This window comes from Saccoglossus kowalevskii, chromosome 5 (assembly GCF_978046115.1).
Source record: "Saccoglossus kowalevskii chromosome 5, keSacKowa6.1, whole genome shotgun sequence".
Classification (NCBI taxonomy): Eukaryota; Metazoa; Hemichordata; class Enteropneusta; family Harrimaniidae; genus Saccoglossus; species Saccoglossus kowalevskii.
Window position 1 is genome coordinate 2,674,638 of NC_140645.1, and position 144,179 is coordinate 2,818,816.

The 144,179-nt window shown below is 36.6% G+C and overlaps 5 protein-coding genes across 5 annotated transcripts in view; 3 read left to right on the top strand and 2 right to left on the bottom strand.

The window, feature by feature from the left end:
- Window positions 1–978: 978 nt before the first annotated feature.
- LOC100375551 (radial spoke head 1-like) lies at window positions 979–12,124 on the top strand. The gene is made up of 7 exons (NM_001184905.1): window positions 979–1,104; window positions 2,609–2,722; window positions 5,548–5,653; window positions 6,495–6,721; window positions 8,753–8,824; window positions 10,708–10,864; window positions 11,665–12,124. The coding sequence occupies exons 1-7, from the start codon at window positions 1,051–1,053 to the stop codon at window positions 11,820–11,822; spliced, it is 888 nt and encodes a 295-aa protein (NP_001171834.1). The 5' UTR covers window positions 979–1,050; the 3' UTR covers window positions 11,823–12,124.
- A 2,216-nt stretch (window positions 12,125–14,340) lies between these two features.
- LOC100313568 (capicua-like transcription factor) lies at window positions 14,341–83,161 on the bottom strand. Its single transcript, XM_085499048.1, has 19 exons — window positions 82,986–83,161; window positions 80,730–82,170; window positions 44,115–45,164; window positions 43,322–43,474; window positions 39,775–39,871; window positions 39,544–39,658; window positions 38,693–38,878; window positions 38,304–38,588; window positions 37,826–38,059; window positions 36,827–36,983; window positions 33,582–35,922; window positions 30,866–30,939; window positions 29,743–29,973; window positions 26,738–27,465; window positions 25,950–26,206; window positions 20,308–20,450; window positions 19,233–19,448; window positions 18,586–18,720; window positions 14,341–18,069 (listed from the first exon to the last, which is right to left on the bottom strand). Exons 2-19 carry the CDS (start codon window positions 82,156–82,158, stop codon window positions 17,759–17,761), a joined length of 8,142 nt encoding a protein of 2,713 aa, XP_085355174.1. The 5' UTR covers window positions 82,159–82,170; window positions 82,986–83,161; the 3' UTR covers window positions 14,341–17,758.
- Window positions 83,162–87,408: 4,247 nt separating this feature from the next.
- On the top strand, window positions 87,409–108,945 carry LOC146742804 (cilia- and flagella-associated protein 68-like). Its single transcript, XM_085499049.1, has 3 exons — window positions 87,409–87,782; window positions 99,081–99,165; window positions 108,173–108,945. Exons 1-3 carry the CDS (start codon window positions 87,561–87,563, stop codon window positions 108,355–108,357), a joined length of 492 nt encoding a protein of 163 aa, XP_085355175.1. The 5' UTR covers window positions 87,409–87,560; the 3' UTR covers window positions 108,358–108,945.
- Window positions 108,946–112,576: 3,631 nt separating this feature from the next.
- On the top strand, window positions 112,577–122,141 carry LOC100376057 (heat shock 70 kDa protein 13-like). Its single transcript, XM_085499050.1, has 6 exons — window positions 112,577–112,705; window positions 116,806–116,948; window positions 120,282–120,479; window positions 120,869–121,085; window positions 121,210–121,380; window positions 121,511–122,141. Exons 1-6 carry the CDS (start codon window positions 112,681–112,683, stop codon window positions 122,050–122,052), a joined length of 1,296 nt encoding a protein of 431 aa, XP_085355176.1. The 5' UTR covers window positions 112,577–112,680; the 3' UTR covers window positions 122,053–122,141.
- Window positions 122,142–126,900: 4,759 nt separating this feature from the next.
- LOC100313677 (nicastrin-like protein) overlaps window positions 126,901–144,179 on the bottom strand; it is a 24,625-nt gene continuing 7,346 nt past the window's right edge. The window contains 9 exon segments of the mRNA NM_001168136.1: window positions 126,901–128,953; window positions 129,255–129,449; window positions 134,816–134,973; window positions 135,940–136,027; window positions 139,010–139,102; window positions 141,921–142,008; window positions 142,544–142,710; window positions 142,899–143,120; window positions 143,318–143,479. Of these exon segments, the coding sequence (NP_001161608.1) occupies window positions 128,840–128,953; window positions 129,255–129,449; window positions 134,816–134,973; window positions 135,940–136,027; window positions 139,010–139,102; window positions 141,921–142,008; window positions 142,544–142,710; window positions 142,899–143,120; window positions 143,318–143,479 (1,287 nt within the window). The 3' untranslated portion in view covers window positions 126,901–128,839.

The following is a 144,179-nucleotide window of genomic DNA, read 5'->3' on the forward strand; positions in this document are numbered from 1 at the left end:
TCAACTTGAAGATTGTGGCTTGGTTTCAGGGCGCAACTTTGTATCTAATGGTCTACTACTTTGAAATGACTGTGGCGGGTTTGAAATAAATATGTTATTCCATTTCAACAGGGACTGTGATTTCATGCAAAATGCCATATATTGACCATGCATCAGTGTGACAACGCTTTGTACCGCAATGCGATTTGTGATTTTTTTCAACTTTTTGTACTTCCTCGGTTGATAAATAAAATTATTTTAAGAATGACTGCCTCCGATTTATAAAAAAGAGATGGTATTTTTCTTTTTCAAACGTTAAATATTGTTCTGTATTGTAATACCAACAACAAAAATTAGTCTTAACGAATACGTTTATTTTATAATTTGAGTCAGACCACCACACATAAATACACCATGTTATGATGGTAGTTTCCTATGACGTAATGATCAGCTGATTCAGCTTTCTTGCTTGCACAAACGATGGATTTTGAAATCTGGCGACCCGTGTCAAAGGTCATTGAGCTCAAAACTCGATTTAGATCACGTGATTGAGGATAGGAATGAACGACGTTGGCTCATTGTTTTTGTTATTTTTTGCAAATCGATTATTTCGTATATATTAAGTAATTGTGAACACACGCCAGTAAGAATATTGCCAATACACGTCTTATTAAGTATAGAAAACTGAGATGAGGAAAGCAACGCTTCGTGCGAGAAAAAGCGAGAAGTTATTCCCTAGCTTAAACCATTTGTATATAGGAGCCGAAGATCTATTTGTATCGATGGGGTGGCATTGAATAACAACACAGTACATGAAATTAACAAGTTACAATAAAAAATTGGTTTTATAAATAATATTTGAATTTATTATACAAACATATTTAAATTTCTATCTATTTCTAATTAGTTGCGAGCCCTCTCCACAAAATATGTACCCCTCCATAAATATGAACGCGTCCTTAGCAACCTCGCCTCCAACTTGTTTGCCTCATTGACAACTGCCATTGCTCGGTGTAAACTGCGTTGTGTTTGTTTCTAAAGTCGCAGTCTTAACTCCCACAAGAAAACAAAATGTCCGACTTAGGTTCAGATTACGATGAAGAAGATCAGGGTCCATATTTAGGGGTAAGTAGTATCGTCTGCTGTTCATCAGTTAGTGGAAATGTATGACTTTACGGTCTGTGTATCTCCACCAAAATGTGAGAACAACCGGACACTGAAACACTCACCGTTGAAACTCATCTAAGTTGTGTAACATTTTTCTTATTTTAAAACGTTAATTAAAACACATAGGTCACGTATAAACGGCATAATATTACATTTTTGAAAAGACCACATAAATTTAGTTAGGCCATGGAGGTAATAAGAGACTTTTTACCTCCATGGTTAGGCATTCGTGGTCACTTGTTGACCAAACCAGCATCCGGTAAACACATGCATTATTAAGCCACCGCTAATCTGACTCGCTCTTCTAGCCAGATTTTCTGATTATGTATTTGGCTGTTTACCAAATATTCAAAACAATTACGTGAAATAGTCTGTTGATTGTCTGTTGTAAGAATATATTTGGACTGACAGTATGTCCCCAACAAAAAACAATTATTTATTTTTATTCATTGTTTGTTGGTTACTAGTATCTTAAGGAATGAAACCTTGTCTAGAAAAGCATTTGCTGAGATTGTGTTCACTTCATTTTTTGGAAGAACAATCGCACATGCAAATATATCATACAATAATCACTCTAAGAAAGTGTTTTTAAATTTTTTTAGTTTGTAGTGCAATACTGAGATGATCCTGTTTAATGTGTCTTGAGATACCTTCTTTACTGAAAGTTGTTTTCTATTGCATATACTGTAGTACACTAACTCATTCTACTTCGTTTATCTCCTCACTTTATATCGAATGCTTTGACTGCAATGTCTAGGGTGGAAATCGTTATCGCACCATTCATGAGCCACGACAGGTAACCTGGGGTGCAACCAGTTTGCTGTTTTCATGCATGCAGTATGATACCTTTTTGCATAAACCCCCTCATTGCATCAGAATCACCCTAACCGACTGCTCTGATACCTCCTGATTTTCTCCTGAGTGTAGTATGCAAAATAGATTGGATTGCAGTTGGTTAGGTATTTTTAGTGTTATAGATTGGATTGCCTACTCTAGTAGTGGACACTTCTCAATGAACTTGATACAATTCACACCATAGCGATAATGTTTGCTGACTATTCATAGTCAATTACTCTATCCTGGTTATAATTAGAAGAACAACACATTTTTGACTATGGTATTCATTGTTAATATGTTTAACATTTTGGATACAACCGTCACAAAAAGCTATACTTTAAACTAGTTCCAAAATATTATGATAACTTTGATAAATTCATTATTTTGAGGCATCACTCAGAATTAGTGACTTCTTGTTCTTGAAATTTTTCAGAAATGTTACCGGTAATGAAATGTTATATTGGTTCAGTCATATATGTCATACCTTTCAAAGCAGTTTAGGCCTGCTACTCCGAAATTATAACAATGAGAATATGGCTCACTACAAGTATAATTAAGATGTGTATGTGGCAATTCGTGTTTTCTTTCTGTGATAATGATCACTGTTTTGCTACCTGTATTTTAGGAATATGAAGGTGAGAGGAATGAGAAAGAAGAAAGGCACGGGAGAGGTAAAGCTACTCTTCCAAATGGAGATACCTATGATGGCTTGTATGAACATGGCAAGAGAGGTGGAAATGTAAGTTTAATTTTATGATGGTTTGTATGAACATGGCAAGAGAGGTGGAAATGTAAGTTTAATTTTATGATGGTTTGTATGAACATGGCAAGAGAGGTGGAAATGTAAGTTTAATTTTATGATGGTTTGTATGAACATGGCAAGAGAGGTGGAAATGTAAGTTTAATTTTATGATGGTTTGTATGAACATGGCAAGAGAGGTGGAAATGTAAGTTTAATTTTATGATGGTTTGTATGAACATGGCAAGAGAGGTGGAAATGTAAGTTTAATTTTATGATGGTTTGTATGAACATGGCAAGAGAGGTGGAAATGTAAGTTTAATTTTATGATGGTTTGTATGAACATGGCAAGAGAGGTGGAAATGTAAGTTTAATTTTATGATGGTTTGTATGAACATGGCAAGAGAGGTGGAAATGTAAGTTTAATTTTATGATGGTTTGTATGAACATGGCAAGAGAGGTGGAAATGTAAGTTTAATTTGATGATGGTTTGTATGAACATGGCAAGAGAGGTGGAAATGTAAGTTTAATTTTATGATGGTTTGTATGAACATGGCAAGAGAGGTGGAAATATAAGTTTAATTTTATGATGGTTTGTATGAACATGGCAAGAGAGGTGGAAATATAAGTTTAATTTTATAATGGTTTGTATGAACATGGCAAGAGAGGTGGAAATGTAAGTTTAATTTTATGATGGTTTGTAAATTTTACTTTTTTGTTGTGGAGAAACTTTTATCATGTAATGGGCAGGAAAAGGAAAGATACAAATGCATTTATTCATATACTTGTCTGCAGTTGATGATTCACCACATCACTATGAGTTAACCAGTACAAGTTTTGGCTTATGTTACAAAATTGAACAATTGACTAGATTGTGACAAAATAGCATGCTTTATTTTCACTGGAATTTTTTTTTTTTTTTTTTTTTTTGTATGGAATTTATTTTCACTGATTTTTGATGAGTTGAATGTGAAATATATGAAAAAGAGTATATTCACTGGATTTTATTCTCACTGAATCATCCCTTCAGCAAAAATAGTGAAAATAAATTCCAAGCAGAAATAAAGTATTTTACAATACACATGTACATGTAAAGTTTATCACAAATCTTCCTAACCATTTCATTTATTCTATTTTACAATACACATGTACATGTAAAGTTTATCACAAATCTTCCTAACCATTTCATTTATTCTATTTTACAATACACATGTACATGTAAAGTTTATCACAAATCTTCCTAACCATTTCATTTATTCTATTTTACAATACACATGTACATGTAAAGTTTATCACAAATCTTCCTAACCATTTCATTTATTCTATTTTACAATACACATGTACATGTAAAGTTTATCACAAATCTTCCTAACCATTTCATTTATTCTATTTTACAATACACATGTACATGTAAAGTTTATCACAAATCTTCCTAACCATTTCATTTATTCTATTTTACAATACACATGTACATGTAAAGTTTATCACAAATCTTCCTAACCATTTCATTTATTCTATTTTACAATACACATGTACATGTAAAGTTTATCACAAATCTTCCTAACCATTTCATTTATTCTATTTTACAATACACATGTACATGTAAAGTTTATCACAAATCTTCCTAACCATTTCATTTATTCTATTTTACAATACACATGTACATGTAAAGTTTATCACAAATCTTCCTAACCATTTCATTTATTCTATTTTACAATACACATGTACATGTAAAGTTTATCACAAATCTTCCTAACCATTTCATTTATTCTATTTTACAATACACATGTACATGTAAAGTTTATCACAAATCTTCCTAACCATTTCATTTATTCTATTTTACAATACACATGTACATGTAAAGTTTATCACAAATCTTCCTAACCATTTCATTTATTCTATTTTGCAATACACATGTACATGTAAAGTTTATCACAAATCTTCCTAACCATTTCATTTATTCTATTTTACAATACACATGTACATGTAAAGTTTATCACAAATCTTCCTAACCATTTCATTTATTCTATTTTACAATACACATGTACATGTAAAGTTTATCACAAATCTTCCTAACCATTTCATTTATTCTATTTTACAATACACATGTACATGTAAAGTTTATCACAAATCTTCCTAACCATTTCATTTATTCTATTTTGCAATACACATGTACATGTAAAGTTTATCACAAATCTTCCTAACCATTTCATTTATTCTATTTTACAATACACATGTACATGTAAAGTTTATCACAAATCTTCCTAACCATTTCATTTATTCTATTTTGCAATGCACATGTACATGTAAAGTTTATCACAAATCTTCCTAACCATTTCATTTATTCTATTTTGCAATACACATGTACATGTAAAGTTTATCACAAATCTTCCTAACCATTTCATTTATTCTATTTTGCAATACACATGTACATGTAAAGTTTATCACAAATCTTCCTAACCATTTCATTTATTCTATTTTGCAATACACATGTACATGTAAAGTTTATCACAAATCTTCCTAACCATTTCATTTATTCTATTTTACAATACACATGTACATGTAAAGTTTATCACAAATCTTCCTAACCATTTCATTTACGGTATTCTATTTTGCTATATACTGTGTATTTGTAAAGATGCAATAATTATTAGTAGTAGTATGGAACTACTGGCTTGATTTATAAATAAATAAAATTATTATTAGTAGTAGTAGTATGGAACTACTGGCTTGATTTATAAATAAATAAAATATGAATTATATATCATTATTATTGACTGTCTATCATTTGTATTGTCAACTAAACTGATAAATTGTACTTGCAGGGTGTGTACAGGTTTAAAAATGGTGCAAGGTATATAGGTGAATATAGAGCAAATAAAAAACAAGGCCAAGGCACATTTATTTATCCAGATGGATCAAAGTATGAAGGTGAGTTCTGACAAGTCACCATAATGAATGTGTCTGACAATTCTTGGCCTGAAGGATTGTAGTAGTAACCTTTGAAATGGACCCTTAGAATAGCCAGATTTTATAATAGAGGTGCATGTTTTTGCATTAACACATCCTCTGTTATAAAATTCATATTAAATTCCAAACCACAGTGCAGGCTTTGTGTACTGCTACCGTGACAAATATGTTTGGGTTTAATGTACCTACCTCTATTGCATGTGCATTTCCAGCTGAATAAATATAGTATTCTAGACACAATTATATGTATTGTTTGAGGGTAGTAGAGGGTATAAATCCACAATAAAAAAATCTAACACTTCCATAAATTGCACCATCAAGAAATAATTATTTTTGGAGTTGTTTGATAACAAAAAATAGTTGAATTGAGTATTGAACTCAACATAGAATGAAGATGTCAATGGATATGTGAAACATAGAAACATATCACAGAAAAACTGATCAGAAGGAAATTGATATAAACATCTAAATCATGTTCCAGTTTCCAGATAACTTGTTGAATTACATAAAAAAAAATCTAAGGCCAAAGAAAAAAAATGTGTGGTCTCAAAAACGTGTAGGTTGGGTCATATTTTTTTTTCATTAACATAGTTTTGTTTGAGCTAGTTTGCTGAATATCACCACCAGACTTTCTCGATAAAATGTTTCCACACGTTTTTTTATATTCTTCAATATTTCTGGAAATGAACCCTAATTTTAAAGCTGACAGAAAAAATTTGAGTCAATTTTCACATGACAACATTTATGGAGTCAGAGAAGCAGGATTTATGTAACAAATTATTGCTATTATTTATTATAACAGGTAGTTGGGTAGATGATCAGCGGCATGGCTATGGCGTGTATACATATGTCAATGCAGATACGTATGAAGGTGAATGGCAAAATCATCAAAAACACGGCCAAGGTGTTTACACATATAAAGAAACTGGAACAAAATACGTTGGTACATTTGTGAACGGTAGACGAGAAGGTGCAGGCGAAATTATTCATCTTAATCATAAATTTCAAGGCAATTTCACATCAGATAATGTAAGTTCAGTTTTGTATGTTTTAAATTGCTTTTGTTTTGACAGTCAAACCTGTATACAGTGATCACCCAAGTGACTTCTTTATGATCTTTATGGATAGGTGGTCTTTATATGAAACTTGGATTACTTTTTTATGTCTATTTCACATAATATTTGTCCAGAAAATGATGAGATGATACACATTTCTTTAAGTTGATCAAAATCCAAACAGAATGTTAATTATTACCTTGGTCGCTAAACAAAAGTAAATGTGCATAAATGTTGGTGAAAAGATTGTCACATTAAACAGGTTATACACAGATGACTCATATGTTATGCCTTGGGACTGTCTAAAAGTGATCACTATAAGCAAGTGATTTTTGTATAGAGGTGGTCACTAACTGAGGTTGATTGTCACATTAAACAGGTTATACACAGATGACTCATATGTTATGCCTTGGGACTGTCTAAAAGTGATCACTATAAGCAAGTGATTTTTGTATACATGTGGTCACTAACTGAGGTTGATTGTCACATTAAACAGGTTATACACAGATGACTCATATGTTATGCCTTGGGACTGTCTAAAAGTGATCACTATAAGCAAGTGATTTTAGTATAGAGGTGGTCACTAACTGAGGTTGATTGTCACATTAAACAGGTTATACACAGATGACTCATATGTTATGCCTTGGGACTGTCTAAAAGTGATCACTATAAGCAAGTGATTTTTGTATAGAGGTGGTCACTAACTGAGGTTGATTGTCACATTAAACAGGTTATACACAGATGACTCATATGTTATGCCTTGGGACTGTCTAAAAGTGATCACTATAAGCAAGTGATTTTTGTATACATGTGGTCACTAACTGAGGTTGATTGTCACATTAAACAGGTTATACACAGATGACTCATATGTTATGCCTTGGGACTGTCTAAAAGTGATCACTATAAGCAAGTGATTTTAGTATAGAGGTGGTCACTAACTGAGGTTGATTGTCACATTAAACAGGTTATACACAGATGACTCATATGTTATGCCTTGGGACTGTCTAAAAGTGATCACTATAAGCAAGTGATTTTTGTATAGAGGTGGTCACTAACTGAGGTTGATTGTCACATTAAACAGGTTATACACAGATGACTCATATGTTATGCCTTGGGACTGTCTAAAAGTGATCACTATAAACAAGTGATTTTTGTATAGAGGTGGTCACTAACTGAGGTTGATTGTAATAATAATATTACAAATTTACTGATTGACTGATTATGCATATTGAATATGATATTTATTGTATGGTATTTCCTTGAAGCGTGATAATGAGAGTGATAGCAAAAATGTTACCATTTTTCTACATGTACTAAATTCTGCATTCACACAGTTAAAAAATAACCCAACCCCCCTCCCACCTGTGTATGATCAGTTTTGTCCAACTGCAAACATTTGGGATATGTAATATAATAATAATATAATGGTACCGGTATATGTAATATTGGGTTTCCCATTGTAATCAATGTGATCATTTGTGTCGAGTCACCATTATTAAGGTGGTCCAATACAGTTTGAATGTATCGTGAATGTCCTTGTGAATATTTTTATATTTTGTGAATAATTTGCTTGTTGCTATACAAAGTCATATGTACAAACCTAAATTTTTGAAATAAATATAGTATTATTGTATGTGAATTAATGTACAGAGTTTAACACACAATCTTGACTCTATAATGTAAAAGTAAAAAAGGAATGGTTAGATTAAAAAAAAAAATCTTTGCTATTTTTCAAAACTTCAATACGTGTAGAATGAAACAATGTGTCTGGAGGTACATTTGTAGTATGGATCTATTGGTAAAGATAGTTTCTGTAATTTGTCCTATGCTAACACATGGGTGATAGAATGTGTTCTCCTTTAATAGTGTCGTTTTTGAAGCAAACCACTTTTAGGGAGTGTATTGAGCAACCCTAATACATTGATGTTATTGCAGACTGTTTGACTTGATGTCAGAATTATTGCTTGTAGCAACATTTATATCATTATTAATTTCTCATTTTTAGCCTCAAGGTGTTGGTAAATATATCTTTGATATTGGTTGTGAACAGCACGGTGAATACATTCCAATAGAACAGGTATGTTATTTTCACAATTATATGAAATTTTTGTTGTATCTAAAAAAAATTTTAATTTATGCGCTTATTGATAGAGCAAATACAGTATTTATTTTTTTAATTTCACAATGATGAAACAAAGGCTGGTTACCGTAGTTCAATATTTATAATTGACATAAGTTTGATAACATTACTTTTAATAATGTTATTATAAAATCATTTTTAACTTGTCTTCTTTATTCGTCTTGCCCTCTATTTATGCTTAGATTTGAGTGTTGTGTTATTTCCTTGTTTCAAATAAAACAGTTGCCATATGTAATGTTTTTATCTTGATACTTCTTTTCAATCACATGACAGGATATTTTTGTAAGTTATCAGGCTCTAAGCCTCATCTACACAATGCATGACAATAGTAATTAACAATTTATTCATCTTGTATTTAGTATCCCTATTTATTTTATTGCATTTAATAGTGACAACTGAATTATTATTTGTGTATCACATGCATGTAGCAGGAATATTATTTCACTGTTGTTTGTTAAATGTTCCATTTTTGTTTGCAATCGTGCGACAACCACATATGCTGTGTTACATTTGTATTGTTTGCTGTAGTGCTATAATGCTGCAAACATTGGTTCAAGGAATGAAAATACAATCCCATCCAAACAAAATATATGTGGAAAAGTGGATTTGGGTGATGTATTTTGTAAGCAGCATGACTTAATCAAATGCACCCTACACAATGATGTAAATTATTATAAATTATCATGATTCAAGGAATATTTTCTAGCATTGAAAAAGGAAATTAGCTTCTGTTCACATAGATTAGCTTCTGTTCACATAGATTAGCTTCTGTTCACATAGATTAGCTTCTGTTCACATAGATTAGCTTCTGTTCACATAGATTAGCTTCTGTTCACATAGATTAGCTTCTGTTCACATAGATTAGCTTCTGCTCACATAAATTAGCTTCTGTTCACATAGATTAGCTTCTGTCCACATAGATTAGCTTCTGTCCACATAGATTAGCTTCTGTCCACATAGATTAGCTTCTGTCCACATAAATTAGCTTCTGTTCACATAGATTAGCTTCTGTTCACATAGATTAGCTTCTGTTCACATAGATTAGCTTCTGTTCACATAGATTAGCTTTTGTCCACATAGATTAGCTTTTGTTCACATAGATCAGCTTCTGTTCACATAGATTAGCTTCTGTTCACATAGACTAGCTTCTGTTCACATAGATTAGCTTCTGTTCACATAGATTAGCTTCTGTTCACATAGATTAGCTTCTGTTCACATAGATTAGCTTCTGTTCACATAGATTAGCTTCTGTTCACATAGATTAGCTTCTGTTCACATAGATTAGCTTTTGTTCACAAAATTCACACTGGTAACTTCTGTTCTGAAATACTGCGGCCCACAGCAATTGAAAACAGAATTTTGTACAATCATTGGTATTTTCTTGCAGTGCACAAATTCAGACAATCATATATTTTCACATAATATAGTCCCACTTTCAGCTGTATAAATGGTCTCAGGGTGCAACTTTAAACTATGATGTAAACACTTGAGTAATTGAAACAAATATTTCTTGGGGCGATTTTTTTACGGTTTACAAAATGTTGGTTTATTTGATTTAGTTATTGTTTTATCCTGTTTTAAGAGATTTCAAATCGTTTTTACAACATGGTATCAAGTGATATAATTTTGTTTTCGTATTACTATTGAAAACTAAACACTTAGAGAAAAGTGTCTTCCATTAAAAATCGTCTTCTAAAAAGGAGGATATATGACAGTTGATTAAATCAATAATGAATAAATAATGAATAAAATACATTTCTTTTACTTTAATAACACATGTGCTGTGTTCTTGCTTATCAATTGTCTCTTTGTTTCTATAGCAACAAGGAGGAGAAACAGAAGAAGAGGAGCCAGTGACAGTAACAGTTCCCAAATGGAAAGCTGGTAAAGTGACAGAGATCACACTTAGTATTCCAGGTGGAGATGAGCAAGGACAAGAAGGAGAGGAAGGAAAAGATGGAGAACAACCTGCAGCTGGTAAGATGAGTCAATAATTTCTCAATATTTACTCTCACTGACCCAATATTTACTCTCACTGACCCAATATTTACTCTCACTGACCCAATATTTACTCTCACTGACCCAATATTTACTCTCACTGACCCAATATTTACTCTCACTGACCCAATATTTACTCTCACTGACCCAATGATTACTCTCACTGACCCAATATTTACTCTCACTGACCCAATATTTACTCTCACTGACCCAATATTTTTCACCTTTATCAGCTACATGTATTAACAATTTCTGCAGAGTAAAACTTATTGCAAACAAACCCAAATAGCATCCAGTATTTATGATCTTATAAGCTAAACACATTTCTTTTTTATTTTGGCATTTTGTAGAGACTCGCAGATTAATCATGATGTCGTGTTAGCAATGGTTAGAATCTTGAATCAGTTAGCATGGGCTGATGTTTTGTCTGTAATAAAACAAATTTTTGATCTTTGAATTAAAGTTATAAGAAATCCACAAAGTATGAAGTACAGTGCCAAAAGTAAACATTATGCACACTGTACCACTAAGGAAAATATCTCACACTTTTAACACATTCATATGGGTTTTCAACTTCTAAATATTTTCACTCCAAACACCATCAAATTGTGGACATTCATAGCCTTAAAAATACAGTGGTTTACACCATTGTGTGTTCTATTTGTTTAGGATTACCATGAACAATTATGGTAGTCAGTAATTAGTATGAGCCTATCCGTATATGACATATATCCTATTTTGGTGTCTTTGATATCATAATATATTTTACTGTCTTGTAGGTGATGGTGAGGCAGCTGATGGAGCGGAACAACCTGGAGAAGATGGTGAAGTACCTGCAGCAACAGAAGGAGAAGGAAACGAGGCGGAAGAAGCGGAAGGAAATGATGATGCACCTGCGGATGATGCGGCAGAAGATGCAGGAGAGGAAGGAGATTAAACATTCATGGAAACAACTCTTGTCTTATTTATCTCCCATTAACTTTTATTCTTGTACAAACTCTTCTCATGTCAGCAAACAAGACACTATTACTTCTCGTCCCATTTTGTACAAAATCTTCTTATATGTTCCTTTTTAATTTTTTTTTTATTCCACTAAAAGATAAAATACTGTCTTTTAAGATTCAAAATATAATTTTCATTATTTTAAAGTAGAAAGATAGTTTTTATTTTTATTAATCATTATGTTTGTAATATACTTTGATGTTACATTTGAAATAAAGATTTTTTTAAATTAAAATTATTTGTTTTTGTATATGGGTGTTATTAGTGAGGTCTGTACAGAACCGGAATACTGTCACAGTACTTATCTTTATACGGGAAGATAGTTGGCACTGGGACAGTGTGTTGTGGCGTAACAGGGAACATGTTTGCTTACAGTGGTGAGGTGCATTTGTCAAGTTTAAATCTAATGTTTCATATTTATTTGTTCATATATGTGGCTGTAATTTACATATAAAGTATGCTTTTATTTTAAGCTGTAGTACACAAAACCCTGTTAAAAAAGATACTCTCCAAATATCTAATGGTTCCTATGGTAAAAAGTCTCATGTATTTGTTTGGTTACATGTGGTAACAAATTATTTGTAGATGTAAGATGAATAGTTGTCATGAATTATTTTGACATTTGAATGATTACTATTTTTAACATGGCTGCCAAGGCAAATGTCTCTAAAAAGTGCTTCATTTTTAAGCAGTATTTTCCAAACAAAAATGTTGTGCTATCAAAACTAATATTTCTGTGACACTTTTAAAACAAACAAAAATTGAATGTTTCTGTTTCTATTGATTAGGTTGAATAACTGAGATCTGCTTTAACCCTTTAAACTTTATAATTTTTCCTGTCAAGATTTGGGTGAAACATTTTGTCTCTTTTTATGTCATTTTTTACCAGATTGACATAATTTCATATTGGCTATAGGTCTTGATTTCAAATTTGGTAAAACTACGGAAAAAATTGTTGACTTTGGCGTTGAAAGGTTTAATGATGCATTCAAGAGTGTTGCATACAACAAAATGAATTGTCGCTTTGTTGAGAGAAGAATTTAGGTAAGTTTTGTCCATGCTCATTTCAAGTTTGTAAAATAAACATTTTTTTCAAAAACAAAAATGACACTCATTCTATGGATTAAGACTATAGAGGGCAGCAGTCATCATACAATGCAGCTTCTCATATTAATGAGAACTCAATAACAATGTTAGCATTTGGGTGAATTTCTCTAAGAAAAAGGGTTAGAAAGATCAAAATATTGTTTTAATCTGTTGAAACCACATGTATGTAATAGAATTTTAGCCAGTAAACACACGGTCAGCTAAAACTCTTACAAAATGTATGTAAACAAAACATATGGATTTGTCAAGTCTTTCTACCTTCCTTATTCCCAGAAATGCAGCCAGTTTGGAAGTGTCTAATCGAGAGTTACCAAGATCCACAGGTACTTGTCAAAGCTACACACACAAGTCTAACAGCTGACTTATTTAGATTACGCCCTAATACATTGCGTTTCAGATAAAACGTGGTTAAAGAAAACCCAACTTTCCTAAAGTTCAATCAGGATTTTGAGTTGCGCACAAAATCAGTATTTTCCTTGGTCTTCATGATCAGAAAAACACAGATTTGTGTTTTTTGACCAATCAGAATGCTCCGTTGCTGTAAAACATGTTTTTTTAGCAATCACAATATTTTAGGTAATTCATAATTTTACTAATTCAAGATGTCGTTAATTTAAAATAAAGTTTATTTTATTCTCACAATAACATTGTTGACACTTTGGCTAAATTAAGTTTCTGTTTATTTTCTTGCATCAAGTCAAATTAACTGAAATGCAATGTAGCTATGCAATGTGAACATGTTTTACAGTATTTTTATCAAGTCCTTCAGTTTCTCTTAAATTGTCCAAAGACATTTTATACCGATCAGGTGACATCACAGGTGAAGTGCTGACAAGTTTTACTGTGCTAAAGAGAGACCAAGGAAGAAGTGTTCAAACTCAGACCTCATACAAAGTCAATTTTATTTTACGAGAATGACAACAAACTCTGAATACTTGACTTTTTGACCACCAGACTTGTCCCAAAGTCGTTAAATTTATCAGTATTTCTGGAAATGAACCCCAATTTTGGAGCCAACATACACAATTTGAGTCCATTTTCAGTTTTCACTCAAATAAATTTGTCTATTTTTGTCCAAAGCTTCTAAAGGAAAGACTATAAGCACGACTAATTTGTGATGAAAAGGTTAATGTTCTTGCAACTGCATTCATAATCTATTTGTTTTGACACAACTCAATGAATATCTTCAAAAGTAATATAAACATAAATCTACAACTATAGATGGTTTGGAGCAGTGGCTGACTAAAGCCTGTGTATGAGGACTCTCCAGACCATATATAAAATATCAAAACTGCACCCCATACATGTTCTCTCATACACAAAACAAAAGAAGAGGAAACTATTAATTTCAAATGCACTGCAACATAAAAACAAAATTTTATTTTATTCATAAAACATACATGCACTTCAAATATCTTGCAGTAAGCAAATACCATTATTCTATAAGCTGGGTTGTCTGCAAAACAAACACAATCTAAACAGAAAATTGCACAATAAGTATATATATGAATCTAAAAAAATGACAAAACAAAACAATATACAAGAATATATATATTGATGTACATTTCAGATATAATTTGAATGTTGTAAACAGTCAAGTTCAACCAAAGAGGTATGCCATATATGGACATATTACCATAAAAGTGAAAACATCACTACATATCTGATGTTACTTTATATGGTATGGTGACACACTCAATAATGATGTCATCACACCATATATGGAATAATGTCCCACCCAGTAACACAAAAAGCAACAGGCAGTTAAATTAAAAAGCAAGAGAAACAATTTTCTAAATTAATATTTCTCAATGAATCCATTTAATGGTAAAAAAAACAACACAGCTCTGTTCTGAATTTTTAGCATTAGTACAATTTGAGTTCAAATAAAGAAATTCAGTCTCTGACGAAATATTGGCTCAAAAATGTCATGTGATCAAGAATTGCTATCATTTTATTGGTTGGAAATATTTCAAGGGCAGATGATTGGCCAAAAGCTTATTGAATAGAAGAAGCATCAGGCAATAATTGCATGTGCATACTGTTTATATGTTTGAATTTCTCTCTATAAAACTATCATTCTATCAAATGGACATTTAATTTATTCAATTGTTCCAGAAGCTGCAGTGAAAAAAAGAAGCTGCTGAATAGAATGTTAAATACTTGTCTTATAGACTAAAATCTAAAAAGTCAAATCCTCTAAAATATTACTTTCATTATTATAGAATAAGAATCATTTATACAGTGCAATGTTATCTACATTTTTCTCTTGATTTCTAGTACACAAGTGTTAATTGGATAATATTGCTGCTGAATATTGCACTGCAAATTCCTACATAGTTTTACAGCATGGAATCTAGGCTCTACAAATACTTGCATGTTTTCTGTGTTCTACAAAAAGATACTAGTAGAAATATCCTACTTTGATAGAAGAATGTTCCATGAGTTGGAACCTTTAGAAAAAGGGAGCACAATGTCAACAATTGTTGTTTTTGTAAATTCTGTTTCATTTCAGCTAAAGACTAATATCTACTTGTATGTAGATAAAATGTCTCAATCAATATTTGTGTTGGGATTACAACAATAACATCACTAGTTATACATTAACTCATACACTAACAATAACATCACTAGTTATACATTAACTCATACACTAACAATAACATCGCTAGTTATACATTAACTCATACACTAACAATAACATCGCTAGTTATACATTAACTCATACACTAACAATAACATCACTAGTTATACATTAACTCATACACTAACAATAACATCGCTAGTTATACATTAACTCATACACTAACAATAACATCGCTAGTTATACATTAACTCATACACTAACAATAAATCGCCCATGGTAACAGATGTATAAGAATAGCATCTATAGCAAAAACAAATAATTTAATAATTGTTTTTAAAAAAAATAATATTTTTTCGCTTATTATGTGAAATGATGATCAATCTTTTCACCACCAGTTCCCTCTTTTCATCACAAATTCACAAAATAGTTCTGCTTATAGTCTGCACCTTTTTTCAGAACTGGGACAAAAATAGCCAAATTTTTTTGAGTAAAAACTGAAAATTGACTCAAATTGTTAGTTTGTTAAATTAAGGTTCATTTCCAGACATATTAAAGAATATAAGTGAAATATGCAGACAAATTCTGGTGGTGAAAACATTTTTGAAAAAGTTGACATTATCTCATGTGTTGTAAACAAACACAATATAAATATGCATACAGGAGAGCTGATGAGGAAAAACAGAAAAAAAAAGTAAAAGAGCGAAGTAAAACCAACAATTACATTTTTCAGAAAGCAGCACAAGAACACACAATGGAGGACAAAGTTAGGATGGGTATATGCTCATTACCAAGCCTTCTATTCTTCTCCATGACAAGAATATGATCCAAGTCACTATACCAAAGTGAAGTAAAAGGTAAGCAAGGAAGGCTAGAGAAATTACAGGGATCAATAATCACTCAATAATCATGGCACTTTTTACATTAAGTTGTGCTCGATACAAAAATCATTTTTCTGATATTTCAGATTCTATCATATACATACAGATCAGTCAACTCAAAATAAAATAAGTCCAACATTTTGGAGGACTTAAAAAGGATTTCAGAATATTTAATCAAAAAAAAAAACACTTCACACATTTTCAAAGTAATTGAAAAATATTATTAAAAAAATCTTATAAAGCTAGGTAATGTGATCAAAAAAGTTTAATCTCGTCAAAACAGGTTAAACCCACACACTGCTATTATTCATTCACCAGAAACACCAGCTTTCTTTAAAGTTAACAATAAAAAATGTACATCTTTACATTCAAAATAGCAGTACTGTTCAATTCTCTCATAATCCCCACCTTCATCCACATCCCCACCCCCAGACAATAGACACCCCTACCCCTTGACATTCCCACCCCGAGACAACATACAAAAATAACACATAATGGCAGTAGAAGAAAACCGCAAACACTTTTGTAAATATATATGCACAATTTATGGGGAAACCATATCACATCAGCGAGACAATTGAGACATCATTATGACAAAAAGTTCTCTTGCAAATTCACATATGCACATTCCTTTGTGCACAGTTTATCCACAATTCATAACATTTATAAATTAAATTCCATGTTTTCAACCAATCAAATTGTGATATCCCCATAGTACAATATGTAAATTAGAACAGGTGGTGTGACCAATCAAATACTATCATCACATTTATGTGTAATGTTCAAAGTTAGACATCAACGTGAAACCATGACAACAGGCTCCACAGATGGTTGGCATTGTACAGTAATCACATCAGGATTGAATTATACAATTTAATAAATATACCCTTACAACTGGACCTCACATTGGTGCAATGAGAAAAAGTCATTGTTACAATCTGTTACAAAGGATGAGGTTATTTCATCTTAGTGACCCCTGACCTAATGGGTCAAGAATGTCAGTAATCAGAAAAGGCTGATTTGAAAACCAAAGAATTACAATATTCTGGGTAGATTTTGATGAATTAATAATTCATGAAAATTAATTAGGTGTTTAGAATTTTCATCCTAATTTCTTAGAAAAAGTAAAATGCATCAAAAATTGTGCCTAACTAGAATATTTAACAATATGGGCCACCCACTGCCAGGATAGTTGCTATTCAAACACTAACAACTTAGCAAATTCTGTCATGTATCTTGAACTCCTGTCCCTATAAATGATAGTTGTCACCCCCACTAAATAATGCACTCATCCAAATTTTACTTTGTAGTTGAGGTAGGTACAGCAGTCACTGGGATTTGAGACTGTGGTGGCGGGGGAGGCTGATGCTGTGCTGGGGGTGCAAGTGAAGGAGGATAAAGCTGCGATGAGTGAAATTGCAACCCTACAGGCAGCTGTGCAACAGCCATAGTAGTATGAGGAACAGTCGTGCCAGGCTGCATTTCTTCCTGCTGCTGGTGCTGGTGTTGCTGCATTATCTTTTGTCGTACTTCACGTATCTTTAATTGCAGACATGTTTTAGTCGGGAAAGTCTCTTTGTAACGAGCTTGAAATGCTGTAGTTGCTTGTCCTGCAGAAATATAAAGAGATAACGCAAGTTAAGTGACACACAGACAATAAATGTAGCCAATGAGAAATGATGACAGGAACCATGTAGCCAATCAGTAACGACGACAGAAACCATGTAGCCAATGAGATGATGACAGGAACCATGTAGCCAATCATTAACGACGACAGAAACCATGTAGCCAATCAGTAACGACGACAGAAACCATGTAGCCAATGAGAAATGATGACAGGAACCATGTAGCCAATCAGTAACGACGACAGAAACCATGTAGCCAATCAGTAACGACGACAGAAACCATGTAGCCAATCAGTAACGACGACAGAAACCATGTAGCCAATCAGTAACGACGACAGGAACCATGTAGCCAATCAGTAACGACGACAGAAACCATGTAGCCAATCAGTAACGACGACAGAAACCATGTAGCCAATTAGTAACGACAACAGAAACCATGTAGCCAATCAGTAACGACGACAGAAACCATGTAGCCAATTAGTAACGACGACAGAAACCTACCAGATGGAAAGTATCCATGCTCTTCAAATAACTGCATTACCAATGTACGACGTTGATCTAGAGTTCTTCTAAGTGACGAGTAAGGTGCTTTCTCTCCACCTCCTTCAACATCACCTTCTTCATCTTCATCTTTACCTAAGATTATTAACCAATCAGATTTATTAGTTTTGACACCATGTGACCAACTCAATCCAATCACATTTGCAATGTGTTTGCAATGACCAGAAATGTCAATTTCTAATGACATTCATAAGTCTGGCCTGCTGTGGAACGGAACAAAACTCTCAATCATCTTGTTTTAATTTTTGTAAAAATTCTCTAAATTAAATCATAAACATGTGAAGTTATAATAGAGCTTGTTGTTTTAGTGAAGAATCTGTGAATTTTAAGCAGAGAAACAAATAGTGAAATGAATTGCCAGAAAAAATAAGGAGTTACAGTAATATACTGTAAAAACAATTGCATTTGCGTAAAGCGATTTGAGGTTAAACTGCCATACTTGACTGACAGTTTGAATTTGAGTAAAGGCCACAGTGAAAGGACATGCAAATAAGGTAAATGTAATTGTCTAAATATAAAACATATACCTGCTGAAAAAAACAAAATAGAATCAGAGTGTAATTGTATTATGTCACAGCAATACATACCTGCAGCACGTTGCATTGCGGCAACTTCAGCCAGAGCATCAAGACTGGACCCACTTCCGGCTGCTGCAATTGCCTTCTCACCCCACTGGAATACATTATCCTCTCCAATTGTACGCTGTCCAGGAGTGCCAGGTTCCGAACTACTGGAATGCCGTCTCTGTTTTAATTTTGGTGACATGGGATCAGTATCTGTACCCGAATCATACTCCAATTTACCTAAAAAAACCATAGTGCAACTATTACAATATTTTCCACTGAAAACCAAGATTAAATAACGTATGAATGGATAACTAACAAGGCAATTTTTTTTTTGTACGACAAAATTGAGTAAAATGCAATAATATATATATACATTTTGCTAAAAGAAAATAATTATAATTCATGTTCCTCGAATAATAACATATACTGTATTAATCTCAATGTCACTCATAGAATAATATAACTTGAATTGTATAAAAATTGTTAAAAGTACTAGTACAGCAATATACATGTATCTAAAAAAAATTGGTAAGAAAAATACTAGCCAACTCCATTTTCATCATAAAATAAAATAATAGCGCAGTAATATAATTATATAAGCAACTTAAAATACTAAAATATTTATAATAACGTATCAGTTTACCACACTTATCTAATTGACAGAGCTTGGATATATTACTAACATCCAGTTCACATTATCAACAGTATAAATATTTATATTTTGTCTACTGATTTCTACATCCAAAAATGTTTTATTTCAGTCAAATTTTAAAAGCCGACAATTTAATAAATATCATGGAAAATATACATATAACATGTAATCAAATCAAACATGGTTCCAAACTGATTAATATAATATCCAAGTTTGAAAGAAATTGGATAAAAACTTTTTGAGTTTGAGTGAACAACAACAAAACAAGAATAGACATTTTCCACTCATATACCATACTATTCATCTATGATGATACAGAAAAGGTAAAAAGCAACTTAAGTTAATGAAAGAATGAGTTGCTATTAAAATATTTTCAGAATAACCATTGCTGCTGACATCTCTACTCTATTAAAGTGTATTCTAAGGATTCAAATAATTCTGTACCTGTAGAATTTTTTCTCTTTCTTCTGTAACTGCCGACAAGTTCTCTTGGTGATTTTAACTTAGTAACTTCGGATCGATGATCCTCTGGATGGTATTCAGGTAGCTCTGCAAATCTGGCTTCAAAGTTCACTTCCTCTAACACCCTAAACAACAATAGTTAACGATATATCAGTAACGCAACACACAGTATGTCAAATGTCAAATGTCAAATGTCAGACCAAATCTGAAAACTAAATTACAAGTAAAATTAGAGATTAAATTGAAGCATTATATTTTTTATCATTTCATTATAAATATTTGAATTCATGTTTATCAAGACAGTACACCAAACACTTTAATATATGATAGCAAAACTGTCAAATTTGCAAGTCATGGCAGATGTAATGTCTGTGAAGTGATTTAATTTTGCGAGATAAAAATTTTGTGAGTGTGAAAATTGTGAAATTTGGTAGAAGAGAAGTGATGTGGTGTCCTAGAACGTGCAATGTTATTGACTTTTGCGAAATTTTGTCTTCATAAAATCCTGAAATTTTCTAAAAGTGAAAATTTACCGAAAATGTATGCTTGCCATTTCGAATGAAAACCAACGATGGCTAATTGTGTCAAAAATACAGTGCTCTATGATACAGAATGTGGTGAACATTTAAACTTTTTATAGCAGTTCCTGTTTATATTTGGACGCATTTGAGGGCACAAAAGAAATACAGTACAATGTGAAGAAAATTTTACAGGTTACAGAAGTCATCTGTATGATATAAAGGGATGTGTGAAACTACAATCCCTCCAACAAACCATTGAGAAACAAAAATCTTCTTTTGTACTATGCTGGTTATGCTTCCACTGGGTGTGTATTCGATAGATAAGAACGTCCAGTGTTTACCAGACGTCTTACAAATGATTTTCATTAACATAAATTTAGCATACATCATAATGTCACTCATGATGCATTGCACAAATACAGCATGTGTATGCTCATACCCAATGTTATTGTTTTGATCAATGCAACACGGCTCTTGATCGTGCGATATAATCAAATAAGTACGTGGAAATGTACGAAGATTTCCTCAATTTTTATGATGTTAGTCTTGACTAGGACCACTGCCTATTTATTAGATTTGACTTGAGAGGCATTCTGAAACTGAAAACCTGAAAAAACACTTTCATAGCAAATTTTAACTTTGAAAACAACCCAAATTTTGATTAAGAAAACTGTGTTAAATATATAGATGGAATATTATGCAATTTAATATTGTTAGTTTTTTTTTCTCTTTACACAATTTTATTTCATTTTATAATAATTACATACATTACAGTAAACATTAATTACATAATACAAAAAGACAAAGACAAGCAAACAAGAGTAACAGAAATAAAACAAAACAAGATAATTGCTAATACACTGAAATCAAAAAAATGTACACACTATCGGGAATAATAGACCACTTCCGTAAATGTAATTCCAATTTGTTTTTAGATATAGCTATATGCTTTTCAATCTCGCATGCTTCAGTTACCACTTTATGAAAATATACATCACTCGGTAGACTCTTACTCATTTTACAATTATAAATATATTGCTTCCCTAAAAGTACCAAATATTTGCCAACACTGAAAAATCAGTACAGCCTAAAATTATCTGTCTGAGGGAAAGAGCATCTGGACCAAAGATGTTTTTAAATACATCACTAAAGGCAAACCAACATTTTTTTGTATATTAACAATAACAAGCAGCCTATCGGCTGAGATAGCTCCGCTGTTAGAAATGCACATTTCAATTAAAGAACTGAAGACATCATCAGAAAATGAACAATATGTATAGTATCAAAGCAATCGGACTTACAGTTTTTAACAAGAAGTCGAAAATATCACTTTCTACCAAAAATGACCAAAATATTCACCAAAATTAGAGAATTGAAGATATCATCACGAAATGAACAAATCTGAGAAAGGTCTACATATAGTATCTATATATGTAATATCAAAGCAATTGAACTTTTGGTTTTTAACAAGAAGTCGAAAATATCACTTTTTACCAAATATGACAAAAATATTCACCAAAATTATAGAATCCAAGATATCATCACGAAATGAACAAATCTGAGAAAGGTCTACATGTAGTATCTAAATATGTAATATCAAAGCAATTGAACTATTGGTTTTTAACAAGAAGTCAAAAATATCACTTTTTACCAAAAATTACAAAAATATTCACGAAAATTAGAGAATTGATGACATCAACATGAAATGAACAAATCTGAGAGAGGTCCACATGTAGTACCTATATATGTAATATCAAAGCAATCGGACAAGTGGTTTTTAACAAGAAGTCGAAAATATCACTTTTTACCAAAAATTACAAAAATATTCACCAAAATTAGAGAATTGAAGATATCATCACAAAATAAACAAATCTGAGAGAGGTCCACATGTAGTACCTATATATGTAATATCAAAGCAATTGCACTTGCGGTTTTTAACAAGAAGTCGAAAATATCACTTTTTACCAAAAATGACAAAAATATTCACCAAAATTAGAGAATTAAAGATATCATTACAAAATGAACAAATCTGAGAGAGGTCCACATGTAGTACCTATCTATGTAATATCAAAGCAATTGCACTTGCGGTTTTTAACAAGAAGTCGAAAATATCACTTTTTACCAAAAATGACAAAAATATTCACCAAAATTAGAGAATTAAAGATATCATTACAAAATGAACAAATCTGAGAGAGGTCCACATGTAGTACCTATCTATGTAATATCAAAGCAATTGCACTTGCGGTTTTTAACAAGAAGTCGAAAATATCACTTTTTACCAAAAATGACAAAAATATTCACCAAAATTAGAGAATTAAAGATATCATTACAAAATGAACAAATCTGAGAGAGGTCCACATGTAGTACCTATATATGTAATATCAAAGCAATTGCACTTGCGGTTTTTAACAAGAAGTCGAAAATATCATTTTTTACCAAAAATGACAAAAATATTCACCAAAATTAGAGAATTGAAGATATCAACATGAAATGAACAAACCTAAGAGAGGTCTACCCAAGGTACATATACACCAAGTATCAAAGCATTCAGGCTTGTAGTTTTCAAGAAGAAGTCGAAAAAGTAAAACATTGACACGGACGACGGACAATCACTCATATGATAAGCTCCGCTCGACAAAGTCGACAGCGGAGCTAATAAAAAAGGTGGTAAGTAGTTTCCGTTTCCTGATGACAGAACGAACAATTCGGACTACTAACCTTTGATGATTTCATTTTTAAAAGATCATAATTAGTAAACACAATTTTATGTAGTAACTTAAATTGAAATTCTCTTGATTTCGTGTCAATTGCTGTCCTAAATGGTAAAACGTACTATTTAGATATTGCATCAAAGTTGAGTTTAAAATTTTTTATAAAATACTCTGAACTATTTGAATGAATAGTCTTTGCACGAAGAAAGTTATTTTTTATACAATTTTTACTAAGCACAGATGCCAGTATATTCTCACCATCAATACAAATATTTGGCACTGAATCGTACGAAAACTTTCGGATAGGATAAGAAACATGTGACCAAGCTTCCCTCATGGTTTTTGTAATTGCATTAAAAACACAACTCACAAGATATATTTCAAGTCTGGTTAGGTTATGTTTAGCAGATAAGACAGCAATACTAACGGGTGTGTTATTTGGAAATAAATCACCAATGCAACTGATACCCTTATTGGCTATTGTAGGGAAAAACACAGATTTGTTATCAATTAGGATATCCTTGTTGTTCCAAATTATATGATGTGATATTTGATTTTTAATATCAAAATTTTGAAGAGTTGACCAAGCTACCAAGGCTTCACGATAAAATTCGAACAGGTTGATTTTCAAATATTCAAGTCCGTAGTTACAACTAAATATTAAGTTGCCTCCAACAGGCTTTAACCTTTTTAAGAATAATTTTTTCCATGCATGGGTCACTGAAGGGTCAAAGTACCTTTTCAACCACATTATACGAAATGTACCATACATTGTACTGATATCAGGGGCTTTCAAACCACCTTCTCCTATGTCTGCGATCATAACATTGCGGGCAACCCGGTCATGACCTTGCCAAATAAAATTGAAACACTTTCTATTTACCTCAAGTAAAACTTTCTTTGGTACAGAGATCATTCTCATAAGATACACAAACTTTGATATAGCAAAGCTCTTCACAATCTGTATTCTACCAATTAAAGTTAAGTTTCTTTGCTTCCACAGATTCAAGCTTAACTGTAAATTTTCCATTGGCTTGGCGTAATTTAAAGTAGCAGCCCAATTTGTATCATAGGAAACATAAACACCAACAATCTTGATTGGCTCCTTAGGCCATTTAATACCAAAAGGTGTGTCTTTTCGACTTTTCCAGGGCCCAAGCCAAAGGGCTTCAGTTTTTTCTGTGTTTACTTTTAACCCTGATACTTTTTGGAAGCAATTCAAAAGTTTAAACAAATGTAATACAGAAGATTCATCTTGCAAGAAACATGATAGGTCATCAGCAAATGTTATATCTGTTACAAGTTCATCGCCCAACTTAATACCTTAATATTTGGATTTGCCCGCATGGAGATTAAAAACACTTCCAGCGCCAGAATAAACAATGTAGGGGACAAAGGGTCCCCCTGTCTGACCCCCTTTTGAACTTTAAAATAACCCGTGGTAAAACCATTATTGATAATCGAACTTTCCATGTTACAGTAATACGATTTCACCCAACGAATCAATGATGGACCAAAATTAAAAGTTTTCAGGCAATCAAACAAAAAAGGCCACTCTAAAGAATCGAAATCCTTCTCAAAATCAATGGCAACTAAAATACCTGGGATATTATCCTCATCAGTACTAAGGAGTACCTCCTCAATTAACCTAATTAAATCCGTGACGTCCCTCCCCTTAACGAAAGCTGATTGCGTATAGTGAATAAGTTTTGGTAAAAACTTTTCCATCCGCTTTGCAATACAAAGAGAACCAATTTTGGCATCTACATTGATTAGCGATATTGGCCACCAATTTTTAATATATTGTTTATCTTTACCCTTTTTCTCGATCAAAGTGATTATACTCTGGCACTGGGAGTTTGACAGATAGCCATGGTCATAGGCATAGTTAATGGAAATAAGTACATAAGAACTAATAATAGACCAAAAAGCAATATAAAATTCTACTGGGAGACCATCGTTTCCAGGTGTCCTGCCTTTTGACATTACAACAGGGAACGGTGCGCCTCCCAATATTGTTAGTTTATGTTTGTTGTATAGACAAAAATGTGAAAATATTTTTTTTATCATTTAACATATCTGAAAAGGTTTTAAAAAATTAGTGCTTTGCACCATAATCCTGTCAGTTTGTCAAGTGCCACCGATGGCTATAGCTTGAGACCCTTTTGATTTTAAGTAGTAATGTCAGAATAACGAAAATGTGAGTAATTCACTACTGCATTGAGAAAAAATGACTGACAAGAGCACAGCCAAATGAGGGCGGTATGACAATTTTACCCACAATTCATAGCATAACCAGCATCGAATCAATGTAAAGTATATTTCACATCATTGAACAATAGCGTTTCTCAACCGTTTGTTGAGGGACTGTGGTGAAACATAATGGACTTACATTTCCATTCCATCATCAATATTCCTTTTAAGAATTCCCTTTGTAGGTGTAGATGGTGTTTCTGGATCCAAGAGACTTGACCTCATGTCACTTGATAAAGTCCGTTTTAGCTTTCCCTTCGGTGTGGTCGGCAACTCACGGTTAAACTCACTCTTTGTCTCCAACGAAGGTAAACCCTGTGTTGGTAACAGTAAAGGTTTTTGTCCTTGAGGTCTGTCAGTCTCTGCTCGGCAGGCATTATCTTCACTTTCACTCACCTGCATTGCAAGAATGAACAATTCATTAACATAATAGAAACCAGTCAGCCATTTTATATCACAACCTGACTTATAATGATGTCATTCAGCCATCTTCAATTGTATGTGAATAAATGCGACATGATGTGCTATGTATGTGCAAAGTCTGAAACAAAACGGCCGACAGTTGGCCATATTGAATCCTACTAGCATGTGAAATTGTGCATAATGCATGAAAAAAAGAAGTCAGGATTGTTTCAAACAAATAAATCTGTGTGAATTCAGACACTGAGCAAAGAAAATCCAAACACACAAACAAAGCCAAAACTGTCATAAGCACACATGCTGAAACCACTGAAATTTTTACATTTTGTGCAAATTAAATTTAATGCTCTATATGCAAATATAATAATTTAGTTTGCATACATTTATGAAATTGCACATATATATTATTGAAATTTGCTTATATTACTGTATTTTGCTTATATTAGTGTGATTTGCATATTTTAGTGTAATTTCATAATATTACTGCAAGTTGATACACTTGCTCACCTTTTTGTCCTTCTTAACAGCTTTCACGCCAGATTCATCAACAATTTCTTTGTAACGTTTCCCCTTGCATGATCGCTGTGGTTTTTCCTCCTTATCCAGACTTCCTCCCCCCTCAACTTTGCTATGCAGTGTGGGAATGACAGGAACTATACTAGATATTCCCGGGATTATGCGAGGGCTGCCAGAAGGTGCAGTACTGTGCAAAGATACTCTATGAGGGCTGCCAGGGGGGACTACACTATGCAAAGACACTCTATGAGGGCTTCCAGGGGGGACTGCGCTGTGCAAAGACACTCTATGAGGGCTTCCAGGGGGAACTGCGCTGTGCAAAGACACTCTATGAGGGCTGCCAGGGGGGACTGCGCTGTGCAAAGACACTCTATGAGGGCTGCCAGGGGGGACTGCGCTGTGCAAAGACACTCTATGAGGACTGCCAGGTGTTGATGGTAACACAGTTCCGAAAAATTTACTATGCAAGTCTTTCTGAGGTTGCGGTAATTTCTTAGGAATACCACTTTCCATGGCAACAGATGTTACAGCAGTAGATATAGGGATTTGTTGTTGTAGCTGTCCTGCCTGTACAGTGACAGGCTGATAGGAACTTGTGCAAGCGACAGGAATCGTAGCGACGGATGCCTTGACTCGTTTCACTCCATGAATTCCATTATCTTGTTTAGACTCTGTTGTAGTCGCAGATGCCACTGTGGAAGGTTTGATGCTCACAGTACCTGTCAAAACAAAAATGATTTGGCACACTGAAATACCACGTGTAAATGATTTCCCATTTTCTGCGGGATCTTGTATAATGTGTGAAAGGCACAGACCAAACTTATACTGCAAAAATGAAACAAGCCATGCATGGCACAGTCTGTTAGTTATCAAATTTAAGGTATGATATTGTTGGAACATAAACTTGTCAGAGATATTAAAATGGTTGACATTCAGTCATCTTGTATCTGATTGTCAAAACAAGTACTTGTCCATATTGAGAGATTTTTGCTCTGGAACAGCAATAATTAAAACAAAATGGCCACCAGTTGGCCATTTTGAAAATTGGAAATGTATTTTCTGATATGACGTCTATATTAGTAACCGGTGTTCCACAGGGCTCCGTCTTAGGGCCATTATTGTTCTCAATGTACATGCGTCCATTGGGCGAGTTATTGCGACGTCACGGCGTAAAATATCATTTTTACGCCGATGACACACAGATTTATTTATCGGTTTCTGAAGATGATCAAATTCGCGCCCGGGTGATACTTCAGACATGTATTCAAGATGTTAGCGATTGGATGTCTTGTAATTTCCTACTTTTGAATGTGTCGAAAACTGAATTTGTGTGCATGTCGTCTCGGAGATTCTCACAAGACTCGTGTCCTTTGTCTAGTATCGCAATTGGTGAAGAATTGGTTAGTGCTTCGTCAAGTGCTAGAAACTTAGGTGTCTTGTTTGATTCGCAGCTATCTATGGAAACACACATTTCTACTATTTGTAGATCTGGATATTCCCATCTAAGAAATATTAATCGTATTCGTAAATCATTATCCCAATCTGATACTAAAAAGTTGGTACATGCTTTCATATCTTCTCGCTTAGACAGCTGTAATTCATTATTGTCTGGTCTCCCTGTAACTAAGATAAAACCTCTTATTCGTGTACAAAATGCAGCAGCCCGCCTTGTCACTCGTGCTCGAAAATATGACCACATTACAGACATTTTTATTAAACTTCATTGGTTACCAGTTGTACAAAGAATCAATTTCAAATTACTTTTACTAGTGTATAAATCTTTGTATGGTTTTGCCCCAAATTATCTATGTGAATTAATCGAATTTTATGTACCGAGTCGTAGTTTAAGATCTGAATCGAAGTTTCTTATTAAAACTCGTCAGATGTGTAGTAAAAAGTCCAAGGTGTTATACAAAGACCGTGCTTTTGAAAATTTAGGTCCTAAACTTTTTAATGAATTACCTCTGTCTGTTCGTTCTAGTCCTTCAGTAGACATTTTTAAATCCAGACTGAAAACGCACTTATTTAAATGTGCTTTTAATATTTGACTGATTGTTTATTGTATCAGCGCCTTTGATCTTCATATGTTGGAATTGTTGCGCTTAATTAAATAGAGTTATTATTATTATTATTATTATTATTTTGAATCTGATGGTCAAACCAATACATCTGTATTATGACATGATGTATAATGAGTATATAAAATTTTAACATAATCAGTCAAAGCATGTCAGAGATATGGCACTAGAACCGCATTGATTAAAACAAATTGGACGCCAGTCGGCCATTTTGAATCCCATCTGAAAAACAAAATGATATGCATCATGGATCCCATAATGTCCAATAAATATACCAAATTTGAACATCTACCTGCTGTAAAATGCTTGATTTTGATGATTTTTTAGTACAAAAATGGCTGCCATTCAGCCACCTTGAATCAGACCATGGAATAAATTGATGTGCATATGTATAATATTATGTATGACGTATGTGTGAAGTTTGATTGTGTTTGGTCCAGGCGTGTCTAAGATACATGTCCGAACGCATGCACGGACACGTGGACACACAGAGGTCAATCTATAAGTCTCTGTTTTCGTACTCCGGAGACTAATAATCTGATTTTTAACTTGAATTGCATTTTTTATAGTTCAATGCTGAAAGGCATAGAAGAATGTGGCGTTGGAATATCAGAAAAACTGACTATCATCAAATGTTTATATCACATTATTAAAATGCACACAAAGTTTTGATGTCACTACAATGCGAGAACCTTTGTTTGTTCTGTTTTTACGTTCAATTTCATGTAAAATGCAGGATCAGGCAATGAACGGAAAATGTTATATTTGAATCCTGTTGTCCAGGTACTGTGAATAATGTGTACTCAACACAAATAACAAATACATCAGTGTCTACAACATGTTTCAGCAACAACAATCTCATCTGTGACGTGTCATTTTTTATTTAGAGGACGTACTGCAAACATAACAGCATCTTACCTCTGTAGTACTGAGAAGTCTGTGATACAATATTTGCTTTTAAAGTCTGATGAGTCGGTACTGCTGGAACAACTTGCATTGGACTGGATGAAACTGGTGCAGTTGTCGTAGCAACAGTTGTCATCACAGATTGAAGGTTTGCATGTTGTGCAGCGAGGGAGACTGTTCCCATAGTAACTGGTCTGATAGATGTTTGAGATACCTGAGGTTGTGGAACAGGAACAATTTGGGCTAAAAAAATAAACAAATAAAATTCACTGAAGTTTCTATATCTAAAAGTATTTTTATAGAAAAGATGAAAAGCAGTACATTACCCATGATGCATTGCATTAACAAATAAAAGACTGAGAGCAAAGAGGATGCATAATTCATAGACAAACATTAAGGAAGCGCAGCTTTATAATTTACATATGAGAAAGTGTGCAATATTTTTGTGATATTCTTGAAAAATTCATTGATATTCGGAAAGGGTTGTTTATTACGTCATTTATATAAGGATACATTTAATTATCATTCATACATGAATTCTATATCTTCGAAAAAAAAAATCTTTTTCTGCCAAATGTTATTATTGTCAAATGTTCAGCAGAAAGGTAGATACATTTTGTTCCACAAACTTACTGTGGATACTTGTATGGTTATATATAATTACATATAACCTTTTACTACGCATTATAATCAGGTCATGTAATATAGGGCACATATGAATGTCATGACTTTTACCAAACATAAATAAAACTTGGGAATTCAAAACTATTCATCAAGAAAAGCAGATTTGACAATGACAATGACAGCATTGAATCAGCAGTGGTAGTCTGTACAGCAGCAGCAGTCTTGAAAAATCACATCCATAAATGATGATTTCCCACAAATATGGCAGTGACTGACAACATTATTCCATATATGGTATGCCATTGCCCATGATATAATTTTGCAGAACATCATGATAAAAGACATCACTCCTTATATGGTATACCATTGTCCATATATGGTTGTACTACCTAGACATTTCTAATACCTTGAATACGAGCATGAGGAATAGCAGCACCCATGTATGCAGCAGTAGCAGGTAAGTAGGCTGTTTGAAGTTTGTGTGTTTCACTAAGTGTCTTAGCGATATTACCTGGTCCTGGTTCAGTCGCCATGACAACACTAGCTGGAGAACCTGGTGGGCCAGGATGCTGAATATATGCAAATCTGGAAAAAAATATATACATGTTTTTAGAATATCTAATTAAAATATAATTTAATTTCTGACTATACAGTAGTTATGACTGTCTGAATATGAGAATTTGTTTTTTATCTGTAACCAAGACCCAACAAAATCCCGGTTCATCAGACCAGCTCACACTTTATGTTTTTTATTTGCTTGACTGTTGACAACACTGTGTGATTCTCACAAACTGTGAGATCTCTGGTCGAGAGTTGTTGGTGTGCATTTCATTTGTAGCCATTATTGACTGACCATGATGATGTGCTTCAATGTTGCAATATGTTTGTGCTGGCTACATCTTTGAACATTTCACCACAAATTCACAATATAGTTTATAGTCTGCCATATAGTTTGACAAAAACTGTTGGCTTTAAAATTAGGGTTCACTTTCAGAAATATTGAAGAAATTAAGATCTAACAAATTCAGCGAGAAACACTGGTTGTGAAAAGGTTAAAGGGCATTAAAGATGAGTATAAACATTAAAACTGTTAGGGGATAAATAACTTTTGCGGCTTCAAGGTTTTTCATAACAAGAACTACAGAATTAAAGCCGCAAGCGGCGTCACCGGGGCCCAAGCTGACAAGATTCTGTTTCATAATTAATGTGGTCACGTTAGACAATCAGGTAGCTTGAATTATCAGTAACATGAGGTCAAAATGAAGTTGGTACCATGTATTTACCTGGTTTGGTTATCGAAATATGGTTTTCAGGATATATAATGAGCCATGTTCTTAATAATGAGATTACATAATCATATATAGCCATTTCTAATGTCAGTTACATCTTTCATTCAATGTCTTCATAATGACACTTGTTACATGTCCTGCTCTGCGACAGTGTTTTAGATATGACTGCTTTGCATATTAATGAGTTCACATGACCATATATGGTCATCTGTTATTTTTAATCAAATCTCTTGTTCACTGTTGTCATAATAACACAGGATTCATCTTCCTAACTGCAACAGTGTTTAAGATATAATGGTTATGCATATTAATGAGTTCACATGACCATATATGGTTATCTGTTATTTTAATCAAATCTCTTGTTCACTGTTGTCATAATAACACAGGATTCATCTTCCTAACTGCGACAGTGTTTTAGATATGACTGCTATGCATATTAATGAGTTCACATGACCATATATGGTTATCTGTTATTTTAATCAAATCTCTTGTTCACTGTTGTCATAATGACACAGGATTTATCTTCCTAACTGCGACAGTGTTTAAGATATAATGGTTATGCATATTAATGAGTTCACATGACCATATATGGTTATCTGTTATTTTAATCAAATCTCTTGTTCACTGTTGTCATAATAACACAGGATTCCACTTCCTAACTGCAACAGTGTTTGAGATATGACAGTTATGCATATTAATGAGCTCACATGACCATATATGGTCATTTGTTATTTTAATCGAATCTCTTGTTCAAGGTTGTCATAATAACACAGGATTCATCATCCTAACTACAACAGTGCTTGAGTTATAACAGTTATGCATATTAATGAGGTTAGAAGCCCCCACCCCATGGGTGCGCAGCCACGTGGCCTAACAGTGTGCTATTGGGGCAAAATGATGCATCTGATGACACAAATGCACATACAAAATTTGAAAGAAATCAGACTAATACAAAACATGTAGTTGCATACTTTCTATTTTCACAAAATCCAAGATGGCGGCCAAACCACGTGACTGATCAAAATAATATTATTTTTCTCGTATGCAGCTAAGGCCAGGCATGGTAAATATAAAAACATCTAGTAGATTGGTTGAATCGTCTCTGAGAAACAAATACCCAAACTTTTGGTCAATTTTGCTTAAAATCCAAAATGGCGGCCAAACCATGTGACTGATCTGAAATTTTTTTTAGGTTTCTGAAAGGGCTTGATACACAGATGCCATGAAGCAAAATTGAAAATATTCCCTCAAGTGTTGCCAGAGTAAAAAACTACTTCCTATTTAGAAGAAATCCAAAATGGTGGCCAAACCACGTGACCAATCGTAAACATTTTTTCAAACGTAAATGGGATTCATATATAGAAGCTAAATACAACATATGAGAGCATTCTGCTAGGTGGTTCTGAAAAAGAAGATTTTCAAGTGTTTTTTGCCGTTTTTAGGAAAAACAAAATGGCGGGAAAAGTCACGTGACCGCTAAAGTTTTTATTGCTGATATCTATTACATATGAGTTGTACTATATACCATAAAAAAATCTAGACGCCTAGACCCTCAGAAAGTGGTCAAATAGCCACTTCCTGTTTTATTTCAATCCAATATGGCTGCCAAACTAATTGACCAATCGAAATACTGAAAGCATGTTGCACCAGTTCACATTATGGACTATCAGTATAGAGCATTATCAGACCATTCCGTTCAGCAGTTTTCCCAAACGACTTGACGAAAAAAGTTACGGAAGAAAGAAAGAAAGAAAGAAAGAAGAAAAAACCGGACAATAAGAATAGGGGCCTCGCCCTTCGGGCTTGGGCCCCTAAATATCAGTGACTTTTGGTGATTTGTTGCAGCATATATATTTCTGAATACCGTGGTTTTTGTATTCACTTACCACTCTATCCCCCAATATAACTTAAAATAAATAAAACAAACTTGTTTATTACCTTTGTGTTGATGGCAGCAATAAACGATGTGACTGATTTGCTTGAATCATAGGTGTTGCCATGGTAACCTGTGTATTTGGAACAAGGTGTTGATTGACAATCCCTGTTGCTATGGTTACAGGTTGGCTAACAACGGAAGTCGTGAGCGGTTGATTTACCATTGTTGCTATTGAGACAGGCTGGCTTACAGTTGCCATAGTGACAGGCTGAGCAACAGTCAGAACTTGAGATGGTAAAGTAACCTGCGATGACATCACAGGAACAAAAGATTGGATTTTGTTGCTTGCAAATAGTTGTGGTGCTATTAAACTGCTTGGCATTGTACTAGGTAATACAGAGTTGCTAGGTTCAGTGACCTGGTGCCCAGGTACAGCTGTTGTTGTGCTCATCATGTTTCCATGGTTACCCGATGTCTGTAATGTAATAGGTTTTCCCGGAATAGTCTTTATTGCAATATTGTTCCCGGTGGTCAGTTGAATTCCTGATGCATTTGGCGAACTCGCTAGCTGCAGTGATGAAGATTGGAGTTTAGCTCCTTGTGCAATCTGTGTTGGAACGATGTATTGAAACTGTGTGATACCGCCGTGTGGTACTTGACTTTGCGAGATGTTTACATGACCTGGAGTGCCAGGTGTGCCTGGTGTACCTGGTAGTTGCTGACTGGATACAAGAGCCTGGGTAGGCGTGAGTACTGATGATGTTGTTGGATTTGCTTTCAGAACAAAATTGGTGACTAATGCTGGATGCTGAACATTCGGACTCGTGAGCTGCGCATGTGGTAATTGTTTTTGTAGCTGTGGTATGGTCCTGACTGTTGTCAGTGGAATCTGAGAGGTGTTAACCTGACACACAGCTGTCGTGGGCTGCGTTGGTAGAAGTTTAGTAGCACTCATAGTGACAGATGAGGACAGCACATTCATGAGCGCACCAGATACACCAGGTTTAAACTGTGGTCCAGTCATAACTATATTGCCAGGTTTCTGAGTATTAGCAACATTGACAAAAGTATGGGGAAGTGCAGCAGTTTTTGCTAATTGTGTAAATGTCTGAGTGGCAGGTAAACCTCCCATCATTCCTGTCACATTGCCTTGTTGTATGCCACTGATGGTGCTGCACAATGGTCTAGCCTGACCACTTGGTTTTGAAGCGATAAGTATGGGTGTAGCGATTGGTTTGGATGCTACAGACATTGTTGTCATTGTACTTCTACCAGCAGTGAAATTCACAGGTTGAGCAATGCTGGCCAACTGAACTTTCCCTACAAGTGGTACATTTTGAGTCATCGGAGTCTGGACTTGTGCCTGTGTCTGGATGTGTGCCTGTGTCTGGACTTGTGCCTGTGTCTGGATGTGTGCCTGTGTCTGGGCGTGTGACTGTGTCTGGATGTGTGCCTGTGTCTGGATGTGTGCCTGTGTCTGGATGTGTGCCTGTGTCTGGGCGTGTGACTGTGTCTGGACGTGTGACTGTGTCTGGACGTGTGCCTGGGTCTGGACGTGTGCCTGTGTCTGGACATGTGTTGGCTGTGTCATCTGTGCTTGTTGGATTCCAATTGGCCACATTCCAGGTTTCATTGTAGAGAGAATTGTGCCGATGTGTGGTTTCTCAGTCATTAACTTTGGTTGCATTCCAGTACTTGGAGTGAGAGGAATATGCGGCAACCCAGACATGTAGACCGTACTGACTCCAGCCGTGGCAATAGATGTTAATACCGGCATTGTCACAGGTTTACCACTATGTATAGCTCCACTTTTCGCTAAATGTAAAGTTGACATAAGGTGCTGACCTGGCTTTGACGTCACCATTTCATCTTCATTTCTTATATGTGGACTTTTACTTGGTATATATTCTTTAAAAGCCTTGCTTGTTGTAGACAATTTAAATTGTTCTAAGACCCTTGCCTTTGGTGAGTGGGCTTTGAATGCTGCTCCTTTCGGTTGAAATCCACTTCCGCTCTGAGTCGGCCTTTTTGGTTGATTCTCTGCAAGATGGCCGACCCCAGCATTAACCATACCCATTGATCCATCAGGGTGATCCAATCCTGAAAGCTGGCTTCTGATTGGCTGATCCAATCCTGTTAGCTGGTTTCTGATTTGGTGATCCACTCCTGATAGCTGGCTTCTGATTGGTGATGAAGAGTCTGGTTTGACAGGTTTTGGTCGATATGTGATATCCGATGAAGAAAGTCTCTTCATAACAGGTGAAAAGCGTTGCTGCGGAAACGCTTTGTTCTCGATTAAACCCTCTTCTTCCGATTGGCTATCTGTATCTGAGTCTGACACACGTTCTTGACATTTCAGGTCAATATGTCCAGGATGTTGTACATTACTAACTTCATCATCAGCTGTCAAAAAAACGAATGTTAATTCTTGTAAACTACAATGTGAAAATACTGTATTTGCACTATTAGTGAGTCATGTGTGTCACAGTACAATGTGAAAATACTGTATTTGCACTATTAGTGAGTCATGTGTGTCACAGTACAATGTGAAAATACTGTATTTGCACTATTAGTGAGTCATGTGTGTCACAGTACAATGTGAAAATACTGTATTTGCACTATTAGTGAGTCATGTGTGTCACAGTACAATGTGAAAATACTGTATTTGCACTATTAGTGAGTCATGTGTGTCACAGTACAATGTGAAAATACTGTATTTGCACTATTAGTGAGTCATGTGTGTCACAGTACAATGTGAAAATACTGTATTTGCACTATTAGTGAGTCATGTGTGTCACAGTACAATGTGAAAATACTGTATTTGCACTATTAGTGAGTCATGTGTGTCACAGTACAATGTGAAAATACTGTATTTGCACTATTAGTGAGTCATGTGTGTCACAGTACAATGTGAAAATACTGTATTTGCACTATTAGTGAGTCATGTGTGTCACAGTACAATGTGAAAATACTGTATTTGCACTATTAGTGAGTCATGTGTGTCACAGTACAATGTGAAAATACTGTATTTGCACTATTAGTGAGTCATGTGTGTCACAGTACAATGTAATGGCTTTTTTTTATTCAATTCAATTGAGTCCAAGTTTGAAAAAAATTTGCCCACACACAATAGAGATTCGGCTCCAGAATGGCAGAAATGCTTTATATTGATTTTTAGCACAAAAATAGACCAACAGCTAGACCAATGACCAATATGTGACCCAGCTAGACCGATGACCCCTCTGTGACTCACCTAGACCAATGAACCCTATGTGACCCAGCTAGATTCCTGAATAATTTCACTTACCAATGACATCATCATCACCCTCCTCACAAATGACCATCCTTTCATCATCACTGGTCATTTCTTCTGACTCCAGTCTTTCTTTCCTACTCTGTAGTTGTGGCATGGTTTTCTGTGGGCTTCTCTTGGAACCACCATCTTGTAGTCTTGTTGAACACATCTGATGATACAATGCAAAAATGATTGGTTACATAATCTGATTTCAGACTTGTGTACCTGTATGATTTGTTTAGCAGTAAAACTGTTCTATCGTAAAGAATTTAGGGAAATCAAACTTGGATCATACCCATAATTTTGTACGAAAGAAGAGTTGTGCAAAGTAGACTATTGGCTGTGCACATGAGCACAAAAGGCTGCACATCCTGGTACTTTGCATGACTTTCTTTATAATTCAATGACAACTTGCTCATCACTCACTGACAGTGCCATCAGAGGGTACCAGGGTGTTTTGACCTTTGGGGTACCAGGGTGTTTTGACCTTTGGGGTACCAGGGTGTTTTGACCTTTGGGGTACCAGGGTGTTTTGACCTTTGGGGTACCAGGGTGTTTTGACCTTTGGGTACCAGGGTGTTTTGACCTGAAGAGTCATGCATACAGCATACCATAATTTTGATGATTCAGTATAGCAAATGAAATATTTAGTCTATAACCACTTCTAATAGAGCAAATACCATGATTCATTTTGCATTGTGAAGTTCAGATTTGTCGTGAAGCTTCAGTAGAGCGCATAGATTTACATAAAATACAGAGGTATTTCTATGGTAAAAATAAGTAATATTTTAATGATTCAGTGTAGAACAAAATCTACATGCACTTCTAATAGAGCAAATATAGCAGTAATGAAATACACAATTCAAATAATATAGGATTGTATCACTATATATGGTACTTGTACATAAGATATGTATAGATTCTTATAGTGTGACATTCACATTTTTTTCTGACATTGAGGATGTGCAGGACCTTAGATTCTTAGTATGTCGGAATGAGACAGAGACAAACCTGTGCAAGTTCAGCCAATGCCTGACTCTCTCCTGTTGGGTCATCTCTCTTCGCTCCCAAACCCCACTTCTCTCGCTGCTGTTCATCTTTCTGTTTTTGCTGCAGTCGTTGTTGTATAAACTGTTGGCGCAGCTCTTCCTGACGTTTCTCCATCTGCTGGTGCTCGTGTGACGTGGTCGGCACTTGGGACATGCTCTGTGATCGCTTTTTTCGAGCAGCAAGCCGAGCAGGTTTCTTCAAACAAAAATGTTAAAATCAGTTATCTTAGCCAAAATAAACTAATGAAATAGTTTGAATATAAAGTTAGCAATGCACAATTGAATCAGAGAATTGAAGATATCATGAAATGAACAAATCTGAGTGAGGTCCACCCAAGTCAATCAGACTAGCTTTCAACAAATAGTCAAAAATATCACAAAATGAAAAAGACAACAGCTGAGCTGAAAGTAAAAAGTAATTTTAAATTTATAAATTTTACCTCTTCATCAGGAATATACTGATCATCTTTGGCAGCAACTATTTTACCCCGATCAAGTTTTTCCACACTTTCCCCCCCAACAGTGGTAAATATTTCTAAAGAAGTGATATCCTGTATTGGAGCCACAGTACTAATTGGTGATATCAATACGCCATCATCAAGCGAGATTTTCCGTTCTTTTTCAAGTTTACGAAGACCGCCACCTAATGTTCCACTTGTGGATTTCTTTCTGTCCTTATTGCACCATTTCCAGTCAGGGTGAGCTTTAAAGTGAGCTTCTTTTACCTTAAATAAAGTAATAAACATTGTATCCAAACAGGAATAGAATTGTAATGAACTATAGCGACAAAAAAATCAACTATTAGTTATTTGTTGATAGTCCTTCCTACCTGAAATGCTAAATCATGATATTTCTGTTTTTCTTTAGGTCCCAGTGCATACCACCATTCCCCAAGAATCTTACTAACTGTTCGGTTGTCTTGATTGGGGTGGCGCTGATGCACCAAAGCCCTATGACGTTTACTGAATATCATAAACGCATTCATCGGCCGACGAATATGGTCTTTGTCACGCACCTATATTTGAAGAACAGAAAAATGGATGTATTAGTCATGCAAGCATATCCTTCACTGCAATAGACGACATGCATTTATGGCCTATGAATTCATGAGGACTTGATAAGTACCAATGATGAATTACTTTTGGAAATTACATCACCTAATGGCAGCGATGATAAACAAACTATTCCAATAAAATAGTCATCATCACAGAAATGGAAAACAAACATGCTTAATACATCATTAGCTGACCTATCATTCATATCGGCAATCAATAGAAGCTTACAGCAAGTGATGTAAAAAGTTCACATACTACACACACATGTGCACATATGAATTCATTACCTAATTGTCTCCACAGGCACAGGTTAATACTGTCAAATCTGTATTAGAAACTGGTTTCTATTAAAATGGAACAATGCCACAGAGGGGATGAGATTTCTACTAGAGCATCTACACGTACGAGAAATTGTGAATTTTGGGGTTTGAATTTGTAATTGTTGAAACAGAATGGGTGCAACTCCTCTAAGTTCTTTATTTGCTCTATTAGTAGCACATATACTGATGTAAATAAAAGACATGTATATAAATGGTTCAGCATACAACAAATACATTTTTTTTAAATGCCATAGTTATTAGTTGCCATGGATACAGTTGGTTCTTCCTCAGCATTTATTACTAACCTTTCTAGGACTTCTTGGTTCTTTGTCTGTACCTTCCTTTGGTAAAGCGCTCAGTGACTGAGTACGTCTCTTACCGCATGGTGATGTGGCAGGAGCCAATAATGTGCCAGTAAATCTATGATGACAATACAATATTACTTCAATTCATATTTCCAAAATGTGGTATTTATATTGTATTTATTTTATCTGATTTAATTCTTAAGTGTGTCTATATGATTTGTCATCACTTACGTGTCTTTATCCAAGTCTACGTCAATTTCATTACTTCTGTACTGGTGGTCTGATACCTGTGATGGCATATTTGCCGACATGCTGTCCATGTTGTTTTCTGGTAATAAACAGAGATTATGTTGACAAACATTTTCATAGAATTTATGTATAAATTATATCACATTTTAACAAGATAAAAATTACGAAACCATATTTGTTCGGTTTATAACTGGCACGAGATGACGAGAAGCAAAACCTTTTTTTTTTGGTTTAATACTTGAATTAGTAAAAATAATATTTGTAATATAGTGCCTGACCTTTTACTTAAATCATGTAATATTAGCTGGTTTAGCCACATTGTAGTTTTGATTTAGCTGGTTTAGTCACATTGTAGTTTTGATTTAGCTGGTTTAGTCACATTGTAGTTTTGATTTAGCTGGTTTAGTCATATTGTAGTTTTGATTTAGCTGGTTTAGTCATATTGTAGTTTTGATTTAGCTGGTTTAGTCACATTGTAGTTTTGATTTAGCTGGTTTAGTCACATTGTAGTTTTGATTTAGCTGGTTTAGTCACATTGTAGTTTTGATTTAGCTGGTTTAGCCAAATTGTAGTTTTGATTTAGCTGGTTTAGTCACATTGTAGTTTTGATTTAGCTGGTTTAGTCACATTGTAGTTTTGATTTAGCTGGTTTAGTCATATTGTAGTTTTGATTTAGCTGGTTTAGTCACATTGTAGTTTTGATTTAGCTGGTTTAGTCACATTGTAGTTTTGATTTAGCTGGTTTAGCCAAATTGTAGTTTTGATTTAGCTGGTTTAGTCACATTGTAGTTTTGATTTAGCTGGTTTAGTCATATTGTAGTTTTGATTTAGCTGGTTTAGTCATATTGTAGTTTTGATTTAGCTGGTTTAGTCATATTGTAGTTTTGATTTAGCTGGTTTAGTCATATTGTAGTTTTGATTTAGCTGGTTTAGTCACATTGTAGTTTTGATTTAGCTGGTTTAGTCACATTGTAGTTTTGATTTAGCTGGTTTGGCCACATTGTAGTTTTGATTTAGCTGGTTTAGTCATATTGTAGTTTTGATTTAGCTGGTTTAGTCATATTGTAGTTTTGATTTAGCTTGTTTAGTCACATTGTAGTTTTGATTTAGCTGGTTTAGCCACATTGTAGTTTTGATTTAGCTGGTTTAGCCACATTGTAGTTTTGATTTAGCTTGTTTAGTCACATTGTAGTTTTGATTTAGCTGGTTTGGACACATTGTAGTTTTGATTTAGCTGGTTTAGTCACATTGTAGTTTTGATTTAGCTGGTTTAGTCATATTGTAGTTTTGATTTAGCTGGTTTAGTCACATTGTAGTTTTGATTTAGCTGGTTTAGTCACATTGTAGTTTTGATTTAGCTGGTTTAGCCACATTGTAGTTTTGATTTAGCTGGTTTAGTCATATTGTAGTTTTGATTTAGCTGGTTTAGTCATATTGTAGTTTTGATTTAGCTGGTTTAGTCATATTGTAGTTTTGATTTAGCCGGTTTAGTCACATTGTAGTTTTGATTTAGCTGGTTTAGTCACATTGTAGTTTTGATTTAGCTGGTTTAGTCATATTGTAGTTTTGATTTAGCTGGTTTAGTCACATTGTAGTTTTGATTTAGCTGGTTTAGCCAAATTGTAGTTTTGATTTAGCTGGTTTAGTCACATTGTAGTTTTGATTTAGCTGGTTTAGTCACATTGTAGTTTTGATTTAGCTGGTTTAGCCACATTGTAGTTTTGATTTAGCTGGTTTAGTCATATTGTAGTTTTCATTTAGCTGGTTTAGTCATATTGTAGTTTTGATTTAGCTGGTTTAGCCACATTGTAGTTTTGATTTAGCTGGTTTAGTCACATTGTAGTTTTGATTTAGCTGGTTTGGACACATTGTAGTTTTGATTTAGCTGGTTTAGTCACATTGTAGTTTTGATTTAGCTGGTTTAGTCACATTGTAGTTTTTATTTAGCTGGTTTAGTCACATTGTAGTTTTGATTTAGCTGGTTTAGTCACATTGTAGTTTTGATTTAGCTGGTTTAGCCACATTGTAGTTTTGATTTAGCTGGTTTAGTCACATTGTAGTTTTGATTTAGCTGGTTTAGCCACATTGTAGTTTTGATTTAGCTGGTTTAGTCACATTGTAGTTTTGATTTAGCTGGTTTAGCCACATTGTAGTTTTGATTTATCTGGTTTAGCCACATTGTAGTTTTGATTTAGCTGGTTTAGTCATATTGTAGTTTTGATTTAGCTGGTTTAGTCACATTGTAGTTTTGATTTAGCTGGTTTAGTCACATTGTAGTTTTGATTTAGCTTGTTTAGCCACATTGTAGTTTTGATTTAGCTGGTTTAGTCATATTGTAGTTTTGATTTAGCTGGTTTAGTCATATTGTAGTTTTGATTTAGCTGGTTTAGTCACATTGTAGTTTTGATTTAGCTGGTTTAGTCACATTGTAGTTTTGATTTAGCTGGTTTAGCCACATTGTAGTTTTGATTTAGCTGGTTTAGCCACATTGTAGTTTTGATTTAGCTGGTTTGGACACATTGTAGTTTTGATTTAGCTGGTTCAGCCACATTGTAGTTTTGATTTAGCTGGTTTAGTCACATTGTAGTTTTGATTTAGCTGGTTTAGTCACATTGTAGTTTTGATTTAGCTGGTTTAGCCACATTGTAGTTTTGATTTAGCTGGTTTAGTCACATTGTAGTTTTGATTTAGCTGGTTTAGTCACATTGTAGTTTTGATTTAGCTGGTTTAGCCACATTGTAGTTTTGATTTAGCTGGTTTAGCCACATTGTAGTTTTGATTTAGCTGGTTTGGACACATTGTAGTTTTGATTTAGCTGGTTTAGCCACATTGTAGTTTTGATTTAGCTGGTTTAGTCATATTGTAGTTTTGATTTAGCTTGTTTAGCCACATTGTAGTTTTGATTTAGCTGGTTTAGTCATATTGTAGTTTTGATTTAGCTGGTTTAGTCACATTGTAGTTTTGATTTAGCTGGTTTGGCCACATTGTAGTTTTGATTTAGCTGGTTTAGTCATATTGTAGTTTTGATTTAGCTTGTTTAGCCACATTGTAGTTTTGATTTAGCTGGTTTAGTCATATTGTAGTTTTGATTTAGCTGGTTTAGTCACATTGTAGTTTTGATTTAGCTGGTTTGGCCACATTGTAGTTTTGATTTAGCTGGTTTAGTCATATTGTAGTTTTGATTTAGCTGGTTTAGTCACATTGTAGTTTTGATTTAGCTTGTTTAGCCACATTGTAGTTTTGATTTAGCTGGTTTAGTCATATTGTAGTTTTGATTTAGCTTGTTTAGCCACATTGTAGTTTTGATTTAGCTGGTTTAGCCACATTGTAGTTTTGATTTAGCAAAAAGGATTGATTTTGATTTTTAAAAAAATACTCATATTACGCTAGTTTAAAAAAGACCAAATAAATCTTGCAGCTACAAATAGAGGGAATACGGTATTATTTGTGATATCAAGAGGTATACTTTTAGGTCGTCTACACACACAGCTTCTGATTGGCTGTAAATGACCATCTGATTTCGACTTACCTTGGCTCTGATTGGGTAATGTTTGGTGATTGACAGTTGGTTGCTGTACAGACACTGGTAGATTATTGGTCGGTGGTTGTCCAGGTGTCAGAATTGGTACTAAGGTATGCCATGGAAATACTTGTAATGCATTAGCAGACAGCTGAGTCCAAGCTACAGAAAAATATCAAGGAGTCAATAACCAATCTGGTATTGCTGCAAATTGTTTTCAAAAATCCCTGCTGGCTGTCAACTTATTTTATTTACAGATGTGCACATTTCCAGTATATGCAACACCACACAATTAGTGTATTATAATATTTTTAGTAAAAAAATTACAAAGGGAGTCAAAATGAACTGATCAGGGGAAAAATGCTCATCTCCTTATCAATATCCCTTGCAACATTCTTAGAACCATTGTCTATGTTACATGTACGCTTTCGATAATATGAAAATAAGACCACTTAGTTGCATAAAGAAAGTCACACTATATTTGACAACAGTGCCAAATTTTAAATAAAATTGTATGTTTGTGATCAAATGAATTCACTATATTCAGGGAAGCCTTATAAAAACATATCATCATGTTTAACCAAGGTGCAATGTGATGCCCAAAAATATGATTCGGGCTAATTATGTAGCAGTGAAAAACAAAGTGACTTTTACCAAATTTGAGTTCATTATTTTTGTTTCAATTCAACAGTTTTAAAATTGCAATTATTAAAAATGGTTGAAATAATAAATAAATAATTTTTATTGTGGAAATCATTATTTTACAAGTATGACGTAATAAATAACATAATACACAAAATACCTGAGTCAGGTTTTCCTGGTTTTCCTTCATCTTCACTTTGTCCTGTAGCAATAACTGGTAACAAAGCAGATGGAGTTGGGTGGGCTGGTCCAGATTGTTGTAACAGGGTCCCCTGGCTATGATTTTGTTGTTCAGATTGCTGTGGCTGTCCAACACTCTGATTAGCTAACTCAGAGTGCTGAGGTGGTTGATCTTCACTGTCCTGAGTGGTCTGTGTTTGTGAGTCTGTTGTTTCTTTCCTCTCTGTGGACTCAACAGATTGTGGTGCTGGCCTAACAGGTGGGACTGCAGGTCTTTCAGTTCTCACTGTATTTCGATTTCTCTCTGGTGGTGACGATTCTTGTGAGTTTCTTTGCAGCGGTGCTATAGGGGGTGGTACAAAACCCGCCTGAGTCCGCGTTTCATGAATGCTACTAATAATCGCTGTTTGTATTTGTGAAGACTGCCATGTATGTTGCCTAGCAACCATACTTGGTGATATTATGTTAGGGGGAGAGATAACTTGTTGTTGACGAGAATATGTTGGCGACACTGTAAGTGCCGGTGTCGGACTTCGCGTCTGACCAGTCACATCCACGCCAGAGTCATTGCCATCACTACTCTTATTAAGTTCTGTTCTCGGCATGTTCTTATAGTTCTCCATTTTGGTTTTCAGTTTGGTAGGGCTGATTGGGGAGGTGAAGTTCAAATGCGCTTGAAATGTGGGTGTTGTACCTGAGACAATGCGATTGCCGCTAGGTGAAATCATCTCAGTCGATGAACGACCAGATTTTGGCGTACTTGTACTCCATCGACGTGTGGGTGTTATAACAACACCTCGCTGTGTTGGTTGTGGGTAAATTGATATAGGACTGAATGTAGCAGAGGGTCCTCTGAAATTGAAATGTGGTGATGAAGACTGTGAGTGAGATCTGGGTGACATCGGACCTGGTGTTGGTACAGGTGAAAAACAAGGTGTTCCAGACCTGGAGTTGCCGAGTGAAACCAACATATTGGCAGCCTCTGTCTCGTCCATATCAAACTTTGAAGCATCAATAAGTGGCCGTGAATCTGTGAAAGATACAAAGAATTTGCACATTAGTATGAAGAGTGGGATAAATCACAAAATAATTTCATCCGTCCTACTTCAACAACAAAAAACAATTTGATTATATAGTATATAATCTAGAACACAATGCATAGATTTGCCAAACTTGGAAAATGTCAACATTTTTGTTTTTTTCACACTTTTTATGAATAAGTCTAAACAAATCTAAAGGTCTTATTGTCCCAGTATACAGTACAAGTGTTAAAGGGAAAATTCAATTAAGGTCTGACAGGAGGTAACTAATCCTTGAAATTATTTTGTTAATTTTCATGATACATGTATCAATTAATTGCATTTTAGACTTCAAGTCAGAGATTATTCACAATTTAGTTTTGTGTTTACAACAGCAGGTAATTGTACCAACCTAGTGGGAAAATTCAGTATTTCTGTAAAAACTCAACTATGACAGGTTTTTTGTAATTTACTGGTTTCTAGACCAAATACAGAATAGTGTTTTGATGGAATGATTCTTTTTCTGACAACAAATGATATATTGCCTCACATATTTTTTAATCCCAGATTCTTTTTTGCATCCAAAAATCACTGATTAAATATACTTTTTAAATAACATTTTTACAGTATTGAAATATTATAATAAATGTAAAGTAAATGTAACCTGTAAATGCATAATGCAACTTACAGCCAAACATACATACATACATACATACATACATACAGACATACAGACATACAGACAGACAGACAGACAGACAGACAGACAGACAGATGTAAATGCTTTGATAATTATGCAGCTGTTATTTATTTTTTACCTTAATGTTTATAAGTTTTAAATTATAGTTTCTTAAAATGGGGACAAGGTTGTGAAGGTGATACAAATGACATTGGTGTTTTCACTACAACTAGAGGATGTTGTTAATTCTGAAGGGAGAGTGTGGTAATATTCATTGCAATTAAGACTCAACAATAAAATAACTGAAACCAGGTTACGTGTACCTAAATACCGCCCTTACAAACACTGTGGTAAACAGATAAGGTAAAATTGAATCGATTTTTGAATGCTACATAAATTATTGTCAGCACCGCAGCTCTAATTTCCTTCATTTCAACGTTTGACGTATCTATGCTAATGGTCTAGTTAGTTCAGTTTGACCTACTTGTAAATCATAGAGTCAAACCTGTGTATACCGAAGAAAGTTCTGCAAAGTCAAAATGACTCTGTTCCTATCAGTGAGGGCTACTATGAAAGAAAGTTTGAACCAACTAGAGATTGGAAAGCCACATATAACTTGCCATTTAGAGTGGCAATAGATGTTAAGACCAGAGAATTTCAGTTCAGATTACTCCACCATATTTTATATACCAATTATGACCTAAAGAGAAGGGGGGTACAAATATCTGAATTATGTACATTCTGTGGAGGTGAGAGTGAGACACTTGAACATCTTTTCTTTTCATGTGATGCAACAAAATTATTCTGGTTAAAGTTCCTCCAGTGTTTCAGAGATGCATTAGTAATGAGGGAAGTGCCAACTCTTGGTGAAATTTTATTTGGGGGAAGTGACTTTATCGAGGTTGCACAACCACTTACTGCTTCTGGCTAAAAGACACATTTCAACATTTCTCACTATCGTAACTTACATTGTAGCTTATGTCAACATTTCTCACTCTCGTAACTTGCATTGTAGATTATGTCAACATTTCTCACTCTCGTAACTTGCATTGTAGCTTATGTCAACATTTCTCACTCTCATAACATACATTGTAGATTATGTCAACATTTCTCACTCTCATAACATACATTGTAGCTTATGTCAACATTTCTCACTCTCATAACATACATTGTAGCTTATGTCAACATTTCTCACTCTCATAACATACATTGTAGATTATGTCAACATTTCTCACTCTCATAACATATATTGTAGATTATGTCAACATTTCTCACTCTCATAACATACATTGTAGCTTATGTCAACATTTCTCACTCTCATAACATACATTGTAGATTATGTCAACATTTCTCACTCTCATAACATACATTGTAGCTTATGTCAACATTTCTCACTCTTAACTTGCATTGTAGATTATGTCAACATTTCTCACTCTCATAACTTACATTGTAGATTATGTCAACATTTCTCACTCCATAACATACATTGTAGATTATGTCAACATTTCTCACTATCGTAACTTACATTGTAGCTTATGTCAACATTTCTCACTCTCGTAACTTGCATTGTAGATTATGTCAACATTTCTCACTCTCGTAACTTGCATTGTAGCTTATGTCAACATTTCTCACTCTCGTAACTTGCATTGTAGCTTATGTCAACATTTCTCACTCTCGTAACTTGCATTGTAGCTTATGTCAACATTTCTCACTCTCGTAACTTGCATTGTAGCTTATGTCAACATTTCTCACTCCATAACATACATTGTAGATTATGTCAACATTTCTCACTCTCATAACATACATTGTAGCTTATGTCAACATTTCTCACTCTCATAACATACATTGTAGCTTATGTCAACATTTCTCACTCTCATAACATACATTGTAGATTATGTCAACATTTCTCACTCTCATAACATATATTGTAGATTATGTCAACATTTCTCACTCTCATAACATACATTGTAGCTTATGTCAACATTTCTCACTCTCATAACATACATTGTAGATTATGTCAACATTTCTCACTCTCATAACATACATTGTAGATTATGTCAACATTTCTCACTCTCATAACTTGCATTGTAGATTATGTCAACATTTCTCACTCTCATAACATACATTGTAGCTTATGTCAACATTTCTCACTCTCATAACATACATTGTAGCTTATGTCAATATTTCTCACTCTCATAACATACATTGTAGCTTATGTCAACATTTCTCACTCTTAACTTGCATTGTAGATTATGTCAACATTTCTCACTCTCATAACTTACATTGTAGATTATGTCAACATTTCTCACTCCATAACATACATTGTAGATTATGTCAACATTTCTCACTCTCATAACATACATTGTAGCTTATGTCAACATTTCTCACTCTCATAACATACATTGTAGATTATGTCAACATTTCTCACTCTCATAACTTACATTGTAGATTATGTCAACATTTCTCACTCTCATAACATACATCGTAGATTATGTCAACATTTCTCACTCTCATAACCATATTGAATATTTATTGATATACTGCGATATATTACAGCACTAACAAACATTCTGATTTTTAAAATAATTACCATGATTACATTTGTATTATTTAATTCTGCCTATCTCCACAGGGTCCCCTTTTTTAGAGGGTACTAAATAATAAGACCCACTGGTAAATCAACTACTCAGGAATATTTGTAAAAACAGAAACAAACAATTTTACGCCCCACAAGCCTGACAAAAGGGAAGTATGAACTTTTTAGACTTGTCATAAATTTAAATATGCTTAATTGTGAAAAATATTAAATATTTTTTTTTTAAATTTAAATTCAGAATACTGTAATTCAAGTTTCTAATTCATCTAGTCCACCGGTAGCAAAAATAACATAATTTGTTAATGTCTAATCTACAAGTATATCAGTACTGGCGTCTAAGGGTTAGCAGACGCCAGACTAGTAGTATGAATCACCAAATACAACAAGAATGAGGAGGAAAGCTGCAAGTAGTCCTGGATTCCAGGGACTTGTTTTTAGATTGTCAAGGTGGCACTGCTCATTAAATATACATTAAATAATTAAATAACATTCCAATAAAAATAGTTGAGTATCCCTCAAGGTTTGCTCACCATTATTTCTTCCTCTGTGATACATTTCAAATTTTAGCAACATTTGTAGCAATAAATTATAAAAATTTCTCATGATCTCAAATATTTATAATTAGAATAAAAATAATTATATATTTTTACATTTAAATGTAATTTAAATAAAATTTTACACAAAATAATGATTTATAATTACATTTTGTGTATGACTTGTATGCGAAGGGTTAATCAAATGCTGTGACATTGTTAATTTCCAATCCAATTGATAATTACATTGACAATGGATTACTACAACACATGCAGTGACCAGCCACAATATTGTCAGCTGAGAGCAACCCTGGATGTACAGTCACTGAGCAGCAAACAATGAAGCAGGCGGGGCTATGCAAATGAGGCATTTATTAGCATATCATTAGCATATCATTTACATTGAATGACTCCCAGCTGTGCGTGTCAGTCAGCTTGCATATACAATACCACCTACGTCAAACACATCACTAACAAACAACCTTTCAGTCAAAGTACCAGTTGTAATACAGATTTTATAGGAATATTAGATTATTTTATAGAAATGCCTATTTTTAAAATCATCATGTTATCTTTAAAACAATGATTATATTTTTTAATTTGATTAGCAAAGCACGATAGCCACTAAATAGACATATATACATTGTATGTATATGTATATGTATCGTACATCCAATAATGTTGTTCAAAAACATAAATTAAAAAATATTGTTTCTCCATTTTAATGAAAGTGTAATTCAGTACCAGTATGTGTGTCCTTAAAAGGTCAATTTATGAAACAGGAAATGAGTGGATAGTATCCTGGATACCGACTGCAAAGGTGATGGCTTGTTATACATGTCTCAGGATTTATGGATACCGACTGCAAAGGTGATGGCTTGTTATACATGTCTCAGGATTTTACCTCAATTGACAACTGTAGAGTGAAATAAATACATCGTCTTCAAAGAGATGGATGTCAAAATGGAAATAAATTTGAGATTTGGAAAATACTGAATACTGTGCATTTATTGGCATAATCTTAGGTTTTAATCCATTTCTCAGTTACACCATAGATTAAAAATCTTTGGTAAAATATTTTTTTTTTTTATTTAGGTTAGGTACAAAACATTTAATAAATGAAGAAAAGAAGAAAACAACTTTAAACCACAACTGCTACATTGTAGTAGGATTTCATTGACAATTGAGACAATATTGAAACATTGGCAAGCCATTCAGACATTCACTTTCAGACATGTACATTAATACCTGGATGACCATATCAGCTATTATTACAATGGATATCAAGACCCAAGACATCAGCTACTTGGAAAATAACAAATATTTGTCAATAAACATAGTGTACAATTTTGAAGCTTTTATTATTTAATACAGAATGCATCATAATTTTGGAAGAGGAAAAAATGAGTTGATGTCAAGTTTCTGCCAACCACTAATGCTGGCATTGTCAGCCACAACAACCAAAAAAACCTATGGTGGAATCAAACATGGAAGCTAAACATTGAATCACAAGAGAGAAGCCAATGGTGGAATCAAACATGGAAGCTAAACATTGAATCACAAGAGAGAAGCCTATGGTGGAACCAAACATGGAAGCTAAACACTGAATCACAAGAGAGAAGCCTATGGTGGAACCAAACATGGAAGCTAAACACTGAATCACAAGAGAGAAGCCAATGCTGGAATCAAACATGGAAGCTAAACATTGAATCACAAGAGAGAAGCCAATGGTGGAACCAAACATGGAAGCTAAACACTGAATCACAAGAGAGAAGCCAATGGTGGAACCAAACATGGAAGCTAAACACTGAATCACAAGAGAGAAGCCAATGGTGGAATCAAACATGGAAGCTAAACATTGAATCACAAGAGAGAAGCCAATGGTGGAATCAAACATGGAAGCTAAACACTGAATCACAAGAGAGAAGCCAATGGTGGAATCAAACATGGAAGCTAAACACTGAATCACAAGAGAGAAGCCAATGGTGGAATCAAACATGGAAGCTAAACATTGAATCACAAGAGAGAAGCCAATGGTGGAATCAAACATGGAAGCTAAACACTGAATCACAAGAGAGAAGCCAATGGTGGAATCAAACATGGAAGCTAAACATTGAATCACAAGAGAGAAGCCAATGGTGGAATCAAACATGGAAGCTAAACACTGAATCACAAGAGAGAAGCCAATGGTGGAATCAAACATGGAAGCTAAACACTGAATCACAAGAGAGAAGCCAATGCTGGAATCAAACATGGAAGCTAAACACTGAATCACAAGAGAGAAGCCAATGGTGGAATCAAACATGGAAGCTAAACACTGAATCACAAGAGAGAAGCCAATGGTGGAATCAAACATGGAAGCTAAACACTGAATCACAAGAGAGAAGCCAATGGTGGAATCAAACATGGAAGCTAAACACTGAATCACAAGAGAGAAGCCAATGGTGGAATCAAACATGGAAGCTAAACATTGAATCACAAGAGAGAAGCCAATGGTGGAATCAAACATGGAAGCTAAACACTGAATCACAAGAGAGAAGCCAATGGTGGAATCAAACATGGAAGCTAAACATTGAATCACAAGAGAGAAGCCAATGGTGGAATCAAACATGGAAGCTAAACACTGAATCACAAGAGAGAAGCCAATGGTGGAATCAAACATGGAAGCTAAACACTGAATCACAAGAGAGAAGCCAATGGTGGAACCAAACATGGAAGCTAAACACTGAATCACAAGAGAGAAGCCAATGGTGGAATCAAACATGGAAGCTAAACATTGAATCACAAGAGAGAAGCCAATGGTGGAATCAAACATGGAAGCTAAACACTGAATCACAAGAGAGAAGCCTATGGTGGAACCAAACATGGAAGCTAAACACTGAATCACAAGAGAGAAGCCAATGCTGGAATCAAACATGGAAGCTAAACACTGAATCACAAGAGAGAAGCCAATGGTGGAACCAAACATGGAAGCTAAACACTGAATCACAAGAGAGAAGCCTATGGTGGAACCAAACATGGAAGCTAAACACTGAATCACAAGAGAGAAGCCAATGCTGGAATCAAACATGGAAGCTAAACACTGAATCACAAGAGAGAAGCCAATGGTGGAACCAAACATGGAAGCTAAACACTGAATCACAAGAGAGAAGCCAATGCTGGAATCAAACATGGAAGCTAAACACTGAATCACAAGAGAGAAGCCAATGGTGGAATCAAACATGGAAGCTAAACACTGAATCACAAGAGAGAAGCCAATGCTGGAATCAAACATGGAAGCTAAACACTGAATCACAAGAGAGAAGCCAATGGTGGAATCAAACATGGAAGCTAAACACTGAATCACAAGAGAGAAGCCAATGCTGGAACCAAACATGGAAGCTAAACACTGAATCACAAGAGAGAAGCCAATGGTGGAACCAAACATGGAAGCTAAACACTGAATCACAAGAGAGAAGCCAATGCTGGAACCAAACATGGAAGCTAAACACTGAATCACAAGAGAGAAGCCAATGCTGGAACCAAACATGGAAGCTAAACACTGAATCACAAGAGAGAAGCCAATGCTGGAACCAAACATGGAAGCTAAACACTGAATCACAAGAGAGAAGCCAATGGTGGAATCAAACATGGAAGCTAAACACTGAATCACAAGAGAGAAGCCAATGGTGGAATCAAACATGGAAGCTAAACACTGAATCACAAGAGAGAAGCCAATGGTGGAATCAAACATGGAAGCTAAACACTGAATCACAAGAGAGAAGCCAATGGTGGAATCAAACATGGAAGCTAAACACTGAATCACAAGAGAGAAGCCAATGGTGGAACCAAACATGGAAGCTAAACACTGAATCACAAGAGAGAAGCCAATGGTGGAACCAAACATGGAAGCTAAACACTGACTCACAAGAGAGAAGCCAATGGTGGAACCAAACATGGAAGCTAAACACTGAATCACAAGAGAGAAGCCAATGGTGGAAAATCAAACATGGAAGCTAAACACTGAATCACAAGAGAGAAGCCATTGGTGGAACCCTCTTGTAGTAACATGCATAAAAGTTGTTTTTTAGCCTTACAGGAAGGTTTTGTTCATATTTCACAGTTACTCAAATTTAGGGTCTAACACAAATGGCCCAGTAATTGGAATGAAAACGCTTACTGCCATAACAATAGCAAGATGGATCCACCTTACACTATTCCAAGATATACCATAAATAAGTATTGATAATGCATAGTCCCCGTTAAGTATTAGCTTTAGTGGATGTAAATGTTCAGTACATGTAGAAATGAAAGATTAATGTTTTTTTAACACTAACACAGACTGATTGTGTTACTATCAGTATAGTACCTACATGAAAACTTTGAACTGAATTGGACTATATCTTACAGAAGAAATAGCATAAAAGACAAACGCAGCCAGTCGGGTATTGTATCTCTAAAAGTATCTCCAAAAAAAATATATCTTGCACTGTAACCTAATATGTAAGGTCATCATACAAAGTTTGATTGAAAATGCCCTATTAAACTTTGAAAAGAATCAGGCCATATCGCCCTGTTCAGCTCCAAGAAACAGTTCCGAACATATTAAAGAATGTGATTTTACGTTTTTTTGACAAAATGGCCACCATTTCGACAAATTTGATCAAATCTAAAGACAAAACATATTGTTGTGTTACCTTGCAGTACTACCTATGTACAAACTTTCAAGTGAATCAGGCCATATCTTTCAGAGAAATCGGCACAAAAAAAGAAAAAACAAAACAAAATGACCGCCAGTTGGCCACCTTGGTCCAAATTTTGAAAAACATAAGACCTGCACGTGTAACCAAATATACATGATCATCATACATAGTTTGATTGAAATCGCCAATTCAGCCCTGAGAAACAGTTCCGGACACGTTACAGACTGATTTTAAGTTATTAAACAAAATGGCCACCATTTTGACAAATTTGATCAAATCTCAAAATAAAACATGGTGTTGTGTTATCTTGAAGTGCTCAATACTGGTTTTAACTAGCCATATACGAGAACAAATGTATGTATAGACCAAGGCTGAGATTGTCTCTCAGGAGTGAAAATAAAGGCCAAGACAGTTGAATGGACAAATTGACTTTCCTAATTTTCTCACAATAACCTCATATCACTTCCCTTGAATTCAGGTCATTATTAATTATGCAAATTCTTATCTTTTTGTTTCAAAGTTCCAAGGTATCACTTTACTTCAAGTTGTTGCTATAGAAACATTCCTGTGAAATGGCAGATATCAACCTATTTGTACATCACTTGAGCATGTGTCACTCTTCTATCTCAATAAATTGGCATCTGATATTGTCTTTCAAATTGTCCCTCAAGACAATGTGCATTTTTAGTCATGAAATATTTAACCAAGAGATTCTGAAGATACTCGATAACCCATTAGACACTTTCCCATCCCATAATACTAATATGCAGTATAACTTTATCTAGCAAATTTCTCATAATGCTGAAGTTTTTTTTATCATCATATTGAAAACAAATGATGAGGAAAGAATTCCCAACTAGCCTATGACAAGATGAAAAAAGAGATCAAAAGATGATTATAATATTCTAATTAGGTGTCAAGATAATTGTAATATTTTTCACCTGGTTTTTTAACAATATTAGATGCCATACAATCAGCAATGGAAAGGATTACAGAATAATTGTTTACAGTGAAAGCAAGTATGCAATCCAGTAAGAACTGCAAATGCACACAAAAATAACACCAAAAACTTTGCATTTAACAAAAATACTCAACCACTCACCAAAAGTGCTTGAAGGTACATGTATACAACTGATTTTAATATTATAATGAGGTATTTAAATTATAAGATGATTATATAAGGGCTGAAGAGGCCATGGAGACATTAACTTGATGTGCTATAGTTTTTTCTTGACAGTTTCAATCATTCCGAATCACTTTTGGCAATGGTGGCCATGAAATTGGGTGCCCTCAGAATACCTAGTTCAGGCCCTGTAAGTGATTACAATATTATAATGAATGCAAGAATGACCTAATTATAATATTATAATGTTGTTTCTACACTTAGTTGCAGCTAAAGGAATCTCTGTTCAAATCTGGGTCAATGTTTATCTCAGGAAACGGAAGCAGTATGTCAAGGGCATTTACAAATACTAAAAACTGTAAATAATTCCAACAAGATATAATGATTATTTAAGAGTCCAATTAATAGTGAGCTAATTTACATAAAAAAGATTACCACTTTAGAATAGTAGAAAGAAACCAAAAATTAATATTGCATTGTAATTACAAAATAATCAGCATTTACAATTGGTTTTCAAAAAGTGTCAATATTTTACAGTTCTAGTGTTGCCATAGTGACTGCTACGAGATTCAATCAACTTTGCAAGAATGAAATTTGACATCAATAATCGGTAAATGACATACAAGTCTTAATGCAAAGATGGTGTTATAAGTAGCTATAGTAGACAATACAAGAGTGGTACGCAATGCAAGGAAGCAATACACATGTGTAATGGCAGTCAAGCTTTACAATACCAGGGCATTTGCCACCAAGATTGCATCAACCACAAACTATACTTTACAGACATGGTCATAAAGATGCACCAAATAATTTAATTTTTAGAATTTTATTTTAGCTTACATGTATATTCTTGCAAATTCAAGCTAACTGAGCAAATTGACCTCTTGGACATAAAGACAATGTTCGTTACCCTACTTTAAAATACTTTTTCACTTATTTATTTTCGCTAAAGGGATAATTCTGTGCGAATAAAACCCAGTGAAAATACTTATTCCTACATGTATATTCTACATTCAACTCATCAAAAATCAGCGAAAATAAACTTCATACAAAACATCTGGCAAAAGTATATATTTATGAGTCTGTTAAGGCAAATTTTACTAGTCTAGCCCTGCAAGGCCTTATAGTATATTCTCATAACAAGATTGTTAGCACTTTAGCTATAATTAATTAAGAGGCTAGCAATTCATTCATAAGACTATTTTTGCTGCAATGGCACATAGTTATTTAAACATGCTTCACAAAATTCCTGTAACCAAGCATCTACACACTCTCCGAGGACTCCAAGATATCTGTACAATAAATACAAATCATCAATGGCCAATGAACGCAAATGTGATCACAATCACAGTACGTGACATTTGAATACGAAGATTATCAATCAACCTGCTGTGTAGGGGTGCCACCATTCATTGATTTTGTGAAATATGCATGTAAATTTGCATATAAACAAGATAAACTAGCGAGGTCCATCACTGTATGTGAAGAGCAGGATTCTACCCCATTATCATGTGTGATATAGAACGAGTTAAATGATGGTCACATATGGTTATGACATATAAATCACTCATCATCTCATGGTTTATGTGTCGTAACCATCAAGTGACAATGATAAACTAATTTACACTACTGCTTCTGCTGCAATATTGGGGAGGATTCAGCTAATCAAATCATTGTTGGGAATATGCATAATTTATAGTCAATTTGTTGCTTATCCTGAGATTTTGGCACTTCATTATATACCATGCCATAAGTAGGTTACGAAATATGACATTGAACATTCTAGAACACTCATTGGTCAATTAAAGACGCCATGGTACAAGAAATTGTATGATTCTCCCCACTCCCATGTGCAACATGGAATAGTATGGTTCTCCCAACTCCCATGTGCAACATGAAATAGTATGGGTCTCCCCACTCCCATGTGCAACATGGAAGAGTATGGTTCTCCCCACTCCCATGTGTGACATGGAATAGTATGGGTCTCCCCACTCCCATGTGCAACATGGAAGAGTATGGTTCTCCCCACTCCCATGTGTGACTTGGAATAGTGTGGTTCTCCCCATTCCAGTGTGACAAGGAATAGTATGGTTCTCCCCACCCCCATGTGCAACATGGAATAGTATGGTTCTCCCAACTCCCATGTGCAACATGGAATAGTATGGTTCTCCCCACTCCCATGTGTGACATGGAATAGTATGGTTCTCCCCACTCCCATGTGCAACATGGAATAGTATGGTTCTCCCAACTCCCATGTGCAACATGAAATAGTATGGGTCTCCCCACTCCCATGTGCAACATGGAAGAGTATGGTTCTCCCCACCCCCATGTGCAACATGGAATAGTATGGTTCTCCCCACTCCCATGTGTGACATGGAATAGTATGGTTCTCCCCACTCCCATGTGCAACATGGAATAGTATGGTTCTCCCAACTCCCATGTGCAACATGAAATAGTATGGGTCTCCCCACTCCCATGTGCAACATGGAAGAGTATGGTTCTCCCCACTCCCATGTGTGACTTGGAATAGTGTGGTTCTCCCCATTCCAGTGTGACAAGGAATAGTATGGTTCTCCCCACCCCCATGTGCAACATGGAATAGTATGGTTCTCCCAACTCCCATGTGCAACATGGAATAGTATGGTTCTCCCCACTCCCATGTGTGACATGGAATAGTATGGTTCTCCCCACCCCCATGTGCAACATGGAATAGTATGGTTCTCCCACTCCCATGTGAAACATAAAATAGTATGGTTATCCCCACTCCCATGTGCAACATGGAATAGTATGGTTCTCCCACTCCCATGTGCAACATGAAATAGTATGGTTCTCCCCACTCCCATGTGCAACATGCAATAGTATGGTTCTCCCACTCCCATGTGCAACATGGAATAGTATGGTTCTCTCCACTTCCATGTGCAACATGGAATAGTATGGTTTTCCCCACTCCCATGTGCAACATGGAATAGTATGGTTTTCCCCACTCCCATGTGCAACATGGAATAGTATGGTTCTCCCCACTCCCATGTGCAACATGCAATAGTATGGTTCTCCCACTCCCATGTGCAACATGGAATAGTATGGTTCTCTCCACTTCCATGTGCAACATGGAATAGTATGGTTTTCCCCACTCCCATGTGCAACATGGAATAGTATGGTTTTCCCCACTCCCATGTGCAACATGGAATAGTATGGTTCTCTCCACTCCCATGTGCAACATGGAATGGTATGGTTCTCCCCACCCATGTGTGACATGGAATAGTATGGTTCTTCCCATGCCCATGTATGACATGGAATAGTATGGTTCTCCCCACCCATGTGTGACATGGAATAGTATGGTTCTTCCCATGCCCATGTATGACATGGAATAGTATGGTTTTCCCTACTCCCATGTGTGACATGAAATATTATGGTTCTCCCCATACCCATGTGTGACATGAAATAGTATGGTTCTCCCCACTCCCATGTGTGACATGGAATAGTATGGTTCTCCCCACCCATGTGTGACATGGAATAGTATGGTTCTTCCCATGCCCATGTATGACATGGAATAGTATGGTTTTCCCTACTCCCATGTGTGACATGAAATATTATGGTTCTCCCCATACCCATGTGTGACATGAAATAGTATGGTTCTCCCCACTCCCATGTGTGACTTGGAATAGTATGGTTCTCCCCACTCCCATGTGTGACATGGAATAGTATGGTTCTCCCCATGCCCATGTATGACATGGAATAGTATGGTTCTCCCTACTCCCATGTGTGACATGGAATATTATGGTTCTCCCCATACCCATGTGTGACATGAAATAGTATGGTTCTCCCCACTCCCATGTGTGACTTGGAATAGTATGGTTCTCCCCACCAATGTGTGACTTGGAATAGTATGGTTCTCCCCACCAATGTGTGACTTGGAATAGTATGGTTCTCCCCACCAATGTGTGACTTGGAATAGTATGGTTCTCCCCACCAATGTGTGACTTGGAATAGTATGGTTCTCCCCACCAATGTGTGACTTGGAATAGTACGGTTCTCCCCACCCATGTGTGACATGGAACAGTATGGTTCTCCCCACTCCCATGTGTGACATGGAATAGTATGGTTCTCCCCACTCCCATGTATGACATGGAATAGTATGGTTCTCCCCACCCATGTGTGACATGGAATAGTATGGTTCTCCCCACTCCCATGTGTGACTTGGAATAGTATGGTTCTCCCCACCAATGTGCGACTTGGAATAGTATGGTTCTCCCCACCAATGTGCGACTTGGAATAGTATGGTTCTCCCCACCAATGTGTGACTTGGAATAGTATGGTTCTCCCCACCAATATGTGACTTGGAATAGTATGGTTCTCCCCACCAATGTGTGACTTGGAATAGTATGGTTCTCCCCACCAATGTGTGACTTGGAATAGTATGGTTCTCCCCACCAATATGTGACTTGGAATAGTATGGTTCTCCCCACCAATGTGTGACATGGAATAGTATGGTTCTCCCCACCAATGTATGACTTGGAATAGTATGGTTCTCCCCACCAATGTATGACTTGGAATAGTATGGTTCTCCCCGCCAATGTGTGACTTGGAATAGTATGGTTCTCCTCACCAATGTGTGACTTGGAATAGTATGGGTTCTCCTCACCAATGTGTGACTTGGAATAGTATGGTTCTCCTCACCAATGTGTGACTTGGAATAGTATGGTTCTCCCCACCAATGTATGACATGGAATAGTATGGTTCTCCCCACCAATGTGTGACATGGAATAGTATGGTTCTCCCCACCAATGTATGACTTGGAATAGTATGGTTCTCCCCACCAATGTGTGACTTGGAATAGTATGGTTCTCCCCACCAATGTGTGACATGGAATAGTATGGTTCTCCCCACCAATGTGTGACTTGGAATAGTATGGTTCTCCCCACAAATGTGTGACATGGAATAGTATGGTTCTCCCCACCAATGTGTGACTTGGAATAGTATGGTTCTCCCCACCAATGTATGACATGGAATAGTATGGTTCTCCCCACCAATGTGTGACTTGGAATAGTATGGTTCTCCCCACCAATGTGTGACTTGGAATAGTATGGTTCTCCCCACCAATGTATGACATGGAATAGTATGGTTCTCCCCACCAATGTGTGACATGGAATAGTATGGTTCTCCCCACCAATGTATGACTTGGAATAGTATGGTTCTCCCCACCAATGTATGACTTGGAATAGTATGGTTCTCCCCGCCAATGTGTGACTTGGAATAGTATGGTTCTCCCCGCCAATATGTGACATGGAATAGTATGGTTCTCCCCACCAATGTGTGACATGGAATAGTATGGTTCTCCCCACCAATGTGTGACTTGGAATAGTATGGTTCTCCCCGCCAATATGTGACATGGAATAGTATGGTTCTCCCCGCCAATGTATGACTTGGAATAGTATGGTTCTCCCCGCCAATATGTGACATGGAATAGTATGGTTCTCCCCACCAATGTGTGACATGGAATAGTATGGTTCTCCCCATTCATATGTATGACTTGGAATAGTATGGTTCTCCCCACCAATGTATGACATGGAATAGTATGGTTCTCCCCACCAATGTGTGACTTGGAATAGTATGGTTCTCCCCACCAATGTATGACTTGGAATAGTATGGTTCTCCCCACCAATGTATGACATGGAATAGTATGGTTCTCCCCACCAATGTGTGACTTGGAATAGTATGGTTCTCCCCACCAATGTATGACATGGAATAGTATGGTTCTCCCCACCAATGTATGACATGGAATAGTATGGTTCTCCCCACCAATGTGTGACATGGAATAGTATGGTTCTCCCCACCAATGTATGACATGGAATAGTATGGTTCTCCCCACCAATGTATGACATGGAATAGTATGGTTCTCCCCACCAATGTGTGACTTGGAATAGTATGGTTCTCCCCACCAATGTATGACATGGAATAGTATGGTTCTCCCCACCAATGTATGACATGGAATAGTATGGTTCTCCCCACCAATGTGTGACTTGGAATAGTATGGTTCTCCCCACCAATGTATGACATGGAATAGTATGGTTCTCCCCACCAATGTATGACATGGAATAGTATGGTTCTCCCCACCAATGTATGACATGGAATAGTATGGTTCTCCCCAGCAATGTGTGACTTGGAATAGTATGGTTCTCCCCACCAATGTGTGACTTGGAATAGTATGGTTCTCCCCACCAATGTATGACATGGAATAGTATGGTTCTCCCCACCAATGTGTGACTTGGAATAGTATGGTTCTCCCCACCAATGTATGACTTGGAATAGTATGGTTCTCCCCACCAATGTGTGACTTGGAATAGTATGGTTCTCCCCACCAATGTGTGACATGGAATAGTATGGTTCTCCCCACCAATGTATGACTTGGAATAGTATGGTTCTCCCCACCAATGTATGACTTGGAATAGTATGGTTCTCCCCGCCAATGTGTGACTTGGAATAGTATGGTTCTCCCCGCCAATATGTGACATGGAATAGTATGGTTCTCCCCACCAATGTGTGACATGGAATAGTATGGTTCTCCCCACCAATGTGTGACTTGGAATAGTATGGTTCTCCCCGCCAATATGTGACATGGAATAGTATGGTTCTCCCCGCCAATGTATGACTTGGAATAGTATGGTTCTCCCCGCCAATATGTGACATGGAATAGTATGGTTCTCCCCACCAATGTGTGACATGGAATAGTATGGTTCTCCCCATTCATATGTATGACATGGAATAGTATGGTTCTCCCCAGCAATGTGTGACTTGGAATAGTATGGTTCTCCCCACCAATGTGTGACTTGGAATAGTATGGTTCTCCCCACCAATGTGTGACATGCAATAGTATGGTTCTCCCCACCAATGTGTGACATGGAATAGTATGGTTCTCCCCACCAATGTGTGACTTGGAATAGTATGGTTCTCCCCACCAATGTGTGACTTGGAATAGTATGGTTCTCCCCACCAATGTGTGACTTGGAATAGTATGGTTCTCCCCACCAATGTATGACATGGAATAGTATGGTTCTCCCCACCAATGTATGACATGGAATAGTATGGTTCTCCCCAGCAATGTGTGACTTGGAATAGTATGGTTCTCCCCACCAATGTATGACATGGAATAGTATGGTTCTCCCCACCAATGTGTGACTTGGAATAGTATGGTTCTCCCCACCAATGTATGACTTGGAATAGTATGGTTCTCCCCACCAATGTGTGACTTGGAATAGTATGGTTCTCCCCACCAATGTGTGACATGGAATAGTATGGTTCTCCCCACCAATGTATGACTTGGAATAGTATGGTTCTCCCCAGCAATGTGTGACTTGGAATAGTATGGTTCTCCCCACCAATGTGTGACTTGGAATAGTATGGTTCTCCCCACCAATGTGTGACATGCAATAGTATGGTTCTCCCCACCAATGTGTGACATGGAATAGTATGGTTCTCCCCACCAATGTATGACTTGGAATAGTATGGTTCTCCCCACTCCCATGTGTGACTTGGAATAGTATGGTTCTCCCCACCAATGTGTGACATGGAATAGTATGGTTCTCCCCACCAATGTATGACTTGGAATAGTATGGTTCTCCCCACCAATGTATGACTTGGAATAGTATGGTTCTTCCCATTCATATGTGTGACATGGAATAGTATGGTTCTCCCCATTCATATGTGTGACATGGAATAGTATGGTTCTTCCCATTCATATGTGTGACATGGAATAGTATGGTTCTCCCCATTCATATGTGTGACTTGGAATAGTATGGTTCTCCCCACCAATGTGTGACATGGAATAGTATGGTTCTCCCCACCAATGTATGACATGGAATAGTATGGTTCTCCCCACCAATGTATGACTTGGAATAGTATGGTTCTTCCCATTCATATGTGTGACATGGAATAGTATGGTTCTCCCCATTCATATGTGTGACATGGAATAGTATGGTTCTCCCCACCAATGTGTGACATGGAATATTAGGGTTCTCCCCACCAATGTATGACTTGGAATAGTATGGTTCTCCCCACAAATGTGTGACTTGGAGTAGTATGGTTCTCCCCACCAATGTGTGACATGGAATAGTATGGTTCTCCCCACCAATGTGTGACTTGGAATAGTATGGTTCTCCCCACCAATGTATGACATGGAATAGTATGGTTCTCCTCACCAATGTGTGACATGGAATAGTATGGTTCTCCCCACCAATGTATGACTTGGAATAGTATGGTTCTCCCCACCAATGTATGACTTGGAATAGTATGGTTCTCCCCATTCATATGTGTGACATGGAATAGTATGGTTCTCCCATTCATATGTGTGACATGGAATAGTATGGTTCTCCCCACCAATGTGTGACATGGAATAGTATGGTTCTCCCCACCAATGTGTGACTTGGAATAGTATGGTTCTCCCCACCAATGTAATACTTGGAATAGTATGGTTCTCCCCACCAATGTGTGACATGGAATAGTATGGTTCTCCCCATTCATATGTGTGACATGGAATAGTATGGTTCTCCCCATTCATATGTGTGACTTGGAATAGTATGGTTCTCCCCACCAATGTGTGACTTGGAATAGTATGGTTCTCCCCACCAATGTATGACTTGGAATAGTATGGTTCTCCCCATTCATATGTGTGACATGGAATAGTATGGTTCTCCCCACCAATGTGTGACATGGAATAGTGTGGTTCTCCCCACCAATGTGTGACATGGAATAGTATGGTTCTCCCCACCAATGTGTGACTTGGAATAGTATGGTTCTCCCCACCAATGTGTGACATGGAATAGTATGGTTCTCCCCACTCCCATGTGCGACTTGGAATAGTATGGTTCTCCCCACCAATGTGTGACATGGAATAGTATGGTTCTCCCCACCAATGTGTGACTTGGAATAGTATGGTTCTCCCCACCAATGTGTGACATGGAATAGTATGGTTCTCCCCATTCATATGTGTGACATGGAATAGTATGGTTCTCCTCACCAATGTGTGACATGGAATAGTATGGTTCTCCCCATTCATATGTGTGACTTGGAATAGTATGGTTCTCCCCACCAATGTGTGACATGGAATAGTATGGTTCTCCCCATTCATATGTGTGACATGGAATAGTATGGTTCTCCCCACCAATGTGTGACATGGAATAGTATGGTTCTCCCCACCAATGTGTGACATGGAATAGTATGGTTCTCCCCACTCCCATGTGCGACTTGGAATAGTATGGTTCTCCCCACCAATGTGTGACATGGAATAGTATGGTTCTCCCCACCAATGTGTGACTTGGAATAGTATGGTTCTCCCCACCAATGTGTGACTTGGAATAGTATGGTTCTCCCCACCAATGTGTGACATGGAATAGTATGGTTCTCCCCACCAATGTGTGACATGGAATAGTATGGTTCTCCCCACCAATGTGTGACATGGAATAGTATGGTTCTCCCCACCCATGTGTGACTTGGAATAGTATGGTTCTCCCCACCAATGTGTGACTTGGAATAGTATGGTTCTCCCCACCAATGTGTGACATGGAATAGTATGGTTCTCCCCACCAATGTGTGACTTGGAATAGTATGGTTCTCCCCACCAATGTGTGACTTGGAATAGTATGGTTCTCCCCACCAATGTATGACATGGAATAGTATGGTTCTCCCCACCAATGTGTGACATGGAATAGTATGGTTCTCCCCACCAATGTATGACATGGAATAGTATGGTTCTCCCCACCAAAGTGTGACATGGAATAGTATGGTTCTCCCCACCAATGTGTGACATGGAATAGTATGGTTCTCCCCACCAATATGTGACTTGTAATAGTATGGTTCTCCCCACCAATGTGTGACATGGAATAGTATGGTTCTCCCCACCAATGTGTGACTTGGAATAGTATGGTTCTCCCCACCAATGTGTGACATGGAATAGTATGGTTCTCCCCACCAATGTGCGACTTGGAATAGTATGGTTCTCCCCACCAATGTATGACATGGAATAGTATGGTTCTCCCCACCAATGTGTGACTTGGAATAGTATGGTTCTCCCCACCAATGTGTGACATGGAATAGTATGGTTCTCCCCACCAATGTGTGACTTGGAATAGTATGGTTCTCCCCACCAATGTGTGACATGGAATAGTATGGTTCTCCCCACCAATGTGTGACATGGAATAGTATGGTTCTCCCCACCAATATGTGACTTGGAATAGTATGGTTCTCCCCACCAATGTATGACATGGAATAGTATGGTTCTCCCCACCAATGTGTGACATGGAATAGTATGGTTCTCCCCACCAATGTATGACATGGAATAGTATGGTTCTCCCCACCAATGTGTGACTTGGAATAGTATGGTTCTCCCCACCAATGTGTGACATGGAATAGTATGGTTCTCCCCACCAATGTGTGACTTGGAATAGTATGGTTCTCCCCACCAATGTGTGACATGGAATAGTATGGTTCTCCCCACCAATGTGTGACATGGAATAGTATGGTTCTCCCCACCAATATGTGACTTGGAATAGTATGGTTCTCCCCACCAATGTGTGACATGGAATAGTATGGTTCTCCCCACCAATATGTGACTTGGAATAGTATGGTTCTCCCCACCAATGTATGACTTGGAATAGTATGGTTCTCCCCACCAATGTGCGACTTGGAATAGTATGGTTCTCCCCACCAATGTGTGACATGGAATAGTATGGTTCTCCCCACCAATGTGTGACTTGGAATAGTATGGTTCTCCCCACCAATGTGTGACATGGAATAGTATGGTTCTCCCCACCAATGTGTGACTTGGAATAGTATGGTTCTCCCCACCAACGTGTGACATGGAATAGTATGGTTCTCCCCACCAATGTGTGACATGGAATAGTATGGTTCTCCCCACCAATGTATGACTTGGAATAGTATGGTTCTCCCCACCAATGTATGACTTGGAATAGTATGGTTCTCCCCACCAATGTGTGACATGGAATAGTATGGTTCTCCCCACCAATGTATGACATGGAATAGTATGGTTCTCCCCACCAATGTGTGACTTGGAATAGTATGGTTCTCCCCACCAATGTGTGACTTGGAATAGTATGGTTCTCCCCACCAATGTGTGACTTGGAATAGTATGGTTCTCCCCACCAATGTGTGACTTGGAATAGTATGGTTCTCCCCACCAATGTGTGACATGGAATAGTATGGTTCTCCCCACCAATGTATGACATGGAATAGTATGGTTCTCCCCACCAATGTGTGACTTGGAATAGTATGGTTCTCCCCACCAATGTGTGACTTGGAATAGTATGGTTCTCCCCACCAATGTATGACATGGAATAGTATGGTTCTCCCCACCAATGTGTGACTTGGAATAGTATGGTTCTCCCCACCAATGTATGACATGGAATAGTATGGTTCTCCCCACCAATGTGTGACTTGGAATAGTATGGTTCTCCCCACCAATGTATGACATGGAATAGTATGGTTCTCCCCACCAATGTGTGACATGGAATAGTATGGTTCTCCCCACCAATGTATGACATGGAATAGTATGGTTCTCCCCACCAATGTATGACATGGAATAGTATGGTTCTCCCCACCAATGTATGACTTGGAATAGTATGGTTCTCCCCACCAATGTGTGACTTGGAATAGTATGGTTCTCCCCACCAATGTATGACATGGAATAGTATGGTTCTCCCCACCAATGTATGACATGGAATAGTATGGTTCTCCCCACCAATGTGTGACTTGGAATAGTATGGTTCTCCCCACCAATGTATGACATGGAATAGTATGGTTCTCCCCACCAATGTGTGACTTGGAATAGTATGGTTCTCCCCACCAATGTGTGACTTGGAATAGTATGGTTCTCCCCACCAATGTATGACATGGAATAGTATGGTTCTCCCCACCAATGTGTGACATGGAATAGTATGGTTCTCCCCACCAATGTATGACATGGAATAGTATGGTTCTCCCCACCAATGTATGACATGGAATAGTATGGTTCTCCCCACCAATGTGTGACTTGGAATAGTATGGTTCTCCCCACCAATGTATGACATGGAATAGTATGGTTCTCCCCACCAATGTGTGACTTGGAATAGTATGGTTCTCCCCACCAATGTGTGACTTGGAATAGTATGGTTCTCCCCACCAATGTATGACATGGAATAGTATGGTTCTCCCCACCAATGTATGACATGGAATAGTATGGTTCTTCCCACCAATGTGTGACTTGGAATAGTATAGTTCTCCCCACCAATGTGTGACTTGGAATAGTATGGTTCTCCCCACCAATGTGTGACATGGAATAGTATGGTTCTCCCCATTCATATGTGTGACATGGAATAGTATGGTTCTCCTCACCAATGTGTGACATGGAATAGTATGGTTCTCCCCATTCATATGTGCGACTTGGAATAGTATGGTTCTCCCCACCAATGTGTGACTTGGAATAGTATGGTTCTCCCCACCAATGTGTGACTTGGAATAGTATGGTTCTCCCCACCAATGTGTGACTTGGAATAGTATGGTTCTCCCCACCAATGTGTGACTTGGAATAGTATGGTTCTCCCCACCAATGTGTGACTTGGAATAGTATGGTTCTCCCCACCAATGTGTGACATGGAATAGTATGGTTCTCCCCACCAATGTGTGACTTGGAATAGTATGGTTCTCCCCACCAATGTGTGACATGGAATAGTATGGTTCTCCCCACCAATGTGTGACTTGGAATAGTATGGTTCTCCCCACCAATGTGTGACATGGAATAGTATGGTTCTCCCCACCAATGTGTGACTTGGAATAGTATGGTTCTCCCCACCAATGTGTGACTTGGAATAGTATGGTTCTCCCCACCAATGTGTGACATGGAATAGTATGGTTCTCCCCACCAATGTGTGACATGGAATAGTATGGTTCTCCCCACCAATGTGCGACTTGGAATAGTATGGTTCTCCCCACCAATGTGTGACTTGGAATAGTATGGTTCTCCCCACCAATGTGTGACTTGGAATAGTATGGTTCTCCCCACCAATGTGTGACATGGAATAGTATGGTTCTCCCCACCAATGTGCGACTTGGAATAGTATGGTTCTCCCCACCAATGTGTGACTTGGAATAGTATGGTTCTCCCCACCAATGTGTGACTTGGAATAGTATGGTTCTCCCCACCAATGTGTGACTTGGAATAGTATGGTTCTCCCCACCAATGTGTGACTTGGAATAGTATGGTTCTCCCCACCAATGTGTGACATGGAATAGTATGGTTCTCCCCACCAATGTGTGACTTGGAATAGTATGGTTCTCCCCACCAATGTGTGACATGGAATAGTATGGTTCTCCTCACCAATGTGTGACATGGAATAATATGGTTCTCCCCACCAATGTGTGACTTGGAATAGTATGGTTCTCCCCACCAATGTGTGACTTGGAATAGTATGGTTCTCCCCACCAATGTGTGACATGGAATAGTATGGTTCTCCCCACCAATGTGTGACATGGAATAGTATGGTTCTCCCCACCAATGTGTGACTTGGAATAGTATGGTTCTCCCCACCAATGTGTGACTTGGAATAGTATGGTTCTCCCCACCAATGTGTGACATGGAATAGTATGGTTCTCCCCACCAATGTGTGACATGGAATAGTATGGTTCTCCCCACCAATGTGTGACTTGGAATAGTATGGTTCTCCCCACCAATGTGTGACTTGGAATAGTATGGTTCTCCCCACCAATGTGTGACATGGAATAGTATGGTTCTCCCCACCAATGTGTGACATGGAATAGTATGGTTCTCCCCACCAATGTGTGACATGGAATAGTATGGTTCTCCCCACCAATGTGTGACTTGGAATAGTATGGTTCTCCCCACCAATGTGTGACATGGAATAGTATGGTTCTCCCCACCAATGTGTGACATGGAATAGTATGGTTCTCCCCACCAATGTATGACTTGGAATAGTATGGTTCTCCCCACCAATGTGTGACTTGGAATAGTATGGTTCTCCTCACCAATGTGTGACATGGAATAGTATGGTTCTCCCATTCATATGTGTGACATGGAATAGTATGGTTCTCCCCACTCCCATGTGTGACATGGAATAGTATGGTTCTCCCCACCAATGTGTGACATGGAATAGCATGGTTCTCCCCACCAATGTGTGACTTGGAATAGTATGGTTCTCCCCACCAATGTGTGACTTGGAATAGTATGGTTCTCCCCACCAATGTGTGACATGGAATAGTATGGTTCTCCCCACCAATGTGTGACTTGGAATAGTATGGTTCTCCCCACCAATGTGTGACATGGAATAGTATGGTTCTCCCCACCAATGTGTGACATGGAATAGTATGGTTCTCCCCACCAATGTGTGACTTGTAATAGTATGGTTCTCCCCACCAATGTGTGACATGGAATAGTATGGTTCTCCCCACCAATGTGTGACTTGGAATAGTATGGTTCTCCCCACCAATGTGTGACATGGAATAGTATGGTTCTCCCCACCAATGTGCGACTTGGAATAGTATGGTTCTCCCCACCAATGTATGACATGGAATAGTATGGTTCTCCCCACCAATGTGTGACTTGGAATAGTATGGTTCTCCCCACCAATGTGTGACATGGAATAGTATGGTTCTCCCCACCAATGTGTGACTTGGAATAGTATGGTTCTCCCCACCAATGTGTGACATGGAATAGTATGGTTCTCCCCACCAATGTGTGACATGGAATAGTATGGTTCTCCCCACCAATATGTGACTTGGAATAGTATGGTTCTCCCCACCAATGTATGACATGGAATAGTATGGTTCTCCCCACCAATGTATGACATGGAATAGTATGGTTCTCCCCACCAATGTGTGACTTGGAATAGTATGGTTCTCCCCACCAATGTGTGACATGGAATAGTATGGTTCTCCCCACCAATGTGTGACTTGGAATAGTATGGTTCTCCCCACCAATGTGTGACATGGAATAGTATGGTTCTCCCCACCAATGTGTGACATGGAATAGTATGGTTCTCCCCACCAATATGTGACTTGGAATAGTATGGTTCTCCCCACCAATGTGTGACATGGAATAGTATGGTTCTCCCCACCAATATGTGACTTGGAATAGTATGGTTCTCCCCACCAATGTATGACTTGGAATAGTATGGTTCTCCCCACCAATGTGTGACTTGGAATAGTATGGTTCTCCCCACCAATGTATGACTTGGAATAGTATGGTTCTCCCCACCAATGTGTGACTTGGAATAGTATGGTTCTCCCCACCAATGTGTGACATGGAATAGTATGGTTCTCCCCACCAATATGTGACTTGGAATAGTATGGTTCTCCCCACCAATGTGCGACTTGGAATAGTATGGTTCTCCCCACCAATGTGTGACATGGAATAGTATGGTTCTCCCCACCAATGTGTGACTTGGAATAGTATGGTTCTCCCCACCAATGTGTGACATGGAATAGTATGGTTCTCCCCACCAATGTGTGACTTGGAATAGTATGGTTCTCCCCACCAACGTGTGACATGGAATAGTATGGTTCTCCTCACCAATGTGTGACATGGAATAGTATGGTTCTCCCCACCAATGTATGACTTGGAATAGTATGGTTCTCCCCACCAATGTATGACTTGGAATAGTATGGTTCTCCCCACCAATGTGTGACATGGAATAGTATGGTTCTCCCCACCAATGTATGACATGGAATAGTATGGTTCTCCCCACCAATGTGTGACTTGGAATAGTATGGTTCTCCCCACCAATGTGTGACTTGGAATAGTATGGTTCTCCCCACCAATGTGTGACTTGGAATAGTATGGTTCTCCCCACCAATGTGTGACTTGGAATAGTATGGTTCTCCCCACCAATGTGTGACATGGAATAGTATGGTTCTCCCCACCAATGTATGACATGGAATAGTATGGTTCTCCCCACCAATGTGTGACTTGGAATAGTATGGTTCTCCCCACCAATGTATGACATGGAATAGTATGGTTCTCCCCACCAATGTATGACATGGAATAGTATGGTTCTCCCCACCAATGTATGACTTGGAATAGTATGGTTCTCCCCACCAATGTGTGACTTGGAATAGTATGGTTCTCCCCACCAATGTATGACATGGAATAGTATGGTTCTCCCCACCAATGTATGACATGGAATAGTATGGTTCTCCCCACCAATGTGTGACTTGGAATAGTATGGTTCTCCCCACCAATGTATGACATGGAATAGTATGGTTCTCCCCACCAATGTGTGACTTGGAATAGTATGGTTCTCCCCACCAATGTGTGACTTGGAATAGTATGGTTCTCCCCACCAATGTATGACATGGAATAGTATGGTTCTCCCCACCAATGTGTGACTTGGAATAGTATGGTTCTCCCCACCAATGTATGACATGGAATAGTATGGTTCTCCCCACCAATGTATGACATGGAATAGTATGGTTCTCCCCACCAATGTGTGACTTGGAATAGTATGGTTCTCCCCACCAATGTATGACATGGAATAGTATGGTTCTCCCCACCAATGTGTGACTTGGAATAGTATGGTTCTGCCCACCAATGTGTGACTTGGAATAGTATGGTTCTCCCCACCAATGTATGACATGGAATAGTATGGTTCTCCCCACCAATGTATGACATGGAATAGTATGGTTCTTCCCACCAATGTGTGACTTGGAATAGTATAGTTCTCCCCACCAATGTGTGACTTGGAATAGTATGGTTCTCCCCACCAATGTGTGACATGGAATAGTATGGTTCTCCCCATTCATATGTGTGACATGGAATAGTATGGTTCTCCTCACCAATGTGTGACATGGAATAGTATGGTTCTCCCCATTCATATGTGCGACTTGGAATAGTATGGTTCTCCCCACCAATGTGTGACTTGGAATAGTATGGTTCTCCCCACCAATGTGTGACTTGGAATAGTATGGTTCTCCCCACCAATGTGTGACTTGGAATAGTATGGTTCTCCCCACCAATGTGTGACTTGGAATAGTATGGTTCTCCCCACCAATGTGTGACTTGGAATAGTATGGTTCTCCCCACCAATGTGTGACATGGAATAGTATGGTTCTCCCCACCAATGTGTGACTTGGAATAGTATGGTTCTCCCCACCAATGTGTGACATGGAATAGTATGGTTCTCCCCACCAATGTGTGACTTGGAATAGTATGGTTCTCCCCACCAATGTGTGACATGGAATAGTATGGTTCTCCCCACCAATGTGTGACTTGGAATAGTATGGTTCTCCCCACCAATGTGTGACTTGGAATAGTATGGTTCTCCCCACCAATGTGTGACATGGAATAGTATGGTTCTCCCCACCAATGTGTGACATGGAATAGTATGGTTCTCCCCACCAATGTGCGACTTGGAATAGTATGGTTCTCCCCACCAATGTGTGACTTGGAATAGTATGGTTCTCCCCACCAATGTGTGACATGGAATAGTATGGTTCTCCCCACCAATGTGTGACATGGAATAGTATGGTTCTCCCCACCAATGTGCGACTTGGAATAGTATGGTTCTCCCCACCAATGTGTGACTTGGAATAGTATGGTTCTCCCCACCAATGTGTGACTTGGAATAGTATGGTTCTCCCCACCAATGTGTGACTTGGAATAGTATGGTTCTCCCCACCAATGTGTGACTTGGAATAGTATGGTTCTCCCCACCAATGTGTGACATGGAATAGTATGGTTCTCCCCACCAATGTGTGACTTGGAATAGTATGGTTCTCCCCACCAATGTGTGACATGGAATAGTATGGTTCTCCTCACCAATGTGTGACATGGAATAATATGGTTCTCCCCACCAATGTGTGACTTGGAATAGTATGGTTCTCCCCACCAATGTGTGACTTGGAATAGTATGGTTCTCCCCACCAATGTGTGACATGGAATAGTATGGTTCTCCCCACCAATGTGTGACATGGAATAGTATGGTTCTCCCCACCAATGTGTGACTTGGAATAGTATGGTTCTCCCCACCAATGTGTGACTTGGAATAGTATGGTTCTCCCCACCAATGTGTGACATGGAATAGTATGGTTCTCCCCACCAATGTGTGACATGGAATAGTATGGTTCTCCCCACCAATGTGTGACTTGGAATAGTATGGTTCTCCCCACCAATGTGTGACATGGAATAGTATGGTTCTCCCCACCAATGTATGACTTGGAATAGTATGGTTCTCCCCACCAATGTGTGACTTGGAATAGTATGGTTCTCCTCACCAATGTGTGACATGGAATAGTATGGTTCTCCCATTCATATGTGTGACATGGAATAGTATGGTTCTCCCCACTCCCATGTGTGACATGGAATAGTATGGTTCTCCCCACCAATGTGTGACATGGAATAGCATGGTTCTCCCCACCAATGTGTGACTTGGAATAGTATGGTTCTCCCCACCAATGTGTGACTTGGAATAGTATGGTTCTCCCCACCAATGTGTGACATGGAATAGTATGGTTCTCCCCACCAATGTGTGACTTGGAATAGTATGGTTCTCCCCACCAATGTGTGACATGGAATAGTATGGTTCTCCCCACCAATGTGTGACATGGAATAGTATGGTTCTCCCCACCAATGTGTGACATGGAATAGTATGGTTCTCCCCACCAATGTGTGACATGGAATAGTATGGTTCTCCCCACCAATGTGTGACATGGAATAGTATGGTTCTCCCCACCAATGTGTGACATGGAATAGTATGGTTCTCCCCACCAATGTGTGACTTGGAATAGTATGGTTCTCCCCACCAATGTGTGACATGGAATAGTATGGTTCTCCCCACCAATGTGTGACATGGAATAGTATGGTTCTCCCCACCAATGTATGACTTGGAATAGTATGGTTCTCCCCACCAATGTGTGACTTGGAATAGTATGGTTCTCCTCACCAATGTGTGACTTGGAATAGTATGGTTCTCCCCACCAATGTGTGACATGGAATAGTATGGTTCTCCCCACCAATGTATGACATGGAATAGTATGGTTCTCCCCACCAATGTATGACATGGAATAGTATGGTTCTCCCCACCAATGTATGACATGGAATAGTATGGTTCTCCCCACCAATGTATGACTTGGAATAGTATGGTTCTCCCCACCAATGTGTGACATGGAATAGTATGGTTCTCCCCACCAATGTATGACATGGAATAGTATGGTTCTCCCCACCAATGTATGACATGGAATAGTATGGTTCTCCCCACCAATGTGTGACTTGGAATAGTATGGTTCTCCCCACCAATGTGTGACATGGAATAGTATGGTTCTCCCCACCAATGTGTGACTTGGAATAGTATGGTTCTCCCCACCAATGTGTGACATGGAATAGTATGGTTCTCCCCACCAATGTGTGACATGGAATAGTATGGTTCTCCCCACCAATGTGTGACTTGTAATAGTATGGTTCTCCCCACCAATGTGTGACATGGAATAGTATGGTTCTCCCCACCAATGTGTGACTTGGAATAGTATGGTTCTCCCCACCAATGTGTGACATGGAATAGTATGGTTCTCCCCACCAATGTGCGACTTGGAATAGTATGGTTCTCCCCACCAATGTATGACATGGAATAGTATGGTTCTCCCCACCAATGTGTGACTTGGAATAGTATGGTTCTCCCCACCAATGTGTGACATGGAATAGTATGGTTCTCCCCACCAATGTGTGACTTGGAATAGTATGGTTCTCCCCACCAATGTGTGACATGGAATAGTATGGTTCTCCCCACCAATGTGTGACATGGAATAGTATGGTTCTCCCCACCAATATGTGACTTGGAATAGTATGGTTCTCCCCACCAATGTATGACATGGAATAGTATGGTTCTCCCCACCAATGTATGACATGGAATAGTATGGTTCTCCCCACCAATGTGTGACTTGGAATAGTATGGTTCTCCCCACCAATGTGTGACATGGAATAGTATGGTTCTCCCCACCAATGTGTGACTTGGAATAGTATGGTTCTCCCCACCAATGTGTGACATGGAATAGTATGGTTCTCCCCACCAATGTGTGACATGGAATAGTATGGTTCTCCCCACCAATATGTGACTTGGAATAGTATGGTTCTCCCCACCAATGTGTGACATGGAATAGTATGGTTCTCCCCACCAATATGTGACTTGGAATAGTATGGTTCTCCCCACCAATGTATGACTTGGAATAGTATGGTTCTCCCCACCAATGTGTGACTTGGAATAGTATGGTTCTCCCCACCAATGTATGACTTGGAATAGTATGGTTCTCCCCACCAATGTGTGACTTGGAATAGTATGGTTCTCCCCACCAATGTGTGACATGGAATAGTATGGTTCTCCCCACCAATATGTGACTTGGAATAGTATGGTTCTCCCCACCAATGTGCGACTTGGAATAGTATGGTTCTCCCCACCAATGTGTGACATGGAATAGTATGGTTCTCCCCACCAATGTGTGACTTGGAATAGTATGGTTCTCCCCACCAATGTGTGACATGGAATAGTATGGTTCTCCCCACCAATGTGTGACTTGGAATAGTATGGTTCTCCCCACCAACGTGTGACATGGAATAGTATGGTTCTCCTCACCAATGTGTGACATGGAATAGTATGGTTCTCCCCACCAATGTATGACTTGGAATAGTATGGTTCTCCCCACCAATGTATGACTTGGAATAGTATGGTTCTCCCCACCAATGTGTGACATGGAATAGTATGGTTCTCCCCACCAATGTATGACATGGAATAGTATGGTTCTCCCCACCAATGTGTGACTTGGAATAGTATGGTTCTCCCCACCAATGTGTGACTTGGAATAGTATGGTTCTCCCCACCAATGTGTGACTTGGAATAGTATGGTTCTCCCCACCAATGTGTGACTTGGAATAGTATGGTTCTCCCCACCAATGTGTGACATGGAATAGTATGGTTCTCCCCACCAATGTATGACATGGAATAGTATGGTTCTCCCCACCAATGTGTGACTTGGAATAGTATGGTTCTCCCCACCAATGTATGACATGGAATAGTATGGTTCTCCCCACCAATGTATGACATGGAATAGTATGGTTCTCCCCACCAATGTATGACTTGGAATAGTATGGTTCTCCCCACCAATGTGTGACTTGGAATAGTATGGTTCTCCCCACCAATGTATGACATGGAATAGTATGGTTCTCCCCACCAATGTATGACATGGAATAGTATGGTTCTCCCCACCAATGTGTGACTTGGAATAGTATGGTTCTCCCCACCAATGTATGACATGGAATAGTATGGTTCTCCCCACCAATGTGTGACTTGGAATAGTATGGTTCTCCCCACCAATGTGTGACTTGGAATAGTATGGTTCTCCCCACCAATGTATGACATGGAATAGTATGGTTCTCCCCACCAATGTGTGACTTGGAATAGTATGGTTCTCCCCACCAATGTATGACATGGAATAGTATGGTTCTCCCCACCAATGTATGACATGGAATAGTATGGTTCTCCCCACCAATGTGTGACTTGGAATAGTATGGTTCTCCCCACCAATGTATGACATGGAATAGTATGGTTCTCCCCACCAATGTGTGACTTGGAATAGTATGGTTCTGCCCACCAATGTGTGACTTGGAATAGTATGGTTCTCCCCACCAATGTATGACATGGAATAGTATGGTTCTCCCCACCAATGTATGACATGGAATAGTATGGTTCTTCCCACCAATGTGTGACTTGGAATAGTATAGTTCTCCCCACCAATGTGTGACTTGGAATAGTATGGTTCTCCCCACCAATGTGTGACATGGAATAGTATGGTTCTCCCCATTCATATGTGTGACATGGAATAGTATGGTTCTCCTCACCAATGTGTGACATGGAATAGTATGGTTCTCCCCATTCATATGTGCGACTTGGAATAGTATGGTTCTCCCCACCAATGTGTGACTTGGAATAGTATGGTTCTCCCCACCAATGTGTGACTTGGAATAGTATGGTTCTCCCCACCAATGTGTGACTTGGAATAGTATGGTTCTCCCCACCAATGTGTGACTTGGAATAGTATGGTTCTCCCCACCAATGTGTGACTTGGAATAGTATGGTTCTCCCCACCAATGTGTGACTTGGAATAGTATGGTTCTCCCCACCAATGTGTGACTTGGAATAGTATGGTTCTCCCCACCAATGTGTGACATGGAATAGTATGGTTCTCCCCACCAATGTGTGACATGGAATAGTATGGTTCTCCCCACCAATGTGCGACTTGGAATAGTATGGTTCTCCCCACCAATGTGTGACTTGGAATAGTATGGTTCTCCCCACCAATGTGTGACATGGAATAGTATGGTTCTCCCCACCAATGTGTGACATGGAATAGTATGGTTCTCCCCACCAATGTGCGACTTGGAATAGTATGGTTCTCCCCACCAATGTGTGACTTGGAATAGTATGGTTCTCCCCACCAATGTGTGACTTGGAATAGTATGGTTCTCCCCACCAATGTGTGACTTGGAATAGTATGGTTCTCCCCACCAATGTGTGACTTGGAATAGTATGGTTCTCCCCACCAATGTGTGACATGGAATAGTATGGTTCTCCCCACCAATGTGTGACTTGGAATAGTATGGTTCTCCCCACCAATGTGTGACATGGAATAGTATGGTTCTCCTCACCAATGTGTGACATGGAATAATATGGTTCTCCCCACCAATGTGTGACTTGGAATAGTATGGTTCTCCCCACCAATGTGTGACTTGGAATAGTATGGTTCTCCCCACCAATGTGTGACATGGAATAGTATGGTTCTCCCCACCAATGTGTGACATGGAATAGTATGGTTCTCCCCACCAATGTGTGACTTGGAATAGTATGGTTCTCCCCACCAATGTGTGACTTGGAATAGTATGGTTCTCCCCACCAATGTGTGACATGGAATAGTATGGTTCTCCCCACCAATGTGTGACATGGAATAGTATGGTTCTCCCCACCAATGTGTGACTTGGAATAGTATGGTTCTCCCCACCAATGTGTGACATGGAATAGTATGGTTCTCCCCACCAATGTATGACTTGGAATAGTATGGTTCTCCCCACCAATGTGTGACTTGGAATAGTATGGTTCTCCTCACCAATGTGTGACATGGAATAGTATGGTTCTCCCATTCATATGTGTGACATGGAATAGTATGGTTCTCCCCACTCCCATGTGTGACATGGAATAGTATGGTTCTCCCCACCAATGTGTGACATGGAATAGCATGGTTCTCCCCACCAATGTGTGACTTGGAATAGTATGGTTCTCCCCACCAATGTGTGACTTGGAATAGTATGGTTCTCCCCACCAATGTGTGACATGGAATAGTATGGTTCTCCCCACCAATGTGTGACTTGGAATAGTATGGTTCTCCCCACCAATGTGTGACATGGAATAGTATGGTTCTCCCCACCAATGTGTGACATGGAATAGTATGGTTCTCCCCACCAATGTGTGACATGGAATAGTATGGTTCTCCCCACCAATGTGTGACATGGAATAGTATGGTTCTCCCCACCAATGTGTGACATGGAATAGTATGGTTCTCCCCACCAATGTGTGACATGGAATAGTATGGTTCTCCCCACCAATGTGTGACTTGGAATAGTATGGTTCTCCCCACCAATGTGTGACATGGAATAGTATGGTTCTCCCCACCAATGTGTGACATGGAATAGTATGGTTCTCCCCACCAATGTATGACTTGGAATAGTATGGTTCTCCCCACCAATGTGTGACTTGGAATAGTATGGTTCTCCTCACCAATGTGTGACTTGGAATAGTATGGTTCTCCCCACCAATGTGTGACATGGAATAGTATGGTTCTCCCCACCAATGTATGACATGGAATAGTATGGTTCTCCCCACCAATGTATGACATGGAATAGTATGGTTCTCCCCACCAATGTATGACATGGAATAGTATGGTTCTCCCCACCAATGTATGACTTGGAATAGTATGGTTCTCCCCACCAATGTGTGACATGGAATAGTATGGTTCTCCCCACCAATGTATGACATGGAATAGTATGGTTCTCCCCACCAATGTATGACATGGAATAGTATGGTTCTCCCCACCAATGTATGACTTGGAATAGTATGGTTCCCCCCACCAATGTATGACTTGGAATAGTATGGTTCTTCTCACCAATGTGTGACTTGGAATAGTATGGTTCTCCCCACCAATGTATGACTTGGAATAGTATGGTTCTCCCCACCAATGTATGACATGGAATAGTATGGTTCTTCTCACCAATGTGTGACTTGGAATAGTATGGTTCTCCCCACCAATGTATGACATGGAATAGTATGGTTCTCCCCATTCATATGTGTGACATGGAATAGTATGGTTCTCCCCACCAATGTATGACTTGGAATAGTATGGTTCTCCACACCAATGTATGACATGGAATAGTATGGTTCTTCTCACCAATGTGTGACTTGGAATAGTATGGTTCTCCCCACCAATGTATGACTTGGAATAGTATGGTTCTCCCCACCAATGTATGACATGGAATAGTATGGTTCTTCTCACCAATGTGTGACTTGGAATAGTATGGTTCTCCCCACCAATGTGTGACATGGAATAGTATGGTTCTCCCCATTCATATGTGTGACATGGAATAGTATGGTTCTCCCCACCAATGTATGACTTGGAATAGTATGGTTCTCCCCACCAATGTGTGACTTGGAATAGTATGGTTCTCCCCACCAATGTATGACATGGAATAGTATGGTTCTCCCCACCAATGTATGACTTGGAATAGTATGGTTCCCCCCACCAATGTATGACTTGGAATAGTATGGTTCTTCTCACCAATGTGTGACTTGGAATAGTATGGTTCTCCCCACCAATGTATGACTTGGAATAGTATGGTTCTCCCCACCAATGTATGACATGGAATAGTATGGTTCTTCTCACCAATGTGTGACTTGGAATAGTATGGTTCTCCCCACCAATGTATGACATGGAATAGTATGGTTCTCCCCATTCATATGTGTGACATGGAATAGTATGGTTCTCCCCACCAATGTATGACTTGGAATAGTATGGTTCTCCACACCAATGTATGACATGGAATAGTATGGTTCTTCTCACCAATGTGTGACTTGGAATAGTATGGTTCTCCCCACCAATGTATGACTTGGAATAGTATGGTTCTCCCCACCAATGTATGACATGGAATAGTATGGTTCTTCTCACCAATGTGTGACTTGGAATAGTATGGTTCTCCCCACCAATGTATGACATGGAATAGTATGGTTCTCCCCATTCATATGTGTGACATGGAATAGTATGGTTCTCCCCACCAATGTATGACATGGAATAGTATGGTTCTCCCCACCAATGTATGACATGGAATAGTATGGTTCTTCTCACCAATGTGTGACTTGGAATAGTATGGTTCTCCCCACCAATGTGTGACATGGAATAGTATGGTTCTCCCCACCAATGTGTGACATGGAATAGTATGGTTCTCCCCACCAATGTATGACTTGGAATAGTATGGTTCTCCCCACCAATGTGTGACTTGGAATAGTATGGTTCTCCTCACCAATGTGTGACTTGGAATAGTATGGTTCTCCCCACCAATGTGTGACATGGAATAGTATGGTTCTCCCCACCAATGTATGACATGGAATAGTATGGTTCTTCTCACCAATGTGTGACATGGAATAGTATGGTTCTCCCCACCAATGTGTGACTTGGAATAGTATGGTTCTCCTCACCAATGTATGACATGGAATAGTATGGTTCTCTTCACTCCCTTGTTTGAAGTTTAGTTAAATTCAGATTCTATTGATTCATTCATTCATTCATTCATTCACTAAATGTCATGAATCTATGTTTTCAGTATACAATCAGCATCTGATCCGTACCAGCGGATGAATGCTTATAAAAGGATGCACCTTACCTGTTCTAATGCTTGAATCACTCTGTGATGTCCCCGATTCCTCCCATTCAAGTTCCTGGTCCTTTAGTAGTCCTTTTCTCCGTCCAGGAAACCCACTGGGATCCCGCAGACTTTTACCACGTAATGAAAGATGACGTGAGCAATAACCCCTTCTCTGGGATTCTTTAGTACAACCGTCTTTTGAACACAGCCTCCTCCACTGTTTACCGTTGAATTTTTTTCGTATTCCATTGGGAGCACAAACAACATCTCCCTTCTTGTATTTTGGTTGAGGTGTTGTTGCTGGGGAAACTGTACTACTGCTTCTCTCTGATGACACAGTGCTGCTACGACTGTTCGTTTCACATTTCTTGATAGGTTGTCTGCGGTCTTTGCCACGCCCACGTTTGACCGGTGAGCCAGGTAGCAAATGAGGTGAAGGTGCTGTTGAACTCTCACTCGATTCAAAACTAAACTTTCTCATCTCATCTCCTGAGTCTTCACTCTCTATATCTTCTTTTTTCATTTCAACCTCATACTTGAGTTGACGCACTGGTTGTGTTTGAGGAGCATTCTCTGCTTCCCATGGAGCCCTGAGTAGTCGTAAATTTGATCGTGGAACCCAGACTGACTCGCCTTCCTCTCCAGACCCTACCTCATTTTTATCATTATCCAAGGCAACATGATACGAAAGTGGACGTGAACTTATCTCTGTTACAATGCCCTCACAGAACATATTCTCATCCTGACTGATCCGTGCACACACTCTTGTTCCCACGGCAACACTACCAGGTGATGGAATAGTATCACTGATGATGTCAATACTCTGTTTTTCCAATATATCAGCAAAATATGTTAAATTTCGATCACCATCAAATAAGACACCAAGGTCTTTGTTTTTCTTGTGTTGTTTAATAATTCCTGGTTGGAAGGACCCTTCTCGTTTTGCAAGAACTCTGTGAGCTTTATACGCTTTGAAATCCACTGCCAGTTTTGTTACCACACTTTCACTTATTTCACCAACTGAGAGTCTTGCTTTTGAAATTTTTCTGCCAACTGACAGAGGAGTTTTCTCAAATGCTCCTTCGTCTCTACTATTGCTACTGCTCGAGTGCTGTAAACTTTCTACATCTGAATCGCTATCTTCTGGATTGCCTTTTCTTTTTCTTGTAATAGTTTTCTGTTTCAAATTCCTTTTATTCTGCCCTGGTGATCCAACAGAGCGTTCTATTTGTGAACTGGGCTTGGGAGACATTCTCTGGGATGCCCTTCCTTTTTTATTTACTAAATTTCTCTCGTCTGACTTTTCATCACTTTCTTCACCACTGACGTCGGTGGGTTTGTTTCTCTTTGACTTAGTACGTCCACCGAGCGGTGCTGGTGAATCGTCTTTGCCACTATGGGGAGGGGATTTCTTGGTACGTCGCGATTTCTCACCTTTCCGATTCATAATTTCTATGTCCTGTACACAGATAGTTAAACAGAGTTTATGTTAGTCGTTCACGTAGTATAAGACCAGCCGGCCAAACGGAATGAATGAAACAATACTATATCGTGACTGGTAACAATCACATTCCGTGGCAATAAAAAATGTGATCGCTAAAGCAAGAAATAATACCGAATATTATATATAGAAAGCTTGTTTAAATTCAACAAAGACAATTCAGCGATCACAGTCCTCACATGAACTATACAATGTAGCTGAAGTTGTCTAGTAAACCCGATATGGAGCGAGGTGGCAATTACTCACGTCACAGACATCGTACCAAACATTGCCAGTCGACTAAATGGTCACAGCTAAAAGCTTCCTACACTAATTCAACTCAGACAAATTCAAGCGACGACGTTGAAGCATCTTGCTATGAGGTCAGAGAAATCTACGCTTCCTTTAATTCAATTTGATATGATCGGTGTCGTTTTAGCAACAAGGCCGTATTTGTCAGAGAGGGCAAACAACTGATCTTGAAATGGCCAAAGAAAAACAAATTAAACCCCCAGTTTGTCCGACAATTAAACTAAAATGCAACCATATTTTTATTTATTTATTCGATAACTGGGTAGTGTAACTATCGATGATTGTGATAGGAAAAAATCTACAAAATCTGACTGGCATGGCGTCTAAAATAATGAGGAAACTGTAAAGAAACGCTAACGGGAACGGTTCCAATTTCGTCATCGTACAATGCGAGCAAAAATTTACTGAGGAGTCAGGATATACAATGACCATCGTGATCGTCAAAAACACACCGAAAATTATACCAAGCATCAGTGTTTTACCTCAAGATCGGTCCGAGAGACCGTCTTCACCAAGATGCATCCAGAAATTTCTTCACAGCGCCTCGAACTTGGTTACTTCCCCGCACTAATCGTCAGAATTCGACAAAATCGGCGTTTTTCGCCTGCGATGCATTGAACACTAAAAAAGGTGAATGAGCAGATGCCCTTGTAAAACGAGCAATCTGATTGGATATACTTTTTGCACGTGATCAGTCAAGTTAGTATGATTGTTCCTGATTGGGTTATCGGTTTTCTGACGTGATCACGTGAAGTGTTTATCAAATTTAAAGGACACGCCCCTCATTCCAGGTTTCGACCAGATCGTAACGCTTTCAGCCCAATTTCGATTCTCAAAAAATTCTTGCACTCGTTTGAGTTGATGCAAGTGATGAAGCTATATTTCGGCTAAAATTTGAAAACAAATCTGATAAAATTGCATGCATTTTAAGACAGATTTTCGCCTTTTGTCTCCAAGTATCACACAGGATTCGGCATGTCATTGTGAACGGGAAATAAACATCATTTCAGTGATTAGCTATGCGACCAATCAGGTGCGAGTCGCTATGAACTAAAATTACCCTAGTTGCTTAGGGCCGGCGTGCTGCAATTTACTATCGAGTATGGCTGCCCATCGGCTGTATATACAGCTCGCATAGCCAAAGAAATGTTTGTATTTGCATTAATACAGCAATTTTGCCATTAACAATAATTATTGCTTAATGATGAATATTCAATTAGAAGACAATTGCTTGGAGGAAACAGTGTGGGGCCATGTTCATTCGCATTGGCGCATGGCTATTTTTGGAACAATGATGTCAGACTACTAAATAATAGGCTAAAGTTGACATTTAATTGGTAAACAAGACTGACAGGGCATTCAAATAAACAATAAACACTGGCCGAGGGTTGCCAAGTTACCCGGTTATACGCCACACCCATCATTGCTAGTTGTATGTATATACATGTAGCTTTATTATACTTTAAAACCAAATAAGAAATGTCAGTTTTTTTTGTCCAAATCAAGTATTCTTCTATTCCTATTCAATTATATTACAAATCGTCAAACGGATATGCAATTTTAAACAATATGCCCATAAGAAGTCAATGTTTTCAACGAGGTATGATTGTTTATGATTTATATTTTAATTATATTGGACAAACATTTATTTTAACACGTTGTCTGAATAAATTAACACAGCTTGTGAAATTATGTGGGTGGCGTGTCAAAGTTATGTCACACTTTCATTGTGTTCGGTCTAAAAAATAAAACGAACGAAAGAAAAAATAAATAAACATATACATTAGTGGAGCTCAAAGTCTGAAATGAACAATAACAGTTTTCAGTTTATTGCAAGTTGCAGCAGCCCAAGGCTTTCCACGTTAGACATTATTTATCACACCTTGTTATTTGGGGGGGGGGCTGAATGAACGTCAAATGGATGTAACAGCTGTTGACTCGTAGTCTCTGATTTCTTTCGGCGGGTCGCGCAGGTACCGGCGAACACCAAATCATAATGAACCCACCCTTGGAGACGAAGGTTGGAGAAATATAATCCAAGTTGGAAATGAAATAGTGCATAGACTGTACACTAATTTACATGAGACAACCAGATTTACAAATTTAAAAATTTTCCCGAAAATAATCCTGATTTTTGTAGGGCTCGCCCACTCGTTTTTATGTTCAAAGCTATCATTGTTACCATGAAGCTCCATGATAGTTGTGCAGTCGTTTGGGTTCCATGGTGACATCCCTATTTATCGTCATATAGGTGCACGTACCGCCAGCAACAAAGCGAATATGCTGACGATCACACAATTGCTACTATTTATTTATTTATTTATGTTAATTAATACCATATATGGCAGTTTATTTAAATGATGACTTGCCATATTTGGAAAATGTATAATTTATGCTGGATTTATGTTTGGCCGGGGCTACATGCAAATGAGCTTCCTTATTTGGGAGTTAATTCATGCAACATTGTTTTGGCCGTACTCTGTGTGAATGTGTTGACTTTTATACGTGTCCTTACGCGGGTAAATTACTGTGAGTTTGTGCTACGTCTACAATGTCGGTCATGGCAAGTTAAATCAGATCGATTCACAACTTCATGTTGTAATCACAGTATTCCCAATTTACACGTAAACATTTTATGCACTGTACTTGTACAAATTTGTGACAAAACACGATAAGAAAAAAAAAAGAAAAAATCAGTTCGTATTACCGAATTATATGGTTTTATGGGCGTCGACGACAAACATTATCGTACTCATAGTGAAACAATGGTAGTTGTTCCCAGCACAACATGAATGACATCATATAATAATAATGAGAATAATAAATAATAATAATAATAATAATAATAATAATAATAATTAGTATAATAATAATTAGTATTATTATTTCAATGAAATTAATGTACAGGCAGTTCAAGGTCGTGTGAAGGTATGTTTATTAAGTATGTCACTGTTTTGTTCTCAGCACGGCGGTTGTTCTTTATTCTTATATCACTTGATTAGTTTTGATGACGTACACATTACGTACAACAGTTGAACACGTCATGCACCGCCCTCCTCCTTCTCTTCCCATGCACAAGACAGCGGAGTTGGGGATACTATAGAGCAGGTCAAGGCAGAGATGTGCGTGTGGTGTTTAAATATTGCCACAATTGTTTGTTGCAATCATTTAATTCTGAAATCGACCATGTATTCCCATCATGCATTGCGGACTGGCTACAGTAATAGACTGCGTTTATCCACGTAAAAGATAAAAGACAGAACCAGTGTCTGCAAGCTTCTTGTGTTGGGTCTAGTATGTAATTCTCCTCTGGTTCGTCCCTTTATCGACTTTTTTTTCAAAACACTGTTGCAGTTTTCAGAATTAGACTAAATATTGTTTAATAGCATAAATAACAAAAAGATTAGTTTTATCTCTAGCAGCACTGTAAACCAGTTAAACTAATTTAATGAATCATGGATGTAAAATATTAAAAAAAATATATAACATGATAACCTTTGAACCTGAAATCAACATTTTGAATATATGTCGCAATGGTTAACTGCTTACGTTCTCCCCACCAAACCCAGGTTTATCTGAGACTCCTTATAGAATGATGCAATACAAGTTTTCGTCAACTGTCATCAACGTATCAACGAGCAAAGAGTATCTCTGAAGATTACATAACCTGAAGGAAGACTTCATTCTTCATTCTAGACAAATTTAATCAGTTCCCGCTCTCGCAATAATTATGATCCAAAATTTATAAATAAAATTTGAACAAAAACAAAAATAATGTGGATCATTTCCAATCAATCCCGAGTGCGCCCTCAGTTGCCTGAAAATTTACAAATGTCGCCACTTTTGTTCAATCATAAACTTTCACTGCGTCCCGGGTTAACAGGGATAGTTTACTAGTATATCACATAACATAAAATTGTAGAGCGTTTCTCAACCGATTTCTGGCTATGAATGGGTGAAATCATGGTATGGTTTTTGACTAAAATTGCTTTATGAACTTTTATTTTTTTCCGTTACTTCAAGTTATTCAGTACTAGCAAAATAGTCCTGTGAAGTTTGAGACGTGCATAATTAGACTATCTCACTGCTTTTTACCATATACTCTCCAGTAGAAGGAGGGGCTATGTTTTTACGATACGATTTGATAATAAAATTCGCGATTCAAGATACAACTGAATGTTCCATCAACGACAGTAAGTCGTGTATGGTACATCAGTTAGCCGCCCTAAAAGATGAAACTTTCGTCAAACTGAATCCAAATCATAGCTTCAATTGAAACATTCCGTTTCCGGTGTACATGGTAAATTATTATTTTAACTTATTAAACAACTTTTTTTGACACCAATCTGATTAAAAGATCAGTGTGCGATTATTTCGTCCCCTTTTTTTATTATTGTTGGTTTCACTTTATTTTTGCCCACGTGGGAATTAATAGTGAAACAAAAAAAGAAATGGAGTAAAATAAATACAAATAATGAAAAATAAATAAAACAAATAATAATAATATCCATTATATTGGATTTGTTACTACTATGGTATATGCTCTAACATAACAAAACATGTGTCACTATGGAAACGTAGAAATAAAATACGGTGGTAACGTAAGATTTACGGCCAAATAACAATAGCGCAATTAAGCACGAAAACACAATCACGGTTACTAGAGACAATGCACTTTGAAAGGTCTCAACCCGGGGATACCCCTATGCCATAGACTAGTCCCGTGGTTTGTTTTAATGTTTCGTGAAAAACAAATCTACATTTGTTAGACATTAAAAAGTTTCCTTGTCGATGGTTACGCCGTTCACGGTCGATAGTTTAAGCTGACAAGGCGCTCTGTACCAGTACTCTCGTTAACAATCGTAGCCGACCAGGGCTTTGACCTGCAACGGTTGCCCTAACAACAGACGACGCCATTACACAGAACATCCAGTATACACACATGGAATCCGCCTCGGAACGTTAGAACATATACACTGTGTCGTACATCGGACACCGCAACGTTCACACATTTTATTTCGTTCTCTTTTTTTTTTTTTTTTACAATAATTATACAAATGGGTGAGGACGTTCCTGGTCTATCCTTTCGTTCGATGGTAAGGGCCTCCGGCTTGGGCGAAGTATGGACGCACGGCTCCGATGACGGAAAGTTCAACCAGTACGGTTGGCGGTGTACCACCAAGGAAGACGCCTACAGACCCAACACATTGATAGGCAATTATAACGAACAGAACTTTGACATCGAAAGAGAAAAAATTTCAAAAAGGCTGCCTTCACAGGTAAAGTATGCTGGATAATTTACAGACTAGATTTGCCTATTCCGGTTTTATAAATGATATCCAACATCACAACGGGTTTCAGACATTACGCAAAGATGTTATCGCTTTTTACTATGATATGTTCTGATAAATAATCGCTATTGTTGACTTTAAACATTTTTTGGTGACTAGAGACCGTAAATTTGTTTCTTGAGATTATTTCGGAGCTAAACAAACAGCTTTTGTGCGCTAAGTGTTATTCCATCGAACTTGGCGGGGTCTTGGCAACGTGTCTGCTGTCGAGACGTTTTTGAATGTCTTGTTTTTTTAATTCGACCAGGTAGCCTTTGAGTTACACGTAGACCTACCAGAATGACCAGGTCGATGGACTATTAGCTCACCGATAACCTTTCTATATTATATATACAACATACGGTTTACGACCTCTTGTCAAAGACAAGCAGGCAGCTATTTTGCCCATTCCTTTCAGAAAACCACGTCTGTTGTTAGCCTAATCGCCATTTATTTTGCTTGGTTTCCGCGGAACGCACTGTTGTGTGTATGTAGAGTGTACCACAACATGACACCGGAATAGAGGTGTGCGGCGTGTCATGCGCGATGTGGCAGTCTTTTGAACACCGGCACTAACCACATGACTTAAAACTAAACACGATGACCTATAGCTAGCTGCACGACTGAGCCACTTGTAGATTTCAGGATAAACATAGATATATCGTGCTGTGTAATATTGATTTGAAGCGATACAGTAACAGCATTTTGTAAAAATGTTTCTAATGTTTTACACATCCTTCATTCAATAAAGCTCCCGGTATATACCAGAACTGTTTTTTAACTAACGCCTATGACGTATGCAGCAACCAGACAGACTGACTTGTCTTAGACGCCCACTCCGTTCATGCATGGACCATGGAAGGTACTGCGTCCATGGCTCACGCAAGGTGTAACGGACTTGAAGTCATTCAAAACAAATTAATAGGCATAATCCCAACAACGACTGGCTGAGGTTGCTATCTGTCTCCAATTTACTCTCTGTGGAATGTCTTAATGTTAATTTATGCGCTTATGGAATTTGTTTAACATGCGTAAATATTGCTATACAGACCATATATTGAAGATAATATTTGGTAATCGTAGTCCTAAATAACTATTAAAAATAGCTAGACGTTTCGAGCAATGGCTCTGCTATCGATAAAGAGCCATTGCTCGAAACGTCTAGCTATTTTTAATAGTTATTTAGGACTACGATTACCAAATATTATCTTCAATATATCATACTTATCAGTCCGAGCAGCGTTTATTTATTTATAAACTACTATTGCTATACAGACCACATTGTTGACACGGGTTTTATAATAATAACAACCTTTATTGATATCGTATCCCTTCTGGGATCTAGATTAGAATACAATAAGGATATAAGGAACAATAAAATACATAAGTAATAATAATAATAAAAAAGAAATAAATAGTAATACTGTGAAAATATTATTATATAAATATTTTTTGGTGTTATTTTGAGGCAGCTGGTAAATTGTTTTTCATGAAATTCTCTCTTTTATTGAAACAGTCGCTGATAAACTTGGCAATTGCTTGGACGGTTTCAGAATTTTTGTTATTGAGAAGTGCTTTCAGATTACCGGATAAGTTTACGCTTTCAAACAAAGCATCTCTTTCAAATTTGTACTGGTTACAATTGAAGAGGAAGTGTTCTTCATCTTCAATTTCATTGGAGTCACAGACAGGGCATGTTCTATTTAAGACATCTATGTTGTGATATCGCCCAACTTCAATCTGAAGTATGTGGGCACTTATCCTCAGTTTAGTCATAGATGATCTGTGGATGGGGTTTTTAATAATTTCAAGGTATTTTTCAAGTGCAAAATCAGTTTTCAGCTGTCTGTAGGTACGAAGTTTATTTTTGTGATTAGTGCCTTTATTGTCATTATGCATTGTTTCTGTGCAGTGTTTCTCAAACATATTTTTTAGTTTTTTTGTAGCTAATGGGATAATACTGGTTTTTTCGCAAACATCACTAATTTCCAAAAGGTTCAGTAATTTTTTTATGCCTGTGGTCCAATTACTGACGTTTTCTTTGTCCAAATTGGTGCCAAGTTTGTAGGCCTCAGAGATCAGAGTGGTTTCATCTATATGTTTTATTTTCAGCCAGTAGTTAAGCATACGTTTGATGCTTGAGATGATAAGTGGATATCTTCCCAGTTCAAGTAAACATGCCAAGTTTGTGGCTTTACAGTTTACTTGTAGTAGGTACTTGCACATTTTGTGATGTAATTTTTCCATAGGCAAGGATTGTTTAAACAAGTCTGTTGAGTGCATATTAATAATATCGCTTGCCCAGATTTCGCTACAGTAGAGTAAAATTGGTTTAACCATAGCATCAAACAATTTCAGATGTGTTTTGATTGGAATATTTGGGTCTGCATAGAGTAAATGTTTTAGTTTAAAAAGTGCCTTCATTGCTCTGTGACTAAGGTCTTCTTGAGCTCTGTTCAGTTTACCAGTAGCATTGATTTTAACACCAAGGTAGGAGTAAGATGAGACGTTTTCCAATTTTTGGCTATTAATTTGAAATCTGAACTTACTTAATATTTTACCTTGCTTGTTGAAAATGATAATTTTTGATTTTGACACATTGATATCTAGTTTCCATTGTTTGCAGTATGTTTCCACTGTGCGTATTGCATTTTGCAAACCATTTTTAGATTGTGATAGGAGGAGGAGGTCATCCGCATACATCAAACATGACAAATGATTGTTTACAAGTAAAGGGGGTTCATTATTGGATGATTCTATAATGTCACTGAACTTCGATGTGGGTTAGTGTTAGTTATTGTGATCGGTAACACCAGGGGATATGTAACTGTACAACCATTCAGCGCACCGTGAATTGTACAGTTCAGTTGAATAAATTAATCTATGTCTTCCACGCTGTACGACCAACCACGAAACAAAAGCAAACAATTTAATTTCCTCAGAAGTAGCACTGCAGTATCTACATCAATAATTACAACTACTGCAGTATCTACATCAATAATTAAAACTACTGCAGTATCTACATCAATAATTACAACTACTGCAGTATCTACATCAATAATTAAAACTACTGCAGTATCTACATCAATAATTAAAACTACTGCAGTATCTACATCAATAATTAAAACTACTGCAGTATCTACATAAATAATTACAACTACTGCAGTATCTACCTCAATAATTAAAACTACTGCAGTATCTACATCAATAATAAAACTACTGCAGTATCTACATCAATAATTAAAACTACTACAGTATCTACATCAATAATTAAAACTACTGCAGTATCTACATCAATAATTACAACTACTGCAGTATCTACATCAATAATTAAAACTACTGCAGTATCTACATCAATAATTACAACTACTGCAGTATCTACATCAATAATTAAAACTACTGCAGTATCTACATCAATAATTAAAACTACTGCAGTATCTACATAAATAATTACAACTACTGCAGTATCTACCTCAATAATTAAAACTACTGCAGTATCTACATCAATAATAAAACTACTGCAGTATCTACATCAATAATTAAAACTACTACAGTATCTACATCAATAATTAAAACTACTGCAGTATCTACATCAATAATTACAACTACTGCAGCATCTACATCAATAATTAAAACTACTGCAGTAACTACATCAATAATTACAACTACTGCAGTATCTACATCAATAATTACAACTACTGCAGTATCTACATCAATAATAACAACTACTGCAGTATCTACATCAATAATTACAACTACTGCAGTATCTACATCAATAATTACAACTACTGCAGTATCTACATCGATAATTACAACTACTGCAGTGTCTACATCAATAATTAAAACTACTGCAGTATCTACATCAATAATTACAACTACTTCAGTATCCACCTCAATAATTACAACTACTGCAGTATCTACATCAATAATTACAACTACTGCAGTATCTACATCAATAATTACAACTACTGCAGTATCTACATCAATAATTAAAACTACTGCAGTATCTACATCAATAATTACAACTACTGCAGTATCTACATCAATAATTAAAACTACTGCAGTATCTACATCAATAATTAAAACGACTGCAGTATCTACATCAATAATTAAAACTACTGCAGTATCTACATCTATAATTACAACTACTGCAGTATCTACATCAATAATTACAACTACTGCAGTATCTACATCAATAATTGCAACTACTGCAGTATCTACATCAATAATTACAACTACTGCAGTATCTACACCAATAATTACAACTACTGCAGTATCTACATCAATAATTACAACTATGTAGTATCTACATCAATAATTAAAACTACTGCAGTATCTACATCAATAATTACAACTACTGCAGTATCTACATCAATAATTACAACTACTGCAGTATCTACATCAATAATTAAAACTACTGCAGTATCTACATCAATAATTACAACTACTGCAGTATCTACATCAATAATTACAACTACTGCAGTATCTACAGCAATAATTAAAACTATGCAGTATCTACATCAATAATTAAAACTACTGCAGTATCTACATCTATAATTACAACTACTGCAGTATCTACATCAATAATTAAAACTACTGCAGTATCTACATCAATAATTAAAACTACTGCAGTATCTACATCAATAATTAAAACTACTGCAGTATCTACATCAATAATTAAAACTACTGCAGTATCTACATCTATAATTACAACTACTGCAGTATCTACATCAATAATTAAAACTACTGCAGTATCTACATCTATAATTACAACTACTGCAGTATCTACATCAATAATTACAACTACTGCAGTATCTACATCAATAATTAAAACTACTGCAGTATCTACATCAATAATTAAAACTACTGCAGTATCTACATCAATAATTAAAACTACTGCAGTATCTACATCTATAATTACAACTACTGCAGTATCTACATCAATAATTAAAACTACTGCAGTATCTACATCTATAATTACAACTACTGCAGTATCTACATCAATAATTACAACTACTGCAGTATCTACATCAATAATTAAAACTACTGCAGTATCTACATCAATAATTAAAACTATGCAGTATCTACATCAATAATTAAAACTACTGCAGTATCTACATCTATAATTACAACTACTGCAGTATCTACATCAATAATTACAACTACTGAAGTATCTACATCAATAATTAAAACTACTGCAGTATCTACATCAATAATTAAAACTACTGCAGTATCTACATCAATAATTACAACTATGCAGTATCTACATCAATAATTACAACTACTGCAGTATCTACATCAATAATTAAAACTACTGCAGTATCTACATCAATAATTAAAACTACTGCAGTATCTACATCAATAATTACAACTACTGCAGTATCTACATCAATAATTACAACTACTGCAGTATCTACAGCAATAATTAAAACTATGCAGTATCTACATCAATAATTAAAACTACTGCAGTATCTACATCTATAATTACAACTACTGCAGTATCTACATCAATAATTACAACTACTGAAGTATCTACATCAATAATTACAACTACTGCAGTATCTACATCAATAATTACAACTACTGCAGTATCTACATCAATAATTAAAACTACTGCAGTATCTACATCTATAATTACAACTACTGCAGTATCCACCTCAATAATTACAACTACTGCAGTATCCACCTCAATAATTACAACTACTGCAGTATCTACATCAATAATTACAACTACTGCAGTATATACATCAATAATTACAACTACTGCAGTATCTACATCAATAATTACAACTACTGCAGTATCTACATCAATAATTACAACTACTGCAGTATCTACATCAATAATTACAACTATGCAGTATCTACATCAATAATTAAAACTACTGCAGTATCTACATCAATAATTACAACTACTGCAGTATCTACATCTATAATTACAACTACTGCAGTATCTACATCAATAATTACAACTACTGCAGTATCTACATCAATAATAACAACTACTGCAGTATCTACATCAATAATTACAACTACTGCAGTATCTACATCAATAATTACAACTACTGCAGTATCTACATCGATAATTACAACTACTGCAGTGTCTACATCGATAATTAAAACTACTGCAGTATCTACATCAATAATTACAACTACTTCAGTATCTACCTCAATAATTACAACTACTGCAGTATCTACATCAATAATTACAACTACTGCAGTATCTACATCAATAATTACAACTACTGCAGTATCTACATCAATAATTAAAACTACTGCAGTATCTACATCAATAATTACAACTACTGCAGTATCTACATCAATAATTAAAACTACTGCAGTATCTACATCAATAATTAAAACTACTGCAGTATCTACATCTATAATTACAACTACTGCAGTATCTACATCAATAATTACAACTACTGCAGTATCTACATCAATAATTGCAACTACTGCAGTATCTACATCAATAATTACAACTACTGCAGTATCTACATCAATAATTACAACTATGTAGTATCTACATCAATAATTAAAACTACTGCAGTATCTACATCAATAATTACAACTACTGCAGTATCTACATCAATAATTACAACTACTGCAGTATCTACATCAATAATTAAAACTACTGCAGTATCTACATCAATAATTAAAACTACTGCAGTGTCTACATCAATAATTAAAACTACTGCAGTATCTACATCAATAATTAAAACTACTGCAGTGTCTACATCAATAATTAAAACTACTGCAGTATCTACATCAATAATTACAACTACTGCAGTATCTACATCAATAATTAAAACTACTGCAGTATCTACATCAATAATTACAACTACTGCAGTATCTACATCAATAATTACAACTACTGCAGTATCTACATCAATAATTAAAACTACTGCAGTATCTACATCAATAATTACAACTACTGCAGTATCTACATCAATAATTAAAACTACTGCAGTATCTACATCTATAATTACAACTACTGCAGTATCTACATCAATAATTACAACTACTGCAGTATCTACATCAATAATTGCAACTACTGCAGTATCTACATCAATAATTACAACTACTGCAGTATCTACACCAATAATTACAACTACTGCAGTATCTACATCAATAATTACAACTATGCAGTATCTACATCAATAATTAAAACTACTGCAGTATCTACATCAATAATTACAACTACTGCAGTATCTACATCAATAATTACAACTACTGTAGTATCTACATCAATAATTACAACTACTGCAGTATCTACATCAATAATTAAAACTACTGCAGTATCTACATCAATAATTATAACTACTGCAGTATCTACATCAATAATTACAACTACTGCAGTATCTACAGCAATAATTAAAACTATGCAGTATCTACATCAATAATTAAAACTACTGCAGTATCTACATCAATAATTACAACTACTGCAGTATCTACATCAATAATTACAACTACTGCAGTATCTACAGCAATAATTAAAACTATGCAGTATCTACATCAATAATTAAAACTACTGCAGTATCTACATCTATAATTACAACTACTGCAGTATCTACATCAATAATTACAACTACTGCAGTATCTACATCAATAATTAAAACTACTGCAGTATCTACATCAATAATTAAAACTACTGCAGTATCTACATCTATAATTACAACTACTGCAGTATCTACATCAATAATTACAACTACTGCAGTATCTACATCAATAATTACAACTACTGCAGTATCTACATCAATAATTACAACTACTGCAGTATCTACATCAATAATTAAAACTACTGCAGTATCTACATCTATAATTACAACTACTGCAGTATCTACATCAATAATTAAAACTACTGCAGTATCTACATCTATAATTACAACTACTGCAGTATCTACATCAATAATTACAACTACTGCAGTATCTACATCAATAATTAAAACTACTGCAGTATCTACATCAATAATTAAAACTATGCAGTATCTACATCAATAATTAAAACTACTGCAGTATCTACATCTATAATTACAACTACTGCAGTATCTACATCAATAATTACAACTACTGAAGTATCTACATCAATAATTAAAACTACTGCAGTATCTACATCAATAATTAAAACTACTGCAGTATCTACATCAATAATTACAACTATGCAGTATCTACATCAATAATTACAACTACTGCAGTATCTACATCAATAATTAAAACTACTGCAGTATCTACATCAATAATTAAAACTACTGCAGTATCTACATCAATAATTACAACTACTGCAGTATCTACATCAATAATTAAAACTACTGCAGTATCTACATCAATAATTAAAACTACTGCAGTATCTACATCAATAATTACAACTACTGCAGTATCTACATCAATAATTACAACTACTGCAGTATCTACAGCAATAATTAAAACTATGCAGTATCTACATCAATAATTAAAACTACTGCAGTATCTACATCTATAATTACAACTACTGCAGTATCTACATCAATAATTACAACTACTGAAGTATCTACATCAATAATTACAACTACTGCAGTATCTACATCAATAATTACAACTACTGCAGTATCTACATCAATAATTACAACTACTGCAGTATCTACATCAATAATTAAAACTACTGCAGTATCTACATCTATAATTACAACTACTGCAGTATCCACCTCAATAATTACAACTACTGCAGTATCCACCTCAATAATTACAACTACTGCAGTATCTACATCAATAATTACAACTACTGCAGTATATACATCAATAATTACAACTACTGCAGTATCTACATCAATAATTACAACTACTGCAGTATCTACATCAATAATTACAACTACTGCAGTATCTACATCAATAATTACAACTATGCAGTATCTACATCAATAATTAAAACTACTGCAGTATCTACATCAATAATTACAACTACTGCAGTATCTACAGCTATAATTACAACTACTGCAGTATCTACATCAATAATTACAACTACTGCAGTATCTACATCAATAATAACAACTACTGCAGTATCTACATCAATAATTACAACTACTGCAGTATCTACATCAATAATTACAACTACTGCAGTATCTACATCGATAATTACAACTACTGCAGTGTCTACATCAATAATTAAAACTACTGCAGTATCTACATCAATAATTACAACTACTTCAGTATCTACCTCAATAATTACAACTACTGCAGTATCTACATCAATAATTACAACTACTGCAGTATCTACATCAATAATTACAACTACTGCAGTATCTACATCAATAATTAAAACTACTGCAGTATCTACATCAATAATTACAACTACTGCAGTATCTACATCAATAATTAAAACTACTGCAGTATCTACATCAATAATTAAAACTACTGCAGTATCTACATCTATAATTACAACTACTGCAGTATCTACATCAATAATTACAACTACTGCAGTATCTACATCAATAATTGCAACTACTGCAGTATCTACATCAATAATTACAACTACTGCAGTATCTACATCAATAATTAAAACTACTGCAGTATCTACATCAATAATTAAAACTACTGCAGTATCTACATCAATAATTACAACTACTGCAGTATCTACATCAATAATTACAACTACTGTAGTATCTACAGCAATAATTAAAACTATGCAGTATCTACATCAATAATTAAAACTACTGCAGTATCTACATCTATAATTACAACTACTGCAGTATCTACATCAATAATTACAACTACTGAAGTATCTACATCAATAATTACAACTACTGCAGTATCTACATCAATAATTACAACTACTGCAGTATCTACATCAATAATTACAACTACTGCAGTATCTACATCAATAATTAAAACTACTGCAGTATCTACATCAATAATTAAAACTACTGCAGTATCTACATCTATAATTACAACTACTGCAGTATCCACCTCAATAATTACAACTACTGCAGTATCCACCTCAATAATTACAACTACTGCAGTATCTACATCAATAATTACAACTACTGCAGTATCTACATCAATAATTACAACTACTGCAGTATCTACATCAATAATTACAACTACTGCAGTATCTACATCAATAATTACAACTATGCAGTATCTACATCAATAATTAAAACTACTGCAGTATCTACATCAATAATTACAACTACTGCAGTATCTACATCAATAATTAAAACTACTGCAGTATCTACATCAATAATTACAACTACTGCAGTATCTACATCAATAATTACAACTACTGCAGTATCTACATCAATAATTACAACTACTGCAGTATCTACAACAATAATTAAAACTATGCAGTATCTACATCAATAATTAAAACTACTGCAGTATCTACATCTATAATTACAACTACTGCAGTATCTACATCAATAATTACAACTACTGCAGTATCTACATCAATAATTACAACTACTGCAGTATCTACATCAATAATTACAAGTACTGCAGTATCTACATCAATAATTACAACTACTGCAGTATCTACATCAATAATTACAACTACTGCAGTATCTACATCAATAATTACAACTACTGCAGTATCTACATCAATAATTACAACTACTGCTGTATCTACATCAATACGGGAACGCCACGTCGGTCAGTTAACCCTTAACCTCTCCGATAATGATACTCCTTCAAGTTGTACCGCCTGTGGTTGTACCTGCATTCCTAAATTTATTTCAGTTTACGAATCGCTGTAATTTCAAGTGTTTTAAACATATTTCTTGGGATCTATGTTTTGCGTTCAAGGCAGTAAATCGGATACCTCACAGAACTCGTGGGTATGTGTTAATCACTTTCCTTGTGTTTGTTGATATTATTTCTCCAGCTTTCATGAGTTTGTTTGATCATGGACCTACCATGATAGTTCCATGATTTCTTATCCTTGTATGTGCAAACCATTTTCACTTTCACTTCACTACCGTAATTAAAGCAGAAAATGTAGTCCATATTGTGTACAGTGCTCACCATTGACAGATTCTCGACAGATTTTTCACTATTTTATGGAGATTACGGCAACTTTTCTTCTTTGCAAATTTTGAATATATTTCTGATGAAATTATTTCTGCAGTTGTGACTGATAGAATGGCTAGTGTTATCGGAGTAATACTAGTATTTCACTGACCATCCGTACTGCAAGTATCACAATAATAACTTGGACGATGACTATGTTGATAGCTTCATAAATAACCGTTAATTATTATTTATTTATTTTTTTATTTTTAGTATGACCATTATTTTGAGACAACATATAAATCTGATTACAACAAAGGAAACACCAAAGTGCCCGAAGAACTGAAACACAGAATAGGTAATTATCAAAGTTTTATTCGAAGAATTGCACACCCGCTTTCAATTCCAGGAGGGGTACAGTCAATTCGCCCGAACTCCTTCGCCTGATTACCAGTTCGCCCAATTACCGGTTCGCATGTTTTCCTTTTCGCCCGATTTACGATGTTACACAGTAGGCCTACTGGGGGTTTCGATTCGAAATGTACATCTGGTAAAATGCATAAAATCTACCATATGATCGCATTTTAGTCAGAGTTTTCTTGCCGATGCAAACACAGGCGCTCGGAACGTTTCTTGGCTAATAAAAAATAAAGAATGACCTAAAGTGGGATCGGCATAGTTAGTCAGTCGCCGGTACATTCCCCTACTACTCATATAATAACACAAGGTAGGAAAGCGTTGACACCATGACATCGAAACTTCCCGAAAATAACACGATTTTCCAAATTATATTTCGATCCGCTTCACACAACTCAAGCATGATATCGGTAGAAACTATCGATCGACTTACATTTTCTTTATTCGAACTAAAACAGGTTAAATCCTGTGAAAATCGAAACACCAGAGCAATATTTATTTATTTATTTTTTTATTAGACGCATAAAATCCTTAGGAAAGGATAAAAAGGGTCTTACAGAAAGAAATTAAAAAAAAAACTACAATCTAAAAAATAAAATAAAAAACTTTTCAAAAAAAAAAAAAAAAAAAAAAACAAGTCAAAAACAAAAAAATACAATTTGCAGCCAATGGTGAATACAGAATATAGAATGAACACAAAATGTGGTCTAATACACTGATAGTTGTTGCTGTTTTGTTCCATAGCTGTTTTTTAAGAAGACAGCTAAGGCTGGTGCTAGAGTATGGTTTGCCATAATCAAAATGAATTTATTTTGACTATTTTCTTTATCAAAATTTGGAATTTTATTCTGTGCAGTCAGGAATAATTTGTCCCTATGGTGACTGTAAGCTGGACATTTCATTACAAAATGTTGCTCATCCTCAACTATATTTTGGCTGCACATATCACATGTTCTTTTATCCAGCGGCACATTATTATGTCTGCCTTTCTCAATTTTAAGGTCATGGTTGCTTGTCCTGAATTTTGCAATTAACCTTCTAAGACCATGGTTCTGCATATTAATTAGGTAATTTTCAATTTTTGACTCCCGTGTGCGAAGCACAAAAGGGAGTCTTTGCAGTTACCCTGTCTGTATGTCTGTATGTCTGTATGCCTGTATGCCTGTATGTATGTATGTATGTATGTATGTATGTATGTATGTATGTATGTATGTATGTATGTATGTATGTATGTATGTATGTCACTTTTTTTGTTCCACCGTTATCTCAAGAACCACTAATCAAATTTTGGTGAAACTTGGTACATAGATACTCTGGGATAATGCGCAGAGTTGATTAGGTTTTGGTAAAAATTTATGAATATTAATTACCTAATTTGCATGATAATTAGCTGATTTTTAGCTGTTTCAAGACTGTTCCACTGATATCTGAAGAACCATTAATTGGATTTTGATGAAATTTGGCACATGGATGCTCTGAACTAGTGCGCAGATTTGATTAGTTTTGGGTAAAAATCTATGAATATTAATTACCTAATTTGCATGATAATTAACTGATTTTAAGCTGTTCTATGACTGTTCCACTGATTTTTGAAGAACCACTCATTGGATTTCAATGAAACTTGGCACATGGATGCTCTGAACTAATGCGCAGATTTGATTAGTTTTGGGTAAAAATCTGTTAATATTATTAATTACCTAATTTACATAATGATTAATCAATTTTCGGTTTTTCCACTGATATCTCAAGTACTAATCATAACATTTCAATAAAACTTGGTACATAGGTGTCATATGACACTGCACAGACCTGATAGTTTTTAGGGTAATATCAGTACATATTAATTACCTAATTTGCATAATTAATTAATTTTCAGCTTTTGATATTTCGAGTAGTAATGATCACGTTTCAATGAAACTTGGTACATAGTTACTTGAGGACTGTGCAGAGACCTAATTAGTTTTTGGGTAAAATATTTGTGCATATTAATCACCTTATTAGCATAATTAGTTAATTTTCAGCTTTTCACCAGATATCTCAAATACTAATCATCACATTTCAATGGGAATTGCGACATTTTTTCTAGGACTATGCAGAGACCTGATTAATTTTGGGATAAATAATTGTGCCTATTAATTACCTAATTTGCATAATTAGTTAATTTTTTGCTGTTCTATGGCTGTTGCACTGATGTTTAAAAACCACTCATTGGATTTTAATGAAACTTTTAAAGAGTACCCATCACATTTCAATGAACCTCAGACTATGCACCATATTAGTTTTTGGTAAATATTTATGCTTCTTAATCACCTAATTAACATAATTAATTAATACTGATATCTCAAGTATTGATCATCGCATTTGAATAAAACTTGGTACATAAATGCTCTAGGACAATAGACAGCCTGATTAATTTTGGGTTAAAATCTGTTCATATTAATTCTCTAATTAGCATAATAATTAATATTTTTTTGGTTCTAATCACATTTCAATGAAACTTGGTACATTGTGCAGACCTTTAGTTTTACACTTAAATCTGTTCATATTAGTTACCTTATTTGCATAATTAGTTTTCAGCTATTCCATCAATATCTCAAGTATAAGTAATTTTGAATTAATTTTTAATGTGTCTCCAAAACTCTCAGCACACGGGAGTTCTTTCTAAGCTTTCTTTGATTAAATCTTGTTTGAAAAGTCTGTATGTTCTTAGTTTGTTTTTAGCCAAGGTTTGTTTTCTATTATCATTATGCATGTCTAAGATCCATTGGTTCTCAAATGATTTGTTTATTTTTTTATGAATAAAGTCTAAATTTTTTTTAATTATTTTTTCACTTGAGTTTACAATGGTGACAACATCTAAATCTTGCATGAGGATTTCTACACTTGTAAACCATTTACTTTTTACATTCTTGTTTACTAAGTAGGCTTCTCTTAGTAATGTGTTATCAGAGTTTGTTACCCGGTTGAAATATTTAAGTTGTTGTTTCTTGATAAAACAGTCAATGGGGTACCTTCCTAGCTCACCATAAACAGCCATTTTTGGTGTGAATTTTGAGAGACCAAGAATGAACCGACAAAATGAAAGATAGACATCCTCAATTGCAGACTTAGTTGTGCTTTCATCACCCCAAACATCACTACCATATACAATAATTGGTCTTATCAGTTTGTCAAATAAAGATAGTTGGAGGGGTATGTTTAGTGAGTTGTCATAACGGAGTTTGCATTTCAAAGCAAAGAGAGCTTTCATCCCTTTATTTTTTAAATTATTGATACCCTCTTTATGTTTGCCATTAGCACTTATAGTTATACCCAGGTAATTCATTTGCTTAACAATGGCAATTTCTTTTTCAGCGAAGAAGAATATATTATTGCTCAGGGCTCTGTTTGATTTATTGAATACAATAACCTTTGTTTTCTCTGTATTAACAGCCAGGCGCCATTTTGACGTATATATTTTTAAGTTGTCTAAACAGTTTTGTAGCCCCCTAGCAGATTTAGATAAAATGACAACATCATCTGCATATAGGAGACAACTTACTTTTAAATTATCAAGAACCGGGGAGTCACAGTTTTCAGAGTTGAAACAGTCAGGTAGATCATTTAAGAAAATGTTAAAAAGAGTAGGGCTAAGATTGCACCCTTGTCTGACTCCAACTGTTGATTTAAAGCTCTCAGTTAAACCCTCTTTTGTTTTAATTCTGTACCTGTTGTTTTCGTACATGTTATTTATTATATCAAACATTTTACCTGATATGCCATTTTTATGGAGTTTGAAATAGAGACCATTATGCCACACACTGTCAAACGCCTTTCTAAAATCTATGAAGCAAGCATAGATTTTGTTAGACTTGGAGGTTATGATATCTTTTGAATGGCTATTATTATAGAGATATTTTTGTACAATTGTTTTTAATATAAAGAGATTGTCTGTGGTCCTGCAGTTTTTCCTAAAACCGAATTGATGCTTTGAAATAATATTTTGTTTGTCCAAGTATGCTATTAGCCTAGTGTTCAGGATACTGGTAAACAGTTTTCCTAAGCAGCTAGATACTGCAATCCCTCTGTAGTTATTAGGAATTGTCTTGGACCCTGACTTGTGAATAGAAACGACTAAGCTCGTGTTCCAACTGGCTGGAAAAATACCTAAACAATTTTTGAAGCCCTTCAAGAATGTAGAATTCACCATATTTAAACATTTCATTACAGAGCTCGTCCTCCCCTGATGTTTTATTTAGTTTAAGTTGATTAATTGCTTTTTTGATTTCAGGTATAGTGATTTGGGCATTTAAATCATTTTTGCTGTTTGTTTTGTTTTCAACAGTTCAATCAGTTTGACTAGTTTCTACGCGGATATTTTGAAGCAGAGGTCCGAGTATGTGTAAATGTTTGGAACTGTGCATGCTCGGGCCTCTGCTTCAAAATATCCGCGTAGATGGGTTGATTCATATTGCTCTGGTGTTTCGATTTTCACAGGATTTAACCCGTTATAGTTCGAATAAAGGAAATGTAAGTCGATCGATAGTTTCTACCGATATCATGCTTGAGTTGTGTGAAGCGGATCGAAATATAATTTGGAAAATCGTGTTATTTTCGGGAAGTTTCGATGTCATGGTGTCAACGCTTTCCTACCTTGTGTTATTATATGAGTTGTAGGGGAATGTACCGGCGACTGACTAACTATGCCGATCCCACTTTAGGTCATTTTTTATTAGCCAAGAAACGTTCCGAGCGCCTGTGGATGCAAACACTGCAACTGATGTCCGCCATTACGGGTAGTCATCCCCATTCATAATAGAGGGGTGGCCGACAGGCAATGGGACAGGTATGCATCGACCGTCATACACAGATTTTTCACTTGTTTCACCATCGGTGTTTGAATAAAATACTTTCACAGTGGTGTCGTTGGCAGAATAATTTCAATCCGCGCATTTTATGCAAAGATTGACCATTGACGGAACCTTTGTACGCCCTCCGGTGTTGGGAACTTGGAACACATTATACACAACATTGTATATAATTAATATAGTATTAGGTCCTGATTTAACTTAGATGTCCTGATGTGATTGGAAGTATATTAAAATTTTGCTAAAGCAGTTTTAATTTATTCGCAAATATTTTCAAATATTTTGTCTGGAAGTTTGTTTCTAGGTTGAGTTTTATTTTTTTCAAGACATTTTATCACTGAATAATAAAATTATTATTACATTATTTTTAAGAAAAGAATCAAAGATGTAAATTTTTAATTTGTATTTCAATTTCTATGTAGACATTCCATATGTAATACATGTACGGTAATATATATATTTTTGGTATTTGTGATTTTTTATATTGCTCGATTGTATTAGCACCTGGTGTGCTACTTTATTTTTATTCGAGGGTAAATAAATAAATGTAATGTAAATGTAAATTATGCATTATATCTTTACTTTCATTGCTCCCCCCTCCCAGGAAACAAAAAATTCATGCAATATTGGAAGTGAAACTGGGGAAAACAAACACAATACTAGTAAAATATTTCAAAAGTTTTTCCTCAACTCAATTTGTTGAATTGTTGTAGCTCTGTGTTTTACTGTGTCAAGTTACCAAAAAATGCTAATATTAAAGGAAAAATAAAGTTTTATCAGATTGGAATTACATTAAAAACAGAGGTTTACATTCTTATACAAAAAAATTGTGTTTTTAAAGGGTCACGGTGCATTTAACTAAAGGAACTACCACCATCAAACAAAAAGGTGTGACTGTCTCCGAATTTGACTTCCTAGTTTATTGTTATTTTGACCTCTTATAGACCATGATTGGCATGTTGATTGTGCATGGTCCCTCTATTCTCGTCCAGGCATGTTTATTGTGCATGGTCCCTCTATTCTCGTCCAGGCATGTTTATTGTGCATTGTCCCTCTATTCTCGTCCAGGCATGTTGATTGTGCATGGTCCCTCTATTCTCGTCCAGGCATGTTTATTGTGCATGGTCCCTCTATTCTCGTCCAGGCATGTTTATTGTGCATGGTCCCTCTATTCTCGTCCAGGCATGTTTATTGTGCATGGTCCCTCTATTCTCGTCCAGGCATGTTTATTGTGCATGGTCCCTCTATTCTCGTCCAGGCATGTTTATTGTGCATGGTCCCTCTATTCTCGTCCAGGCATGTTTATTGTGCATGGTCCCTCTATTCTCGTCCAGGCATGTTTATTGTGCATGGTCCCTCTATTCTTGTCCAGGCATGTTGATTGTGCATGGTCCCTCTATTCTCGTCCAGGCATGTTGATTGTGCATGGTCCCTCTATTCTCGTCCAGGCATGTTTATTGTGCATGGTCCCTCTATTCTCGTCCAGGCATGTTTATTGTGCATGGTCCCTCTATTCTCATCCAGGCATGTTGATTGTGCATGGTCCCTCTATTCTCGTCCAGGCATGTTTATTGTGCATGGTTCCTCTATTCTCGTCCAGGCATGTTGATTGTGCATGGTCCCTCTATTCTCGTCCAGGCATGTTTATTGTGCATGGTCCCTCTATTCTCGTCCAGGCATGTTGATTGTGCATGGTCCCTCTATTCTCGTCCAGGCATGTTTATTGTGCATGGTCCCTCTATTCTCGTCCAGACATGTTGATTGTGCATGGTCCCTCTATTCTCGTCCAGGCATGTTGATTGTGTATGGTCCCTCTATTCTCGTCCAGGCATGTTGATTGTGCATGGTCCCTCTATTCTCGTCCAGGCATGTTGATTGTGCATGGTACCTCTATTCTCATCCAGGCATGTTGATTGTGCATGGTCCCTCTATTCTCGTCCAGGCATGTTTATTGTGCATGGTCCCTCTATTCTCGTCCAGGCATGTTTATTGTGCATGGTCCCTCTATTCTCATCCAGGCATGTTGATTGTGCATGGTTCCTCTATTCTCGTCCAGGCATGTTTATTGTGCATGGTTCCTCTATTCTCGTCCAGGCATGTTGATTGTGCATGGTCCCTCTATTCTCGTCCAGGCATGTTTATTGTGCATGGTCCCTCTATTCTCGTCCAGGCATGTTGATTGTGCATGGTCCCTCTATTCTCGTCCAGGCATGTTTATTGTGCATGGTCCCTCTATTCTCGTCCAGGCATGTTGATTGTGCATGGTCCCTCTATTCTTGTCCAGGCATGTTGATTGTGCATGGTCCCTCTATTCTCGTCCAGGCATGTTGATTGTGCATGGTCCCTCTATTCTCGTCCAGGCATGTTGATTGTGTATGGTCCCTCTATTCTCGTCCAGGCATGTTGATTGTGCATGGTCCCTCTATTCTCGTCCAGGCATGTTGATTGTGCATGGTACCTCTATTCTCGTCCAGGCATGTTTATTGTGCATGGTCCCTCTATTCTCGTCCAGGCATGTTTATTGTGCATGGTCCCTCTATTCTCGTCCAGGCATGTTGATTGTGCATGGTCCCTCTATTCTCGTCCAGGCATGTTGATTGTGCATGGTCCCTCTATTCTCGTCCAGGCATGTTTATTGTGCATGGTCCCTCTATTCTCGTCCAGGCATGTTGATTGTGCATGGTCCCTCTATTCTCGTCCAGGCATGTTGATTGTGCATAGTCCCTCTATTCTCGTCCAGGCATGTTTATTGTGCATGGTCCCTCTATTCTCGTCCAGGCATGTTGATTGTGCATGGTCCCTCTATTCTCGTCCAGGCATGTTGATTGTGCATGGTCCCTCTATTCTCGTCCAGGCATGTTTATTGTGCATGGTCCCTCTATTCTCGTCCAGGCATGTTTATTGTGCATGGTCCCTCTATTCTCATCCAGGCATGTTCACTGCCTAGCAACTACAGCTGGTGACAACAAGTGACGAAAACTCTCAAACAACTTTGTGCTAATTGTTGCTACTATCCGGAACAGTGTAACAAGATTATCCCTATATGTGCAACGTATATACATTGGGTTGTTCAGTATAGTCTCATAGTTAAGTTTGTGCTGTTTTGTCGACTTTTAGCTGTGTTCTCTAGCTCTTCGACCGGCGTTCCACAGCAGCTCCCGCAGAATCGATATAAATGCATTGTACATTGTAATATTTGGTGACGTAGCTCCCGAAAATTAGACGGGTACTGTACTAAGTTTATAGGGGCAAACCTTTTGTAATTTCTTTAGTTTGAGTGTTGGGATTTCTACCCTAAATAACTTCTTATTCTGCAAAAACAATTTTATTTTAGTGCACGTGAAACATGTATAGACCATTCTTTGAGTATCATACGGTCATGATAAATTAAATTTGAAAACAAAAAAAGGAAGCATGTAGCAATTTGTAATCTTAGAATAGTTATTTTTCAGACACAGGTGGGTGATAAGTTCAAACGTTTATAACGCCACAATTTTATTGTGAAGTTCTTATTATGATACTGCAATAATTAAATATGTTTGAAAGAGGGTGAGGGGGTCTGAGGGAGAACTCCAGGGGCGGATACAGGATTTTCTTATTGGGGGGGGGGTACAAACTTTAAAATCGCCATACTAAGTTAATTTTTTTAGTTTATATTATACAAAAACAAATTGAATGGACCCCTCTAGATCCGCCACTGAACTCTTACAGTTTCACCAGGGCGATTGTCTCGAACAATCAGTGCTGATTATGAAATATCGTAAACAAATTCGTGAAAGCAACACATATTTAAAAACAATTTACAAATATTATTGTAATTTCAGTTTTTCTGAAATTCCAATGTTCAAAAGTGCATAGAGTACATAAGCTCAATTTAGTCCCAAAAAAGACCTATTATTCGCATAGTTGCTGTTTACATTGATATGAACATACATGTACTTGAACAGTGACAACAAACAAAGCTTGTAGTGTCACCAAGGCCTAACTATAAAATCAACATCAACTGCCACAATCTAACCTTTCTGCTGTGAACTTGATTATTAGTGACGCAACATGAGTTTAATATTAATGTGTAATATATGTCTTTGCTTTGTTCTATAGCTAGAGACCCATACGCCTATCCTGGACATCAACCGGAACTTGATAAACCACAGCTAAAAGAAATCTACAACTCATTCGAGACTACTTCACGTGCGGCGTACATCGAGCCTAAAACATGGAAACTGCCCTCCCCACAAACTTCTCAAGTGTCCCTTGAAAGTCAACCAACCCAACACTGGCAGTAACACAACAAAAAGGCATCAACTGAAAAAATTAACACGCAGTATTATCGAATGTTTTTATAATGCAGAGTTTGTAAACATAACTATCATTTGTTTAGTGCTAGTTTATATTGTCTGAAAATAATATAACATAACATCACAACTGACAACCCTTATACGATGTAATATTATACAGTGACGTTGCAGTGACCTTTGAACTGCGCCTTCTCATCAGTTACGAACTCAATTTTGAATTCAGGAGGGGAAGACGTTGTCTAGATCAGAATTACGATCAATAATTACAGTAAATCAATGAAAATTGTTTAAAAATAATTTAATACAATTATGACGTGTCAATATTAATTACCTTGGGTGAATATTATTAATACATAATGACCTGTCAATCAACATTATTTTTAGTTAATGACTTCTGATATTGCCTTTGATTGTGATGTATAATTTACATTAATTTGTTTTCCTATCAGAGCTTGTATTATTGTTTCTCGTGTGACTGGTGATGTTACCAATATATGTATTGACGTAGTGCTCAATAACGTTTGTAAGTTTGCTACAGTGAGTCTTTCAATGAACTATGTAAAATATTAATATAAACAACCTGAATAGAAAACAAACGTAATGCTAGTTACAAGGAAACACAACTCACAACAATAGGAAATGATATTTCATAATTATTTCAAATACTTTTCCTTTACGAATTCGGAATCATCGAGTTGATAGTTCCGCCATCTTTTATTATACCATGTGCGTCCACAGCGTAGCAGTATATTTACTAACACCGTAATCCGTAACCATAGTTTCACAGTTCTAAATATCACAATACACTATTACAATATTTTATTCATTTTGTTTTTATTATCTGAAATGTTATTTACAGACACATCGCATGAATGTTGAATTTACGTCATTCCGTCCAGTATTGCTTGAAGTTTGTTACACATTTTCCAGGTGCAGTTTTTACGGACATAATTCTACTAAGAAAATAATAAAAAAAAATGTTTTCAACCCAAACCTTAGTTGCGTTGTGTGTGTTTTTGAAGTTGATGAAAACTGTCGCGTCTGAAGACCTTCTCCAAGCTACCGTATCTCTGCACTGCCATCACCATGTAATGTTCTGGTCTCCGAATCTACACTGCCATCACCGTGTAATGTTCTGGTCTCTGAGTCTACACTGCCATCACCGTGTAATGTTCTGGTCTCTGAGTCTGCACTGCCATCACCGTGTAATGTTCTGGTCTCCGAGTCTGCACTGCCATCACCGTGTAATGTTCTGGTCTCTGAGTCTGCACTGCCATCACCATGTAATGTTCTGGTCTCCGAATCTACACTGCCATCACCATGTAATGTTCTGGTCTCTGAGTTTGCACTGCCATCACCGTGTAATGTTCTGGTCTCTGAGTCTGCACTGCCATCACCGTGTAATGTTCTGGTCTCCGAGTCTGCACTGCCATCACCGTGTAATGTTCTGGTCTCTGAGTTTGCACTGCCATCACCGTGTAATGTTCTGGTCTCTGAGTCTACACTGCCATCACCGTGTAATGTTCTGGTCTCCGAGTCTGCACTGCCATCACCGTGTAATGTTCTGGTCTCTGAGTCTGCACTGCCATCACCATGTAATGTTCTGGTCTCCGAATCTACACTGCCATCACCGTGTAATGTTCTGGTCTCTGAGTTTGCACTGCCATCACCGTGTAATGTTCTGGTCTCTGAGTCTGCACTGCCATCACCGTGTAATGTTCTGGTCTCCGAGTCTGCACTGCCATCACCGTGTAATGTTCTGGTCTCTGAGTTTGCACTGCCATCACCGTGTAATGTTCTGGTCTCTGAGTCTACACTGCCATCACCGTGTAATGTTCTGGTCTCTGAGTCTACACTGCCATCACCGTGTAATGTTCTGGTCTCTGAGTTTGCACTGCCATCACCATGTAATGTTCTGGTCTCTGAGTTTGCACTGCCATCACCGTGTAATGTTCTGGTCTCTGAGTCTGCACTGCCATCACCGTGTAATGTTCTGGTCTCCGAGTCTGCACTGCCATCACCGTGTAATGTTCTGGTCTCTGAGTTTGCACTGCCATCACCGTGTAATGTTCTGGTCTCTGAGTCTACACTGCCATCACCGTGTAATGTTCTGGTCTCCGAGTCTGCACTGCCATCACCGTGTAATGTTCTGGTCTCTGAGTCTGCACTGCCATCACCATGTAATGTTCTGGTCTCCGAATCTACACTGCCATCACCGTGTAATGTTCTGGTCTCTGAGTTTGCACTGCCATCACCGTGTAATGTTCTGGTCTCTGAGTCTGCACTGCCATCACCGTGTAATGTTCTGGTCTCCGAGTCTGCACTGCCATCACCGTGTAATGTTCTGGTCTCTGAGTTTGCACTGCCATCACCGTGTAATGTTCTGGTCTCTGAGTCTACACTGCCATCACCGTGTAATGTTCTGGTCTCTGAGTCTACACTGCCATCACCGTGTAATGTTCTGGTCTCTGAGTTTGCACTGCCATCACCGTGTAATGTTCTGGTCTCTGAGTCTACACTGCCATCACCGTGTAATGTTCTGGTCTCTGAGTCTGCACTGCCATCACTGTGTAATATTCTGGTCTCTGAGTCTGTACTGCCATCACCGTGTAATGTTCTGGTCTCTGAGTCTACACTGCCATCACCGTGTAATGTTCTGGTCTCTGAGTCTACACTGCCATCACCGTGTAATGTTCTGGTCTCCGAGTCTGCACTGCCATCACCGTGTAATGTTCTGGTCTCTGAGTTTGCACTGCCATCACCGTGTAATGTTCTGGTCTCTGAGTCTACACTGCCATCACCGTGTAATGTTCTGGTCTCTGAGTTTGCACTGCCATCACCGTGTAATGTTCTGGTCTCTGAGTCTGTACTGCCATCACCGTGTAATGTTCTGGTCTCTGAGTCTGCACTGCCATCACCGTGTAATGTTCTGGTCTCTGAGTTTGCACTGCCATCACCGTGTAATGTTCTGGTCTCTGAGTCTGTACTGCCATCACCGTGTAATGTTCTGGTCTCTGAGTCTGCACTGCCATCACCGTGTAATGTTCTGGTCTCTGAGTCTACACTGCCATCACCGTGTAATGTTCTGGTCTCTGAGTCTACACTGCCATCACCGTGTAATGTTCTGGTCTCTGAGTCTACACTGCCATCACCGTGTAATGTTCTGGTCTCTGAGTTTGCACTGCCATCACCGTGTAATGTTCTGGTCTCTGAGTTTGCACTGCCATCACCGTGTAATGTTCTGGTCTCTGAGTTTTAGGGCAACACAAATATTTTAGTGTGGAATGTAACATTTTTAACATACATATGGCTCATAGGTCGGTTGAAGAAATGACCTCCCCTCTCCCGTTAACAATTATTTATCGTATTCATCACGAGTGACAGGGCATCTGCAGAATATATGATATTTGGTAAACGTTGTTCTAAGTAACTATTCAAAATGGCTAGACGTTTAGAGCAATGGCTCTATCGATAGCATAAAGTATAATTACTTCTAATGCCCGAGGTAACCTGGCAATGTACTGGTAACATCAACTGTATTAACGCAAAAAGGCGTAATAAGCTATTTTAATCTTCACTCGATACAATCACAATGCGTACATGTCTACTCTCTGATCGCCAATTTGAAAATAGTTACGACCGTTTGAACGAGCTACACAGGTCTGGAATCACACGAATCAGCGCGTTGACATTGCACGGAGGACCTCATCATTTCCGATAATAATATATATCGAACTAGAAGTAATTTTTCATGGTAACCAGACGTATCCTTGCTCAATGATAAATATGATGTTAGTTGCATCTGAGTGTCATTGTTCTTTATATTGTCCATGATTCAATTATCATATACATATGTTGCTGCAGTTCTGTAGCTCGCTCGGTTTCGCTGTCGGTTATTTTGTTCGTCGTGGTGTTAACGCGAAACCCTGGTTTCGCGTTAACACCACGACCAACAAAATATCCGACAGCGAAACCAAGCGAGCTACAGAACTGCAGCTAATACACATGTATCGAAAACATCTCAGTGGGAAGGCACAGTTAAAACAGACCATGGACAGACACACAACATGCACAGCCAGGGTCGTCAGTTTACAAACTTCCCGTTTTCGCAACGCACGACGGTAAACGTTAACCTTTGACACCAACCAATCGTATCAAGGCAAATATTCTGACATGCGCAGTTCACATTTAAATAGTACGTCACTGTGCCTATTTCCGGGATTATTAGTACACACCGGTATTTCGTCACGAATCACTTTGCAAACGCCTGTATACACTGATGATATGCTTGTTTAGATAGCGGGAGAAATTATGAGTGCCACAGTCACTATTATAGGTAAGTCGAATTTGAAGAAGAAAACGAATTGAGTCCAGTGATAATTTCATTTGGTTGAAGACCGTCGTACCACGGAGCTCCATGGTCGTACTCAGTCTCTGATTCCTGGTCGTGTCGTAGTGTTTGATTAGTCTATGGGTTCACTTCATGTTTTCATCCATATGGACTCATTGGTATTTTGTTTCAGATGTAATCGTTGGCGTAGTTGATATAGAAAGTCACATAATTTCATCAACAATAAATACATATACCATGATGTTCTATAAATCCATTGATTTACTAAAAAATACTACGGTAGTAACGGTAGGTCCCATTATCACCGTACGGCAGTTTACGCATATCCCCGGCTTTATCCAACAATTCATTGAAGAATGTATTTCTATACATGTACTTCCTGTGGTATACCATGGAGCCATGTCCCTTTCTAGCTCCATGGATATACCAAACAGTGTTTCACATATATACTTTTTAAAGTCAAGACCAGTGCCTTTTATTGTTTTTCTCCCAAAACGAATGTGTACATAAATTCACCCATTTAGCTATCGTGTGTAATAATCAGTCTTAACGGTGTTTAGTGTAACCTGATTATTCTCTGAGTGCAGTAATCCTTTTAACACTCCCGCCATCCAACGTGTCAACAGTATATCTTAGACTTGCATACAGTCTCTTGTTTATTTTTTGATGTTTTTTTCACTAAATAAAATATGGAAGTGTATAAATTGCAAAAGCCAGGTTACCGCGATCTATTTCATGGTAACCCGGCTTTTACAGTAATCTAGCTTTCGTTATTTACACACTCCCATGATACAGTTATTTTATTGAAAAAAAAAATACAAAAAAAAAATAAACAAGAGACTGTATGCAAGTCTAGGTATACCTAAACAATTTAGACTTCATTGCTTGCCAACAATTATGAACCAAACTGTTCTAGTGGATTTGAAATAATTGATATTTGCGTTACTGTGAAATTACACCATAACCACTTAGCATTGCAGTTACCACTTACTGTTAAACTCACATTTAATTTTGATATTTGACTTATGTTAGACTATTATATGATTTCCTATACAAACATTCATTGAATCAAATGAGTGTCAATTAGCTTAGTTTACATGGTTATAATTCTGAATCTAGCAATCTGATTAGCACTAAAAGACCTATAATTCTGAATCTAGCAATCTGATTAGCACTAAAAGACCTATAATTCTGAATCTAGCAATCTGATTAGCACTAAAAGACCTATAATTCTGAATCTAGCAATCTGATTAACACTAAAAGACCTATAATTCTGAATCTAGCAATCTGATTAGCACTAAAAGACCTATAATTCTGAATCTAGCAATCTGATTAGTACTAAAAGACCTATAATTCTGAATCTAGCAATCTAATTAGCACTAAAAGACCTATAAATCTGAATCTAATAATCTGATTAACACTAAAATACCTATAAGTCTGAATCTAGCAATCTGATTAGCACTAAAATACCTATAATTCTGAATCTAGCAATCTGATTAGCACTAAAAGACCTATAATTCTGAATCTAGCAATCTGATTAGCACTAAAAGACCTTAATTCTGAATCTAGCAATCTGATTAGCACTAAAAGACCAATAATTCTGAATCTAGCAATCTGATCAGCACTAAAAGACCTATAAGTCTGAATCTAGCAATCTGATTAGCACTAAAAGACCTATAATTCTGAATCTAGCAATCTGATCAGCACTAAAAGACCTATAATTCTGAATCTATCAATCTGATTAGTACTAAAAGACCTATAATTCTGAATCTAGCAATCTGATCAGCACTAAAAGACCTATAATTCTGAATCTAGCAATCTGATTAGTACTAAAAGACCTATAATTCTGAATCTAGCAATCTGATTAACACTAAAAGACCTATAATTCTGAATCTATCAATCTGATTAGTACTAAAAGACCTATAATTCTGAATCTAGCAATCTGATTAACACTAAAAGACCTATAATTCTGAATCTAGCAATCTGATTAGTACTAAAAGACCTATAATTCTGAATCTAGCAATCTGATTAACACTAAAAGACCTATAATTCTGAATCTAGCAATCTGATTAGCACTAAAAGACCTATAATTCTGAATCTAGCAATCTGATTAACACTAAAAGACCTATAATTCTGAATCTATCAATCTGATTAGTACTAAAAGACCTATAATTCTGAATCTAGCAATCTGATTAACACTAAAAGACCTATAATTCTGAATCTAGCAATCTGATTAACACTAAAAGACCTATAATTCTGAATCTAGCAATCTGATTAGCACTAAAAGACCTATAATTCTGAATCTAGCAATCTGATTAGCACTAAAATACCTATATTTCTGAATCTAGCAATCTGATTAGTACTAAAAGACCTATAATTCTGAATCTAGCAATCTGATTAGCACTAAAAGACCTATAATTCTGAATCTAGCAATCTGATTAGCACTAAAAGACCTATAATTCTGAATCTAGCAATCTGATTAGCACTAAAAGACCTATAATTCTGAATCTAGCAATCTGATTAGCACTAAAAGACCTATAATTCTGAATCTAGCAATCTGATTAGCACTAAAATACCTATAATTCTGAATCTAGCAATCTGATCAGCACTAAAAGACCTATAATTCTGAATCTATCAATCTGATTAGTACTAAAAGACCTATAATTCTGAATCTAGCAATCTGATCAGCACTAAAAGACCTATAATTCTGAATCTAGCAATCTGATTAGTACTAAAAGACCTATAATTCTGAATCTAGCAATCTGATTAACACTAAAAGACCTATAATTCTGAATCTATCAATCTGATTAGTACTAAAAGACCTATAATTCTGAATCTAGCAATCTGATTAACACTAAAAGACCTATAATTCTGAATCTAGCAATCTGATTAGTACTAAAAGACCTATAATTCTGAATCTAGCAATCTGATTAACACTAAAAGACCTATAATTCTGAATCTAGCAATCTGATTAGCACTAAAAGACCTATAATTCTGAATCTAGCAATCTGATTAACACTAAAAGACCTATAATTCTGAATCTATCAATCTGATTAGTACTAAAAGACCTATAATTCTGAATCTAGCAATCTGATTAACACTAAAAGACCTATAATTCTGAATCTAGCAATCTGATTAACACTAAAAGACCTATAATTCTGAATCTAGCAATCTGATTAGCACTAAAAGACCTATAATTCTGAATCTAGCAATCTGATTAGCACTAAAATACCTATAATTCTGAATCTAGCAATCTGATTAGTACTAAAAGACCTATAATTCTGAATCTAGCAATCTGATCAGCACTAAAAGACCTATAAGTCTGAATCTAGCAATCTGATTAGTACTAAAAGACCTATAATTCTGAATCTAGCAATCTGATTAGTACTAAAAGACCTGTAATTCTGAATCTAGCAATCTGATTAACACTAAAAGACCTATAATTCTGAATCTAGCAATCTGATTAGCACTAAAAGACCTATAATTCTGAATCTATCAATCTGATTAACACTAAAAGACCTATAATTCTGAATCTAGCAATCTGATTAGCACTAAAAGACCTATAATTCTGCTCCAAAACTGAATAAACTGGCTTAAATATCTAAGTGAATCAAGATCACATGACTGTGAGAGATTCTCTCTGTGATTGCAGTTTTACGATCAACTGATAAACCTGGTACCACAGTCCCTTTATCCATTTGTCCAAAAAATAAAAGAATAAACACATGACACTCCTGTCGCTATACTATACTGTAATGTGATTGTTGCTTTGCAGAAGCTGCAACAAAGGTCGCTTCTAAGCTACTGGTAATACTTAATAGGCGTTTTAAGACTGATGACAGAGGGACTGTGCTGGTACAAACACTAATACAAAATATTGTACGGTATATTCGCACCTCTGTCTTATTATTTGGCCAAATGCTTAGTTCGACGGATAAAATATAAAACAATGAACTATTTGGAGCACATTCCCATATGTAGTAGTTTGATCAAAATTCTTCCTCAGTATTCAACTTTATTTTATATCACAAAAATTATTCAATATAAATGTTAAACTGCAACAAGAATTCTGCATTGTATTTCAGGTACAGCAGTGCTGTCACTATTACTTGCTGGTTATTTAGCCCAGCAGTACCTGCCACCCCCAAAACCTAAAATAGTTGGTATAGACCTGGGTACAACATATTCCTGTATTGCAGTGTACCAAGCAGTCACAGGAGATGTTAAGGTAAGATTTTGGACTAACCCATTTTTTTAAGAGAATACCATAAAGAACAGTGATCGCAACAAAAGATGCATCAAAGAGATAGAATCCTGTACTGGCTAAGTGTATATTTGTGACTGGCTTTTAGTTAGTCCTGTACTGGCTAAGTGTATATTTGTGATTGGCTTTTAGTTAGTCCTGTACTGACTAAGTGTATATTTTGTGACTGGCTTTTAGTTAGTCCTGTACTGGCTAAGTGTATATTTTGTGACTGGCTTTTAGTTAGTCCTATACTGGCTAAGTGTATATTTAGTGACGGGCTTTTAGTTAGTCCTGTACTGGCTAAGTGTATATTTTGTGACTGGCTTTTAGTTAGTCCTGTACTGGCTAAGTGTATATTTGTGATTGGCTTTTAGTTAGTCCTGTACTGGCTAAGTGTATATTTTGTGACTGGCTTTTAGTTAGTCCTGTACTGGCTAAGTGTATATTTGTGATTGGCTTTTAGTTAGTCCTGTACTGGCTGAGTGTATATTTTGTGACTGGCTTTTAGTTAGTCCTGTACTGGCTGAGTGTATATTTTGTGACTGGCTTTTAGTTAGTCTTGTACTGGCTAAGTGTATATTTGTGATTGGCTTTTAGTTAGTCCTGTACTGGCTAAGTGTATATTTTGTGACTGGCTTTTAGTTAGTCCTGTACTGGCTAAGTGTATATTTTGTGATTGGCTTTTAGTTAGTCCTGTACTGGCTAAGTGTATATTTTGTGACTGGCTTTTAGTTAGTCCTGTACTGGCTAAGTGTATATTTTGTGACTGGCTTTTAGTTAGTCCTGTACTGGCTAAGTGTATATTTTGTGACTGGCTTTTAGTTAGTCCTGTACTGGCTAGGTGTATATTTTGTGACTGGCTTTTAGTTAGTCCTGTACTGGCTAGGTGTATATTTTGTGACTGGCTTTTAGTTAGTCCTGTACTGGCTAGGTGTATATTTAGTGACTGGCTTTTAGTTAGTCCTGTACTGGCTAGGTGTATATTTTGCGACTGGCTTTTAGTTAGTCCTGTACTGGCTAAGTGTATATTTAGTGACTGGCTTTTAGTTAGTCCTGTACTGGCTAAGTGTATATTTAGTGACTGGCTTTTAGTCTTGTACTGGCTAAGTGTATATTTTGTGACTGGCTTTTAGTTAGTCCTGTACTGGCTAAGTGTATATTTTGTGACTGGCTTTTAGTTAGTCCTCTACTGGCTGAGTGTATATTTAGTGATTGGCTTTTAGTTAGTCCTGTACTGGCTAAGTGTATATTTAGTGACTGGCTTTTAGTTAGTCCTGTACTGGCTAAGTGTATATTTTGTGACTGGCTTTTAGTTAGTCCTGTACTGGCTAAGTGTATATTTTGTGACTGGCTTTTAGTTAGTCCTCTACTGGCTGAGTGTATATTTAGTGATTGGCTTTTAGTTAGTCCTGTACTGGCTAAGTGTATATTTTGTGACTGGCTTTTAGTTAGTCCTGTACTGGCTAAGTGTATATTTAGTGACTGGCTTTTAGTTAGTCCTGTACTGGCTAAGTGTATATTTTGTGACTGGCTTTTAGTTAGTCCTCTACTGGCTGAGTGTATATTTAGTGATTGGCTTTTAGTTAGTCCTGTACTGGCTAAGTGTATATTTTGTGACTGGCTTTTAGTTAGTCCTGTACTGGCTAAGTGTATATTTTGTGACTGGCTTTTAGTTAGTCCTGTACTGGCTGAGTGTATATTTTGTGACTGGCTTTTAGTTAGTCCTGTACTGGCTAAGTGTATATTTTGTGACTGGCTTTTAGTTAGTCCTGTACTGGCTAAGTGTATATTTAGTGACTGGCGTTTAGTTAGTCCTGTACTGGCTAAGTGTATATTTTGTGACTGGCTTTTAGTTAGTCTTGTACTGGCTAAGTGTATATTTTGTGACTGGCTTTTAGTTAGTCCTGTACTGGCTAAGTGTATATTTTGTGACTGGCTTTTAGTTAGTCCTATACTGGCTGAGTGTATATTTTGTGACTGGCTTTTAGTTAGTCCTGTACTGGCTAAGTGTATATTTTGTGACTGGCTTTTAGTTAGTCCTATACTGGCTGAGTGTATATTTTGTGACTGGCTTTTAGTTAGTCCTGTACTGGCTAAGTGTATATTTAGTGATTGGCTTTTAGTTAGTCCTGTACTGGCTAAGTGTATATTTTGTGACTGGCTTTTAGTTAGTCCTATACTGGCTGAGTGTATATTTTGTGACTGGCTTTTAGTTAGTCCTGTACTGGCTAAGTGTATATTTAGTGACTGGCTTTTAGTTAGTCCTGCACTGGCTAAGTGTATATTTTGTGACTGGCTTTTAGTTAGTCCTATACTGGCTGAGTGTATATTTTGTGACTGGCTTTTAGTTAGTCCTGTACTGGCTGAGTGTATATTTTGTGACTGGCTTTTAGTTAGTCCTGTACTGGCTAAGTGTATATTTAGTGACTGGCTTTTAGTTAGTCCTGTACTGGCTGAGTGTATATTTAGTGATTGGCTTTTAGTTAGTCCTGCACTGGCTAAGTGTATATTTTGTGACTGGCTTTTAGTTAGTCCTATACTGGCTGAGTGTATATTTTGTGACTGGCTTTTAGTTAGTCCTGTACTGGCTAAGTGTATATTTAGTGACTGGCTTTTAGTTAGTCCTGTACTGGCTGAGTGTATATTTTGTGACTGGCTTTTAGTTAGTCCTGTACTGGCTAAGTGTATATTTAGTGATTGGCTTTTAGTTAGTCCTGTACTGGCTAAGTGTATATTTTGTGACTGGCTTTTAGTTAGTCCTGTACTGGCTAAGTGTATATTTGTGATTGGCTTTTAGTTAGTCCTGTACTGGCTAAGTGTATATTTTGTGACTGGCTTTTAGTTAGTCCTGTACTGGCTGAGTGTATATTTTGTCACTTGTTTCCTGTCATTTTACACAAGCTCTGCATGTTTTATAATGCTTACAAACCTATACAATTTTCATTAAAAATTACCTGTAAATTACAAAATAAGCACAAATAATCAACAACAAAATTATTGTAGTTTAGGGATTACTGTCTTACTAGACATACACTCTGCTGTTGACTTCCTTGAGTGGATCTACCGGTAATCATCGTCTGTGTCAACTTTCTATGTTTTTGATTTCTTTTTGAAAACTTTAAGTCTGATTGCTTGATATTGATCATATAGGTACTTCAGGTGGACCTCTCTCAGATTTGTGATAATATCTTCAATTCTCTAATTGAATAGTGTATTGCTAACAGGAAGCTATTTCAGCTGAGAGGCTGCTTGTTTGTTTATTAACCTGCTTGTGAGATATATATATTATACATCCTATTTCTGTTTTATTTTTAGGTTTTAGTGGACATTGATGGACACAAGACAATCCCCAGTATGGTAGCGTTCACATCACATGAAGTACTTGTAGGTGACCATGCCTTGGAGCAAGCTGAACAAAATCCATTATCAACCATCTACGATAGCAAAAGATTTATTGGTAAATTATTCAATCCAAATGAAATTGCCAAAGAAGCTTCAAGATATGAATTTAAGGTAAACTGGGTGGTCCTGTGTCAGAGCTGAGGTCAATAATATATGAATTTAAGGTAAACTGGGTGGTAATGTGTCAGAGCTGAGGTCAATAATATATGAATTTAAGGTAAACTGGGTGGTCTTGTGTCAGAGATGAGGTCAATAATATATGAATTTAAGGTAAACTGGGTGGTCCTGTGTCAGAGCTGAGGTCAATAATTCATTTGTGTGAGAGGTCAGGAAATTGTCAAATCATAAGTGAAGGGCATGAAACCCAAAGAAGAGTAAAAACTCATAGATTATGGTTTATGGCAAACAGAAATCTTGTTTTATTGTATTAAGCAAAACTTGAACAACATTTGGAATCATTGGTTGGTGTATTTGATGTCTTTATTGTTGTGTACTTTCAGATCAAAGAGTATAATGGTCTGATTAGATTTGTTGTCGGTTCAAAAGACAACATGACTGAAGTCACACCGGAATATATTGGATCCAGAATCTTATTAGAATTGAAAAAAACTGCAGAAGAAAGATTAGAATCACCAGTAACCATGGCAGTCATGTCAGTACCTGCAGAGTTTAACGAACTCCAGAGAAACTTTACCAAGATGGCTGCCAGACTTGCTGGTAAGAATACTTTGATGTCTCTAAGCAAAACGATTACTTTATTTAACTCTGTTGATAAACTTCCTAAACATTTGTTGCTGCAATGTCAAGGTCATAATTTGTGATTCTTGTGTTTGGTTTTCAGGAATTAATGTGTTGCGTGTTATTAACGAGCCAACGGCTGCGGCATTAGCATATGGTTTGCATAAAAAAGAGACTGTATCCAATGTGATGGTGGTCGACTTGGGTGGTGGTACACTGGATGTCTCGCTATTGAACGTTCAAGGTGGAATGTTTGTTACTATGGCAATGGCAGGTAAGTAGCCAATAGCATCAAACTATCCAAAACAGCACAATGCAAAGAATTTAACTGTGTAGTTAATATAGGGCCACTTTACTATTAAAGAAAACACAATTTTGAAAAAAAATATTCTTATTTTTTACAGGAAATAATCACCTCGGAGGTCAAGATTTCAACAATCGTATTATAAAGTATCTGTTGAAACTAATTGAGAAGAGATTTAACAAACCACTAAACAATCCTGAAGATCTTCAAAAACTCCGGCTACTAGTGGAGAATGTGAAACTGAAATTAACGCAAGATAATTCTACGCTGATACGAACATCTTTCCCATCACTTGGAAATCATTTAGTCTTGCAGGAAAACTTCACACGAGAAACGTTTGAAAAATTAAATGTTGATCTTTTTGAGAAAGTATTACAGCCGATAAAAATTGTACTTGAGAAAAGTGAACTTCCTGTTGATAATGTTGATGAGGTGGTGTTAGTAGGCGGGTCAACAAGGATACCAAAAATACGCCAGTTAATCCAGAATTTCTTCCATAAAGTGCCAAATACAACGATTGATCCCGAGTTAGCCGTAGCATATGGTGTCGCAATCCAGGCTGGTATAATTGGCGGTGTATGGCCGTTACAAGTCAGTGCAATTGAAGTTCAAAGAAAAGTTGAAAAAATACATGTCACTTAGGGAGCTTCAAAAATTTACATCTAATTAAAGGGTCTTCTTAAATTTACATTATTTTTATTATGTCACAATTAAAAGTTGCAATCAGGAAATGTTCTGAGTTCAGCTTTCAACCTTGTTCTTTTGTGATAATGTCAACCATTGCAGGTATTGGCATTTCAGCATGCATGTATTTTGTATATCTTGGTATATAGGACACCTGCACTGGTGGACATTATCACAATAGTGTTACAGCCATTCTCAGAATAATTTGGTCGGTCAGTCAGTCAGTTAGCAAGATGACTTACAATTTTGTAAAACACTTCAGTTTTTGTCTAACCTTGACTTGACAGCACCGTCTCATTGACACATGCACAGTTTATATCATCCCATTATCATACTAAATGAAGCTTAAAGCCCAGTTTTTAAAAAAAATGATACACGTTCATTAGAAGACTTACAGATTTTGATATGGTTTAATAATTCTTGGTACAATATAGATAAACAAGAAAAGAAAAATAACACATATTTATAATGTTAATCACTCTATGAAATACTCAACCATACATGGCATGCCAAACAGCAATCAAATTCCAAAGTGTTCTGCAAAGTTGCAAGCCATCTTACTGTCAAAATAATTCCCCAAATCGCTATAAAACCAGACTGAAATACCTCGCAACACTAGATACAATCACAATCGTGTCATATTACATGACTCTGACATTCAGCCAGACTGGATAAAAGTATTGACATCATTAATTTGAAATAAATATTTTTATTTTGTTATACAATATGATTTTATCACTTAAATGTCTTTTTTTAAACTCTGTCAAATGTAAATTTTTAGAATAGAAGTTTCTAGTGATTATCAGTAGTTTAAAGTTCTTTTTTATTCAACACTTAAAATAATTTCTGCATACACCTTGACGACAACCTAAATGCTGAGAATTTAATCTCTGTTCAGGGGAATGCTCAGTGTGAATTTTATTATCAACAAAATTCAGGTATCTCACAAATGCTGCAAGTCATTGGAACAACTTTCAACTCCTTTCTCTGCACATTATTTTAAATTATTCATAAATATTTATAACAATAAAAACTATGTAGAGATGTTTTATTTATTTGGCCTATGTTTGGGTGGAGTACATCCTCCAGAGTCGATTGAATGAGAGAACTGAGTGACATCAGGTTTATTAAATGAGTGTGATAATTTTCATATACTGCAAGTCTTTGGCAAGGTATGTATGAAAATTACAACAAGAGTTCAATAATTTTATTGGCAATATTTACATATTTTATGACAACTCTGTGCCCGGTACATTGGGGGTAACTGATTCCATATGCTGAAAAGTATGTATAATGCGACTTTACCAACAAAATGCATGTGGCCAATTCCATGGTGACGAACGTTGTCCGTTATTTCAGTTACCCTCTTTACTAGAGATGGTGACGAACGTTGTCCGTTATTTCAGTTACCCTCATTACTAGAGATGGTGACGAACGTTGTCCGTTATTTCAGTTACCCTCATTACTAGAGATGGTGACGAACGTTGGCCGTTATTTCAGTTACCCTCATTACTAGAGATGGTGACGAACGTTGTCCGTTATTTCAGTTACCCTCATTACTAGAGATGGTGACGAACGTTGTCTGTTATTTCAGTTACCCTCATTACTAGAGATGGTGACGAACGTTGGCCGTTATTTCAGTTACCCTCATTACTAGAGATGGTGACGAACGTTGGCCGTTATTTCAGTTACCCTCATTACTAGAGATGGTGACGAACGTTGGCCGTTATTTCAGTTACCCTCATTACTAGAGATGGTGACGAACGTTGGCCGTTATTTCAGTTACCCTCATTACTAGAGATGGTGACGAACGTTTGTCGTTATTTCAGTTACCTTCTTTACTAGAGATGGTGACGAACGTTGGCCGTTATTTCAGTTACCCTCATTACTAGAGATGGTGACGAACGTTGGCCGTTATTTCAGTTACCCTCATTACTAGAGATGGTGACGAACGTTTGTCGTTATTTCAGTTACCCTCATTACTAGAGATGGTGACGAACGTTGGCTGTTATTTCAGTTACCCTCATTACTAGAGATGGTGACGAACGTTGGCCGTTATTTCAGTTACCCTCATTACTAGAGATGGTGACGAACGTTGGCCGTTATTTCAGTTACCCTCATTACTAGAGATGGTGACGAACGTTTGCCGTTATTTCAGTTACCCTCATTACTAGAGATGGTGACGAACGTTGGCCGTTATTTCAGTTACCCTCATTACTAGAGATGGTGACGAACGTTGGCCGTTATTTCAGTTACCCTCATTACTAGAGTTTTACAGGCATTCTTAGCGTGAGTGATCAGAAATATGTGTGTGAGGGACACCACAGCAAAAAGACATAGATAAAAACTAAGTAACTTTATTTTCAGATTGTCTGAAAACTTTGTATTTTACATTTATATTTCTCTCCTAAAAATTAACTCAATGTGGTCGGAGAAAAGTACAAATTGCAATTTACTGTCAAATTCGTACCATATATAGAATAAAAGAGTGATTTATAGTTTTTTCCCCTCATGTCCCTCCTGCTGTGGAATTGCCCATGCAGCAAAATGTCTTAAATAATCTATATTTCAAACAGTTATTTAAAACACAAGCCATGCATGGCACAGTCCCCGTTAGTTATTAAATTTAAGAAATATAGTTTTCTTTATAGTAATATAGCTGGAATATAACCATGTCAGGAATATGGTTTTTTAACATTAAAATGATTGACATTTGTATCTGATCATCAAACAAGTACTTGTCCATATTTAGAGATATTGCTCTGGAACAGCGTTCAAAATCAGCCATTTTGAATACATGTATATATATCACATGATGTATAACCAATATATAAAATTTGAATATAATCAGTCAAAGCATTTAAGAGTAGGCTCTATAAGCCCAATCATTAAAACAAAATGGCCTCCAGTCAGCCATTTTGAATCCAATCTGAAAAAAATAAATGCCGTGCATCAGGAACCCGTAATGTCTAATGTATGTACAATGTACCAAGTTTGAACGAAATCCATCCATAAATGCCAGAAATGCTTGATATTTGATGATTTTTTAGCACAAAAATGACCACCGGCCATTTTGAATAGGATTGTCAAACCAATGTAACTGTTTATCTATGACATGATGTATAATGAATATTTAAAGTTTGAACATAATCAGTGAAAGCAAGTCAGAGATATGGCACAAGAACCACATTCAATGAAACAAAATGGCCGCCAGTTGGTCATTTTGAATCTTATCTGAAAAACAAAATTATTTGCATCAAGGTCCCATAATGTCTAATGTATATATCGAGTTTGAAGAAAATTCATTTGTTAGCAGCCGAGAAATGCTTGATTTTTAGGATTTTTCAGCACAAAAATGGCCGCCATTCTGCCATCTTGAATCAGATCATAAAACAAAATTATTTGCATCAAGGTCCCATAATGTCTAATGTATATATCAAGTTTGAGCAAAATTCATTTGTAAACAGCCGAGAAATGCTTGATCTTTAGGATTTTTCAGCACAAAAATGGCCGCCATTCGGCCATCTTGAATCTGAACGTGAAACAAATTGACGTGCATATGTATAATATTATATATGATGTATGTGTGAAGTTTGATTGTGATTGGTCCAGGCATTTCCAAGATACAGGTCGGGACGCATGCACAGACGCACACACGGAGGTCAAAACATAAGTCCCCGTTTTCGGACTGCGTCCGAACGGGGACTTAAAAAAATATTGCAAGGTCATCAAATGAGATAGATATCTAGCATGGGATATCAAAAATATCCAATGGGGTCTATCACATGAAATGGGTATGATGGAATAAAATAAAATCAATATGAGACCGTTCATTGCTGATGAGAATTGAGACCACACAACAGTAGAAACCACCTAAAAATAATACCTGCTATGACTCGTATCTTCATCAGTTCACTATATTGATAACTATCTCCTATAACCAGTAGTTTTGTTATTGGATTTCTTTCATGAAGATTTTGCCAACTATGCATGGGCCATAAGATTTACAAGATAAAAACTTCTTTTGAGATATGCGAAAAAATTCTAAATTTTATGTTCAGCAAACTTTGAGAATATTAGACAATTGCATTATTGGTGTACACATCTAGTAATATTAGTGCAAATACATGATCATGTCACCCCAAATGTCTATTGCGTTTTGTGATGGCAGTGACCAGAATTAGATTCCTTTGATTGCATACATGGAACTTTCACAAAATGGGATTTTCCTTGTATATCAGTTACATTTCCTTATCTTATAAATCCTTAAGTCAAAGTAGAGTGAGAGTTGAAAATAGTCAACTATCTTTGATATAGCATACATTGGGGGATCCTTTTATTAATTTGTGAGCAAAGTTAATGTGAACAGAATAAGTAATTCAGACTTAACTGTGACGTCCCAATCAGGAGGAATAAGTCAGGTCAAGTAAGGTGAGGACATGTAACAGAAAAGGTAGTTCTACCACCCTCAGTTTGTTTTAGGGCTCTTCATAGAATTGTCCTGTATGTATCTTATGTGAAGTTTAAGAAAATGAAATGCTCTTTCTACATGGTTCCCAAGCCACAAAGACTAATTGGAATCAACTTCAGAACCATGTAGAAATGGCATTTCATGTTCAGTGTATCCATGGCGATTTTTGTTGATATATTATTTCAATATTGTTTTTCCGACTATGTTCTAAATAAGATGGGCTAATTATACAAGTTGTCCATTCTTTTATGCGCGTGTGCACCCGGAGAATCACAGAAACTCCTCTGTGTTATGGACTCTCCATTACAGAGTCAATGCAATAAATTAATAACAAGTTACTTTGCATTTTTTTTTTATTATTTGAAACTTCATGATTTTACAAGCATTTATAAAATAAAACTTCCATTATTATCAATTCACAATTTCCAGAATCTCCATCAGTGTCAAAATTAAAAATTACCCAAAGTATTGAAAATTCATTTTACATATATATGTACAAAAGTTTAAGTGCATCGAAAAAAATCACTATCTATGTTTCACCTTGATGATTTGCAAGGTGATTCTATACAGACAATACAAATGTAAATATGAATTTCTAAAATCTTTGAATTATTTCAATAGGCCAGCATTTTAGAATTGCCCAAATCTTAATTTCAAAAATCATTGAAAATGACATAGTCCCTGCTAGTAATTATTCAAAATGATCTCTTTTGAGCGAAACACCAGATATCCAGATTAAAGAGTAGCATGATGATATGTCGGCCATCTTGAACTAAATCATGAAACAAATGCACATGTATATGATGTAAAGCATGAATGGAATCGTCCCAGGCATGTCTGAGATATAATTTTAATTTCCTTGTCAAAGTTTTATGTTTTCACTAGTTATACTGATCAAAACCAAATTTAGCAATTTAACAAATAAGATATTATTGTCTTGACTACAATAAATCTCATGCATCTGCATGCAGTAAAATAGTCGTCCTATAAATTCATAAACATTTCAGACCAATCTTAATAGAAAATACTTGACATTGAGTATTTATTTTGTGATATCTTCGCGAGTCAATTCAGCTGACACCCTAAAATTGCTTGGTGACAGCCTAGGATAATGAGAAGTGCTTGGTGACACCCTGGAATACTGAAAAGTGCCACTGATGCAACTTTTAAAGTGACTCGATAGCAATTTAATTGTATTTGCAGTAAAAGTTACTGTTAGAGGAAAACTGCTGGAGAGACAAACTGTAAAAATTATGAATTATGTAGCAGTGAAAATTTCTCTGAGGTACAGCGAGTGTCAGCGCCACGCCACAACTGCCACAAAAATTCTGAAAATTCCAAGCTGCAAAAATTAATCGGTTTACAGGATACAAATCATGGGTAATCTATTAAACATGTCATTTACACGAACACTTCTATTTCTGATGAAGTAAACAATGTCCAGCTGAGAACATTTATTTTTCTATTATACTTGGTTATCTTGCTAGTAACTATCGGTACTAAGTCCTGGATTCAATAACAGACTGGTTATTATTATATCCTCAGCCAGGTTATAAGGGCATTCATGGACATATTAAGTTATTACTCCGTTGGCCCTGAACATGTATAATGTATATGTACACTGTAAAGATAAACACATCTTCAAAAATTCACTTAAATATAGAAACACTTCACAACTAGGATATTACTATTATTTTTTTTTGTACAAAAAGTTGAACACAAACTAGTACTGTTATTAACAGAGCAGTGTGGTCTGACTTTAGAAACTGTAACATTTTTTTTTTTTCACTTAGTTTTGAGATAGATTTTATTATTTTTATGATGGTATAAATGTGAGAGTATATTATATATAATACTATAAACTACTCCTGAGCAGCTCAATTTTCAAAGTTAAATTCTTAACAGATGACTACAATGTACTTAAAATGTTATGCAGCAATACATTCATAAGAAAGCAAATATTAAGAACTGCCACAAATTGCAGGAAAATAGTGGCAGTATGAGACTTAGTGGTTCTGTTACCATGGCAACTGTGGATTACCTAATAAGTGCACTAGCTATATATAGCCACTGTCTGTATATCCTCTCTTCATTACTGGTGTACAACATTTAGTATCTAATGTCAATTGTACAGACAGTGATATAGAGAACTGCATTTCCATGAATAAGTTAACAGGACTATGTAACATTGAATACAGCCTCGCAGTTAATGACATAGAATTCAGCCTGTGCAATGTACATACTGAAGGGTGTGGATTCATCGGATGAACAACTCTAATATGATGATTCTCGTTCCTGCGAGAACAGTATATCTGATTTTTTATCGATGAAATATACCGTTACCAGAGAAACAAGCAATATGATGACGCCGATTGAGAGAATTATGGTCTGTAAAGCAAACAAGCAGAAGTGTTAACACGATATAATTCAATAACGCTTCAACTCATTTCATTGTCCCCTAAGAAAACGTAATATGAATGAAAATTGTCATTTGGATGATTTTTTGAGAGGGTGCTCGTCTAAGGCACCCACCCCTTCAAAAAACATGATTTTTGAAGTATCTGAGCACTAAGCCATACAAGTAAAAAAAGTGGTCGATAGGAATTGAGCATATGCATATTCAAAAATTAAAATTAAAGTTACACAATGGACACTAAAATAATTTTTTTTATAGAAACCGAAGGAATACCTGCTGGGCTTTGCTTGAAACATAGAATGCCCTGGCCGAGTATCCAGTCCATCTACTCTCAGTCCATGTAGAATACTCAGTAGATGTCCAGTCTTCAAGGAGAAATGCAGGTGACAAAGCAGGACTTTCATAGGACATACTTCGAACACAAGAACCATTGCCATCAACACCAGAAATATAGCCATATGCATATACCTGCAATAAACAATATACTTTTCATAATGTAAAATTTTTATTGAAAGTCATTGTCATACATCTTTTTTTCATATTATTTTAAAAATCATAGATCATAAAATATAGACTCAAGAAAGAAATTGTATGAAAATAAAAAAAATTGCAGAAAAGGATAGCATTTATTGGACTGGACAAAAATCCATATCTCTACACAGTGACATCACACAGGGCAGATCAAAAATCCATATCAGTACACTGTGACATCACACAGGGCAGATCAAAAATCCATATCAGTACACAGTGACATCACACAGGGCAGATCAAAAATCCATATCAGTACACTGTGACATCACACAGGGCAGATCAAAAATCCATATCAGTACACTGTGACATCACACAGGGCAGATCAAAAATCCATATCAGTACACAGTGACATCACACAGGGCAGATCAAAAATCCATATCAGTACACAGTGACATCACACAGGGCAGATCAAAAATCCATATCAGTACACTGTGACATCACACAGGGCAGATCAAAAATCCATATCAGTACACAGTGACATCACACAGGGCAGATCAAAAATCCATATCAGTACACTGTGACATCACACAGGGCAGATCAAAAATCCATATCAGTACACAGTGACATCACACAGGGCAGATCAAAAATCCATATCAGTACACAGTGACATCACACAGGGCAGATCAAAAATCCATATCAGTACACAGTGACATCACACAGGGCAGATCAAAAATCCATATTAGTACACAGTGACATCACACAGGGCAGATCAAAAATCCACATCAGTACACTGTGACATCACACAGGGCAGACCAAAAATCCATATTAGTACACTGTCACATCACACAGGGCAGATCAAAAATCCACATCAGTACACTGTGACATCACACAGGGCAGACCACAAATCCATATTAGTACACTGTCACATCACACAGGGCAGATCAAAAATTCATATCAGTATACTGTGACATCACACAGGGCAGATCAAAAATCCATATCAGTACACTGTGACATTACACAGGGCGGATCAAAAATCCATATCAGTACACTGTGACATCACACAGGGCAGATCAAAAATCCATATCAGTACACTGTGACATTACACAGGGCGGATCAAAAATCCATATCAGTACACTGTGACATCACACAGGGCAGATCAAAAATCCATATTAGTACACTGTGACATCACACAGGGCAGATCAAAAATCCATATTAGTACACTGTGACATCACACAGGGCAGATCAAAAATCCATATCAGTACACTGTGACATCACACAGGGCAGATTAAAAATCCATATCAGTACACTGTGACATCACACAGGGCAGATTAAAAATCCATATCAGTACACTGTGACATCACACAGGGCAGATCAAAAATCCATATCAGTACACTGTGACATCACACAGGGCAGATCAAAAATCCATATCAGTACACTGTGACATCACACAGGGCAGATTAAAAATCCATATCAGTACACTGTGACATCACACAGGGCAGATTAAAAATCCATATCAGTACACTGTGACATCACACAGGGCAGATCAAAAATCCATATCAGTACACTGTGACATCACACAGGGCAGATTAAAAATCCATATCAGTACACTGTGACATCACACAGGGCAGATCAAAAATCCATATCAGTACACTGTGACATCACACAGGGCAGATCAAAAATCCATATCAGTACACTGTGACATCACACAGGGCAGATCAAAAATCCATATCAGTACACTGTGACATCACACAGGGCAGATCAAAAATCAATATCAGTACACAGTGACATCACACAGGGCAGATCAAAAATCCATATCAGTACACTGTGACATCACACAGGGCAGATCAAAAATCCATATCAGTACACTGTGACATCACACAGGGCAGATTAAAAATCCATATCAGTACACTGTGACATCACACAGGGCAGATTAAAAATCCATATCAGTACACTGTGACATCACACAGGGCAGATCAAAAATCCATATCAGTACACTGTGACATCACACAGGGCAGATTAAAAATCCATATCAGTACACTGTGACATCACACAGGGCAGATCAAAAATCCATATCAGTACACTGTGACATCACACAGGGCAGATTAAAAATCCATATCAGTACACTGTGACATCACACAGGGCAGATCAAAAATCCATATCAGTACACTGTGACATCACACAGGGCAGATTAAAAATCCATATCAGTACACTGTGACATCACACAGGGCAGATCAAAAATCCATATCAGTACACTGTGACATCACACAGGGCAGATCAAAAATCCATATCAGTACACTGTGACATCACACAGGGCAGATCAAAAATCCATATCAGTACACTGTGACATCACACAGGGCAGATCAAAAATCAATATCAGTACACAGTGACATCACACAGGGCAGATCAAAAATCCATATCAGTACACTGTGACATCACACAGGGCAGATCAAAAATCCATATCAGTACACTGTGACATCACACAGGGCAGATTAAAAATCCATATCAGTACACTGTGACATCACACAGGGCAGATTAAAAATCCATATCAGTACACTGTGACATCACACAGGGCAGATCAAAAATCCATATCAGTACACTGTGACATCACACAGGACAGATTAAAAATCCATATCAGTACACTGTGACATCACACAGGGCAGATCAAAAATCTATATCAGTACACTGTGACATCACACAGGGCAGATCAAAAATCCATATCAGTACACTGACATCACACAGGGCAGATCAAAAATCCATATCAGTACACTGTGACATCACACAGGGCAGATCAAAAATCCATATCAGTACACTGTGACATCACACAGGGCAGATTAAAAATCCATATCAGTACACTGTGACATCACACAGGGCAGATCAAAAATCCATATCAGTACACTGTGACATCACACAGGGCAGATTAAAAATCCATATCAGTACACTGTGACATCACACAGGGCAGATCAAAAATCCATATCAGTACACTGTGACATCACACAGGGCAGATTAAAAATCCATATCAGTACACTGTGACATCACACAGGGCAGATCAAAAATCCATATCAGTACACTGTGACATCACACAGGGCAGATCAAAAATCCATATCAGTACACTGTGACATCACACAGGGCAGATCAAAAATCCATATCAGTACACTGTGACATCACACAGGGCAGATCAAAAATCAATATCAGTACACAGTGACATCACACAGGGCAGATCAAAAATCCATATCAGTACACTGTGACATCACACAGGGCAGATCAAAAATCCATATCAGTACACTGTGACATCACACAGGGCAGATTAAAAATCCATATCAGTACACTGTGACATCACACAGGGCAGATTAAAAATCCATATCAGTACACTGTGACATCACACAGGGCAGATCAAAAATCCATATCAGTACACTGTGACATCACACAGGACAGATTAAAAATCCATATCAGTACACTGTGACATCACACAGGGCAGATCAAAAATCTATATCAGTACACTGTGACATCACACAGGGCAGATCAAAAATCCATATCAGTACACTGACATCACACAGGGCAGATCAAAAATCCATATCAGTACACTGTGACATCACACAGGGCAGATCAAAAATCCATATCAGTACACTGTGACATCACACAGGACAGATTAAAAATCCATATCAGTACACTGTGACATCACACAGGGCAGATCAAAAATCCATATCAGTACACTGTGACATCACACAGGGCAGATCAAAAATCCATATCAGTACACTGACATCACACAGGGCAGATCAAAAATCCATATCAGTACACTGTGACATCACACAGGGAAGATCAAAAATCCATATCAGTACACTGTGACATCACACAGGGCAGATCAAAAATCCATATCAGTACACTGTGACATCACACAGGGCAGATCAAAAATCCATATCAGTACACTGTGACATCACACAGGGCAGATCAAAAATCAATATCAGTACACAGTGACATCACACAGGGCAGATCAAAAATCCATATCAGTACACTGTGACATCACACAGGGCAGATCAAAAATCCATATCAGTACACTGTGACATCACACAGGGCAGATCAAAAATCCATATCAGTACACTGTGACATCACACAGGGCAGATCAAAAATCCATATCAGTACACTGTGACATCACACAGGGCAGATCAAAAATCCATATCAGTACACTGTGACATCACACAGGGCAGATCAAAAATCCATATCAGTACACTGTGACATCACACAGGGCAGATCAAAAATCCATATCAGTACACTGTGACATCACACAGGGCAGATTAAAAATCCATATCAGTACACTGTGACATCACACAGGGCAGATCAAAAATCTATATCAGTACACTGACATCACACAGGGTAGATCAAAAATCCATATCAGTACACTGTGACATCTCACAGGGCAGATCAAAAATCCATATCAGTACACTGTGACATCACACAGGGCAGATCAAAAATCCATATCAGTACACTGTGACATCACACAGGGCAGATCAAAAATCCATATCAGTACACTGACATCACACAGGGCAGATCAAAAATCCATATCAGTACACTGTGACATCACACAGGGCAGATCAAAAATCCATATCAGTACACTGTGACATCACACAGGGCAGATTAAAAATCCATATCAGTACATTGTGACATCACACAGGGCAGATCAAAAATCCATATCAGTACACAGTGACATCACACAGGGCAGATCAAAAATCCATATCAGTACACTGACATCACACAGGGCAGATCAAAAATCCATATCAGTACATTGTGACATCACACAGGGCAGATCAAAAATCCATATCAGTACACTGTGACATCACACAGGGCAGATCAAAAATCCATATCAGTACACTGTGACATCACACAGGGTAGATCAAAAATCCATATCAGTACACTGTGACATCACACAGGGCAGATCAAAAATCCATATCAGTACACTGTGATACCATGTACTGTCGAATTTGTTTTTTATTGTACACACTGCCTGAAGGATTTCCAGAGTTTTGGGGTTCATATAGTCTGATAGCTACAGATGTTAGTAACAATGATTTATTTTGGCAAGCATAAGTGTGGAATGATTATTCAGGCCTCACGAATAATTTGCATGAAATAGAACACCATAGAAGACATAAAAGGTACGTGCAATGATATATTTGTATTTGGTATTGGCATTGTCAACACTCCGTTATTTCACTATATCATACTGTGGAAATATACATGTGATAAACCATAGACTCTCCAGTAGATCTACTGTAGGGTCTATCTATGGATAAACATATATTCCTATGATATTTTTTCAGACACTCGTATCTGCTGACATTATCAGCCAGGTAATCTGAATGAATACTTACAGCATCTTTCATATCAAGATCATGACACTGTTCTTTATTGGTGACATTCGGTATCGCTTCTCCAAGATAATAATGCAGTAAATGAGATACAAGAAATGAATTCTGGTTTTTAACGTCAGCTCGGTACACACCAACATATCGAGAATAAGCACGATTGGCTGAAAAAACAAATAAACAAAAAAAAAACAATTTCATTATTCAAAAGGCATCGAAATGGATCTAACACGCTTGACTTTTTGCTCAAGACATGAAACATTATATCCATGTTCTACAAAGTTAATATGTACATAATAGAAACTGCACTCCGAACTTGAGCTTTTGAACCTATTTTTTAAATTGATACATTGTAATATAAAATGCGGTTTTATATTAGGACTTTAACGGTATATATTATCAAAAAAATACATAAAATTGTGAATTGCGTTACACTGAAATTTTGGTGGTAGCAAATATGGCATTAAAAGGGTTATATACACTTCATAATACTGTGACCATTGTCTGTATCTGTCCCTATAAGACACAATACTGTGACCATTGTCTGTATCTGTCCCTATAAGACACAATACTGTGACCATTGTCTGTATCTGTTCCTATAAGACACAATGCTGTCTACATGACTTTGACATGAATACAAGGTAATCTTTCAGCCAGGGTTAGCTTGTGTACTCTAAAATATTTTAATTTAGCTGGAATTATATTTTGCTGAAAAGACTTTTGGATGTTTTGTATGAAATTTATTTTCACTGATTTTTGACAAGTTGAAGGTAAAATATAGGAAAAATAGTATATTCGCTGGATTTTATTTTTACTGAATTATTCCTTCAGCGAAAAATAGCGAAAATTAATGCCAAGTGAAAATAAAGTGTTTCATAATGAGAGGGACACCTTTCAAATGACACAAAAGAATTTCTATCATGTGGTCAGAATCACAGAATTTATCTGTGGCCAAATCACTATACTTAGTACATGTCTTGTGAAGTCACACAGGTGAGACCCTGATCAGGTCAAGTCAATGGAGTTGGCAGGATAAGGGAATCATAACCTACAACACAACAATTTTCAACAATCAAGTACAGTTGATATACGATGGGGCTAGTAGAAAATTGATAAAATTAAAAACTTACCCAATTTTCTGGCATTATCTGAACTCAGTACAGTTCTTAACAGCGTACAGTTAGGTCTATACATAAAACAATATAACAACTGATTTGTCTGCAAGAAACAAACACCAATGTACATGATGTTTAGCAATAAATCTTAATTAAATGTGATTCATTATTTGTGAAATTATTTGTGTTGCACCGATTAAACTGTGATGCCACAATGCTTTTGCAAGGACTACACATTAGTGATCACTTTATGCACTCATCTTGACTGATACTAAAATAGATTTGAAAATAAAATTGCTAAAATAGACATTAATTATACCTTGGAATGAAATTGAGAAATACATTTTGTAATTTGTTGCTCATTTGGCAATTAAAACTTTTAAATAACAGTAGAATATATAATTGAACAAAATTACAGTAGAAAACATCATTTTCACACACAACCCCCCAATTTTTGACCAAAAATTACCATAATGTGTCTGAAAATACCACCTTAAAGGGCATGTTTTGCATTTGTACCAAATTGTTCTATGCATGTACAAATTTCAAATTAGAAAGCTGAGGGCATGTTTCAATCACATTACTATTAAAAGCTTGAAAACATTAATACTGTACTTTCCCGGTTATAAGCCCTCAAAAGTTGAGTACATCCTCAGTTATAGGCCCAAGGTGTTTTAACTGGAAGTCAACGATGGGTCAACGATGGGTCAACGATGGGTCAACATTTATTAAAATGTAAAAACCACATATTGACACCCACCTTAAAAAGTATGTTTCATTGAACAAAAATCGTGATTGGTAAGGCAGTTTTCTTTCTGACAATTTGGTTTGTGCTTTCATGAAAAACTTGCAGTACATGGTTTACACTCTTTCTGTTCTGTTATTATCACGATGAACAGAACATTGTAATACTGAAGTAATCCCTTTGAGTGGTAGCTTTCAAAACACCAACAAGCAGCCTCTCAGCTAAGATAGCTCCGCTGTTAGCAATGCACATTTCAATTAAAGAACAGAAGATATCATTAGAAAATGAACAATATGTATAGTATCAAAGCAATGGAACTTGCTGTTTTCAACAAGAATTCAAAAATATCATTTTTCACCATAAATGATTGTGGTTTTTAACAAGAAGTCGAAAATATTACTTTTTACCAAAAATGACAAAAATATTCACCAAAATTAGAGAATTGAAGATATCATTACAAAATGAACAAATTTGAGAGAGGTCCTCATGTAGTACCTATATATGTAATATCAAAGCAATTGGACTTGCGGTTTTTAACAAGAAGTTGAAAATATCACTTTTACCAAAAATTACAAAAACATTCACCAAAATTAGAGAATTAAAGATATCATTACAAAATGAACAAATCTGAGAGAGGTCCACATGTAGTACTATATATGTATTATCAAAGCAATTGGACTTGCAGGTTTTAACAAGAAGTCGAAAATATCACTTTTTTACCAAAAATGACAAAAACATTCACCAAAATTAGAGAATTGAAGATATCATTACAAAATGAACAAATCTGAGAGAGGTCCACATGTAGTACCTATATATGTAATATCAAAGCAATTGGACTTGCGGTTTTTAACAAGAAGTTGAAAATATCACTTTTACCAAAAATTACAAAAACATTCACCAAAATTAGAGAATTAAAGATATCATTACAAAATGAACAAATCTGAGAGAGGTCCACATGTAGTACTATATATGTAATATCAAAGCAATAGGACTTGCGGGTTTTAACAAGAAGTCAAAAATATCTCTTTTTTTACCAAAAATTACAAAAACATTCACCAAAATTAGAGAATTGAAGATATCATTACAAAATGAACAAATCTGAGAGGGATCCACATGTAGTACCTATATATGTAATATCAAAGCAATTGGACTTGCAGTTTTTAACAAGAAGTTGAAAATAGCACTTTTACCAAAAATTACAAAAACATTCACCAAAATTAGAGAATTAAAGATATCATTACAAAATTAACAAATCTGAGAGAGGTCCACATGTAGTACTATATATGTAATATCAAAGCAATTGGACTTGCGGGTTTTAACAAGAAGTCGAAAATATCACTTTTTACCAAAAATGACAAAAACATTCACCAAAATTAGAGAATTGAAGATATCATTACAAAATGAACAAATCTGAGAGGGATCCACATGTAGTACCTATATATGTAATATCAAAGCAATTGGACTTGCGGGTTTTCAAGAAGTCGAAAATATCACTTTTTACCAAAAATGACAAAAATATTCACCAAAATTAGAGAATTGAAGATATCATTACAAAATGAACAAATCTGAGAGAGATCCACATGTAGTACCTATATATGTAATATCAAAGCAATTGGACTTGCAGTTTTTAACAAGAAGTCGAAAATATCACTTTTCACCAAAAATGACAAAAAAAATTCATCAAAATTAGAGAATTGAAGATATCATCATGAAATGAACAAATCTGAGAGAGGTCTACCCAAGGTACATAATACACCAAATATCAAAACATTCAGGCTTGTAGTTTTCAAGAAGAAGTCGAAAAAGTAAAACATTGACACGGACAATCACTCATATGATAAGCTAAAAATGTGAACGTCAAGAAAACTGGTCATTGGACATTGTTTACTTTTTTGAATAATCACCGTCCATTGAGACTATCGGGAATGGAGTGTGAACGGATAAACTATGCTTTAATGTGAAATACTTCCTCTACACTCAGTTTACCTTTTAAAAATTGTGAATCACCAGTTTTTAGAAAAAGAAATTAACGTTTTTCATTCAATATCAGTGCTAACATACCATATCTTGACACTGTAGTATTGCACTTCAACACTGCGTTAACAAAATTACATCGTCAATAATTTCATCACTACAACACAGCATTTGATTGGCTAATGACTAACTTGCCCTGTTAAATCATGCAGAAAAATATGAATAAGAGATTGTTCTTCCGCAGACTCTAATCATTTGTACATAAGCCTACCTACCCCTTACTTTCACTGAATTTACATGTTGAGGCTTGTATTCATATCTACATCTTTGAGTTGAAATTCAACATAATTCCTGATTGTTACTTACCACAGTAAGATCAGTTTTCATTACATCTGTTCCATTCGGATATGCTAAGGTGTATAAAGCCTGTGCTATAACTGAACTCACATTGTTCAATTGCTGAGAAAATAAAATAGTTTGAAAATATGAAATGTTAGCAATTATGAAATCATTCACTTTTGACTTCACTTGTACTTATTGTAGTGAACATTTAGAGAGAATGGTGTACAAGGATTTTCATCACTTGAAAACTACTATTCTTGGACGGGAGCAACATCATAGAATGTTCCACGTTGCGAAGACATGCACCACTGTACTGTACTGCTTTGACATGCCGGTCAAAGAGTCGGTGAAAACAGCTAAAATCGAGGAAACAGCACAAACTCAACTTTGAAGTACCGTTAAAGTCCTAATATAAACCGCGGTTCATATTACAATTTATCAATTTAAAAATTGGGATCAAAAGCTCAAGTTTGGGGTGCTGTTTATATTACATACATATTGCAATCACTAAATGGGCGTGGTCATTTTTTGCCCACATTCATAAAACAAACAATACACCATACAATCTCTTGAATAGGCGTCAGAGAAGCATGAAAGGCCTTACTTTGGTTCTAAAATATGTGTTACGAAATGTTGAAAAATTACAGTCAATCAAAAAAAAAAAGTTTTCGAAAGATAAACTGAGCATTGAAGAAGGATTTAACACTTTTACGATGATAACAGCTCATTGTCGAAAACTTACGAAACACATACAGACGTATTCAGAAAGAGTATCGACAGAGGTTGCCGCCAGAACAAAAGCAGTTTTACTGCGTGTCTGACATCTTGTCAGACGGTTAGTAATAGGTACTTTTCAAGTTTTCAATTTTTGTTAAGAATTCTTTAACACCAAAGCTTTTTTACAATTAACAAGGAAAAAAAGACGTTTTTACAGTGAAAATTGAATTTTGCAGTGAATTGTGTCATCTAGTTGTTTTACAGTAATTTCCCTGGATTATTCTTTATGACTTTTTTTATTTGGATGTGAATTCTTGTACGTACCGAGAAAAATGACACATTTTTACAGTGTACGAAAAAATATTTGATTGATTATGTTGTACATCTAGCCTGTGATTACAGAATTACAGAATTTATTTTTTCAATTTACGTTGTACGAACAAAAAAATATTGCAATTACGTTGAACGAAAATAACACTTGCCTCCCCCCTTTAACGGTAATTCTGAACAACCAAATTTATACATGTTGCACATGTAGGGGTAATCTGTTTACACTGCAGGGTTCTCCCCAGGGCTTTTTAGCGCCGAGGTCCGCGGCGCTATACCTGTGAATCTCGGCGTTTCACTTGGGACCTCGGCGCTATGTGTTCCCACCTCGGCGCTTGATTTCATATTTGACATGCCAATATCAGATGTGAAAAAGCTTTGTTCGCCACGCCGGTCACTCAAAATTAGTGACCACCGCGGAAATGCTTCCGACGAGGACTATTGTCTGATTGTTGGTATAATTACGTACCGACCGACACGCATCCTGCCAGTCGTGGATTATAATTTATAAACAATAGACCTAGTCGCACGATACGTAGCGGCTAGTCAAATTTGTGGAATTAGCACCTCTTTGTTTGTAAGTAAATACTTTCCGCGATAGACACAGTCTTTAGATTGAAAGCTAAAATTATTTCAAAATCAATTCCACCTCGATATAACATGGTCAAATCGGAGTTCACGATCAGTTCACGCTACTCAAGAAAAAAACAACGTGTTTATTGCGTGATTTGGTAAAATACATTTGAACTGTTATCATTGCGAATCATGTAAAAACTCTTTTTTCAAGACCTAATTTACCTTTTAAAAATTGCAAATCACCTCTTTCGAAAGCTGTCATGCAGTTTTCAATTGAAATCGATGCCACCACATCGTGCTACGACATCGCTTTACTTCCGCAATGTAATTTTTATGATTACTACCATTCGGAAAACTTCAGGTTCTACCGGCATTACCATGCGGCATTTTGATTGGTTAATGGAATTCTTGACCCATCGGGTCAAAGGACACATGCTAATGTTTCACAAACATCATGGCGGGTCTGTTTTTTTTTACCGAAGCGATCGAGTGATCAAAAATAATCGCTCCCGATAAAAATAAGTCGGATTTTACTTACATTTCATATCAAAAAAAAAAAAGAAGTAAAATTTGTTGAGGAATTATTGCTATAACTGGTGTATAACATGGCCAAGTAAGTTATGTCACGTCGTAACTTTGATGATCGTTTTGAAGCTTTATTTGTTCGCTCATTACTGTAATTGTAAACGTTTTAGAAGTTGATGGTACGAATAATAAATTACAACAATACGTCAATTAATTACGTGATCGATTTTTTGAAGGAGAATGTTTTTGGAGTGAATAAAATTATGAGATTTGTGAACATAAATCTGGCTTAACGTTTTGAATGCGTTTCCTTCAACGTTTTACAAAACAATTAAATTGCAACAATAATGTATTTGTGTTTGTTTTTAGTCTGCAGCATTTGTATTTCGAGAATGTTTCAAACTCTTCTAAATTGTGAAACATAATGTGTTGATTCCATTAAAAAAAATATTTGCCCTGTGACTGAGCTCACTAATATTCATATTTGTAAATAAGTTCTGTTAATCAATGAAGGAAAGATATGTAAATGATATGCAAATTATTATGCAAATTAGCCCCGGCGCTATGCATTTTTTCTGGGGAGAACCCTGCACTGTTCTGGAGAGTCGTAACAACTAGCACAAAGTACAGATTTCTGAGAGTTTTTAGCCATTGCTTTTATAGTGATGGTTGCCTGGCGATGAAAATGCTCAGATGTCTGAGTAGAGCAAACCTGACTATCTGGTGAAAAATTAATTGACATAAATTTTGTCTCCATAGTGTGTTTGTAAGTTGTACAATCATCTCTTACCTCAGCTAAGGGTGAAATGTACTCCTCAGTTTGGTTGTCATAATCAGCGTTCAGCAATCCCGGCAGATCAAACCGACTTTGATAGAATCTAGAAATATTACATGTAACATATTAACAGACATAGTATAAAATTACTTGTACAGTTACTACTAGTCATGGCTTAACCCATTGGCATCTTTTTACACAAGCAGCAGTTGAATGTCTATATCACCAATAGTGTTCCAGATATAATAGTTATGTATTTTTAATGAGGTCACATATATGTTGATCAGATCTAGTGTGCAATGTAAATATAACACTGTGCGAATGTTTTTTTCTGCAATATTGCTCCTGATATGACTTTGCACAGACAGACAGACAGACAGACAGACAGACAGACAGACAGACAGACAGACAGACAGACAGACAGACAGACAGACAGACAGACAGACAGAAAGACAGAAAGACAGACAGAAAGTAACAGACTGACTTCCCTATCCCACTGACTACCAGTGTGCAAAAACCTCCAGCTTAATATTCAGACCTCAAACTAATAGAATGACCTCTAATGTAACAAAATGACCCTAAACATAAATGCCATAACAAACTGAAATCCAATGCATCACCATAGAAATAATTTTTACCTATTTGCAAATTTATGTTCATGATCAGTAACAACTACTCCACTAATATTCCCCCTTTTAAGAAACTGTTGTAAAGATGCAGGTGGAAGTGCAGTGTTGATAATTCTATTCACATCAATATCATTCTGGACACCGGCCGCATGCAGGGCGTCATAAATCTTCTTATTCTAGAAAAAATTAGAAGAAAATAAGTAATTTTAGACATACTAAGAAATGCCAAGGGCGAAGTCGATACGTGGTTGTGGGATGTAAAAGGAAGGCTGGGGAAATACAGAGAAATTAATACATTGTATTCATTGGACTTTTGCTATTATAAATCTTAATGGGAAATACCAGTAAAAATAGTGTTCATTACCTCTGGTCCGACTCTAGGGTCGACCTGTTGACTTCTGGGATCAGAATGAACCCACAATTTTGAGGCATTCAGCAGTCCTAATTGTCTAAGTTCTAAAAAGTGTGATATATGCGAAAGACTGACTAATGCTGGTTGGTCCAAGTCTTCTACCAATACATTAGGAAATGAATCTCTCTGCATGTCATAGACCATCCTAGATGAACCAATGTAGTCCCAAGATTCCTAGGGTCAAAAGTAACAAATATGCATAGTGATGAGCTAATTTGCATAATCTGCAGAAATAGATCTAATAGTGCATGCAGAATAATGAGCAGTCTTATACTCAGCAAAATAATAACACTTTCTGCTGAAAACCTCCATAGATAGAAGTGATTTGCTGAAGTTGTCTAACATTACTTCAAATACTTAAATTTACATACCCCTTGAAAAAATGTGAACATAATGTTTGACATGTTGTCTTTTGTTTCTTGTGAAAGTCGTCCCAATGCTTCAATGACAGATAACAAAGTGACAAATCCTGTGACATCATTTTCTGCACCGGCAACCGGACTCATGTTATAAAATAGTGTATCACTGTCCAGCTAAAAATAGCATAAAACATGGTTTATAATACTGTCCTTGTGGAGGGATACAAGTGGACAGTGAAAAGGACTATATTGTGGATGGATATGAGTGAACAGTGAACAGTGAAGAGGACTGTATTGTGGATGGATATGAGTGAACAGTAAGAAGGACTACTAGTATATTGTGAATGGATATGAGTGAACAGTGAAGAGAACTATATTGTGAATGGATATGAGTGAACAGTGAAAAGGACTATATTGTGAATGGATATGAGTAGACAGTGAAGAGGACTATAATGTGAATGGATATGAGTGAACAGTGAAGAGGACTATATTGTGAATGGATATGAGTGAACAGTGAAGAGGACTATATTGTGAATGGATATGAGTGAACAGTGAAGAGAACTATATTGTGAATGGATATGAGTGAACAGTGAAGAGGACTGTATTGTGGATGGATATGAGTAGATAGTGAAGAGGATATGAGTGAACAGTGAAGAGGACTATATTGTGAATGGATATGAGTAGACAGTGAAAAGGACTATATTGTTGATGGATATGAGTAGGCAGTGAAGAGGACTATATTGTGGATGGATATGAGTGAACAGTGAAGAGGACTATATTGTGGATGGATATGAGTGAACAGTGAAGAGGACTATATTGTGAATGGATATGAGTGAACAGTGAAGAGGACTATATTGTGAATGGATATGAGTGA

Bases quoted from the DNA above. Each gene is read 5' to 3' on its own strand.
- LOC100375551 (NM_001184905.1), top strand. From the start codon at position 1,051: ATGTCCGACTTAGGTTCAGATTACGATGAAGAAGATCAGGGTCCATAT. The intron at 6,722-8,752 runs GTAAGTTCAGTT...TCTCATTTTTAG, and splicing joins GCAATTTCACATCAGATAAT to CCTCAAGGTGTTGGTAAATA. The intron at 10,865-11,664 runs GTAAGATGAGTC...ACTGTCTTGTAG, and splicing joins TGGAGAACAACCTGCAGCTG to GTGATGGTGAGGCAGCTGAT.
- LOC100313568 (XM_085499048.1), bottom strand. From the start codon at position 82,158: ATGAATCGGAAAGGTGAGAAATCGCGACGTACCAAGAAATCCCCTCCC. The intron at 30,940-33,581 runs GTAATAAACAAG...ATTTTTTTCCAG, and splicing joins TTGCTGCCATCAACACAAAG to ATTTGCATATATTCAGCATC. The intron at 18,721-19,232 runs GTATGTATTGCT...TAATAATCTTAG, and splicing joins CGCAATGCAACGTGCTGCAG to GTAAAGATGAAGATGAAGAA.
- LOC146742804 (XM_085499049.1), top strand. From the start codon at position 87,561: ATGGGTGAGGACGTTCCTGGTCTATCCTTTCGTTCGATGGTAAGGGCC. The intron at 87,783-99,080 runs GTAAAGTATGCT...TTTTATTTTTAG, and splicing joins CAAAAAGGCTGCCTTCACAG to TATGACCATTATTTTGAGAC. The intron at 99,166-108,172 runs GTAATTATCAAA...TTTGTTCTATAG, and splicing joins AGAACTGAAACACAGAATAG to CTAGAGACCCATACGCCTAT.
- LOC100376057 (XM_085499050.1), top strand. From the start codon at position 112,681: ATGAGTGCCACAGTCACTATTATAG. The intron at 116,949-120,281 runs GTAAGATTTTGG...TTTTATTTTTAG, and splicing joins CAGTCACAGGAGATGTTAAG to GTTTTAGTGGACATTGATGG. The intron at 120,480-120,868 runs GTAAACTGGGTG...GTGTACTTTCAG, and splicing joins CTTCAAGATATGAATTTAAG to ATCAAAGAGTATAATGGTCT.